At 43.7% G+C, this 118099-nt stretch overlaps 1 protein-coding gene across 7 annotated transcripts; it reads left to right on the top strand.

Moving 5' to 3' along the window:
• The first annotated feature begins 5204 nt into the window (after nucleotides 1-5204).
• TMEM241 (transmembrane protein 241) lies at nucleotides 5205-113529 on the top strand. 7 transcript variants are annotated; one of them, XM_081252077.1, is made up of 15 exons: nucleotides 5205-5330; nucleotides 8164-8210; nucleotides 14709-14786; nucleotides 29091-29172; nucleotides 42899-42976; nucleotides 48931-48956; nucleotides 52479-52530; nucleotides 54742-54790; nucleotides 55923-55968; nucleotides 57090-57125; nucleotides 60369-60403; nucleotides 67977-68046; nucleotides 71787-71880; nucleotides 101300-101364; nucleotides 111393-113529. In XM_081252077.1, the coding sequence occupies exons 1-15, from the start codon at nucleotides 5259-5261 to the stop codon at nucleotides 111451-111453; spliced, it is 891 nt and encodes a 296-aa protein (XP_081108203.1). In that variant the 5' UTR covers nucleotides 5205-5258; the 3' UTR covers nucleotides 111454-113529. The 7 variants fall into 7 exon arrangements, with proteins under 7 accessions (XP_081108203.1, XP_081108205.1, XP_081108204.1 ...); XM_081252079.1 differs by lacking the exon at nucleotides 111393-113529 and adding an exon at nucleotides 105365-107263; XM_081252078.1 differs by lacking the exon at nucleotides 111393-113529 and adding an exon at nucleotides 102652-102908.
• The last annotated feature ends 4570 nt before the right edge of the window (nucleotides 113530-118099 follow it).

Genomic DNA, 118099 nt, shown 5'->3' with positions numbered 1-118099 from the left:
TGCCATTTTCTTTCTTTCTTTTTTTTTTGGCCAAGCTGTGGGGCTTATGGGAGCTTAGTTCCCCAACCAGGGATTGAACCCAAGCCCTTGGCAGTGGAAGCCCAGACTGCTAACCACTGGACTGCTAGGGAATTCCCCATTGCCATTTTCTAATAACAAATATTTCGTTTTGTTCTCTTTACTGCACATTATTTTTTAAAAATTGATGTAATGTTCTGACTATAAAGGATAAACAAAAGGTGAATAATTTTTAATAAAATACATGTACTTGATTCCACTTAGATAAGGTATCCAAAATAGTAGAAAGAAAGTAGAATGGTGGTTCCCAGGAGCCGGGAGAGCAGGAAAAGAAGAGTTGTTCAGTGGGTATAGAACTTCAGTTTAGCAGGATGCAAAAGTTCGAGAAATCTGTTGTATAACAATGTGCATGTAATTAACACTGCTATACGCTTAAAAATGGTTAAAATGGTTATATAACAAATTATATGCTGTATATTTTTAATACAATAAAAATGTGAATTTGAATATGTAAGTATGTCTAAGAGTGCATTTCTTTTCATTTGGTTTGCTCAGGATTCACTGTATCTGAGGATTCATGCCTTACATTAGTTCTGGGGAAAAAATGCCTCTCACGTTCTATGTATTCTCTTTTTACTGAATTTTTTTTTTTTTTTTTTTGGCTGAGTCAGGTCTTAGTTATGGCATGTGGGCTCTCTTGTTGAGGCATTCAGACTCAGTAGTTGTGGTGCATGGGCTTAGTTGCTCCGTGGCATGTGGGATCTTAGTTCCCCGACTAGGGATTAAACCTGCGTCCCCTGCATTGGAAGGCAGGTTCTTTACCACTGGACCACCAGGGAAGTCCCTGAATTCATATTAAATAAAATTAGACCTGCTCATTCTGCCCACCATGACTCTTAACCACATTTTCATATTTTCCATATCTTTGTCTCTTTGTGCTGTGTGCTTTTTATTGAAGTAAAATACACATACAAAGTAATACATACACAGCTATATGAATATTGCAAAGTGAGCACATCATGGGACCATCGGGAAACAGAATAGTACCAGCACTCCAGAGATACCCCTCGTGGCCACTTCCAATCCTAGCACTCTCAAGGATTGTCATTATCCTCTTTCCCTTAGTTTTGAAGTTGGTGGTCTCCATGGGATGTGGTTTTGCTAGAGGTGTGTGTTTTTTCTTATAACATTTTTTTTTTTTTTTTTTTTTTTTTTTTTGCGGTACGCAGGCCTCTCACTGTTGTGGTGTCTCCTGTTGCGGAGCACAGGCTCCAGACGCTCAGGCTCAGCAGCCATGGCTCATGGGCCCAGCCGCTCCGCGGCATGTGGGATCCTCCCAGACCGGGGCACGAACCCGCGTCCCCTGCACCGGCAGGCGGACTCCCAACCACTGCGCCACCAGGGAAGCCCTAACATTTTTATTGAGGTATAATTCACATACCATATAATTCACCAATTTGCAGTGTACAATACAATGATTTTTTAGTATATTCACTAAGTTGTGCAACCATCAACACAGTCAATTTTAGAACATTTTCATCACCCCATAAAGAAACCCCACACCCATTAGCAGTCACTCTGCATTTCCCCTAGCCCCAGGCAACCACTATTCAATTTTCTGTTTCTATAGATTTGCCCACTCTGGCTATTTCTATAAATGGAATCACACAACATGTGGTCTTTTGTGACTGGCTTCTTTCACTTAGCATTTGAGATAATTTTTGTATGTTGTATGAGGTAGGGGTCCACCTTCATTCTTTTACATGTGGATATCCAGTTGTTCTGGAACTACTGGTTAAATTTGCTTCTTGGATTCTCTTGGTGCCCTTGTCAAAATTCAATTGGTCATAAGTGTGAGGAGTTACTTCTGGATCTCACTTCTATTCCATTGATCTATATATATATATTCTTATGCCAGTATCACACTGTCTTGACTACTGAGGTTTTGTAGTAATCTTTGAAATCAAGAACTATGAGTCCTTTAACTTTGTTTTTTTCAAGATTGTTTTATCTATAATGGGTCTCTTGAATTTCCATATGAATTTTAAGATCAGCTTATTAATTTCTACAGATAAACCAACTGGAATTTTGATGGGGTTTTGTGTTGAATTTGTAGATCAAATTGGGGAATATTGCCATTTTAACAGTATTAAGTCTTCTGATCCATGAGCATGGGGTATCTCTCTATTTATTTTGGTCTTCTTCAGTGTCCTTCAACAATGTTATGTAGTGTTCAGAGTATAAATTTTCACTTATTTTGCTAAATTTATTCCTAAATATTTTGTTCTTTTTGGTGCTATTTTTAATTAATTAATTAATTAATTAATTAATGAGGTCACAGCTGTGGGGCTTGCAGACTCTCAGTTCCCTGACCTGGGATTGAACCCGGGCCAGAGTAGTGAAAGTGCCGAATCCTAACCACTTGACCACCAGGGAACTCCCCTTTTTGGTGCTATTTTAAATGAAATTGTTTCATTAATTTCTTCTTCACATTGTTCATTGCAAGTGTATTGAAATACAGTTGACTTTTTGATCTTGTATCTTGCAAACTTTCTGAACTCATCTATTAGTTCTAATGGTATTTCTTTAGTGGATTCATTAAGATTTTCTGTATTCAAAATCCTGTCATCTGTAACAGAGATAGTTTTACTTTTTTTGCAATCTGGATGCCTTTAAAGTTTTTTTCTTGCCTTATTTTCCTGGATAGAGCCTCCAATACAACGTTGAATAGAAATGGCAAGAATGGTCATCCTTGTCTTGTTCCTGATCTTAGGGAGGAAAGCATTGTCTTTCATCATTAAGCATAATGTTAACTGTAGGTGACTTTTATTATGTTGAGGAAGTTCCCTTCCTTTTCTAATTTCTTTTATGTTTTTTAAAAATTTATTTATTCAATTATTTTTGGCTGCGTTGGGTCTTCGTTGCTGCACGCGCGGGCTTTCTCTAGTTGCGGCAAGCAGGGGCTGCTCTTCGTCGTGGTGCGCGGCCTTCTCATTACGGTGACTTCTCTTGCTGCGGAGCACAGGCTCTAGGCGTGAGGGCTTCAGTAGTTGTGGTGCGAGGGCTCAGTAGTTGCGGCACTCAGGCTCCGTAGTTGTGGCTCGTGGGCTCTAGAGCGCAGGCTCAGTAGTTGTGGTGCACGGGCTTAGTTGCTCCGCGGCATATGGAATCTTCCCGGACCAGGGCTTTAACCCGCGTCCCCTGCATTGGCAGGCGGATTCTTAACCACTGAGCCACCAGGGAAGCCCCTGTTTTTTTGGCCATGCCTTGCAACATGTAGGTGGGATCTTAGTTCCCTGATGAGGGATTGAACCCCATGCCCCCTGCAGTGACAGCACAGAGTCTTAACCACTGGACCGCCAGGGAAGTTCCTCTTTTTATGTTTTTGTTATGGAAGGGTGTTGAACTTTGTCAAATGCTTTATCTGTTTCTATCTGAGATGGTGATGTGGTTTTTGTCCTTTACTCTATTGATATGGTGTATTGCATTAATTGATTTTTGGATGTTAAAACAACCTTATTTCCTGGGATAAATTACATGTGGTCATGGTGTATACTCCTTTTTTATGTTGCTGGATTCCATTTGCTAGTGTTTTGTTGAGGATCTTTGCATCTATAGCCATAAGAGATATTGATATTCTTTTTTCCTAAGGGAAATTTAGGAAGTTTCAAAAAGTGTGCAGCCACTTCTGCTGTCTTTTGAGAATTGTCCATATGTGCTGTCAAAAAATTCATTATTAAAAAAGATTTGTGAGGGGAAAACCCCCACAAGTTATTGTTTAATCCAAGCTCCCTTCTTTGTTTATTCAAGAAACATTTTTTTGAGCACTTATCAGTCAATTTTCAAAAAGTAAATTAATGACTATGACCCTTCGGTCTCAAAGATCTCAATTAACAATACAACTAGTTAAATCTTTTTGTGTGAATAGAAGGTCTAACACAGTCTCATATATAGCAGCTTGTTGTTTAACAATGTAAGACCTGATAATTTCATTTTTATTCAGTATTAGTTTAGTTTGTTTTGTGGAACAGTATAATGCAGCTTTGGAAAAATCAATACTTCTGGTAAGGTCTACAGCACTTTTGCTACAAATGTCAACTTCTATTTGCATGGTTCTTTACTGTTCTGGTTGTTCCTGCTTGTTAAGCAAATTTTGTCAAAGAAAATAAATTAAGCAATAACTAGGAAATAATAAGGCCTGAATTGAATTTGTTCACCTCTTAAAAGAGTTCGGGGAAATCTCAAGTATATAACAACCGTTTATTTCAAGCAAATTCTATTGGGCAAAAATTTTCTTTGTAAGGACTGTTTAGCTCTGAAATAGGTTTTCTAAATATTGTCAAGGAAAAATAAATTTGTAGTTTATTTGTGTTTTATGTGGAGACAATATATCCAGTATTTTCTTGGATAATACAGTTTGATAAGCAATTTTACCTTGGGCATACAGATAAAAAAGAGTGAAGGCTTCCTGGTGCATGGGGTATTTCTAAAAATCTGTATGTTTCTATATGTGCGGACACTTGTACCTCTAGTTCCTGACAAAGTCCCTCAGTATGTTTCTGTGCATGTTTACTACTGTCTGCCCGAAGCCTAACTAGGTCACTTTTCCTCCCTAGAGACTAGAAATAGGGGCTGTGCTTGAAACTCTACTTCTGGAAGTATTTATTTTATGGAAATTTCAAAGCAATTGGATTGACTTCTCCTAAAGAAAAAACTACACTGATTATAGTTCCTGCCCCTTTTAAAATAACATTTGTTGTTAGCTTTTTTGTGTCGTTTGCAAAAGTAGTACAGACTCGATGAAGAAAATTGGGAAAATTCAGTAAAGCACAAACAACATTTTGCTCCCACCGCTTAGAGCTAGCTATGGGCATTTTTTCTTTAAATGCTAATGGACTGTTGTGAACTGTTCTGTCAGCTGCTTTTTTCCCCACTTCTACCATTTTCTACTTCTTTACAACGACTACTGTCCGCTCTTGCTCTACCGGCGGTCGCAGCCCTGGGGGACCTATTCCTCCCTCCGCTGTCCTGTGCAGCTGGGTGCCGCCCCGCCCACCGCGAGGATACAAGGCCGGCGAAGGCGCGGCCTCTTTAAGAGGCAGGCACCGGGGGCGGTCCCTGCGCGGATTGGCTGAGCTCGCAGCCACGTGGCGGTCCTAGCAGCGGCGGTGGCGGTGACCCGGCTCGCCCGGCGGCCGTGGGGCTCCTGCGGGTCCCCGGGAAGGGGCGCGAATTAACAGATGTGCATGAGGAGGTGCCTGGTCGGCCTCACGTTTTGTACCTGCTACCTGGCTTCTTACCTCACGAACAAGGTGAGGAGGGCGGGCGCGGGGTGCTGATGATTGCCCGTGGGGGATCTGAGCCCCTAAATCGTGTGTAGAACAAATGCTGCCTCCAGCTTTTTACCTGATTTGTACCTGATGACGATGGAGAAGAAAACGACTCTGTGTACGATGCTCTTTTAGAAATAAGATTTGTTGGACGGTACTGTCCCCATTTCTCGTCCGGTAATGCATTTTTTACATCTCCTGGGAAACTGGATTTTTTGACTGGTGAATTCCCAGGAGCTTAATTTTTGGATACGTGGACCACTTTTTAGGGAAAGAAAAAGCAATTGGCTCCTGTTCCCTCGAGGAGGAAGTGTAGGCGAAGAAATCATACACATCCTGCTTTCTCTTCTAAACATGCCCCTGCCCCAGAACCCCACAAGGTTCCAGAAACCTTTAAATAGAAGATATCAATCCATCTCCATCTCTGCCTCACACCACTGATTCTCTCAAACCTATTTTTTCTATGTCTCCATCCCAGGCACTTCCAGTATATTCAAGATTTTTTCATGGAATTATTTTAAAAAATAAGATGTAAACTTAATTTTGTTTAATATCATAGAACCCTTTTGATGAAGAGGCAGGAAAGCAGTGGTACCATGTTTTTGTTTTGTTAGGAGGGAGAAGCTGGCCTTGGATTTGGTACCATGCAGGGAAATGTTGGATCCCTGTGGGCTAGGGTGGGGCATCACCCCCTGTCCTGGACTCCAGGGTGGACACCAAGCCAAAGTGGCAATAGGGAGCTCAGGACCACCTTCCCCCACTGTAAGGTCTTGACTGCTCTCTCCCCACTCCCTCTTGAGAATAAAACCCTCTTGCTGTCTGGAAAAGAACTATTAGCAAATAGCGATAAATGAGCATTTGTTATAGTCATGAACATTGTTGAGGATGATGTAGGTCATGGCCCACATGCTCAATCCTTTCTCTGTCTCAGTTTTACAAAGAAAATATCATGGAAAAGTGGAGGGGAACAAACTGAATTGTATGAGTAAATAGACTTCAGAGAAGAATGAAGGTCCATTTCTAGGAAACACAGACCAGAGCACAGATAGTTAACCATAATTGTGGCATTTAGGAGCGCATACAAGGGGAATTACGTGTTGATTAATCCATGGGGGAAAAAATATAAATGTAAACTTGCCCAACACCAGTCTATTGCGCTTTTCAGAACATGTGAAGTATCAGTAGAACCCTTGCTTAAAGCCATTTAATGGTTTTTAGGCTTTTAAAAAATTCTTAAAGTGTTCAGTCATAGAAAAAAATAGAGAAAGATACCCAGAAGGATAAAATACAGTTCTCCCATTCATAGTGTGCTGTAAATTTGGTTAAAAGACATAATAGAAATACAAGTTGACCTTAGCTGAGTTGGCTTTAAACAAATCCTTAAAAAACACACCTAAAAATGTAATATACCTAAGAAGAATTAGTTAGAAAAAAAAAATCCTAAGGGGCTTCCCTGGTGGTGCAGTGGTTGAGAGTCCGCCTGCCGATGCAGGGGACGCGGTTCCGGGAAGATCCCTCATGCCGCGGAGCTGCTGGGCCCGTGAGCCATGGCCGCTGAGTCTGCGCGTCCGGAGCCTGTGCTCCGCAACGGGAGAGGCCATAACAGTGAGAGGCCCGCGTACCACAAAAAACCCCCCTAAAAACCGTAGCTTCCATTTGGGCTTCCCTGGTGGCGCAGTGGTTGAGAGTCCGCCTGCCGATGAGGGGGACGCGGGTTCGTGCCCCGGTCCGGGAGGATCCCACATGCCGCGGAGCAGCTGGGCCCGTGAGCCATGGCCGCTGGGCCTGCGCGTCCGGAGCCTGTGCTCCGCAGCGGGAGAGGCCACAGCAGTGCGAGGCCCGCGTACGGCAAAAAAAAAAAAAAAAAATCCTAAGAATGCAAAAACCAAACAAAACCCTAAAAATGGAAGGAAAACAAAGGAAAGAATGAACAGGATGCAGTTCTTACTTGAAGAGAAACACAGAAGGCGGTGGATTTTTAGGTAAACTGGGCAGTAGATAAAGTGGATACCCTGAGAAAACAGACAGTGTCCAGGGGTTTGTCCGGTTTTCTCTGGAGTTGCCGCAGTTATAACATGGCACTTCCGGGGTCTGGGACGATGCTGAGGGGGTCAGATGTCCACAATATCTGGCCCAGCTGCTGTGTGTTCCACTTTGTTGCATCCCCAACTGAGAGATGGTCAGGCTTCTGGTGACCCTGGGGAAAGCAAGTTCCCCCTCTCTCTTTTTTTCTTTTTTAATTTTATTGGAGTATAGTTAATTTACAATGTTGTGTTAGTTCAAGTGTACAGCAAAGTGACTCAGTTATACATATATTCATTCTTTTTCAGATTTTTTTCTTGTATAGGTTATCACAGAATATTGAGTAGAGTTCCCTGTGCTATACAGTAGGTCCTTGCTGGTTATCTATCTTATGTATAGTAGGGTATGTATGTTAATACCAAGCCCTGATTTATCTCTCCCCGCAACATTCCCTTTTGGTAACCATAAGTTTGTTTTCGATATCTGTAAGTCTGTTTCTGTTTTGTAAGTAAGTTCATTTGTATCACTTAAAAAAAAAATTAGATTCCACATGTGAGTGAGAGCTATGATATTTGTCTTTCTCTCTCTGACTTACTTCACTTAGTCCCTCTCTTTAGTATGAATTGGAAGGTCATTTTTTTTTCCCAGTGTGTGATTTTTGGGGGAGGAATAAAAAAAGCATTTTTGAAACTTGAATATACTTATGTTTCTTTAGTAGGGATTTCTTTGATTATATGGTCTATCAATTCTCTATAATTTGAAAATGTCCATTAATTTGGTATTTGTTTTTCAGTATGTCCTGTCTGTCTTGAAATTTACCTACCCTACATTATTCCAAGGGTGAGTATCTTTTATGCACTTTATATACATTTGTAGGAAATGTCCAACCAGCATCATTAATGTTCTTCAAAATATATTTAATGACTGCATAGATTTTTTCATTAGATAGACATACTGTAATTTATTTAGTCATTCTATTAATGGCATTTGAATGGTGTCCCATTTTGGGGGTATAAACACAGCAATGCTCTCAGACATTTTTTGCATTCAAATCTGCCAAATTTCTAACTATTTCTTTGGAATAGATTCCTATATAAGAAATTTAGATTAAAGAACATGAACTTCTTTAGTAGTGCTTGAATATTAAAAAATTCTTTTCCAGAATATTTTTACCAATTTACATTGTAACCCAGCCTGTGTATGAAAGTTTCTATGATATTGTACTCAAACCATGACTGTTACTTTTCCCCTCTTTCTGCTGATTTCATGAGCAAAAAATGGTATCATATTATTTTGTCTTATCATTTCTTAGATTATTCATGAAATTGGACAGTTTTCTTATGTTATCCACTTGTATCTCTTTTTTTAGTGTCTATTTGTGCCTTTTACCCTTTTATTTTTTCTTTTTTTAACCCTTTTATTTTTACTAGGGTTTTAGTATTTTTTTATTATTTAATGAATTCTTCATATTTAAAGGATGTCAACCACTTTTCTATCATATTTATTGGAATTTCTTTTTTTTTCAATTTTTTCTTTGCTATTTCATTTTGTTTATAATTACCTTGATTATTTAGTTTTTTTAAGTGACATCATAGAGAATTCATCGTTTGAACATACGAATGAAGTAGTAGAGAGAAACACAGATGAATCCAGTGTGTGATCTTGTGACTGAGAGATGCTATTATTAGGAAGAAGATAGAAAATGATGTAGAGTCAGGTCAACAGTCTAGAGAAATGGTAGAGGCAGCATGGAGTGCTCTGGCGTTCACATTTCCCCTTCTCACCTCAAACCTCCACCCCTCCCCCATCTTTTAAAAAAATATATTTTAGCTTTAAATTGATCGTTTCTTTTGTGATAGCTACCATTGCTTTTATGTTTATTCTTCTCTATCACAAGATCATATAGATATTCACCTATAAGTCATTAAAGCTTTTTCCAATTCTTAATTATGATCCGTTTAGTTTAGTGTATGGTGCAATGTGAAGAAATCATTCCTCCCTTAATGGTTTTTTATTTATACTAGCCCCACTTATTATATTTTATTGTATAATCCTTCCTTTTGCCTTTGGGTCATTAGTATCATATGTAAAGTCATTTTTCTAGGGTCTATTTTTGAGCACTTATTTGTCAGTTTTTATGGAAAGGGGCTAGTGGTAAATTGTTTTCATTATTATAGCATTTAAATATGTGGCAGAGCACGCCATCCCTCTTCTCTTTTTCCTTTTTTTTTACGTATCACACAGTTGCACACGGAAAAGCAGGGATAGAGATCTTAATATCAATCAAAGTTGAATTCAGGACAAAAACATTAAGCAAATGAAGAAAGCTGGGTTAACAATGCTAAAGCAATGCAGTTCAAAATGAAAAGGCACATTATAATGCCGGAGCATGCAGTTCAAAGTGAAAATAAAACAGTGATGAATATCTATCAACCAAACAACAGGGCATCGTCATTTGTCAAATAAAAACAGCAGGAATACCAGGGATAAATAGGAACATACTAGTGATAGGAGACAAATTTACTACTATTTTTCCATGACAGATCAATTGGACCAACAAAACACTAGAACATATATATTTATTTGATAAATAATACAATTAATAGATAAATATCAAACTCTGTATCTTGAAAATAGAGATTATGCTCCCCTTTCGAATGCCCATGGAATATTCACCATGAATAAAACATCAATTTTTTTTTTTTTTTTTTTGCGGTATGCGGGCCTCCCACTGTTGTGGCCTCTCCCGTTGTGGAGCACAGGCTCCGGACGCGCAGGCTCAGTGGCCATGACTCACGGGCCTAGCCGCTCCGCGGCATGTGGGATCTTCCTGGACTGGGACACGAACCCGTGTCCCCTGCATTGGCAGGCGGACTCTCAACCGCTGCACCACCAGGGAAGCCCCATCAATTATTTTTAAAAAATATAAAGCAGTTATACAATCCCAGTGCACTAAAACCAGATGTTTATATCAAAAACAAAAATCCCTACCTACAAAGGGCTCTTGAACATATAAAAGATATTCTTCATTCATAAGAAAATATAACTTTAAACTGTATTGAGTTATATTTTTACCAACAAGATTTGCAAAATAAAACTTCAAAATTTGATAACGTAGCATTGATGAGGATGTAGAAAGCAGGTGCTCTCATATATTGATCATGGGTGGCAAACTGGTACAATATCTATGGTTGGCACTTTGGCAGAATATAGCAATAGTTTGAATCCTTCAATCCAGCAATTCCACTTCCAGTAATTTACCTGAGAGGGTTACTTGCATTTATGTAAATGAAATATGTACAAAGATATACATGTGAAACATTGCAGCTGTTTGTGACAGAGAGCATTTTTATTTTCTGAATTTTATTTTATTTATTTTTTATACAGCAGGTTCTTATTAGTTATCCATTTTATACATATCAGTGTATACATGTCAATCCCAATCTCCCAATTCATCCCCCCCTCCCCTGCCGCTTTCCCCACGTGGTGGCCACACGTTTGTTCTCTACATCTGTGTCTCTATTTCTGCCTTACAAACTGGTTCATCTGTACCATTTTTCTAGATTCCACATATATGCGTTAATATATGATATTTGTTTATCTCTTTCTGACTTACTTCACTCTGTATGACAGTCTCTAGGTCCATCCACGAGAGAGCATTTTTTTAATAATGACTTTTTTTTTCAATAGTTATTTATTTGGCTGTGTCAGGTCTTAGTCGCGGGTCTTAGTTCCCCCTCAGCATGTGGGATCTTCGTTCCCCAACCAGGGATTGAGCCTTTGTCCCCTGCATTGGAAGGCGGATTCTTAACCACTGACTACCAGGGACGTCCCAGAGAGCATTTTTAAACAACCTAATTTTCATCTATACAGAACCAATTAAATAAATTATATTGTATTCCTAATGGAATACTATTCAAATGTTAAAAAATAAGGAAGCTCTTGTGTATTGACAAGGAAAGGTCTTCAAGATTCACTTAATGGAGAACAAAAGCAAGTCTATAACAGTATAGTACATTACCATCAAGTAGAAATGTGTGTATGTTTTCCTTATTTAAAAAAAGATGATGACACTAGTAAGAGTGGTTACGTTAGGAAACCACTAAGGTGGTGGACAGGGAAGTGCAGATAGTGGACAGAGAAGGGGAGAAGACTTTTCACCACTTTTTTATGCTTTTGAATTTTTGTTCTTTATATTATCACCGATATGTTATTTCAGATGAACTCTAGAATTACTTCGTCGTTTCTCCATAATATTTCACAGCAAAACTTAAAAAAATATATCATCCATGATCGTGTATATTTCAGTCAATAAAGCTGGGATATTGTTTCCTCATTTTCTTTTCTTTTCATTTAATTTTATTTATTTATTATTTTTGGCTGCACTGGGTCTTCGTTGCTGCACGCGGGCTTTCTCTAGTTGCCGTGAGCGGGGGCTCCTCTTCATTGTGGTGTGCGGGCTTCTCATGGCAGTGACTTCTCTTGTTGCGGTGCTTGGGCTCTAGGCACGTGGGCTTCAGTAGTTGTGGCTTGCAGGCTCTAGAGCACAGGCTCAGTAGCTGTAGCGCACGGGCTTAGTTGCTCCACGGCATGTGGGATCTTCCCGGACCAAGGCTCGAACCTGTGTCCCCTGCATTAGCAGGCGGATTCTTAACCACTGCGCCACCAGGGAAGTCCCTGTTTTCTCATTTTCTGATTCTGATTGTCCTTTCACTTCTCTCCGGGTAGAGGGACTTAAGGAGGTTAGTGGGAAAATTGCCTTTTCCCCTTCTTCTCTGTAGATATCAGACTGAATGCACCTCCCCTGATAGAATGTAAGGTCTACAAATGCAAGAATTAAACAAAAAAAAATCCATTTTGTCACTGGCGTATCCCTGATGCCTAGAACCACGCCAGGTACACAGGAGGCACATAGTAGGACAGAATAACTCATTCTAAGAAAATTGATCACGTGCATATGCCAGTCACTGTTTTAGACACTTGGACTACTTCAGTGAAGGAAAGAAAAATCCCTGCCCTCCTAGAGCCTGCTCATTTCTTCTTCAGTTTACCTGCGGTGAATGGTACCTTCTCTCCAGTTGCCCTACTCAGAAACCTGTGTTATCCTTGATTTCTTTGTCTCCTTCACCGCAACGTCTAATCAACAACTAGGACCTCTAAACATCTATAGAACCTGTCCACCTTCTTCATCACCTCTTCCTGGGCCACTGTCATCTCTCAAATCACCCTAACAACTCCTAACTTGCTTCCTGGGCCCTGGTCTTGCTTCTCTCAGCAAACATTCTCTCCCTTGTAAAGGGACAGAGCTTTCCCCAAGGTAAATGTGGCAGTGTCGCCCCTGTGCTGCAGACCCTTCAGGGGGTCCCCAGTTTGAAGCCCCAGCTCGTTGACGATTGACATGGCCCTTCATGACCAGCCCCCGCCTTGAGTACTCACATGCTAAGGTCAGGCCAATTGAACCTCTCTAAGAAGCTTTGCTGGAGCCATTGTCTCTCTTACCTGTGGGCCCTGGTCCATTCTGGGCCTCCCGCTTTGAACAGGCTTCAGGCTTTTGCTTGAATTTACTTCCTCTAGGAAGAGTCACCCAACCCCCTAGACTGGATTAACTGCCTCTGCTAGGGTGTTTTGTGCTACTTGGTACTCTTCCCATTAGGACTGTATCACAGTTTATTGTAATTATTGGTTAATTAGCTTCCTTCCCTCGAGACCAGAGTTTCTCGGCCTCAGCACCATTGGTATTTTGCACTGGATAACTCTGTTGTGGAGGGCTGTCCAGCACGTTGTAAGGTGTGGGGCAGCATCCTGGCTTCTATTCATCAGGTGCCAGTAGCAACCCTTCCCCCATCCCCCGTTGTGACAACCAAAAATGTCTCCAAATGTCCCCTGGAGGGGAAGATCCACATGATTGAGATCCACTGCTCTAGACCAAGCTGTTGGAGGACACCACGCATAACTGTCCACTCCACCTGGCGGTGTCATTGAAGTCTTCACAAGGGAGACGTAACACCTGGATCTTACAGGATGAGCAGGCGTCCACCAACACGGAGGAGAAGGGAAGACGTTATGGGTCACGAGGGCCGCATGTGCAAACTCTAAAAAGTATGAAATGGCCTGGCACATTACCTAGGCTATGGCCTGTTCGGTGTGGCTGGAATGTGGCTGCCACTGGCAGATGGACAGGAGCTGACCCTGGAGAGGGGCAGCTGCAAGTCCTGGAAGGCTTCTATGTCACAGGCAAGTGACTTTGTTCTGTAGACCAGGGGTTCTCCAGTGTCGTGTCCCAACACACGGGTGTGCTGTAATAACCTCCGAGGTAGGTGTCTCAAGTCATAACTAAAAATAAGGTTTTGAAATTTATGAATGACTCACCAAAAATAGAGTAAAAGCAATTAGTGTGGAATAGGATACAGTTATGCCTGTAGTACTGGTCACTCATTTGGCATTTTGCTGTGCTTTCTGCAGTGGGAGAGGGAGGGGTGTTTATCTTGTCACCTGTGCTCCCCCTAAACTCTGCACGTGAGGAAATGTGTCTCACGTGAGCTTCATGACCCCGAGTGTGTTGCAGCAGAAAAGAGGCTGAGGGCTGCTGCCTACAGCACCAGGAAGAATCAGCCATTTTTAAAACAAGCGAGGGGCACAATTAGGTTTGCATTTTAGAACAAACCCTTTGGCTGCAGGATGGAGAATGGATGGTGCAGGGCAACCCTGGAGAGAGGGGGACCGGTTAGGGAACTGATGCTATGGTCCAGGTGTGGGATGATGAGAGTCTGAATTAAGCAGATGGATGGAGGGGAAGGCTTCGGGTTTCAGAGAGGTTATGGGGATAAAGTCAATAGGATTTTGTAAGTTGTTGAGGGAGGTGACGACAGAGGAGGGCTGGGATGACATCTAGGTTTCTGGTTTGGCTAATTAGGGATAGTAGGAGAATGACCAGGATGGGGAGAGGGAAGTTCAAGGTAATGTTTTAGGCATGTTATCATCGGGAGCTTGTGGGGTATCAGGGTGGCCATATCCTCGTGAGAAGGGGGATATGGGAATCATTAGTGCAGAGGTCATAGAGAAGTGGTGGCTGTGGGTGAGATTGTTCGGGAAAAGTCTAGAATAAGAAGAGGAGAACATCAGCGTCAGCACTGAATGGTACAGCAGGACTCAGGGAATAGTAGAGGTTGAGAAGGATGGGTCTGAGAATTGGGATGATAATTTGGAGAAAGTGGGAGAAAGGAGTTGTAAGAAGGATCACATGTGTATATTTGTGTCACTCGACAGATCTGCTGGGGGTGGATGGCATTTGAGACCATGGCACTCTGTTAAATTCACATTGGCCCTTATCCTTTTCAGGTGGCAGACATTAATTGGTGGACTTTTGCTTCATGTGTCATGGAAACTGGGCTGGGCGGAGATCAACAGCAGTTCAAGGTAGGACCGCCTCTTCTGTGGTTGATTCATGACTCATACCCAGCTTCCTTGTGTATTATTTAACTTCTTCTGGTGTTACATTGGGAAACACGGGTGTTTATTTGAGTTGTATGATCTCTTAATTCCCTTCTAATCTTGAGATTAAATGATTTTGTAATCAAATAGAGCTCAAGTAGTGTTTTCCTGGTTAATAATGCCACTCTTTTAATATCAAAATAAATTGAGATATACAATTTATAATACTATATTAATTTGGCTTTGTTTTAGATCATAGGACTGCTCTGAATAAGTTATTAAATCAGCTTTAAATTTGGGGGGTAAATTTTTAATTTTGAAATTATTTCCTGCTTACAGAAAAGTTAGAAATAGTACAAAGAAGTCCCATATCCTTTACTCAGATTCCCCAATTATTATTTCACCTTGCTTCTCTTATCAGTTTCACTTGACATATACATACATATTTGTATATATGTAATTTTTTTCTGAATTATTTGAAGGTAAGTTGCAGATTTTTTTTTTACTTCTGAATTGTTGAGCATGTACCTCCTAAGAGCAAGGATGTTCTCTTACAGGACTACAGTAGTTATCAAAGTGAGGAAGTTAACATTGATGCAATACTATTATCTCATGTATAGACCGATTCATATTTTGCCAGTTTTCTCAGTAATATTCTTTATAGCCCTCTCCACAAAAATTTGATCCAGGGTCCGATTCAAATCACACATTATTGTTATGATCCTATTAAGACCGCTTTTCAAATAGATTTAGAAGAAATGTCAAAGACAATGACATTTTTCAACCAAAATTGTAATCCGAATTGGCTGTTCAGTCCTGCCTCACCCAAATAAACCCTCAGATTCTTTGAGAACATCATGCCTTGCCTGAAATCATGCACAAAATGAAAAGAAAATGAAGTCAAGGTTTACATGAATAAAGTAAACAACCCAACTGAATGATCAGGCCACATCATTTGCCTCGTGGTCCAAGTTATCTGCCCAACTTCTCCATGAATTAGATTAACTGCTTCATTGCTAAGTCATCCCTTGGCTTGGCACTCTGGAGAAGCTTTGAGAATGAGTCCAGTATAAATATTAATAATTTTGGCTTCTTCTGAAAATATTTAACTGGAGAGCAAAACACTGGTATGATGAAGTTTGACAAGGGAGAGGCCCTGGGAACTCAGGTGTGGATTAATTTCCCTGACCCTATTACATCACAGTCCATATTCTGAAAGACTATCACACACAAGATGCTTAACTAATCCAAAGGAGTAGTTCATTAAGTCATAATTTTACATTTCCATGGTAGAGCGTCCTCCACTTGATAAAACCCCAAAATATAAAATTTGGGGATTTTATATGTGATATTAAGCACAGGTCTTACTTTACACCCCATTGTTATGGTGGATAGTTCAAAGAGAATGGGTCTTCATTTAAACGAATAGGAGCCCTGAATTCACAAGGACTGTGATAGTTCTAAGATTTAGTTTTAAGATTTAGTTAAATGATGAAGCATTTTGGCTCCAAGTAGTTGAATGTATTCCTCCACAGAAGCAAGAGATTGGACTAGAATCAGGGAATTGGCCTCCAGATTTTGCACTGGGGTCCACCGGTGCTGATCAACATAGATCTTCCTCTTTTACAGTGTTCCTGACTATGATTATCTTATAACTTCTGATGTGAATTATTTACTTGTGCATAATGGTCATTTAAACATTACCTTAGGGAATTCTTTGGTGGTCCAGTGGTTGGGATTCCGTGCTTTCCCTGCCCAGGGCCTGGGTTCGATCCCTAGTCGGGGAACTAGGATCCCACAGGCTGTGTGGTGTGGCCAAAAAAAAAAAAAAAAAATTAAAATTAAATAAACATTACCTTAGTCATATTTCCTTAAAAGCGATGCCATTGTTCATACTCAAACATTTTTTTGTATGTAAAATATACATAACATAAATTTTACCATTTTCAAACAATTTTTTTTCAATGATTATCATATATATTAAATATTCAACCAGTAAAGACATTTTTACAAGCAGAAACAAGAAAAGCATATCTTAACACTTAAGTTATAAACTTTGTAAAAATTTCCTATAAAAAATGCATGAGTATCAATTACTTAAGGATAGATTTTTTTTTACATCTTCATTGGAGTATAATTGCTTCACAATGGTGTGTTGATTTCTGCTTTATAACAAAGTGAATCAGTTATACATATACATATGTTCCCATATCTCTTCCCTCTTGCATACCCCTCTCTCCCACACCCGCATCCCACCCCTCTAGGTGGTCACAAAGCACCAAGCTGATCTCCCTGTGCTATGTGGCTGCTTCCCACTAGCTATCTATTTTACGTCAAACAATTTTTAAGTGTACAATTCAGTGGCATTAAGTACATTCACAATGTTATGCAACCATTACCACCATCCATTTCCAGACCTTTTCACCATTCTAAACAGAAACTCTGTACCCATTAAACAATAGCTCCCCCTTTTTCCTTCCACCCCCCCCCCCCGCCCAGGCCCCTGGTAAAGCTCTGTTCTACATTGTCTCTATGAATTTACCTATTCTAGGTACCTCCTTTAAATGGAATCATACAGTATTTGTCCTTTTGTGACTGGCTTATTTCACTTGGCATAATGTCTGCAAGCTTCATCTGTGTTGAAGCATGTGTGAGGATTTCCTTCCTTTTTAAGGCTGCATAATATTCCATTGTGTGTATAGAGCACATTTTGTTTATATACTGCATTTTGTTTATCCATTCATCCATTGATGGAATTCTTTATATTTTTATTGCTTTTTTTGGAGGGGGGTAGAGGGGATGACTAGTAGAACTGGGTGAAGTCAAAGATTCTCAAGATGCTTTTCCTGGAAGAAGTGGTCCTTGACAGAGAAGGATCCACTAGACACTGCTGTCCCTTTAACTTGCATGATGCTAGGTGCCACCCATCTCAGGAGAGCCATAATCGTATCCCTTTTTGGTCCCCTTGCTAAATCTCCCAGAGACTTTTTCACCTCTATCCCCTGGACTTCCTTAGGTGGTTTCAGAGCCACGCACACATGATGTCAGCTCAGTTACGCTTCTCGTCAGAGATTCTAGTGTCTTAGTTTGTAGTGGGTCTTGTGGTTAATAACTGCTGTTACAGCTCAGGATTTCCAGTTACCATGGGCCCTGGGCAAAAGGGTGTTAGCAGGTAGCAAGCAGCAAGGACCCAGCTCCAGTGCTCCTTTGTGTGTGCCCGGGCTGGGTTTGTGTTTGCTGTGGCTGCTGTTTCCTACTGGGCTTGATTTTCCAATGATGTCATTAGAGAACCAAAGCCCAGCTTTGCTGTGTGACTGTGTACTTGTGCAGAGATAGCAGAGGTTGGGCTCTACTAAAAATGGAAACAACAGGTGGAAGACAGTTTGGAGTCCCTGATGGCATGATGGAATGTCATCATGGAGTTATAGTGATGGGGCTGGAGGGTGGGCCCCAAATTGGTCCTTAATAGCATATGCCATAGAGAGCTCATTTAGACTGTCCTTGTAGCCTGGAGCACAGCAGCAGAATCCCAGATTCCCTTGCAAACAAGTCGCAGACCCTGGCACCATGTTTCTTACATTGCAAAGAGGCCATACCTGCTGTGTTTGTCAGCCTCTGGCCACATCATGTATTGACTCCACCCAGTGATCTGATGGAATCATTCTTCTCCCAGGATGTTTGCCTGGCAGCCAATTGTTATCACTGGGTGTTGGATGATGCCCTGGAAACCTCTGTCTTGGGAAAGATAGCACTGGTTTTCAGTCACAAGCTTGTCATTATGTGGTGGCAACTGTTGTAGCCAAGACTTTGCAGAGCATTGAAGTGATTTTTCTAGCAGATGTTGGAAGTCCTGTGCTGAAAGCTTTTTGTATTTCTAAAACATGATCCTAAACGAACACTGTGACCTGTTTCAGCTGACTGGAAGTCTGGTAGCACAGTGAAACTGTGTCACTCTGTTAGATTCTAGAACCATCGCTGAGGACTGACTCAGGCATGATTTCATTGGAGTCTTTAGATGCTATCTCCTGGCTCCTATATTACCAGGCTGCAGTTTAAATAAAAACATTTTGAAAGTAATCTTTAACCTACATGCCACTTTTTGTCCACTATGCATATGAGAGTAAAATTTTGATTCTCAAGATTTTCAAGTATGAGAAATTCTAAGTTAAAAAAACCTATGCCATAATACCTTTGTGACCAGAGATTTCTAATAGATAAAGAAGCCCTCACACCATAATTTTACATTAAGAGTCTTTGCTGGGGAAGCATAACGAATATCTTTGATAAAACCTCCAAATTAACTCAGCCTTCTCCCTAAAGAAATGAATAGTGAGACAATCAGGGTCGAGATTGTACTTCTTTTTAATTATTGATTATTTATTGTTTTTTAAGTGAGCTAGCCCACCTTTATGAAAGCTACTGGTGGTTGGAATTTCCCAAATCATGTTGTAATGTATTGATATTTCATTTTGAGTGACTCTTTTAGTTTTCTAAAAAGTCATCTCTGCTCATAGAGGAAAGTTAGCACTCAAATTCAAGTATTTTTGATATTCTTCCCAGTTGTTTTTTCTCCAGAGGAATGCTTTACATATATACATACGTTGAAATTACTTTTTGGGGATAATACAGTGAACTTTCAAAACTTCCTCAGGAAACATGCTTAGAGCCACCAAAAGGATAAAATATTGAATAAAAGCTGATTGGTGTTGGTGTGGTGATTGGGCTGGTACCTGGGGGGAGTCCAGGAGGCCAGCGATGGCAAAAGGACAGGAGTTTCTGAAGTATCAGCTTTATTGAAGTGTCACTCGCAAATAAAATTTTAAGATGTTTAAAGTGTACAATGTGGTGATTTACTGTATGTATACATTGTGAAAGATTCTCACCATCTAGTTAATGAACACATCCAGCACCTCACATATTTATCTTTTTTTTTTTTTTTTTTTTTTTTTTTTTTTGCGGTACGCGGGCCTCTCACTGTTGTGGCCTCTCCCGTTGTGGAGCACAGGCTCCAGATGCGCAGGCTCAGCGGCCATGGCTCACGGGCCCAGCCGTTCCGCGGCATGTGGGATCTTCCCGGACCGGGGCACGAACCCGCATCTCCTGCATCGGCAAGTGGACTGTCAACCACTGCGCCACCAGGGAAGCTCTTTTTTGTTTTTTTTTTAGTGAGAACATTTAAGTTCTAGTCTCTTAGCAAATTTCAGTTATACAGTACAATGTGATCAATTGTAGTCAACATGTTATACATTCGATCCTCATAGGATACGTTATTCATCATTCATGAGTAATCAATATACATTATTCATCTTGCAGCCGAAAGTTTGTGCCCTTTTACCAAACTCTCCCTGTTCCCCTCACCTCCCAGTCCCTGACAACCAGTTTTCTACTCTCTGTTTCTATAAGTTTGACTTTTAAAAAAAAGATTCCATGTATAAGTGATGCCATGCAGTGTTTGTCTTTCTCGGGATGGGATATTTTGACCTTTGACACCTGCAGGTCATGCCCACGCCACTCAGTGCATAAGAATCTGCTGAACTCACGATTTGTCATAGATACACCACGTGTGGAAGTCACTCTGAGTCCATATAACCCTTTCTGGCCTCTTAAGTCCATGGTGTGAAATGTAAACCTCCCCAGACTGAGATCAAAGGAGTTATGTCTTGCACATTAGCTTGGATTTGCAGTCCCTCGTGGACTGTGCATGGGCAAGGTGCTTGTACTGGGTTTTCTTTCTTTCTTACATCTATTAGAGATGAGATATGTGCCTCTTCTATCCTGCCTCACTTATTATTCGGGGACCTGGGTCGCCTATATTTCTTTTTTTTTTTTCTTTTTTGGACTATATTTCTTAGTACCGACTAATCTGTTCTGTGCCATGCCTGCCATCTATCTCCTAAGGCTCACTTAACTGCACATCCAGCCTTGGTCCTCCCAGGGGAGGGGTGAGGCGCCCAAGGGTACCACCACTCGAAAGTTCCAGACGTTGGGACCCAAGCTGCCTTACTCTAAATCAGCGGTCAGCAAACAAGAGCCAGAAAGTAAATGTTTTAGGCTCTGTGGGCCATGCAGTCTCTGTCACAACTACTCAAATCTGTTGTAGTGGGAAAGCAGCCATGACAACGTAAACGGATGGGTGTGGCTGTGTGCCAATAAAATGCTATTTTCCGCAACAGGCAGCAGGCGGGATTTGGCCCGCGGGGCCCTTGTTTGCTGCCTCCCGGCTCTAAGCTATCCTCTCTGAGAAAGGGTGTCATCACAGGGTTCTTGGGTCCAAGTAATATTAGGGCTGGACAAGGGAGTGTGGCCCTCTGTGAGTCAGGGAGAGAGTAAGGAATGAAGGAGAAAGGTCTAAGAATAGGAGGAAACAGTGGGAAAAGGGAGTAAGACACTTTGAGGACTATATTCACCTGGAATGGACCAAAAAGATGAAATTAGGTGTCTTCTATAAGTAGGAAGTTAATGTATGCAGAAGTCCTTTTGAATTGTAAAGCAAATACTGATTTTACAGTTATAAGGTGTGTTACTGTTTTAGGCAGTGCCAATCAATAGTCAACACATCAACTCTGGTATCTTGGTCAGGTGTTATATTCATGTTTGGAAACTGCTTTGAGGTCACTAGGTGTCAGTGTAATGCAGAGAATTTTTAAGAATTCAGCTCAAGGATCCCACCAGGCTCCCCTGAACAGATAAACGAAGTGTTTTCAGGGAGCAGATGTTCCCTCAATAATGCATGCTCTATTTGAAAAACAAATGATTTAATTTAATTAGCCTTCATTTCAATAGCAACAGTTTTATGATTCATGCCAACAGACTATTGTTAGCTTCTTGTAAAATGCTTTATTCATCAGGGTTCTTAGGGACAGTAGAGCGTGCAAAAGCAGAAAAGAAAAAGTACACGATGCAAACAAGATGCAGCATTTGTGCTTATAACTCACGTAGGAAAAATTGTGTATCACCACTATTTTCAAAGCAGACCCTGTAGCAAATAGTCCTTCAATAGAGTACAGCCTGCAGTCTTTCCCCCAAGGAGTTCCTGTGAGATCACACACACACACACACACACACACACACACACACACACACACACACACACACACACACACACACACACACACACACACACACACACACACACACACACACACACACACACACACACACACACACACACACACACACACACACACACACACACACACACACACACACACCGGCGCAGCACTCTGTCAGGACCTCCTTAGGATTTAATCCCATCTTGCGTCAGCACAGAAGGCCCAGATGGTGCCACCTGGAGAGGAGGTGCCTTAATAGATGTGCCTCGTTTGTTCCTAATGCGCAGGCTGTTGGGTGTCTCAGAATCATGCAGTGTTAGAGCCGCCAAAGCGCGTCTCAGCCAGCTCAGGCTGCTGTCACTAAAGACCACGGACTGGGAGGCTTAAACAGCAGACATGTGTTTCTCACAGTTCTGGAGGCTGGAAGTCCAAGATCAGGGTGCCAGTCTGGTTGGTTTCTGTTGAGGGTTTCTTGTGGGTTTACAGATGTCTGCTTTGTTCCTGCATCTTTACATGGTGGTAGTGTGTGTGTGGGGGAGAGAGAGCGGGGGGGAGAGAGAGAGAGAGAGATGGAGAGAGGAGGAATGCTCTCTTGTGTCTCTTCTTACAAGGGCACTAATCCCATCATGAGGGCTCCATCCTCATGACCTGATTACCTCCCAAGGGCCCCACCTCCAAATACTGTCATACTAGGGGTTAGGGTTGCAACATACGAATCTTGGGAGGACATAAACATGCAGATTATAGCAGAGAATGAGTCAGTATAACATCTCTGGAAGGCAATTTTGTAACCAGTTACAAACTTTAACGTGTGTATCTTTGAACAGCAATTCCACTTCAGGAAATGTATTCTGAATATTGTGAAAACATCATAAATATGAGCAGAGAATATATTCAAGGATAATCATTACTGTGTTAGAATAGTAAAAACCTAAGATAAGCTTAAATGTCCAGCAGTAGCCTGGTATTCAAGTATTAATAAATTGGGGATGACTTTTTTGACATGGAAAGATGTTAAGCAGGTTATAAAACAACCTGTGCAATTGGATCCCATTTTTGTTGAAATGTTCATCATATATGTGCATATGGATGCTGTTTGGAAGGAGATGTAACAAGGTATTAACAGTGGTTATCTTTGGGTAGTAGGATTGTGATTATAATGTTTTTCTTGATAATCTGTGTTTTCAAAATTTTCTAACATGGAAGGTACCACTTTTTAATAAGAAAAAGAGATAAATTATTATAGGAAACAAAATAACTGCCTCCATTTCAAGTTTCTAAGTTCACGTCTATTGAAGAAAAACATGTTTGTTTTTTAATGCAGTTGTTTTTTTGTTGTCACAGTTATAGGCTACAACATTATCGTTACAAATGTTTATTGAATTTGAAATCCTTAGGATTCTCGCATTGGGGCCATTTCAAACAGGCAGATGGCAGGATATGAAACTTTTTGCTTGCATCCCTGCCTTTGACAACTGAGTAGCTGTAAGCGCCAGCAATTCTGTTCAGGGCAAAGTCTCTGAAGCACTTGAGAAAAGCAGAGGAAGAAATGTGAATTAGAGTCATGACTGCAGTTTCCTGTTGTATCTTGCTGCTTTGTACCAAACTTTGTACCAAACAAAAGAGAAGGGAAAACTTTTTAAGTTACAAAAATAATACATGGTGATTCATTCAGTAAGTATTTGAGTTCTACTATATATGCCAGGTATTGTGTTAGGTGTAAGGGGTGCATAATGAACGAAACAGACAAAAATCCTTGCCCTCATAGAGCTACATTCTAATTGATGCAGACAGACAAGAAACAACTAAAAATGAAAGTGGATGATGCAATAGGTGTAGAGAAAAATAGAGCTGGGTAAGTGGATAATGTGTATGTCTGTGTGCCTGAGTATGGGCCAGTGGATGGGGGGGGTTGTTATTTTATATAGGGTGGGTAAGAAGGACTCATGGATAAGATGACTTTTGAGCAGAGATTTGAATACGTGAAGGAGTGAACCATGCAGGTATCTGGAGGGGGAGGGCTCCAGGCTGAAGAATGTTTGATGATCAACAATGAGGTCAGAAGCAGTTTTATTCCACTTGTAAATGGAAACATCACTGTAGATATCTTTAAATACCTCAACAACAATAATAATAAATAATAAAGTGTAGTCAAGTAGTATATATGTAGCCTCCAGAAAGGTATCAGTTTATATCCCACAGCAGTATATGAAGGCATTAATTTTATGACCCCCTGTATAAGATACCATTTTTTAAAAATTGCTAGCTTCTTGGGCAAAACTTGGTATATCATTGTTTTATTTTAAAGTTCTTTTAGTATTAGGGCAGTTGAATAACTTTTCACATGTTTATTGGCCATTTGTGTTTCTTGTGTGTATGTGTATGTGTATGAGAGAGAGACACACACACACGCACACATACACAGACAGACAGGAAAAGGAGAGAGAAAATTACCTATTTCTGTCCTTTGAATGTTTTTCTTTTTTCTTTTGGGGAGTTGGTTTTTTTCTTATTGATTTGTAAACACTCATTATACATCAAGGATATTAAACTCCAACCTGTTTTATATGTTACCAGTGTTTTTCCTGGTTTGCTAATCATCTTTTCATTTTCTTTATGGTGTTTTGGCGATCTTATGGCCATCTTAGGTGGATCTGTCAGTCTTTCCTAGTGGCATCTGAACTTGGAGTTATGTGTGGAAAAGCCAGAAGGAGAACATTTATTGAGTGTTGTTGTTTTCAATGTGCCACGTACTACCCCAAGTGCTGCGTATTCATTCTTTTAGCTAATTGTCTCAATAGCCTTCTGAGCATTATTATCACCATTTTATAAATGTAAAACTGAGCTCTCACTGCAAACTAGCTTTAGAGTTGGGATATAAATCAACTAGCTTTAGAGTTGGATATAAATCTTCTAAATAGGAAGGTTTGCCTGACCACATTCTTTCTACTGCACAGAGCCTCCTGCTCTGTACTTGTGCATCCTTCCTACTCCCACCTCTAGATAACCTAGATGACTCCTAGATGATCCCAGCCCTAGATGCCCTGACCTAGAAGAAAGGGCACAGCCCAGGGACATGTGTGAAGTTTGTCCATCCCTCAGAGCTGTTGGTTAAAGTTTTCAGCTAACTGCTGGAACATTCCTTGGGAGTGAAGAGAGCTAATTATAATTTCCAAAGATTTGAGCAACCATGTGAATAAGATTATACTGTCCAGTGCCCAGAACCAGGTACAGTTTCCATCACTTATTGCTATATCTCCTGAGGAAAGAATCCTCAGTTTTAGCAGACGTAACTAGGATGTAAAAATTAGTTTCCTTTCTTTCTGAAGAAAGGATTTTAAAGAAATACTTCAAGAGATGGCAAAAACACAAAGAAGCACCGCCCTTGTAGCTGATACTCACCTTGTTTCCACACTGCCTGGAAGAGTATGGAAAATTCAGTCATCATGAATTTTATCTGCCCCAGTAGCTGTTGAAAGATCTGGCCACTCCATGTTGTAAGATCACACTTACAGTCGTGGAAACCCTGGAAGCCAGAGGTCCAAATTCTAATTCCTGTGTATATTTTTTCTGGTTGAAGTTCTTCCTTTTTTTTTTTTTTTTTAACAACAAAAAGAAACTTATCCTCTATTGAGAGAAAAATTCTACTCTAGTAGTAAGATATAGAGGAAAATTTAGTCAGACCTTGTGCTATGCTCTGTACTTACAGAGATGGAAATTTTTTTTTTTTTTTGGCTTAAAATAATACAGATTTGTTATCTTACAGTTCTGGAATTCAGAAGTCCAAAATGGTTTCACCGGGATAAAAAGTCTTTGGCTGTAAAGAATTTGTTACAATTAGGAAATTTTTCCCGCATTTTTTACGTTACAAAACTTCACAGTACATCTTAAGTTTTCAAAGGTCCCAATTCCTTTTCAGAAATTTTTCCCCAGAAAAAATTATATTTATACGTATCTTCTAATTTTGCCTAAACTTTCTTTTTGAAGTTATTTCTTTGTATTTTAGGGCGGAGGGGTTAAAATACAAGAGGTTCCCTAGCGCTGTTTTCTTTTCCTCACGTCCATGGCCATTCAGATACCCTGACATCGCCTGAAGTAGGTATGCGAGTCGGCAGGAGTTTTCTTTGTTTAGGAGTGGGTGGGGCACGCATGTCTGGGGCCTCACTGACCTTCCATTCTGAAGTGTCGGGCTTGCCGCAGCTGGGCCAGCCACTATTTCCCCCCTGCACATGCCTTCCTTCCTTCCTCATCATGCTCCCCACAGTACATGCTCTGGGCTTCCTTCTAGGGCACAGCAGGCCATGGGACTTGGCCCTTAATGTCTAATGGGAAAGCCTTTTCCTAGAAGAGTAGCAATTGGTCGGTATTAGCTTGGCCCTCTAGGATGGAGGCTGGCATTTCCATTCTTTGTTCACCTTTTGGTTGGAAGTACAGATGTCTGTGATGGCAGCAGGACTAGTAATAGCAGAATATTTCTCAGATAACTAGCTGCTTGAGCTGCTACCAGAGAAAAATCATGTTGTGTTTGCAACTTATTTATTTATATATCATTGTCTCACATTAGATTATTATGAGATCCTTGAGGGTAAAGTATGAGAGGTGGTTAAAAGCAAGGTTTTAAGTCAGACAGACCTGAATTCAAATTGTGGCTTTGCCATTACCAGCTTTTCTGACCATAGACAAATTACTTTAAACTCTTTGTGCCTCGGTTTCTTCATCTGCACAGTGGGGGTAATAATAATAATAATAATAATGATACTTTCCTCGTGAGATTGTTGTGCAGATTTTATTTTATTATTATTTTTTATTTATCTATTTTTAGATAAATATTTTTTGGCCACGCTGCACGGCTTTCAGGATCTCAGTTCCCCTACCAGGGATTGAACCCAGGCCACAGCAGTCAACGCCTGGAATCCTAACCACTAGGTAACCAGGGAACTCCCACAGATTTTAAAAAGATTACAGTGTAGAAAACATTTAGCACAGTGCCTGGTTTGTAGCAAGGGCTCAAAAAATGTCATTGGTGATGCTGCTTTTTTTTTTTTTGTGGTTTGTTTTTTAAAGTAATTTATTTATTTTTGGCTGCATTGGGTCTTTGTTGCTGCGAGTGGGCTTTCTCTAGTTGCGGAGAGTGGGGGCTACTCTTCGTTGTGGGTGCGTGGGCTTCTCGTTGTGGTGCGTGGGCTTCTCATTGTGGTGGCTTCTCTTGTTGTGGAGCACCGGCTCTAGGTGTGCGGGCTTCAGTAGTTGTGGCACGTGGGCTCTAGCGCGCAGGCTCGGTAGTTGTGGTGCACAGGTTTAGTTGCTCCGTGGCATGTGGGATCTTCCCAGACCAGGACTTGAACTCATGTCCCCTGCATTGGCAGGTGGATTCTTAACCACTGTGCAACCAGGGAAGTCCCTGATGCTGCTGTTAATATTAACTCTGGCGCTGTGAGCACCTTGCAAGTTGCTGTGAGTTTGGCTGAATGACTATATACAGGAAGTAGGGTTCGAAGGCCTTATCTGAGACTAGAAACATTTTCATGCCGTGTTCCCTGGGAAGTTGTACAAAAGCAGGTCTGATGATAGAGTGCCTGCCCATGTTAATAAAATTAACAAAGAACACTTCTTGAACAGTCTCCATCCCAGGAGAGCAGTTCATTGAGTTACTTGGGATTATTATGTCATATCCTGCTGGAATGTCTTCATTAATTTATATTTATTTTAGAATAACTCTGGGAACTTGAATTAGCAAACCGAATGCATTTGTAACTGATGGGGGAAGCAAGTTGCACCCTCAGTGATGTGTACTGTATGGAAAGACTGAGATTTTGCTTTTTTTTTTTTTTTTTGCTTTTTAAAACTTTATTTCAACATAACTATACTTACAGAAATACACTCATATTGGTTATTAGAATGCAATTTAACTTATCCTACACAATTTGGACCAAAAAACTTGGTACATGGTTTGCTTTAAAAAAGGAAGAAAAAGCATTTGCAATCTGGCTTATTTTTCATCTTTAACAAATGTGTATAAAAGATCCACCATCAAATGCTGCTAAAGCAAACAGCATGAACCTTGAGAAATTAAACTTTGGTTTGTCTCTGAAAAATAACTGTACTGCACTGTAAAAGTTTATAAAATTGGTGCAACAAAACATTGTTGTAATGTTTCAGTGCCAGTTCACAAAGTTCAATAACTAATGGATGTTGATGAGGGTGGGGAGAGCCTATGTGTACGTATGAAAGTATAAAAGTTATCCGATCTAGTTAATATTGCATGCAGATCACAAGTTTACTCAAACCAAGATTCAGATAATTTCTTAAATCTGAATTAACACTACTGGTCCAGTCCATCTGCTGTCAACAAGGAAACTGCACAGTAGCTATTTTTCTGATTTGTGCAAAGAAGAAAATGAAGTTTCTTCCCCCAGGTTTTCACTGTAGAACTGAAACTACAGGAAAGGTATTCTGAGGAGAGCAAGATTCTAAACTGTGTTGAAAAAGCAGTTCTTGGGACTGGCTGTCCAGTGGTTAGGGCTCCATGCTTTTACTGCCAGGGGCCCGAGTTTGGTCCCTGGTCAGGGAACTAAGATCCTGCAAGCCACACAGTGTGGCCAAAAAAAAAGATTAAAAAAAAGAAAAAGAAAAAGCAGTTCTTGGTGTGGCCACAAGGGAATCAAAGAAATGTGCCCTTGAAAAGTCTTCGGAGATTCCCTGAACTGGCATCCCAGGTAAACGGTTGAGGCTCAGCACGTGGCCACCCAGCTCAAGTTCAGGCACTCTTTTCAATTCCATCCTTTCACACTGTGGTTCCTTTTGTTGTGGTTCCCTGGAGCTGTTTGGTACCTTGCCTAGGTAAATAGCCTTTAAAATTTTTTAAAAAATACTTCGGCATGTGTTCAAAGCCTCCGGCTACTTAAATTCCAAAGAATAACATTCACTGCTTCTTTAAAAAAAATCAGATCTGTTCTTTCTCCCAATCTGCAGGAAACCTTTTCCATCTCCAGCCCGTCTGTGCCCGATTGTGGGATCAGTAACGCCGCATCGTTGGCTGAGTGATGGACTGTAGGCAGGATGGCTTGGTCAGCTTCTGTCCCTCTCAATGATACAGAGCAAATCATGCTTCACAAGTCACCTGGGGATGTTTAGACAACCATGAGTGCTGTATTTGGTGTATGGGAGCGTCGTACCTTCCAGCGAGGTCTTTTGGACATAAAGTGACAGAAATCTATGGCCTCTTTCCCTTTTACAGATCTGATGTTTTGACATGGCTTCCTGCTTCAGTGCTGTTTGTGGGTATCATCTATGCTGGTTCCAGAGCACTGTCCAGACTGGTAAGTGTTAGAGGTTTTGGGGGGGACAGTCCCTTTCCCTTCTTCCCCTTTGCCTTTAACTTGTTGCGCCTTGGATCAATAGGGGGCAAAGCAACAGCTTTAATGATGGTACAGCTAGATTGAAGAACAAGTCTTGGGGGTGAGGCCAACGTGGAGTGCTCCCACTCCCTGAATTGAAGATAACCAGATAACAGGGAAGGACTGACTTGTTTTACAAGATGGAGAGCTGCAGATGGAGATGCAGGAAGTAGTGATATTTGTGGAGTCTCCTCTGCGTGGATACACCCCGTCCTTGGGAGCAGGGAGGGTGGGCTCAGTCTGCTCCTTGCTTCCGGGGACCATGACCTTGCTCATCAATGACACGGCCTGGGTGGGCTGGGCTTAGTCGTGGGTTCGCATGCTTGGCACGGAATTGATGCCCAGTACACGGGGACACTAGTGAAACAAGTGTTCATTCTGTCCTCCCACCCAGACCCCAGGACTGAGCTCCTCAAAGGAGGGTACTGTGAGGAACAGATTTCTTCCAGCTATGTTATATATGATATGGAACTCCAAAAATTTAGTTATTTTGCCACCAGAGGAGAATCCATAAATATCAGCATTGACCAGAGTCTCAGAACGTGGCTTAAAAATCAGAAACTTTTTTTTCGTATAGTTAAGGTTTTCTTTGTTTGTTTTTAATTGAGGTATAGTTGCTTTACAATGTTGTATTAGTTTCTGCTGTACAACGAAGTGAATCAGCTATATGTATACATATATCCCCTCCCTCTTAGACCTCCCTCCCACCCCACCCCCCATTCCACCCACCTAGGTCACCACAGAGCACCAAGCTGAGCTCCCTGTGCTATACAGCAGGTTCCCACTAGCTATCTGTTTTACACATGGTAGTGTTTATATGTCAATCCCAATCTCCCTACTCATCCCACTTCCTCCTCCCCCACCGAATCCACATGTCCATTCTCTACATCTGCATCTCTATTCCTGCCCTGCAGATAGGTTCATCTGTACCATTTTTCTAGATTCCACATATATGCGTTAATACACGATATTTGTTTTTCTCTTTCTGATTTACTTCACTCCATATGACAGACTCTAGGTCCAGCCAGGTCTCTGCAAATGACCCAATTTCATTCCTTTCTATGGCTGCGTAATATTCCATTGTATATATGTACCACATCTTCTTTATCCATTCGTCTGTTGATGGAACTTTAGGTTGCTTCCATGTCCTGGCTATTGTAAATAGTGCTGCAATGAACATTGGGGTGCATGTATCTTTTTTTTTTTTTAATTAGTTTCTGCTTTATAACAAAGTGAATCAGTCATACATATACATCTGTTCCCACATCCCTTCCCTCATGCATCTCCCTCCCTCCCACCCTCCCCATCCCACCCCTCCAGGCGGTCACAAAGCACCGAGCTGATCTCCCTGTGCTCTGCGGCTGCTTCCCACTATCTATCTACCTTACGTTTGGTAGTGTATATATGTCCATGCCTCTCTTTCGCTTTGTCACAGCTTACCCTTCCCCCTCCCCATATCCTCAAGTCCATTCTCAAGTAGGTCTGTGTCTTTATTCCCGTTTTGCCCCTAGGTTCTTCATGACATTTTTTTTTTAAAATTCCGTATATATGTGTTAGCATACGGTATTTGTCTTTCTCTTTCTGACTAACTTCACTCTGTATGACAGACTCTAGGTCTATCCACCTCATTACAAATAGCTCAGTTTCGTTTCTTTTTATGGCTGAGTAATATTCCATTGTATATATGTGCCACATCTTCTTTATCCATTCATCCAATGATGGACACTTAGGTTGTTTCCAGCTCCGGGCTATTGTGAATAGAGCTGCAATGAACATTTTGGTACATGTCTCTTTTTGAATTATGGTTTTCTCAGGGTATATGCCCAGTAGTGGGATTGCTGGGTCATATGGTAGTTCTATTTTTAGTTTTTTAAGGAACCTCCATTACTGTTCTCCATAGTGGTTGTATCAATTTACATTCCCACCAATAGTGCAAGAGGGTTCCCTTTTCTCCACACCCTCTCCAGCATTTATTGTTTGTAGATTTTTTGATGATGCCCATTCTGACTGGTATGAGGTGATACCTCATTGTAGTTTTGATTTGCACTTCTCTAATGATTGGTGATGTTGAGCATCTTTTCATGTGTTTGTTGGCCATCTGTATGTCTTTTTTGGAGAAACATCTATTTAGGTCTTCAGGAATGGTTTTATACTCTAATTGCTGTTTTTAATCTATCAGAAAATGATTGTATTCTAATGTTTGAAAAAATGCGAAATTTTCAAACAATTCAGTCTTTTAATGTAAAGTTTGTTGTTATGTTGGCCCCTTAGGCCTCAGATATGAAAACAGTAAAAACAAAATCTGCCTCTCTGGATAATAATAGTATTGTTAGGACAATTCCAAAGCTGCAAAATAGTGGCTGAGAATTAACTGCAATAATTTCTAAATTAAATCGATAATTTCTAAATTAAATCATCATTTTCCTTTCATGATTCATAAGCTTGAGTAGATGGGATGATGTGTGTGATGGGGGAGAAAATAGCCTGGGTGACCTAAGAAGTGAGACACAGAGCACGTTGGTGCTGAGCCCAGAACAGGGGGCCAGGCTGGCTCTCAGCTGCCGCTCTTGATGCTGTCAGGCTCCCCCAAGTCCATGGCCTCTCTTTACGGCCTCTGGCCTGCAGGGGGAGCTTCCTCTTCTATAGCAGAGTATAGGATTTGACTGGAAAACAAAAAAACAAAAAACAATCTATTGTTGTACAAAAGTTTTTGAAGTTTTTTGTAGGCTCTGGATAGTTATGGATGCCAGAGTTTTGAAGTTTGAATAACTAAGGTGTTGTGCTAATAATTTTTTGTTTGTATAGTGCTTTTTCATGTGTTCTCCAGAGTGATTTCCTTTGTATCTTTTCATGTGTCTCACAGTCACCTGATATGTGAGGCAGATGTTAATAACCTGGCAGAGGAAAACACTTAGGTATGGGACGTCTTGGTAACCTGTCTCTAGTTCCAGGTAATGGCAGCTCTTCTGACTTCCCACCTTTTGCCTTTTCAGATTTGTCTCTTTAGGATCAATGTATATGGATTTTAGAATGAGCCCAGGGTACAGTAGTCATGCATAAACTTGAGACTCTTGGTTGCAAGTGTTAGAAAGCTCACCAACTGGTCTAAGTAAAGGGAAATTTCCTGGTTCACATTAATGAAAAGTCAGAGTGTAGAAACTGCTTCAGGCATGGCTTGACCCAGAGGTTCCAATGACCTACTCAGAATCCAGCTTCTGTCTCTCTTTCAGTTCTCCTCTCTGTCTTTGCTTCATTTCAGAGCCAGGCTCTCGCCTCATGGGTGTTGTTGACTTCAGGCTGACATCCTCACAATTTTAAGTCTAATGGAAAGACTGTCTTCCTTGTAGCTTCTGCATGAGTCTCACAATTCACCCTGATTGCATCAATCAGGACCACTGCCCATCCCAGGTCTAAAAGCTGGATGGATTTACATTGATTGACCAGTCCTGGATCATGACTTTTCTGAACCATTCACTGTGACTGGAGAGACTCAGGGCGTTTGGCCAGCCCTGGCCATACAGGATCCCCAGCTGGACCCACAGACTGAGAAAGGGTGAGGCAGATGCTTTATATTGGAGTGCTTTACCAAGGAAGGGATAAGGAGGCTAGGTGGCCAAAAACCCCTCAAAAGTCCATTGTAAATGTCAATCTAGTATGTCTCAGGCAGATGGAGATTTCTGTAACCTGGAACAATGCTTCTCAGAGTGTGGTCCACAGAAGGTGATAGCCTGTGAGCTCTTTGTTACCTGTCTGTAAGGAGATTGTGCCAGAATGAACATCACGCTTGGCACTAAACACGCTGATTAGTTTGAGCTGACTTTTTTTTTTCATAGCAGGACTTTTTGAGGAAGGAAGCAGTGCACTGACTTATATTCTGTGCAAGCTCCTTATCTTTTGGAGGGACCGCATTTGAGTGCCCCTGGCCTAGAGCACAGACTTCTCTCATAGGCAGAACGAAGCTGCTGCAATTCAAACTCTGAGCAAAGGGAAACAACCCCAAACCAAATATACCCGATTAGAGTGGGAGGAGGACAGAAAGGAGACACTTATTGTTTTTTTTTAGTGAAATAACTCAACCCAGCATCTGTTCTTTGTTTTCTGAGTTTTTTGTTTTTACATAGTTGCTTAAAAATTTACAGAGTGGATGAAACACGAGGCACTCGTACAGCTTGTGTTAGATGGAAAACCCGTGTCATTATGCTGGTGCCAGGCTGGCAGTTTCATGAATCCACGAGGACCTGGGGGAAACATGCTCAGTTAAAATCCGTGGGTGTGTTGTTATGCAAAACACTTAGGAAGTTGCTTTGCTCCATAAAGGCCTCCTTAATCTGACAAGAATTTGAAGCTATTCTTCTGATGTGCAACTCCTGAGAGCAAGCTGATTTAACTCTGCAAAGGCGAGGTGGGGACAGTTCTTTATTGATTTTTCTACCTGGAACTCACAACCGAATGATAGAATTAAGGGAAGGAGATTATTCTTGTGGCTCTCCATTCAGCAAATATTTATTGGGGAATCTACTTCTGGGGGCTTAATGAGGAATAAAACCTGCTTCCTGACCTTGAAGAACTTCCAGGGGAATCCGTGAGAGACACACAACTCACCATGGGAACAGGCATCGCGAATAGTCAGTGTTATATATGTGTGCCGGGCACTTCCTCTTGTCAACCCTCATGACATATGAAGTTGGACTTCATTACTCCCATTTACAGTTGAGGAAACTGAGATGCAAATTATTTGGCCAAGGTCACCAACTAGTAAATGTTAAAGCAGAGATGCAGACTCAAGCCTGTCCAACGATAGTGGTTCATCTGCAACGCTTACCCTCTTTCCTCCCTAAATCACAACAAGCAAAGGACACGAGCCCATGAGGATGGAGCTGGGAGGAGGGGAGAGGAGCCGTGTGGCTGTCCTCCCTTCTACAGGGGCTAATTTGGCTCTTCCTCGCCAGCTTTCCTGCCCTGAGTAAGGTCACAGTGATGAGGGCTGATGGCACGAATGTCAACCTTTGGAGGGACAGGACAACTTGAACCAGTCGTTATTACTCTTATGATAATTTCCCTGCCGCAGCCCTTCTCAGCTGGACAGGATTGCCTCAAAGCCTGTGCTGGTGAGTGTTTAGAACAGACGTGCAGATTCTCACACTCGGGACCTTGCCAGGGAGAAGCCATCCCAGTGCTGGTGATCTGGTTGCTCAAACCATGCTCTTTTCTTGCTCAGGGTCAGCAGTTGGAAGACTCCGCAAATCTAAATTGAGGCATCTCGACAGGACTGGCCTTGGTTACCTACCCAGCACTTTGATCTTGAGCCTTTCCTAACTGCTTGTCAGGGTTTCTGTCTTCACTCAACACAATGGAATAGAGATTGGCCGGGGGTGTCGGTGAGGAAACACACATGGATAATCAGACTCGCATGGAGTGAAATTACTCAGTTAAGCAAACTGGAGCCTGTGGGTTCCCTCCCACTTGGTTTGGCTCCAATATCATGTAAGGGATCTTGGATCCATAGGGAAAAGAACGTAAATGTTGATCTATCAATAGAATGGAGACCCTTCCCCTAAGGTTCCCTGTCACTGTGGTTAGAGGCAGTTCTCCTCTTTCACGTGGTTTTCTCATCAGAGGTGATCAGAGTCCGATTGTAAGGATTACTTAAGATGTGGGCGCAGTGGCAAATTAATAACCCCGTCCTCTGCATTTTAGTTATGTTCCTGCCCCATCTAAAGATGTTTTCCATAACCCTTATAAAATGACTTATTAAAACTGTGCTCCAAGCGGAAAGCTTCATGACACTGGACTTAGCAGTGATTTATTGGCTATAACAGCAAGACACATGCAACAAAAGAAAAAAATAGCCAAATTGGACTTCATCAAAATGAAAAACTTCGGTGTATCAGTGCACGCTGTCAACAGAGTAAAATGGCAATTCATAGAACGGGAGAAAATATTTGAAAATCATCTATCTGATTAGGGATTAATATCCAGAACATATAAAAAACTCCTAAAATTCAACAACAAAAACCAAACAACCTGATTGAAAAATGGGCAAAGGACTTGAATAGACATTTCTCCAAAGAAGATATGCAAATGGCCACTGAGCCCATGATGAGGTACTCAACATCATTAAGCATTAAGGAAATACAAATCAAAATCATGAGATACCACTTCGTGCCCATTAGGATGACTGTTATCAAAAAAATAGAAAATAACAAGTGTTGGTGAGAGTGTGGAGAAGTTGGAACTCTTGTGCACTGCTTTTGGGAATGCAAAATGGTACAGCTGCAATGAAAAACAGTATGGTGATTCCTCAAAAAATTGAAAATAGAGTTACCATATGACCCAACAAAAAAATTGAAAGCAGGGACTTGAGCAGATATTTTGTATACCTGTGTTCACAGCAGCATTATCCACAGTAGCCAAAAGTTGGAAACAATCCAAGTGTCTATTGACAGATGAATGGATAAACAAAATAGTATATCAGTACAATGCAATATTATTCAGGCTTAAAAAGGAAGAAAATTCTGACACGTGGTACAACATGGATGAACCTTGAAGACATTATGTTAAATGAAATAAGCCAGTCACAAAAGGTCAAGTCCTGTATGATTCTACTAATATGGGTTACTTAGAATAGTCAAATTTATAGAGACAGAGAGTATTGGTGCTTACCAGGAGCTGTGGGCTGGGGAGAATGGGGAATTATTGTTTAGTGGGGACAGAATTTCAGATGAAAAGAGTTCTGTGAAAGGATGGTGGTGATGGTTACACAACAATGTGAATGTACTTAATGCCACTGAACTATACACGTAAAAATGGTTAAAATGGTAAATGTTATATGTATATTTTACCACAATTAAAAAGATATGTTTATAACTCCCCTCCCCAGGCTACAACAGAGATTTTCTTGAGGATTATATGGCGGAGGGGGATATGTTCTCACTCGCCTCACTCAGAGCCCTTTCTGGTGCTATAGGAGGTGCATATTTAATTTAACTGAATTCATTCCTATGCACTCGTTTAAAAAAGGGTGAGAAAAATAGCAGTTCACTGAGAGCAGGCCAACCTGCCCTCTGTAGTAGCACGTGCATTTATGCCCCCAAGGGAGGTTCTTATTCCCATGCATCTTACAAGCTGGTATTCTAAGCTGCCTATTTTTCAAATAAAAAGGCCCCTAAACACAGGTCAGCTACTTTATGTGATGAGCAGATGAAGGAGGGAGGTGGCCTCCAAGCTGGTGCTGGAGATACTCTGGCAAAGAGGGAGTCTGGCCCTCTGCCCTCAAGGACTTGGCCAGGGAGTTCCCTGGAGGTCCAGTGGTTAGGACTCCGCGCTTTCATTGCCAAGGGCCCGGGTTCGATCCCTGGTCGGGGAACTAAGATCCCGAAAGCCGCTTGGTGAGGCCAAAAAAAAAAAAAAAAAAGTGTTGGCCAGTTAATGACAGAATGATAAAATTAATGTAAATAAACACTCAAATTTATCTCATGCCAATCAATTTGTGAATACATTCATTTATATGTACACATAAACATATTCAAACACCTCAACTGTCTTCCCAAAAGGATGTGTTGTGGCTTAAAAGAATAATGATGATGAAAATAAGATAAGCATTTCTTATGAATAGAATTTAAAAGAAATCTAGGTCAAGGGTAATTGAAGAAGGGCGAGATGAGACCACAGAGAGACTTAGCACATAGAAATTTATGCTGTAATATCTTATGAAATAAATACAGTTGGGCCTTGGATTCAGCTCTCAGATTTCTGCAGCCAAATAAAGAAGTTACGAGACTCTCAGTGCTTGTAAGAGAAAAGCGGGTTGTTGCCGCAGACATGCTCCTTCCTTGCTGTCAGGTCCTGAGTCCTCATAAAGGGTAAACTGGGCTACTTAGGGTCTTCAATCGCGTCCTTATAACAAACACAATGGTAACCTGATTTCTGGGATTCTTAGTGCATTTTGGAGGCTTAATGACAGCGCAGTTCAGTAGGAGCGATTCTCTGGGGCTAAAATCTCTGCTCTCCAATTATCCGGCTCCCTTCTTGTGGGAACAGTTATGTCTGGCATGCGTGATTTTGATGAAAACTAGGCAGCCAACAGTTCAAAGTTACATTCTTTGGCAAGGGCCTGGCGAGCAATTGTATATCGCAGATTAAGGCCACGTCCACATATTTAAAAATCACCCAAACTGAAGGTAGGATTGATGTTTTTCTATAAAAACTTAGAAGTCGACCCAAGACTTGGCTAAGGGAGTCATCCCCACTCCTACAGCGTGACCTGAGGCCATGCCTGTGGGCAGGGCCAGGATTTTCCGTAGAAAACTGTTTTAAGTCAGTTCCAACACCTGAACAAATAACAATCAAGGCTTGAAAATTCCACTCTGGGAAGCATGGGAATAATGAAAAATCTTAAGTAATAATTACCAATTTCTCTTTACATCCAGAGAAAAATTTCCAGTGGTACATGGATGCAATGTAAAATTAAAAGTGAATGTTAAAATTTTAAGAATAAATTAGTTGCAAACTGTGCCCCTAAGTAATGAAATGAATTGAACTGTAGGGTAGTTGAATTCGGTCAATTACATTTTGTGTCAAAAGTGATAACTTGGGCTTCATGGTAGTTGATCTTGAGCCACTTTTCCTGATGAAAGATGGTGGGGACCTTTTGTTATTGAGGCCGTTCCTAGAGTCTTAATGTGAAAGAACAGACTTGTTTTCCTGTTCTCTATAGCAGCAAGCTAGCGTCTAGATCATCTAAAAGTGGTTCCAAATTATTAAGAGGCAGGTTAAAAAGGAGAACCAAAATATATCCTTCCTTTTTTCTCATCCGTATAACGGGAATGTTACTAGTATCTCCCTCATAGATTTATTATGATGATTGAATATGTAAAAGCAATTAAAACAGTGTCTGGGGGCTTCCCTAGTGGCACAGTGGTTAAGGATCTGCCTGCCAGTGCAGGAGACATGGGTTTGAGCCCTGCTCTGGGAAGATCCCACATGCCGCGGAGCACCTAAGCCCATGTGCCATAACTACTGAGCCTATGCTCTAGAGCCTGCGAGCCACAACTACTGAGCCCGTGCACTGCAACTACTGAAGCCCGTGCACCCTAGAACCCATGCACCACAACAAGAGAAGCCACCACAATAAGAAACCCGTGCACTGCAACGACGAGTAGCCCTGGCTCCCCGCAACTAGAGAAAGCCCACGTGCAGCAACAAAGACCCAACACAGCCAAAAATAAATAAATAAATAAATTTATAAAAAAAATAAAACGCACAGTGACAGCAGTAACATTAAAAAAAGAACAAAACAGAGTCTGGTACATAGTAAGTATTCAATATATATTAGCTATTATTATCATATCTCAGAACTTTTTTTGTTTGTTTTTTTGGCTGCACCATGTGGCTTGTGGGATCTTATTTCCCCAACCAGGGATCGAACCTGTGCCCTCTGCAGTGGAAGCGTGGAGTCTTAACCACTGGATTACCAGGGAATTCCTCATTTCTCAGAACTTCTGTCTGATTTCACAAAAATAAGTCCTGCTGAACCTCACTCCATAAAGATAAAAGGCAGGTTTTCTAAAATAATCAATCAGTCACTGGAGTCTCTTGAACTAATAATGTAGTTCAGACTGGGGCTTCGTGCACAGAGGTAGAGGCCAAGGGAAAATCAGTAATCATAAATTGCAGACTGCCTTAATACTGTTTTTGATAGATCTCTATGGAGGCTGATAAAATCAGTCATAGAATTACTGTTTCTAAAGCCCGTTAGCTCCTCAGTCGAAAAAATGGCTTGAGAAATTCAGATTAAAAAATTTTTAAGTGGAAATGGAAGATATCCCTTTAAAAAATGGCATAGAGTTTACTCTGAGGTCATCTGTTTTAGATCATACCAGTTATATTGCTGGAGGAAGCAGACTGGCAGGATTTGGAACACAATGGTATTAGACTTTGCACAGTTGTAGGTCCAGGAAGTTTACACTGGGGGCTTGCTGTAATTTGGCTCCTATAACATCGAGGCTGGGAGCGTGGGCGTTGCCGTTACTGGGTTGGAGTCATGGAGTCATACCCAGAGCTAGTTGTGAGCTCGCCAGCAAGCTGCCCCATCACTCTAAGCTTCAGTTTCCTTGTCTGTAAATCAGGGCAACAAGCATCCGTGGATACAGTTGTTGAGATATGGTTTAAATAAGAGAATGCAATTAAAATAATTAGCACTGTGCTGAACACATTGTTGGTATCTATTATTAGAGAACTTTAATATCAGTTCTGGGGACTTCCCTGGTGGTCCAGTGGTTAAGACTCTGTGCTCCCAATGCAGGGAGCCTGGGTTCGATCCATCGTCAGGGAAATAGATCCTGCATGCATGACTCAACTAAGAGTTCGCATGCCACAACTAAGGAACCCACATGCTGCAACTAAAGATCTTGTATGCTGCAACTAAGACCCGGTGCAGCCAAAAATAAATAATTAATAAATAAATAGTTAAAAAATTTTTTAATTAAAAAAATTAAAAGGCAACTTTCTTTTAAAAAATTAAAAATAAAATAGAATAAAAAATAAAATAAAATCGGTTCTGTATGTGTAGATAGATCCTTTTCCAGAATCTGATCAGAATCTCCTAGGGAGATGGAGAAACCTGTCCACGGTTTATAAAATTGAGAAAATTAAGCCTCCTTGAAGTCTAGAGTTAGCATCTAGAGTCACCCTAAATCTCGTTTCCTTACTGATTTTATAGTCAAGGAGGCAAAAGCATTTTAAATCAGGGCTTAATTTTAAATAAATAAGATCCAGGTTGCCCTTTCATTTTCATGTCACGTACCACAGGATTAACCTCTCTAAGATTTTCTGTGCTATCTTCTTAGGCTCAGACCTAGAAGGCCAGGGCCCACATTTTCCATACATGATCCCAATGGATAAAGCCAATTAAAAAATCTCTTTAATAATCTTAAAATACATAAAGAATATTTGAAAATATAAAAGTTTAAGAGGGATAAAAAGAAGCACAAAAGATGAAAAACATAGAAAATAATTAAAATAAAGGATGATTTTAAAAGGAAAAAAGTTTTAGCTGAACTTTTAAAGGAGTAGAGAACGTTAAAAAGGCAAGAAAAATGTAAGGTGAGAGCTCATAATGAAATGAAACAGTGTGAGTTAGAACAAAATACTAAAATAGGGCAGAGCTATACAGTTATAAAAGCCTTAAAGACAAGGTAAAAATATATACTCCCAGGGACTTCCCTGGTGGCACAGTGGTTAAGAATCTGCCTGCCAGTGCAGGGGACACGGGTTCAAGCCCTGGTCCGGGAAGATCTCACATGCCGTGGAGCAACTAAGCCCGTGCGCCACAACTACTGAGCCTGTGCTCTAGGGCCCACATGCCACAACTACTGAGCCCACGTGCCACAACTACTGAAGCCCGCGTCTAGAGCCTGTGCTCCACAACAAGAGAAGCCACCACAATGAGAAGCCCGTGCACCGCAACGAAGAGTAGCCCCCGCTCGTCGCAACTAGAGAAAAGCCTGCATGCAGTAATAAAGACCCAACGCAGCCAAAAGATGAAGAATACATCCATCTGGAAGTGGTTGGGCAGCAACATCTGCTTAAAGACCCACTTAAGAGTCCTCGAAGCTGGAAAAATTTCTCAGCTCAGGGTCCTCCATCGAGGCCACTAAGCGTGGGCTTGGTACCTATTAATATTGACAGCCTTCATGCAGTGCTCCTGCATTATTTCCATCATTCCTCCCTATAGCTCCAGGTCGTAGATACTGTTATCCTCATACTACAGAGGAGCAAACTGTTTGGATATGTGCCCTGCTCCACTAGCAGATGGTGGAGCTGGAGCCTGAAGCCCAGCTGATGCCAAAACCCATGCATTATTCTGGTTTTTTTTTCCATGCATTATTCTTGATCTTTTTCTGCTTTCCAGGAGACATTATCATCAGCAGCAGCAACAAAGACAATAACACAATTCCTCGCCCCTTAATCCCTCCCCTTTACCTTGTCAAGATTATCTATCAAATTAGGAAAGACTGCTGTTCTTAGCAAACAGCCCAGCGATAGTCAATGTGCAGTGGGTACTCTGTGTATCTTGATAACCCACTGGAGTGTTACCTTATTTTTATGTCTTCTCCCTCCCCCCCCTTTCTGAGGGTACAAAGTTGATCCCAGTTATCCCATCATTTACTGCAGTTCAATCTCCTAAATATTTCCCTCATGTGGCCCCTTTTCTCCATCTTCGCTGCTACTACCAAGTTCAGGCCACCATCTTGTCATTCCTTGTATTAGTTTCCTGTAGCTGCTGTAACAAATTACCACCTACCGAGGTGGCTTCAAACAACAGAAATTTATTCTCTCCCAATTCTGGAGGCCAGGGGTCTGAAGTGAGTGCCAAGGTATGTCAGCAGAGCTGCGCTCCCTCCAGAGGCTATAGGGGAGAATCTGCTCCTTGCCTCTCTCTTCCAGCTTCTGGTGGCTGCTGACACTCCTTGGCTCGTGGCTGCATCATTCCAGTCTCTGCCTCTGGGGTCACATCGCCTCCTCCTCTGTGTGTGTCAGATATCTGCCTATCTCTTAGGAGGAGATCTGTGTTTGCATTTGGGACCCACCCAGATAATCCAGAGTAACCTCCCCACCTCCAGATTCTCACCTTAATCACATTTGCAAAGGCCCTTTTTTCACCCTATGAGGTGACATTCATGGGTTCCAGGGACTAGGATGCAGCTATAGTTTGGAGGGCCGTTTTTCTGTCTACCACACCACTGAACTTTCGCAGCCATCTCTGCCTCCTTTGCCCCACCCAGCAGTCCAAGGTCCCCTAAACATGCAGATCAAATCATGCACGGTGGGCTTTAAACTCTTCAGTGTCTCTTATGGGCCTTGGGATGGTCCTGATTCCCTGATAGGGCCCGTGATTACCTCTCCACCTTCCTCTCCCCCACTTTTCCCTTCCACACTATATTCCACCCCACTCAGGTCCCCCTGGTTCCCCGAGGAGGTGGGCTTCCTCACTCTTCTGCGCCCTTGTGTGTGCCTCCAGCCCTCTCCCGCCTTGTCTCTTTTTGCTGGGCTCATTCTTTTTTTTTTTTTTTTTTTTTTTTCTTTTTTCCCTTTGGCCATGCCATGCGTCATGCAGGATCTCAGTTCCCCAACCAGATATCGAAGCCACGTCCCCTGCGTTGGGAGTGTGGAGTCTTAACCAGTGGACCACCAGGGAAGTCCCTGGGCTCATTCTAGTTCATCATTCTGCTCCCGTTTAGACTTTGCACTTCACTTCCTCCGAGAAGGCGTGCTCTGCCCACACTGGGTTGGTCATGCCTTTCTGTGCATTCGGTCAGAGCTCTTACCTCAATAGGGACAGCCTCTCTAACATGTGTCCACCTGTTCACAGGATGTGTCCCCTGCACCTGGCATGGCACCTGCCACAGAGTAGGTGCTTAATAAATGATGAGAATACCCGTAAGAGGGGAGCCTGTACATCCACCCTACTGAGCACAATGCTGCAAGCAAGAACACTGATCCACGCAGAAGAATTTTTGCTGGAGAGCAGTATCAACGTGAATGCCAAAAGTGCCCACAGATCTTTATTTTTAAGCATAAATCAAGAATTATGTAATTATGAGATCCAAGAAAATATTTTCATGCTTATTCCTTTGTTTTCTTTCAGGCCATTCCTGTGTTTCTGACTTTGCATAATGTAGCCGAAGTTATAATCTGTGGGCACCAGCAGTGTTTTCAGAAAGAGGTAAATGATTACGCAAAAGGCTAGTTTCACTTCCCTTGCTTGAAATTTCAAAGACGTGCTTTTTATGTATGGTCCGTATTAGTGTCTGCCTTTTCCTGCCATCTGTTTCCAGTCAAGCCTGCCTGACGGTGGTCACTAATTTCAAGGATCACGGTTTTGACATCCTTTCAGTTCACCAAACATATGTGGGGATGCTTGTGGGTCTGAATGGACCTCAACCCCAGGCCAGCGCTGAGCCAGGGCCTGGGGGGCCGAGATAGAGATGACTGTGGGCCTGGATGGTGGTGGGGGGCATTCCCCCCTCCCCCCACCTCATCCCAGAACCATGAGGAAATATTTGGCGAGCTTCCCACAGGGTGCTGGGAGCTTTAGCCCACCCTGGGGAGATCCTCTTTTCCTCCCGATCCTGGCTCTGCCTTCCACCAGTTGGAACACGTTTCCTCACCTTCCGGGCCTCCATCCATGAAAAGGGGAGAGAAATGTCACCCACTCAAAGAGTCATTGGGAGGACACCATGCAGCACAGGTGCTAGTAGGTGCTCCCAACACTTTCCGGCACATAGTAGGTGCTTTGTACCTACTATGTAGTTTAGCTATGATTTTTAATGTTATTGGTGGTTTTAGTTTGGTACCTCTTTTGAGGGTTCCTTTTCTCTAACATCTGCCTGTTTCAAATGACTTCACATCAAAATTTTGGAACTTTTAAGCTCGAGAGAGGCTAGTGGGCCATGCAGGCAGCAGCACACTTCTTACAGGTGTGCCAGGGACAGAGAGAGACACCTTTCCTGTGGCCAAGGTCACTTCACACACCACCACTCCCAAGGGACCTTTCTGACACACGGATCTGATCATGTCCCCCTACATACAGCCCTTCAGGACCACCCAGAAGCTACCTGGAGGCCTGCAAAGCCCTTCACCACTTGGGCCCATCCACCTCTCTGGCTTCAGAAATTCCAGCTGCAACCAAACGTCTCACTTTCCCTAGACCATGTCGTAGTGTTTCTCTCCTCTGATCTGTCAGCAAACCTCTTCGTGCACCCCTGTCCCATTCACTCTGAATATTTCTACGTCCCTGTGTGCATGGCCACCCTGCCAGGCCTGGGTCTACAGTTGTAAGCAAGAGGCATGATTGCTGCTCTTACAGAGCATCAGCCCAGAAGGGGAGACAGACATTAAACTAAGAATTAGACCCACCTGCTCGATTGTGTGGCCAGAGCAGGCCACTCTGGGGAAGTGACATTAAACCCAGACAAAGGATGAACAGGAGTTAGACATGGTGGGGAGGGGAGGGCTCCCTGGAAGAGGAAGCAGCATAGGCAAAGGACCAGACAGAGGAAGGGACTTGGTGGAAGTCATTCTGGGTTGTGTGGCTGGAGCTTGATGAGAAAGAGAGGGGGTGCTTAGGACGAGGCTGGAGACAGGCCTTTGGGGCTGAGCTAGGAATTTGGGATTTATGCTGAGTGCACTGGGAGGAACCGGTTGGGTTATAAGGCCCACAGACACTGTGCAGCTTCACAGTGTTAAAAGCTCCCCCAGCTTCTGCGGAGGAGAACGGATTACAGGAGGCGAGGGAAGCCTGTAGTGACTCCAGTGAGGCTCCATACTTTAGGCTAATCTGCCTGCCGTGGGAACCTTCCCTGACACCTCAGGCAGTTTGGGCACCTTCAGCTGACATTTTACTTATCACACCAGCTTGCAATTTCCATATTTCATCAGTTCTAACATGTGCTTCTTTTTCTCACATCTAACATTTTCACTATCAGGACTTCCCTGGCGGTCCAGTGGTTAAGTGCTTCCACTGCAGGGGACACAGGTTCGATCCCTGGTCAGGGAACTAAGATCCCACATGCTGCGTGGTGTGGTCAAAAAAATAAATAAATAAAAATAAAATAATTCTTCAAAAAATAAAAAATAAGTTTTCACTATCTAAAATCAGGGCGCTTTTATAGTCAATGGTATGTCCTGGTCTAATGTTTGTTTTTTTTTTTTTTTTCTTAGTAGTATAAAAAATACTAATTTTACAATCAGTGGCATCTTAAATTCAGTGAAATACAGTATGATTTTCCCTGTATCTCTGCCTGCTTCCAGCCCTCTCATTGCAGTGACCCTGTCGTTGGGTGTTTTTTGGAGCCCCAGGTCTCAGCCCAAGGACTGGAGCTGAGCTGAAATATTCACTAACTGGTCACTTAGGTTCCATGAGCTGCTCAGCTTCTGGGAGACTAGTCAGACCCTGGCTCAATTCCACTCAAATTCCAAAGAAGACTTCTTATTCACAAAATGGATACCTTTTGTGTGAATTAAAAATGAAGATTTACCTGGTCTAGGGATGAGATCCAGCCATCTTCATGGGATACTGCTTCTTTCTTTTTTGGGGGGCCACACCACTTGGCATGTGGGTTCTTAATTCCCTGACCAGGGATAGAACCTGCACCCCCTGCATTGGAAGCACACTGTCTTAACCACTGGACCTCCAGGGAAGTCCCTCAGTGGGGTATTGCTTCTTGATGGACAAGTCAGATCAGGTAGGTGAAGGTGAGGGTGGGACATGGGGCTGGAGGGTCCTCAGTGTATTTCCACCAAGCAGAGCCCAAGGGCCAGACTCCCAGGCCAAGAGGACCTTTCCTCGGAAGCAATTGGGTGAATACCAAAATATTGTGAATCTTCAACTCCATTTCATTACTGACACAAAACAACATCATTTCTTGTCAGGGCAAATTAGGAAACAATTGAGTGGGTTACATATCTATTTAGTTTTTTTTTTTTAAAAAACCCTTTCTTTCCTTTACGAATATCATAAGATGTAATAAGTCGTAGAAAATGCAGAGAAAAAAATGTCAGAAATCAACTGTGATCTTACTTTCTAGAGGAAACGACTTCATTCTTTCAGTTCAAACGTATGTAGAATATTTACAGAAATGATAAAATACGTCCCATTTTTCCATTGATCGATTTGTCGGAATCCCTAAATGCCTCATTTCTCTCCACATGGAATGCAGTGTGTTGGCCAGTCCCTGTTTGTAGACTTGTAGGTGGTTTCTAGTAGTTTGGTGTTAAAATCTGCTCTGTGATGAAGATGACCGTGATATGTTCGTCATATGATTTACATTCCTGATCATTGAGCCTGGAGCCATGACCAAGCGACCGGGTGTCATGAGGAACATGGTTGGACGCCACCTCTCAGACTTGACCTGTGACTCCGGACGTGGGCTCTTTGGTCCGTTATGTGTCAGGTTTCCCTAGAATGGCCCTGGGAGAGTAGAGCTGACCTCCTCATGACCTCGCTCCCAGATGATGAGAATAAGCTCTATCTGGGCTGTGGTTCATTGTCACCGTCCATAACTAGTTCTTTGTGTATGTGCACACACACGCACACAGTTTGACTCTAAGCGTGTGGCTTGTGGAATTACTCTCACTAACTTGCAGATATATTTGTCACGGTTTAACCTTAGAATACTGCTATTCATTCATTGGTTCACTCAATATTTATGAAGTATATGCTACATGTCAAACATCTTGCAAGCTCTACAGCTACAGATGTGGAGAGACACATTTATCACCCTCACAGAACTCAGGCTGAATGGGGAGCTGACATGTAAACAGGTGCTGGGATGCCCATAGAATGTCCTATGGGCTGGAACAGGCGTGTGGGTGCACTGGGGGGCGACCGCTGGTAAGTCTGCTTGCAAGGGCCAGATTTGAACCCAGTCACACAAATGGGTAGGAATTTTCTGGGCACTCCAGGCAGAGAGGAAGCAGCCAATGAAGGCCAGTGGCCTGAAAGGGCTGGTGGGTATCACTTCAGGACTGGCTGTGACAGAATAGAGTCCAAAAGGGTCAGGCTCTGGAGCTCGATCACCTGGGCGCACACCCTGTGATCCCAAGCAACTTACCTGATTTCTCTGTGCCTCAGCATCCTCATCTGTAGCACGTAACCCAGGACTGTACATTAACCCGTAGTGACACAAGTCAATATGTGTTGAGCACCTAGGACAGCACCAGCAGTCCTCAGAGCGCGTTAGCTTACCCAGAGTGGTGTCAGCTACTTACTGTGACTTTGGCAAGGTGACTCTTGAAGAGTTATAGGGAACCACGCAGAGCTGAGATGTCGTTTGGACTTATCACTGGGTGATTTGGGGACCAAGGGGCTTGTGGAGGGGAATCCCGGACACAGACTCCTCAGTTGCTCTCGGAGCCTTGGGGGCTGGAGCTCCGTAATGAATTTCTTGCTGGTTTTCACTCTCCATGTCTCAGGTTCTGGGCTCCTGTAGTCAGAGGAGGTCAAAATAAAAAGGACTCTCTCCTCTGTGGGATGGGCAAACTCCTTCGGGCACTAAGGTTGATTTGCTGCCCTGTAACGGAAGCCCCCGAGCACCTGCTGGTGAACGTGTCACTCATGGAAGAGTTGAGCATCCTTTTTGTTCCCATCCTCTCCACTCCTTCTCCTCCTCCAGACTCTGGAGGTGTCAGCTTTATTTAGCTCAGAATCTTTTAGTGACACGTTTTCCCATGTTGGGGGCAATTATCCAGGTGGGAGCCAGGTCACCTCTGCGTGTGTCATCCTTTCTGTATTGAGGGATAAGTGTCCCCACTGGGGGGCAGTGGAGTCAAGGTTGGCTTTGCCTTTGGTCTCTGCTGAGGCCGGTTCCACACAGATGAGAGATAACGTATAAGAGATAGCAGAGGATCTAAAGATGGGAGCCACTGCTTTGTACACACACATCATGTGTTTATTAAAACAATGCAATGTGGATTATTTAGTCACACATGAAAGCTTAAGATAGCCTTCATAGCAAACCACATGTTTCTCTTGCCAGTGCTTTACTTTTTAAAAAAAATTGAGATATAATTGACAGATAAAATTATATTTGTTTCAGGTGTTCAATATAATGATTCAATGTATATATTTCGAAACAATCACCACAATAAGTCTAGTTAACATCCATCACCACACATTTGTTTTTCTTGTGATGAGAAGTTTTAAGATCTACTCTCTTAGCAACTTCCGAATATATTCAATACAATACGCTGTTGTTAACTATAGTCACCGCATTGTATGTTACGTCCCCAGGCTTTGCTTATTTTATAATTGAAACTTTGTACCTTTTGAGTGCTTCATTTTTAAACAATATGTTCATAGTTCACACTTTATCTGAACTGGAGTAAAAGAAAATTGCAGTTTGTCCTCAACTAGCAAAATAATCCTTCTGAAATGTCTGAAATTAATCTATTATCTTGCCTGACCATTTCCCCTGTCAAATATGAAAAAAATCTATGCTTCTTCCTGCTAGAGCTTTCTTCCCAAGTGCCAAGGACTAATTCCCTTAAACTGACCAATAAAAAGGAGGTAATAAAGGTAGAGTATGCATTAGAATTTCTTCATTTCAGGGAGCTCTGAACGGCAACTTTAGATTTCCCCAATCTGCCCTTTTTTCCTTCTCTCTAGGGATGGAGTCAAATGTCCCTTCTCCTTTTTTCTGTTTCCTAATTTACACATCATACCAGAGAATTTATAGCACTGCTCAGGGTCAGAGCTGGATTAATGAAAGGAAAATTTAAAGAGACAGACCGGAAGAGAAGTTGAACAAGAGCTTAATTTCTTTTCCTACACAGGGTACATTGATTTCTCTCTCCTTTTCACGGTGTGTAAGATATTCGAAGGCTTGGGCGTGGCATCATTTTGCTTTTTTGTGGGTAAACATAGTTCTAATGGTGAGAGTGGTAAAACTACTCATCCAGAGTGCTTTGCCGAAGTGACTCAACTCTGGACCTCTGAGTCATCATCCTTCATTTGGTCCAAGCAGAAAAAGCCTCAATAAATACTGAAGTGCAGCAAGTTGTTAAGCCCCCAATAAACTTATTCATAATTTATGTGCTTCTTGATCTAAATATTTACTTTTAAGGGGAACAAAAAAGAGTTTTTAAAGACTAATTGTACGTCTCTTTATTTTCATACAGAAAACATCTCCTGCAAAGATCTGTAGGTAAGTTTAAAAAAAACAACAGCTTCACAAACATCTAAAATAGAAGATTTAACCTGATGTTAACTTTGATGAGAAACCGTCTGTTGACAATTCATACTTGAGAGTTGACAGAGGAATTTATTACAGACACTCACATATCCCTATTTTGTGTCTTATTCTCAAATTTGCTCTTTTTTTTTCTGAAATATTTTATCCCTAAGGGGAAAACAACTCATGCTAGATTTCAGCCATTGATGCCCAGAATTTCACTAAGAGTTGTGCAATACTGATGAAGAATGAAAATGGAAAAATGGAAATGACTTAAAGTTTTAAAAATAATGTTTGAACCTCATTGGGTTTTTAAGAATTCCCATGGTGGAAAAGTACTGGCCTGCGAATCCACGGATCTGAGTCGTGGTCTTGGGCCACACAGCACCGTGACTGTGGGCAGGTTTCATATCTCTCTGTGCCTCAGTTTTCCCAGCTGAAACATGAACTGGGCTGGACCCTCTGGAAGGTCCCTGTGTTCCTGTTGTGCTAATTCTGACCTGGATGCCTTGTCCTCTGGTGGCTTCCGGCTTCCTCGGCAGTAGCTGCGAAGCTCGGTCCTGAAGATAGAAAACCAGCAGAATGTTTTGATACGTGGATTTAGGACTTTTTGTTTCATATATTTCTGGGCTTTCATCCAATCTCCTTTTTTTGCCTTTATTACAGGCTGCTACTTGAAGAAAAAAAAAATCCCACTGTCAGGACGCATCCTCTTGTTTAAAAGATTAACAGGTGTTAAAGAGAGGCATTAAAACCCATTTATGGGGCTTCCCTAGTGGCACAGTGGTTGAGAGTCCACCTGCCGATGTAGGGGACACGGGTTCGTGCCCTGGTCCGGGAAGATCCTACATGCCGCGGAGCGGCTGGGCCCCTGAGCCATGGCTGCTGGGCCTGCGCGTCCGGAGCCTGTGCCCCACAATGGGAGAGGCCACAAAAGTGAGAGGCCCGCGTACCACACACACACACACAAAAAACCCCCCAAAAAACCCATTTATGCCTGATGTAATCAGGTGTTGCTCAAGGCCAAGTTTGGTGGGAAACCATGGGCTGCCTCACACTTGGCACTTCTCCCCTCAGCCCTGAGGGCTTGTCTGCTTGAGGGGATCTAACGCTCATTGCCTGTGGATGGGGAAGCATCCCGCATCCTCTAAAGCCTCTGTCCACTGCAGGCAGACACCAAAGCCATGAGGGTTCTCCTCTCCCCCAGCCTACAACCTGCCTATTCCTGTGCAGTCCCAGAAACCCTCCTGGACAACCTCCCTCCTCTCACCCGACCCTGACCTCCGAATCCCTCAGCAGTCGGGTGCCAGGGAATTGTCTCAAGGCTGTTTGAGTGTGTGCCTTTAAAGTTGGCGAGGCTATAGGAGTGGGTGGACTGGAGTGGTTAGAACCTGTCCCATGTTGTCCTGCCCTTCCTGAGGCCCTTAGGCCCCAGCTCTGAGGATTCCTCTGTACCCATCCTCCTGCCTCAGGCCCAGCAGCCATGCTAGTCTTTTAAGGGTTACACACTATGTGTGATGACAACAGTGAGGACTGTGTGTGTGGGGGGGGGCGTTGTGGACAGAATTGATTAGCATCACTATTGCCAGCCTACCTAGGTTATGAGTATCAGGTGGTTGTGTATTACATATATATATGTAAGTAATACAGAATTTGATACATATATAGAACATATACTGGTGTGAGATGTCATATGATAAAGTCCCCTAACAGTGAAAATGCTGTATTCACTGCCCCCGTTTATGTCTTTGATCCTTTGCTGTTCGCCGCATAATGCAATGGTCAGAAGGGACCCAACCCTGAATATGTTGTTGCATCATAAAATGGAAAGAGGGGGAAAGAGCATGTGGTCCTTTGGGTTTGTGTTTTCTGGTGCCTTTCTTTAGGAGGAGAGAATGACTGGCAAAAACTATAGGCCAAGATATTTTGGTATATGAAGCCCATATACCATCTAAAAACCACTGATTTCTAAGCCAAAAAGTATCTCCAAATCGACTTTCTAATGAATGAGAAAATATGAAAATATCGTGATTGGCAATGTTACTTTTTTGTGCAAGAATTATAAAAAAAACCCTTTTATTATGGAAATTTCTAAATAGATATAAAAGTAGACAGAACAGTATAATGAAGCTCTGTAGACTCATCCCCCAGATTCAATAGTTTTCAACTTAAGCCTCTACCCAACGCCTCATTTCAGCAAATCCCAGGCATTGTAGCATTTCAGCCATAAATATTTTGGTATGTATAAGAGATTTTTTTCTAATGAAACTTTTTTTTGTTTGTTTTATTTTATTATTATTTTTTTTGGCCATGCTTCATGGCTTGCAGGATCTTCGTTCCCCAACCAGGGACTGAACCCCTGCCCTTGGCAGTGGAAGCGCCGAGTCCTAACTACTGGACCGCTAGGGAATTCCCTTATTTGGGAAAAAGTTTAAACCGATAGAAAAGCTGCAAGAATATTACCATGAACTCCCATATACCTTTTATCTAGATTCACCCACTGATAACGTTTTTTGTATTTGCTTTCTTTCTCTCTCCATATATACATATGTACATATATATCACATAAAATATGTAAGAATATATACATAATTATTCTTACTCTTATTTTTTTCTGAACCATTTGAGAATAAGTTGCAGGGGTTATGACTCTACCCCTAAATACTGCAAAGTGTATCTCCTAAAAATACGAAGCTCTTGTATAGCCACAGTGCAATGATTAAGTTTAGAAAATTAACATCAGATACAATACTGTTATGTAATATTGAGTTGATGTTCAAATTTGGCCAATTATCCCGATATTGTCTTTTATAGTAATCTCTTCCCCCAAAGATGTCATGTCTCTTTCATATCCTTTAATCTGGAACAGTTTCTCGACATTTTATTGCCTTCCATTGCCTTCATAGTTTGAATAGTGTAAGCCCATTGTTTTGTGGACTATCCCTGAATTTGGGTTTGTCTCAGTGTTTCCTTGTGATTCAGTCCAGGTTATGCATATTTGGCAGGAATACCACATGAGTGACGTTGTGCCCTTCTCAGTACATCATATCAGGAGGCACATGATGCAGCTCCATCCCACTATTGGAGATGTTAAGTTTGATCATTTGGATAAGGCGATAAGTTTGTAATGTGCTTTCCGTGGTGTTTTCTTATTGGTAAGCGGAATAACTGTAGTCTGCTTGCCCAATTTTCCACTAGTGTATTTTTGGGGATCGGTAGTTTAAAGAAGCCTCCTTTTGTATATACTGTTTTTCTCGAGTGAGCCAGCTGTGGTTTTGCACATGTCCTGCAAATGCCTGTCTCTGGGAAGATGGCTCGCCGAGCCCCAGAGACACGGGTAGTGAGTTTCTCAGAGGATGAACGGGGGAATTGGATGTGGTCTCGCGAGATCTTTGCCTCATCCGAGCTCTAGTCCGTGTATTTCAATCTCCACACTCTCCGCGACTCACCCCTGATGTTGACGAGTGAAGCTGCGTGTTTACCTCCTCTCCACAGTGCCCTCTTCCTCCTGGCTGCCGCAGGGTGCCTGCCCTTCAACGACTCCCAGGTGAGTTCAGGCAGACTCACTTTGCCTTCCAGGTATCTCTGAAGCCTGCGTGGATGAGCAGAATTTCCGAATCTTTCCTTTGAGAAGCAGGATAACCCTGGCCTATACAAAGGCATGTAAAAGCAAACTTTCGGGGCCCTAGGGCACTTTTTGGCCAGACCAACACCTCTCCTCAGGTCTCTGCCTTCTCCCAAGGCTGCAGCAGGGGAGCCCGCAGACCTCGGGCCTCTGGGTGCCGCGATGGGGGCGGTCCACCCTCTGTACGTGCTGGGAGGACCTGCACATCCAAATGACTCCAGCCCCACACACTGAGGCGAAGTTGATTTTCTTTTCCTCTCATCCCAAGGGCCTCATCTGCACAGTGATTTTCACTTGTCAGACTGAGTTTTTCTTTATTAGGCACTGAGAACCCACCCCCACCTCCAGGAGTCATCTCCTTTCGGGCTCTTTTTTTTTCTTTCTTTTCTTCCCCAGCATTTATTCAGTTCCCATCAAGTGTCAGGCACCGAGCCAGGCTCTGGGGGCACAAGGAGGAATTGCCGTCATCCAGGCAGAAGTGGGAGTCTAGTCAGAGCAAAGGGGAGGGGGCAGACGATGAACAGATCATTATAACACGGAGGCCAGGGCTCTGTCCGGGGAGGTGTGGGATCCTTCGAGGCTCAGAGCAGGAGTAGGGAGCAATTATAAGGAGCTTGCTGTGTGCCAGGCTCTGTGCCAATGCTTTAGTGCCTTATTTTATTTAATCTCACAGCAATTCCACAAGGGTAGCAGCTATTATTATCTCCATTTCATAGCTGAAGAATAGCGAGGCCCGAAAGGTCACCAGCTAACAAATAAGTGGGGATTTTAGAATTTAACCCAGCTCTTTCTTTTTTCTTTCTTTCTTTCTTTTTTTTTTCCGTATGCGGGCCTCTCACTGTTGCGGCCTCTCCTGTTGCGGAGCACAGGCTCCGGACGCGCAGTCTCAGCGGCCATGGCTCATGGGCCCAGCCGCTCCGCGGCATGTGGGATCTTCCCAGACCGGGGCACGAACCTGTGTCCCCTGCATCGGCAGGCGGACTCTCAACCACTGCGCCACCAGGGAAGCCCCTCTTTTTTTTTTTTTTTAAGTCACTGATCCTTTATTTTGTTCCAGTTAACATATCAAGTATTAGTAACATGAAAGCTATCATATATTGAACACTTGTGTGCCAGGCACTGTGCTAAGATCTTTGTATACTCTGTTTCATTTAATTCTCACAACAAACCTTGAATAGTTAGGATTCCTATTTTACAGAAGAAGAAACAGATTAAAATAATTTTTTCATCTGCTTGGTATAGTCAGTGTATAGATGGTGGCACAACCAGTCTTCAAACCTAGACTTGTCTGGCTCCAAAAGACATGTTTTTAATTACCATGCTAGTTTATAGCAGATGGGCAATAAGTCTTTTGGATGTGGGGAAGGGAAGGGGGCAAGAGAATTAACCCGGATCTTTCTGATGCTGGAGCCAGGCTCTGCTTACTGTACCTAAATCTTGAAGGGTGAGGAGGAGCAACCCAGGAGAAGAAGGCAGGTACGGACAGAGCCCTAGAGGTGTCCTAAGTGGCCTGTGATTCAAGTTTATTGAGCACCTACTATGTGTGTGTCCCTGGGCAAATTCCTGCCCTCTTGGAATTAATCATCTAGTGCGGGGTGGAGACAGAGACAGGTCACAAGTAAAACAGAGTGTGTCAGGTGAGATAAATGGAAAAAGGAAGGGAAGAAGAGGCGGGAGTGCCCCTCAGCTGAGTTGGCCAGGGACGTGCAAGTTCTCTTTCTCTGGAGGGGGATGGGCAGTGGATGGGACTGGTTGGGTTGACAGGAGCTTGTCATAGGGATTCTTGGGTGTCCTGAGTTTGGATTTCATCCTGAAGTCACTGGGGGATGACTGGATGATTTTAAACAATAGGCAGCACCATCAGGTCTACTTTTTAGAGATGCAGTGCTGGAGAGTGGGGGGGGGGGATGGGGAGAGTGGGGGTGGGGATGGGGAAAGAGATGCTGGAGGCAGGGAGCCCTGTTAGGAAATGTTGTAGGCAACTGGGTGAGAAATAAGGAGGGACTGGCCCAAGGCCCTAGAGTCCTGTCTGGCACCATGCCTGACACTGTGCATTGACATTTAGTGTTTCTGATCATCATGCTGGATCCTGTTTGTACTTAGAGCCATTTTTTTTTTAATCTTGTGTTACAGTTCGATCCAGATGGTTATTTCTGGGCTGTAATTCACTTATTCTGCGTAGGTAAGGGTTTTTAAATAAATTTATTTATTTATTTATTCATTTTTGTCTGTGTTGGGTCTTTGTTGCTGTGTGGGCTTTCCTCTAGTTCCAGCGAGTGGGGGCTACTCTTCGTGTGGTGTGTGGGCTTCTCACTGCGGTGGCTTCTCTTATTGCGGAGCATGGGCTCTAGGTGCACGGGCTTCAGTAGTTGTGGCTCGCGGGCTCTAGAGCGCAGGCTCAGTAGTTGTGGCTCACGGGCTTAGTTGCTCCGCGACATGTGGGATCATCCCGGACCAGGGCTTGAACCCATGTCCCCTGCATCGACAGGTGGATTCTCAACCACTGTGCCACCAGGGAAGCCCTGTCGGTAAGTTTTTACAGAAGTCTTACTGAAACAATTGAGACTTACTATTCCTTATCATGTATCCACTTTTTAGTGATCCTGGACAATAGGAAGATGAAATCCAAGGTGTCAAGGTTAAAATTAAATGGACATTTTTCTGGTTTGATTTTTCTGTTTTGGAGTTTTCCTGAAATGTTTGCAGTTTCCATAGAGTCTCGCCTTTCTCATGACAAACATTAATTAACTCGCCAGGGCCCAGGCTTTGCTTGCTCAAATCCACTTGTGCAGTGCTGGTTGGTCTTCTCTAAAAATGGTGAGAAGAGATCCAGATCCAGAGGTTTGTGTCAAAAACACTCTCTTTCAGCAGTATACCAAAAAAAAAAAAAAAAAATTAACTGGGTGAAATAAAAGGACCATCTACTTTATTTCAAACCAGTGTTTCCTATCTGTAGTCTTAGGGGGAAAAACAGTGCCCTGACTTTGTGACACATGGGTTAGAAGTCCAGCGGTGTTTCTCATGTGCACCATCAAAGGAAATCCAGGCTTAACAATCCTGTTAATTGTGTCCTTTTGGGGACCACGAGCCTTTCCAGCCCAGCACTCTCTCTATGAACTGCATCATCTGGGGGATTAGCGAATGTGCATCCTTGAAATTCTCCAAAGTGCTCTTGGTCGCCCCCTATTGGCTGCGGGTGACCCTTGCAGAGAAGAGGGCTCCTTCTCCCTGCGGGTTTCATGCTTCCCAGGAAGCACCAGCCGCCCCCTCCACAGAATGCCGCGTGCCAGTGACTTGTGTTGCTTCCTTTCCAGGGGCTTATAAGATACTACAGAAATCCCAGAAACCCAACGCGTTAAGGTAAACTTATAAAGTTTGGTGAGTCATCCTTTGGTTAAAGGAAAGGGGTGAGACCCACGGGGTCGTGAGCTTCTTCCATCAGCCAGAGACTCCATGAGTCCAGGATGGGGGGAGGGCAGCAGGCCGGGCCCATCAGTACCTGAACCATCGCCAGCGATGTGCAAAGAGCCTGGAAGTCTCTCTCCTCTTCCTTCAGGGCGGCCCTTTAGATGACATTTTGACAACAGTTGCGTGACCGGCTGCCTTGGGCCCCAGTTCACTTCTTCCGGCTCAGAGGCACAAGTCTTTTTTCTTGTTTCTCCAACCCCTTCCTAACTTTAGACCCGGAAACCTCCCCCGTCACCAGCTCTGTTCTGGGGTAAAATGAGACCTTTGTTGAGGGCAGTCAGTGGAACAGAGTTGCTGAATGTAAATGAAAAAGATGAGAATTCAGGCCTTGGTTGGGCTGGAGCCGCCAGGTCAGAGCCCTCCACTGGCCAGCTGGCCCCTGGGTTTCGGGGCTGTCTGAGGCCCACAAAGAAAGGTCTGAAGGGACTGACTCCTGGGAGAAGGTTATACATGCTGAGGGTATGTGATGGGTCCCTAGAGCACCATTTTTTCTTTGAATAAAGTGTTTTTTCAGCAAGAAGCCAGTAGAGTTGTTAGATAAAATACAGGATACCCAGGTAAATTTGAATTTCAGAGAAGCAGCGAATAATTTTTTTAGTTTAAGTATGTTTCATGCAATATTTGGATATCATACTTATACTAAAACATTATTCTTTATGTGAATTTCAGATTTATTTGGGTGTCCTGTATTTTTATTTGTCAAGTATGGTAGCCCTAGAAGCCCGTCCAGTGACCTGAGAGAGCTGACACTCCTTTTAAAATGGCAAATGTACACATAATCGGCCACAAGTGAAAATGCATGTGATAGTACTAAATTGGAAATGTTTTAAAAAATGAGCCAGGAAATGGTTTTGAATATAAAGTACTTTTCTTAGTGTTTATTAATGATTTATAAATGTAGGAACTTGTACATAGATCTAATTTATTAATGGAAGAAAATGACTATTTTGTGTATGTTAAACACTTATATTATTTCACCTTTTATGTTTTTTGTTTTTTTTCTCATTTCTTAGTGACATTGACCAGCAGTACTTAAACTATCTATTCAGGTAAAATATAATTTAAATTTTCAAAGAATAACTCATATTCTTCTAGAGCTAATGGATTTTTATTTTCCAATAATGTATATATTTTCTATTAATTCATTTTTTAATTGGAGTATAGTTTATTTACGACGTTGTGTTAGTTTCTGCTGTACAGCAAATTGAGTCAGTTATATCCAGTAATATTTTGATAAGGGAGATCTGAGCCAGTGTGCCTGCCTGCCAGGAAGGCAAGCTAAATAACTGGTGAGATGATCAGAATTGTGGAGACTAAATAGTAGTCCTGCCGTTAGGCCAGGCAAGAAGGGCTTCCATCCAGCCCCGCACTTCAGAGAGCCATGCCTCTCCCCAAGGCATATGGAGTCTGTAAGTCTAAGAGCCCACACCCTTCCTTCTAGACTGGGCCTTGGAATTTCCTACCCAAGTGGATTCCAAGGCCTCCCTGAGTCTGTCTTCTTAACTCATTCCGAGACCCAATGGATGTCCAAAGAAAGGCTGTTAGTATGAGGGATGTACATGGAGGGTGGGCTTGCAGACTGAGGTGTCCACACACACATGTTTGAGGTCCTCGGGTGCAGGATGGAGCCTGGTGTCAGGAGAGAAGAGGGTGCACTGGGAGCCGGGAGCCAGAGGCAGGATGTCCCCACACTAACACCTTCTGACAAGAAGCTCCAAGGACTCCAAGAATGTTAAATTTTAGTCTGGACTTTCAGGTTGCTTTGAAGGTGTATTTGTTAAGGTAGGATGAAGTTTGAGGCTTGATTTATAATCTGTAAGTGTAGTATATGGATTTCCATTTGTACCGTTGCCCCAAGCCGAGTAAAGAATAGGGGTTGGCTGCTAAATAGAATAGCTGGGGAGTTTTCTTGCATTCTGAGAGTCCCACATGGTGCACTGAGGGACCTAATTGAGAAAGTGAGGTTTTGCTGTCTAGAACTCAAGTTTGCCTAATGCAACAACATTCAGTCCAGAGGACCAAGGTCGGAGAGGTGCCTCTCAGCCTTTGGCCACATGGATTTCTGCAGGAAGTCAGCTTAAAACGTTCAAGAGCTGTGTTCTCTACCTACAGGTAAAGTTCCTAAATATCTTAGTATTTATGAAAATGCCTTTTTGAAGACAGGATTCAACCCAAACATAGCTGGGGCCTCTTTTGTACTCAGTGGAACAGTCATTAGTTCCACTCTGCTCAGACCCACCAGCTGCCTTTTCAAGAGATGTTTCTGAAAATGCAGAAGACTCTTGGTGTTTGAAATGTTTCCATGACATCGGACTACTTTAGACAGTTCTTTTTCCCCACAGAGCTTATAGCCAAGGCGAGCAGCAGAGGGTTTTGGGGGTGGAAAAAAACAGCCACTGTGACCCCCAGCTAGTTCTCCTGCCCTCCCCCCTCCCCACCCTCCCCCGTGTGAGGGTTTCACTACCTGGGAGCCAGGTGCTCAAGGCTTCCTGCCTCAGCCCACTGCACACCCCGCCAAAGCCACGCTGCTGTTTCCACGTCTTCTTTCAGTACAAGTGATGAAGATGAGCCAGGGCTGAGATTCGATTTCCCACAGGCCCTGGGTATCAGCCTCTAGACATCTGCATTCACTCAGCTCTGTAGGGCAGCTGTGCCTGTAGGTGCCAGCCCAGAGCTCTGCCTGCTGGTTTGATCTCTCTCTGCTGGTTTGAAAACATAGGGAGAACCTGCTATGTATCTGGCCCTGCTAAATATGTGAGCTCCAAAGATGAATAAAATATGGGATTAGGATTAGGAGGGTGTAACTCTATATTTACAAAATTCAGACATGGACTAGAGAGCCAACTCTTTTATTTAATTATCTCTTATTTTTAACTCCCTAGTGTTTTCTTTTAGAGTCACCCTTTGGGATGATTCCAATGATGGCATTTGGGATACCATGTCAGGCCCTGGGAGGTGTTTTGGGATGGAAAGGGGCCCCTCACATCCTGCCGTAGGAGCAATAACTTCGGCTGCTGAAGTTGAAGCTGAAAGGGGATCCAGTGAGATAGAATAATGGAGAATGTACAGGGTATGTGTTTTCCGGAGAAAGAAGAGACAGCAAGCAGACACCCATGAGAAGGACAGGAAATCTCCAGTCTTGTCTGTAGTGTGTGTATTTTTTTACAGCTAGCTGCCTGTAAACCCTTGTCTCACAAACCTACAACTTCCGAATGACCAGAATGTGACTATTCTTATGGCCATTGTCACAACCCTCCTCTCCTCCTGCCTCTTTCTGTGATGCTGCTCCTCTGAAAACCATCAGAAAAACAGAAATGATGCTGGGAGATAACCCAAGAGCAGGGCAGGGCTGAGGAGCTAACATTGGTTTCCATGGCTATCATGTCACCAACTGGAGATTTGTGGCAGTGGTTCCTGATCCTGGTACTTTATAGCTTCCGGGAGCCATAACAAATAAAAACAATGGATGCCCGGACCATACCCTTAGAGATTCTAGCCAGGATGTTACACTATTTGGATGTGTATCCAGGGTTAAGAACCAGAGCAGGCCATCCAGCGCTTTAAGAAAACTTTCCTTCTTATATTTGAATTAAAAGTTTCATTCCTAACCTCCAACTAAATCAGCTGCCTGCGTGGCATGAGTTTTGATGGAAGAGGGTATGGAACGTGGGCTTAGGACCGCAAAAGGCACTTGTAGACAGGCGCCGGGAGATGGGACAGGCTTCCAGAGATGAAGATGGGAGGGAGTCAAGCACAGGTATGGCCTGCATCATCCCATACAGCATCAACTGCAAATTGGTCCAGGTAGTTTTCAGACACAGGGTGGATGGCATGGGTCATTTTGTGGGCTAGCTTCCTGGAAATTTGCCTATTCTTCTGTGTAGTTAATTTTGTGATTTAGCTCACCCAAATAGATTTAGCTCACATTCAACAGCTAACATTTAGGCTGCAGCCTATTTGTAATTTAGACTCTGCTTTGTTTAGCTGCCAAATACTCTCTGTAGATTAGGTGAATATGATAATCATTAGTGGCAGGGCTGACCCTCCAAGAGGGGCACGGACCCTCAGAGTCCATCACAGGGGAAATCCAGCCCTCTTGCCAAAACCTGAGGCATTTCAGGAGATTCTCACTCTCTCCCTGACAAGTTGGATTTAGGCAGAATGAGACCATTCAGTGCAGATAGTTTGCTTTTAGGCAAATCTCACTATTTCCAAGTAGAATGGGTGAAAATGGATGTTGTACTCTCAGTGCTGGGGAAGCTTCTTTCACGAGTCTGCTGTTTCTTTTTCAGTGTGGTGCTCCTGGCATTTGCATCTCACCCCACAGGTAAACATCATTTTGTTTGTTTGTTTGTGTATCTTACATTGCCCATTCGACCCAGTGCTCTGACTCTGGTTATATCTCTTTTTTTTTTTAATATTTATTTATTTATTTTTGACTGTGTTGGGTCTTCGTTTCTGTGTGAGGGCTTTCTCTAGTTGCGGCGAGCGGGGGCCACTCTTCATCGTGGTGCGCGGGCCTCTCACTATTGCGGCCTCCCTTGTTGCGGAGCACAGGCTCCAGATGCACAGGCTCAGTAATTGTGGCTCACGGGCCTAGCCGCTCTGCGGCATGTGGGATCTTCCCAGACCAGGGCTCGAACCCATGTCCCCTGCGTTGGCAGGCAGATTCTCAACCACTGCGCCACCAGGGAAGCCCCTGGTTATATCTCTGGGGGAAATTTTGTAAGAGAATGTAGCTGCCTTCCAGGGTGTCAAATTTAAGGGTGAGGAATGGCCCACATACTTGAAACTGTTATTAGTATCCCATTATGGATTTATTGCCCATGAATTTAACCTTTTTCCATCTTTTATTGTGGATGTTTTCATCTGGTGCAATCTCAGGTGTACAGGCAGGTTTATTATCTGCCAAATAAACTAGTGCTTGCTTTGTCCTTTTCTAAAATTCTCCCTTCAAGCATCCAGAATTTCTCTTCAATCCTAGGGCTAAAGATTTGGTGGAGAAGTTCAAATTGCGCCTCTTTCTCAGTGACAGCCTTTTATACATTTTTATCATATATTGTTATCCAGTTTTCATAATTCCAGATTAAAGAAGTCATTTTAAAACTTACCTTCACCCATATATACACTGATATGTATAAAATAGATAACTAATAAGAACCTGCTGTATAAAAAATAAATAAATAGAATTAAATTTTTAAAAAACCAGAAAACTTACCTTTACCCCGTTGCTGCCTCTTTTACCCTAGAGTTGTTTTCCAAATTCAGGAATTTTCCATAATACTCTATTTCATTGTGTTTTTTTGCTTTGAAAGATTTTGAAGTTGATGCAAAGATAAAGCAAAAATACCTGTGTGCAGCATGGCTGGAAATACACATTTGATTGGTCACACTCCTTAAACTAATGTTTATTGACCTCTGCCATGCATGAGGCATTACCCAAGCCCTCAGGGTCTCAGTCTCTTATCCGGAAATTAAGAAAGGTGGACTGGATTATTTCTGAAGCCCCTTCTAGCTCCCTACTGTGCCCCAAACAGCAACCCCTTTCTGTGTGTGTTTTTAGCTGCTTCAGACTTTTTGAACTGATACCCTCAGGGACCTGCTGATGGTGACTCGGGTCATGTTTCTAGATTGGACAGGACATATCCGAACCGCTGTCTCATGAGCATAATTTGAATTACGTTTTCTCCATGAGTGCTTCTACACTTGCCCATACTGAAGCACATCCACTGTTTTCTGCCCACTCCCATAGCCTGAAAACCTATCCTTTGTAAAATTACAAGTCATATGAAACCCTGGTGTTGACCCTAAACATCTACCTGTACCGCCGAGTGTCCGCCTCCAAATCCTGCCTCTCAGCATTCCTTCGTGCAGCCAGAGGGTTGCCACCCAACAGATATTTCAGAACCTACTAAGTGTCTTCTGCCTTTCAAATAGGTTTTTAATCAAAGACCTTTGGAGAGGGCTTCCCTGGTGGCGCAGTGGTTGAGAGTCCGCCTGCCGATGCAGGGGACACGGGTTTGTGCCCCGGTCCGGGAAGATCCCACGTGCCGCGGAGAGGCTGGCCCTTTGAGCCATGGCCACTGAGCCTGCGCGTCCGGAGCCTGTGCTCCGCAGCAGGAGAGGCCACAGCAGTGAGAGGCCCACGTAAAAAAAAAAAAAAAAAAAAAAAAAAAAAAAAAAAAAAGGGCTTCCCTGGTGGCGCAGTGGTTGGGCGTCCGCCTGCCGATGCAGGGGACGCGGGTTCGTGCCCCGCTCCGGGAGGATCCCACATGCCGCGGAGCGGCTGGGCCCGTGGGCCGTGGCCGCTGGGCCTGTGCGTCCGGAGCCTGTGCTCCGCGGCGGGAGAGGCCACAGCAGTGAGAGGCCCGCGTATCACAAAAAAAAAAAAAAAAAAAAGTGTATTGGGCCTCCCTGGTGGCGCAGTGGTTGAGAGTCCGCCTGCCGATGCAGGGGATACGGGTTCGTGCCCCGGTCTGGGAGGATCCCATATGCCGCGGAGCGGCTGGGCCCGTGAGCCGTGGCCGCTGGGCCTGCGCGTCCGGAGCCTGTGCTCCGCAACGGGAGAGGCCACAACAGTGAGAGGCCCGCATACCACAAAAAGAAAAAAAAAAAAAAAAAAAAAAGACCTTTGGAGAGTTATGCTTGCTGGTTCTTCTTGGTTTACATGTTCATTTTCTCCTTGAGTGATTTCTAGTGGATTTGGGTGAATGATATTCACTTAAAGAAGTCACTCTGCCTTTCACTAAGAGGTTATGCTAGTTCATTTGTTACACTCACGCTTATCAGAGCTGGAAGGAACCTTAGTGATTATCCAAGGTGCCACCACATTTTACAAATGAGGAAATTGAAACCCAGAGGAGTTAAGTGATGTGACCAAGATGAGGAGGTAAGTAGCAGAGGGAGACTGGAGTTTAGCTGAAGCTTCCCTGCGAGGGGATGCCCCACAGCCGTAGGGGTCAGGAGTCCTGTGGGCCTCAGTAGCCATCGTAGCAGGGCTCAGGCAAAGGCCCCAGGGAAGGTAGGTGTGAGGCTACCTACGAACTGGCGGCAGCCTTCCAGAACATCCCAGGGAAACACTGTGGAGCCACACCTACTTTTACGTGAATTAAGTAACAAATACAATTGTGGTCTTTATAAACAGTGCAGTTGTTTATACTGAAGTTGTGTAATGCACAACCTTGTGCAGCTCTAAGCAGTGGCCCATTGTTTCAAAAAGCACACAGGTTTGCTCGAGTAGCTAATTAAGGCAGATGGATATGAAGGTAGGAATTTGGTGTGGGAGATTATGGAAGCTGAGAATCTAGAAGACCCCTTGGGGATCAGTTTTTCCCAGCTTTATAAAGCCAGGTCAGTTGCCCTAAACCCTTTTTTTTTTGGCGGTACGCGGGCCTCTCACTGTTGTGGCCTCTCCCATTGCAGAGCACAGGCTCCGGATGCGCAGGCTCAGCGGCCATGTCTCTCGGGCCCAGCCGCTCCGCGGCATGTGGGATCTTCCCGGACCAGGGCACGAACCCGCGTCCCCTGCATCGGCAGGCGGACTGTCAACCACTGCGCCACCAGGGAAGCCCTGCCCTAAACTCTTTGATGGGTCCTGGTGATGTCTTCTCATAGGAGCATAGGTTGACTACAAAATTTAAGCAAATAAAACAGCTGAGGAAAATCTCTTTCCTCTGGAAGTATTCGATGACTGCTCTGATTGGGAAGCTTCAATTCCTGCCAATTTGTTAGCTTTCTCATTGGACCCGTGGGTGGTCCAGCCCATTTTTAAGATAGAACAGCACTTTGTTATTTCCCACTTGCTTATTATAATTTCCATCTGGAATGTCCACTTCAAGGCCTGGGTGTGGGTCAGGGAGAGCAGCTTCCTGATTCTCCCACATCTGCACCAATTAAGTCACAGTAAGAGTCAGGACCCATGGGTGCAGCCTTATTTATTTATTTATTTTTAAAGGCTCTGTTAATTTCTCATGTTTTAAAACAGGGCTTTATTCTTTTTTGTTTCTTACCTCTTCTTTTTTTACTTGTATCTTCATTATTTAGTAGTACTTTCAAAACATTTTAAAATTGAGATATGATTTACACGTAGGAAATGCACATATCTTAAATGTGCAGCTTGATCAATTTTGACAAATGTATATGCCCATGTAACTCACACCTCTATCAAGATATAGAAAACTTCTGTCACTCCAGAAAGTCTCCTCACGTCCCTTCTTAGTCACTCCCTCTCACCGACCACCAGAAGCCCCTATTGATCTGATTTCTGTTACCATACATAAGTTCTGTCTATTTTAGAGCCTCATATAAATGGAAACACACAGGAAGTATTCTTTTGTGTCTAGCTCTTTCATTCAGCATAGCATTTAGAGATTCATCCAGGTTGTTGGGTGTCTCACTAGTCTATTCTCTTTTATTGCTGACTAGTGTGCCAGTATATGAACCTTTTGTTTATCCATTCACCTGTTGATGCTCACCTGGGATGTTTCCAGTTTGGGGCTGTTATGAATAAAGCTGCCATCAAGATTCTCATACAGTGCTTTTGGTGGACTTATGTTTTAATGTCTCTTGGATAAATATCTAGGAGTAGAATTTCTGAGTCTTACAGTAGATATATGTTTAACTTTTAAAGAAAGTGCCAGTTTTCTAAAGCATTTGTACCATTTTACCCTCCCACCCAACAATGCGTTAGAGTTCCGGTTTCTCCATGTCTTCACCAACATTTGGTGTTGTCTGTCTTACGTTAGCTATTCTACTAGGTGGGTGATGGTCTCTCGGTAGCGCTTTTGACTGAGCAGCCCTTCTCACTCACTCCCGAGTGACTAGAAAGATAGGCTTTCTTGCAGTGCGGATGGTGTGGCTTTGGGTCACCACCTTTGGGGTGCATTGGGATGTAGTGGTAGGTAGGGACCAGGTAGATAGTTCTCCATGTCCTAGGTGAAGACCCTGACACTTTTCCTATTTCAGGCACTGGGTTTGCTTCTTGATGGGTGGGATCTAGTTCTCCTTCTAATCTTTCAGAGTCACAATTCATGCAGAAGCTCCAAGAATCTTAGAAACGTGCACCCCAGGGCTGCTTTAAGTAATAGTAGAGAAAACAAATTCTTCCTCTGTTTGAAAGTCTGCATTTCATCTTTGTATGGGGTCCCTCTGCTGTGGCATTTTCAAGAGAGAACATTTCAAGGAACCAGAAGGGCAGGAAGACTTTCGGGAATCTGACCAGAGATGACCTTGTTATGTGGTGTGTCTACTGCTCGTATTGAGATAAAGCAAGCAGTACTAACTACATCCTGGAACTGACCTTCCACTTTTCCACTGACTCTGAGGACTAAAATGTGGTGAGAGGAAATTTTCTTGATGTTCAAGTATCCATTGTTCTTGATGTGGTAAAATTGTGCCACACTTTGCACCGTGGCGATTTCATGCTCCATTATCTTCAGAGAGATGGGACTCCCTCCCTCACTCAGAAAGTCAGCAGAATTTTAACTGTGGAGCACAGGGATGAAGGCTTAACTCAGACTTTTGTGCATAAGCTGCATGTTGATGCCACAAAGCATGTTTACAGAACTTGAACCACTTACTTTGTGCTTAAAGTATGCATTCTGCACTAGGTGGTGCAGAAGTGTTGTCTTTTGAGCATCTTTACACAGTTTTTAGTTCCTGGGTCTAGTTCTCATGTGGTTGGGGCCAGCTAGCCACATACTGCAACATTTTCGGGGCTATTTTTGTAGCACAGTCATTAACCTTTGCTGTTTAGAGGTTGGTGTGCACCCTCTCTGTTGAAGTAAAAGATGAGGCCAGCTGAAGGCATCAGGGGGGAAGCACCAGGGGCCAATTTGAGATTGAGGACCAGCAGAGCCAAGTGGAAAGTGTTTGGAACATTCTCTCCAGGGAAAGCAAGAGGGGTTGAAGTCTTCCAGATACTATTGGCTCAGGAGTGCTTGTTATTTGTCAGAGATGGTCCTAACACAGTGGATACAAGTGCTGAGTATAATAGAATCCTTGCTCGCAAGGACTTGATGGCTCTAGAAGGAGAGACAGTCATGCAGTTCACTACATGAGAAATGTGTGGAGGTTTTAGAAATGACTCAAAGAGAAGAGCGAGCTGTTCTCTCTCTTGCTCTCAATAATTTACAGGATGAATTTTTAGGATTTGAGTGAGGATTATTATGCAGCTGGTCCATTCCCTAGGATGATTTTTTTCTTTATCTTCCTTCCTCCCAGTCTACCTCCGCCCACTCCACTGCCCTTCAGACCCTTCCATAGCCTGGGCCGCACCGGGAGTCCAGATCACCTCCCCTGAATCCTGAGGTCCTGCGTTTAATTTATTCTTCTCTGCTCAGTCCTCCTGATCACACTGACTGCGCTGCAGTTTCTCTCACGCTGAGAGGGCGGTTGGGAAAAAGCCAAGAACCAAGAGCTGCCAAAGAGATAGAGCAAATCCTCCACGAACATGCCTTCACCCACCTTACAGGGGGCTGGGGCCGCCTGCTAGGATCTGGGCGCTCAGGGTTTCCTCGGCTGTCACTTGTGGGAAAAGGGGCTACAGAAGCAGTGGAGCTCCTCATGCACTACATGTCTGGGCCTGATGTCAGTTACAAAGTCCCTCCACCAGTATAGGTCCCTAGGAAATGACAGGGGTGTCCAGTGGAGCCGTAGCAGAAAGAGAACAAAAACTCTTAGTCTTTTGTTGGGCTGCACGAAAACCAGATCCTAGGGGACCTCTCCTTTTAGTTAAATACACATACATAGGTACAAATGAAATCAAACAAAATAACAATAGTTATGGTAGAAAAAAGCAACCATCCAGAGAAGTGGAATTCAGACCTTTCCTTCCCAGTCAATGGTTGAATCATTTGAGATCATTTAGGTACAAGGAAGTGTAGCGATGTGTTGTGTCTTTTGTTCTGAAACTCTTGATTAGTAAGTGTAATGATGAAGGATGTTCCACTGCCCCTAACGTGCTGTGAGTACTCAGGAAAATCAACCTTTCTTGCTCCAGTCCATCCAGAACTGAGAGACAGACCGAGGCCCAGGGGTCTGGAAGGTCTGGCGCCTCCAGAATCTCAGAAATTCCAGATTTGGAAGGATTAGGCTATCTGCTGTGGAAATGCTTAATTCCTTTTCTCTGGACATTTTTGGAAGGCTTTCTGCTTTTTTAATCTCCTGACTTCTTGTTTGTGACCAAGTTCAAATTCCAGAGAGGGAAGCGGCCAATATGTGTGATTATTTCCTCTTGCACCAAGTGGAACTAAAAGAATGAACTTACTTCACTAGAAATAAATGTACCCTTTGGACCTTAAACTAAAATGAGTATGCACGGGCGGTTGGCCCCTCCTCTGTTTGTGCGGTAATTAAACACAAAGATGAGAGAAGATGTCAGAGGCATGCGTTCACGATCCTTTTTTAGATATAAGGCAGACAAGAATAGAAGAATCTTAAAAAAAAGATTCTTTTTGTCCTACGCTCTGGGCCAGGGATGGCTGCCTGGTGAAGAGGAAAGATCTCAGGACTTGAAGTCACTGGGGTCCACTTTCTGGCTCAACAGTTAGAGAGCTGTGCAAACGTAAACAAATCACTTATCTGAGCTGCAGTTAAAATGGGGATAACAAAGCTTCACAGAGTTGTTACAAGGATTGAAAGAGACGATGTTCGGGAAGCTTTTCACACGGGGCCCTGCACAGGGCAAGCTTTCACTAAATGGGTGTTATTATCATCGTACTATTATTATAATAAGACAATGCCAATGACACAGAAACCCTCGAATGCTGGAGTGAATTCACTGCTGGCCAGCTCAACGCTCAGAGGGCTGATGTAATTAAGATCCTTGCCTTGTGTTTCCGGGCAGCCGGGGGCAGGGGGCTTTCAGGCTGTGTGTGTCTCACCCTTGCTGTTTCCCTCAGGTGATCTCCTCAGCGTCCTGGACTTTCCGTTCCTGTATTTCTACAGATTCCATGGCAGCTGCTGTGCCAGGTAATCTTAACTCGGAAAACCCCTTGCACTGTGGATTTGTATGTTTCTGTACTACTAGCTGTGTCTTCGTGAAGCCTAGGGTCACTGTCTGTTATCTGAATGAGCGTCAGAAGAAAGTGGTGTCTGGTGCAGGTGAGGAAGTTGACCCGTCGGCCATCAGAGGGTTGTTACGAACATGCTCAGGGCTGGCCTGGGACCTGCGAGGACCCCTGTCCTGAAGAATTTTCTCGGCCAGGGCAGTGGTTTTCAGACTTGCAGAAAAGAGAGAATTCTCCCACTTTTTTTTTTTTTGCCCCACAAGCAATTCTTAAACAGAACTTCGGTATATAAAAATGATGACGCTGACTCAGTTCAAGGGAAGATTTGGGTACCGAATCATACCCTCTCAGCATCTACCTTGATTTCTCTCTTGTTTCTAAGGGGCAGCCTCCAAAAATTTTTGACTGAACCCTAAGACTCTGAGAGACAGATTTTGAAACCAATGACTAGGAATTGTCTAGACCACAAGGTGATGGTTAATATTTGGCCTTGGGAAGTATCAGAGATGTGGACCAATTAGATGGATACATTTAGATACAAAGAGGTTCATCCCCATCCTACCCCCGCCCCCTTTCCTGCCATGACCCCCACCTCGCTTGACTGTATTGTGCCGAGGAATGGAAAGGCTTCTGTGGACAGTCTCAAAGCATGGATTCTGATATGGTCGAAAGACCACACTTGGGTTAAATTTCAGCCTTGCTGTTTGCTAATTTGTGTCTTTGAGCAAGTTATCCTAGTTCTCCCAAACCTTAGTTTAGTTTTCTCATCTGTAAAATGGAAAGATAATACTAATACAGGGTGATTGTGTGTATTAAATAAGGTACACAAAGCTCGAAGCATCTTGCCTGGCTCAGCGAATGATGGGCATTATTATTATCTGTAGATAAAATGTCAACAGACCAGAAGCAATTGCTACATAAAAGCCAGACCACCTATTTCCACCCAAAAGAGAGTGAATCTTGTGAAGCAGTGATTCTTCACAGAGAGTTAAAGAGCTGATATGCAGCTAGGTGCTGTTTCTGATGGGGGTGTGTTAGGACAGAAAAAATCAGTATTATAGAGTTTGCATCTGCATTTGAGCCTCAGAATGATTTTTTTTTCTTATCATTCTCAGAAAAGTTGCAGGAAAACACTGACAGAATTTGTCTTCTCAGTTCCTATCCATTTGGTCAGGCCTTGTCACTTGCCCACTAGCTAGGATTGTGTGGCAGGAGTGTCAGTGCCACTCTGGTGCCTGTGGACTTGCTTCCCTTTGGGCCTGCTTCTTTGGCCGCATGGGTGGCCAGGGGGCCAAGGGGGCCACCAGGTTTGGTTATTTGGAACAGAGCATCACAGTTCATAGCCTGTTGGTGATGGCTTTGTGGGATGACCTTTTTTTTTTTTTTTTGGCCACGCTGCGAGGCACGCAAGATCTTAGTCCCCTGACCAGGGATCGAACTCGTGCCTCCTGCAGTGGAAGTGCAGAGTCTTAACCACTGGACCGGCAGGGAAGTCCCTGTAGGGTGACCTTCTGCCTCCATTTCTGCCCCCTTTTAATCTGCAAGTTTTTCTAATCCAACATGAAAACTCAGGTGTTGTTTTTTTTTTTAATTTGAAAGATTTGGAAACCTTTATCTGAATTGGTTTAACTCTCTATTACATTCTACCTCTGGCTTACCCTCTTTTAAGAACGTGGCGCTTTTCCCCACATCATCTCATGACTCCCCCATAGCCGTATCTCAGACTAAGAGCTGTCACCTTCAGAGGTCCTGGGGGGGCTCAGGAGGGGTCATGGAGGCCTCAGGGGTCAGTGGTAGCCGTGGCCTGGAGACCCCGTGAATAGGGAGCCCCAGGCTCCTTCACTCCTGCGATCTGCCCAGTGCTCTTAAGACCTGCCTCCACAGCAAGGGGTAGACAAGCTGGAAGTGGAAGACACAGATGAGGGAGATGAGGGAGGGATCCATGAGTCATTTAGAAATGATTCACCGACATGCAAGTCAGGTGATGGGAAAGAGTCATGGACGCTTTCAGGAGCGTGTGGGTCACAAGCCAGGGGTCACTCAGTCCTAGTAGCAGAGTCTGTGCTGAGGGCAAGGGTCAACGTGGAACTATGCCCTCCTCTGGCCAGGTATGGAGAGGACAGGAGAAGCCCAAAGGGGACCGAGGTATGGGGGATGGGACAGGCACCTGTTGGGGATGCAGGGGGTGGACACCATCAAGAGGAGCCTTGGAGGGCTGGCTGCCTCACTGTCCTCTACCAGCCTCGCGACCTTGGGCACCCGCAGCATCTCACTCCATCTCTTTGGCTGAGAGCACATTTCCACGTTGAGGTCTGCAGGGCTGGGGAGAGCTTCGGAAGAGCCAGGAAACCTGGACTCTCATTACGCCTGTGACCCAGTTTGCTTGTTAATAAAGTGAGACTTGGGGCTGGGGAACCTTTCTGTTCTGAAAATCTCTGATTTCCATAAAATAGGATGAAGAGCACTATGCTTATTCCTGCTTTAAGGCCACAGAACCGAACCTGGGGCAAGAAAAAAAGGGGAAAAAAGTGGGGATTTGGTCAAGGTTATGAGGGTCGGTGAGCACAGCCAGGAATAGAATCCCGGATCACTTGATTTCCAGCTTCCTGTTTCCCCACAGGGGCTCCTTGTGAGAGTGACTCAACGCCTTAATCAGCGCGGCCCAGGCTCCCATGACTGCAAGTGCAGACCTGTGCAAACTTTGTGGGTAGTTAGGCCAAACAGGCTGAAATGTATATAGAGGAAACCTAATCCCTGTCCCTGGTCCTGCCCCAAGAATATGGCTATGACCTAATCGAATCTAATGAAATGAAGGTGCACATTTCTGTGAAATTTGGCCTTAGGTGCGTTTAGTCAATTCAACCTGCTTCCAAGTACACCTGCCAAACATTTACATAATACCTGCTATGGTCAGGGCACCTTATTTGGCTCTGTTGGGGAAATATGGAGAAGCCCAAGATGGGGCCCTTCCCTCTCAGGGCTCATGATCTGGGTGGGAGCCATACCCCAGCACCTATAATAGAGGTCAGATGGCAGTGTGGCACCCGACACCCTGGAGCTACAAAGGAGGAGGTATGCAGAGCTCCAAACCTCTGGATAGCCCCCAAGATGCTGTCCAGCCTCAGTCTCCCTTGGGAGGTGAGGGCTTTTTCAGACATCATTCCCAAAGTATAGCGTCTGTGTAGGCCACCCTGCTTTAGGGGACTTCTGTTACGCAACCCTCCCCTTTAGGTTCTTACCTTGAACCAAGGGGCCAGTCCAGACCCTCTGACTTCATATGGTGAGTGTTTCTTTGGAAGTCTTTTCCTAACAGTTTGTTCTGCTTGAAAAAAAAGTTGAAGCTCTACCTTGGCAAGCACCAAGCTCCAGAAGTAATACAGGAGGAAGCAGGAGATACTGTCCTCCAGATTTTTTTTTTCTTTCATGATTTAGCCAGAGATCTCCCAAATTTCTATACCCACTCCCCGCCTCCAGGGAAATGATCTCTTCATAGCTCCTTAGCATAGTAGAGCTTAATGGGTTTTTTAATTTTGGGTGTTTTTATCTAGAGATCACTAGAAAACAGAGATGAGATAGGGGTGGTGTAATAACTAAATATCGACTAATTTTTGTAAAGGTAAATACAAAATGTAACAGGAAATAGTTAGCTACTGGCTATAGGAAGGCAAGTCTCACTAACAAAAGTATATTTTCTCCTTCCAGTGGATTTTTAGGATTCTTTCTCATGGTCAACACAGTGAAGCTAAAAAGCCTTATGACCCCAGGGCACTGTGCAGCCTGGATTTTCTTTGCTAAGGTAAGAGAGAGGGGAGGGGTGGGAAGAATCCATCTCAGGAGCCCTTGTGTCCAGTGTTCTCAGAGTCAGGTTGGTCTTCATGGAGTCATCTCTAGTCCCTGGCCCTGAGCCTGATCCTTCACTTGTTCAGGTAACAATTTCTGAGGGTTTCTGCCTATTTTATCAGCATGACATACTGATCTCTCACATTCCTGGAAGGTGACCTGAGTATGCCCCTTAATTTCCCAGAGCCTTAATTTTCCCATCTGAAAAAGAGAGGTTTTGCCAAAACAAAACAAAACACCTCTAAGCCTTCTCTTGCTCGAAGAGACTGGACCCCCAGATGCATGGGGCAGTTCTTATCTTCCTTCCTGGGAGCTGTGAGGGTGTCCAGAGCTCCAGTGACTTGCCCAGGTCTCAGCCTGTCAGAGGCAATTGAAAAAGGAAAACAGACAGATGGCCTGATTGGGGGACTCTGATGGACCATTCAAAAAAGGGACTAATAAAAATGCCCAGTGTGTATTGATCATGGTTGAAGCATAAGATAGAGAGGTGGGAAAATAAGAAGGAGCAGAAAAACCAGCTCTGGGATGCAGGATGTTAATGCTTTGGGGCTAGCTCTTTCTAGTGGAGCATTTCATTTCCCTAAAATCTGTAAAGGAGTCAAGTTACAGTGCCCTAGGTGCTGCTTCCACTGAGTGAGATTTCTTAATTAATTTAATCTAATACAGTAATCATTTAAACTTGTACCTTTAGCCATCTTTATGTTTGTTGGCTGATTTTTCCCCCAGAAAGCAAAAACAAACGCTTTTATTTGAAAGTAAGATTTCACAGCGATGTTTCCACCTGCATTGTCTACTTTCTAATAGCATTAATAATTCACATTCCAGAAGAATGTAATAGTTGGCTGTGATACTGACTTAGAGCATGACAGAATGACGAGGTTGATAAATCCTCTCCCCCAGAAGCAACTAGAAAGCTGGAAAAAGACTGTCAAAGATATCCATTTCAGCTCTCTAAAAATTGACCAAAAGCACACAACAAACTGAGAGGCATTTGTTCATGAAAACTCCTAAACTTCGGGTAGGAACAGCATGAGTTAGTGGTGTTCTTGCTTTAGGTTGCTCTCATTCCCTTCCCCCCATCTCTATAAGTATTCTATTTCAACCGGAGCAGGGCAGGCTGTGAAAACCAACAGGCTTGCTTCTGCTTCCAGAAGGGGCTCACTCTCTTTGGAGTATTGTCAGGTAAAGGGGCCGTCTAGGTGGTAAATGAACAGGAAGCTCCACTAGCTTGAGTTTACCTCTTTGGGGCAAGCAATGGACCAGTGGTCTAGCTGGGGACTTACCAGGTAGTTCTGGGAGGTGAGACAGCCACCGGGCTTGCTAGCTCTCCATAAATGCCAGATTTACCTTAATCTGTGTGCATGAGCAGCAGAGATGGAGCATGCCCAAGACACATACACGTCCCTGGTCAACAGAGCCTGTGTGCACACACAGAGGACACGTGAGAGACCAGCAGAAAGAAAAGCCGGGGCAGACATGAAAACAGCCTAAAGTTTGAATGTGCTCCCCAGCCCACATACAGAGTCAGAAGCAGAGAGAAAGCTTTCTGGCTTAAGGTGTTTGAGCAAAACCTCTTGACTAGTCTTTGCCAGAACACTAAGCTATGCAGACTGGGGATGATCCCTAGGAAGGCCGGCTTAAAAATAAAAGCAAGAAAAAAACATTGAGTGAAGACCGCAGCAATGGTACCTTATATGGGAGACAGGTTTCACAGACTTAGTCCAGGCAAATTACTAAACAAGCAAAACAACAATGCCAACGAAAATGCTCTGGGAAAAAGTCAGAATCCAGAGTTGCTATACTATCTAAAATGTCCAGTACTCAGTGAAAATTAGGGCACTCAGAGAAACAAGAAAGCATAATCCATGCACAGGAAAAAAGCAGTCAATAGGAATTGTGCCTGAATGTCTGTCCTCAGAGGTAGAATTTAGCAGAAAAAGACTGCAAAGCAGCTATTTAAATATGTTCAGACAGCTAAAGGAAACCATGTTTAAAGAATTAAAGGAAAGACTCAATGAATACAGAGTCTCAAAGAGGTAGAAATGATTTTTAAAAAAAGAACCAAATGGAAATTCTGGAGTTGAAAAGTAACTGAAATAAAATGAAAAATTCTCTAGAGGTACCCAGCAACATACTTGAGCGGGCAGAAGAAAGAATAAGTGAACTGGAAGGTGGAACAAAAGAAATTATTCAATCTAAAGAACAAAGACTTTTTAAAAATTGAAGAAATATGAACAGCGGCTCAGAGACCTGTGGGACGACATCAAGAATATCAACAAATGTATAATAAGAATTCCAGAAGAAGAAAGGTTAGAAGAAAAAGCAAAATGACAATCAGCAGATGACTTCTCATCAAATACAACAGAGGCCAGAAGGCAGTAGAAGAGAAAAAAGGTCTCAAATCAATAACCTAAGCTTGCACCTTAAGAAACAAGAAAAATAGGAACAAAATAAACCCAAAATGAGCAGCAGGAAGGATATGATAAAGTTCAAGGTGGAAAGTAATGAAATAGAAAACAGAAAGGCAATAGAGAAAATCAATGTTTGTTCTTTGAAAAATCAACAAAATTGGCAAACCTCTAGCTAGACTGATGAAGAAAATAAGAAGATACAAATAATCAAAATTAGAAATGAAAGAAGGGACATCACCACTTATCCTATAGAAACTAAAAGTATTGTATAGTTTTATGCCAGCAAATAGATGATTTAGATGAAATGGACAAATTCCCCAAAGGCACAAAATAGGAAACTTGACTCAAGAATAAATGGAAAATCTGAATACGCTCATAACAAGTAAATAAATGTAAGTAGTAATTTTAAAATCTTTCTACAAAGAAAAGCCCAGGCCCAGTTGGCATTACTGATGAGTTCTATCCTATATTTAGAGAAGAAATATATTTTCTTTACAAATTATTGTAGAAAATAGAGGAAGAGGGAATAACTCCCAGTTTATTCTGTAAGGTGAATTACCCTGATACTAAAGCCAGACAAAAAATTGTAAGAAAACTACAGACCAATATCCCTCATGAACATAGATCTTTAACAAAACATTAGCAAACCAAATTTGGCAACCTACAGGAAGGATTATACACAATGATCAAATGAGATTTATCACAGGAATGCAAAGTTGGTTTAACATGTGAAAATTAATGTTATATTAATAAAATAAAGAACAGAAATACATGATCATGTCAATAGGTGCAGAAAAATCATTTGACAAAATCCAACATCCATCCATGATAAAAACTTTCAACAAACTAGTAACAGAAGAGAACCTCCTCAGTTTAATAAAAGGCATCTATGAAAAACCTATAGCTAACATTATACTTAATGGTGAAACTGAATATTTTCCCCCTAATATTGGGAGCAACACAACAATTTCACTCTCACCACTTCAATTCAACGTTATCCTGGAGGTTTCGGGCAGTGAAATAAAGAAAAAAAAAATGTCTATACTCACAAATGACATTATCCTATACATAGAAAATCCTAAGGAATCTATAAAAACCCTAATTGAACTAATAAGTGATTTCTCAGGGTCTCAGGGTGCAAGATCAATTGTAGTTTTATGTATTAATAATGAACAGTCATGTTCAAAAAAATGAAATTAAGGAAACAATTCCATTCACAATAGCATCAAAAAGAAAAAAATACTTAGGAACTTAACAAAGGTGTAAGATTTATACACTGAAAACTACGAAACCTTTCTGAGAGAAATTAAAGAAGATCTCAATAAATGTAGAGACTCAATATTGTTAAGATGGAAATTCTTCCTAAGTTGTACAAATTCACAAACTGATCCTAAAATTTATTTGGAAATGCAATAGCCAAAACAAAAGAAAAACAAAAAGAAAGTTGGAGGACTTGAGCTACATAATTTGGAACTCACTATAAAGCTAGAATAATCAAGACATTTTGGTATTGGCATAAGGGTAGACATTAAGGTCTATTGATCTTCTTTTCTTTTTTTTTCTTTTTAAAGGGTGTCAATGTATTTTTTTAAAGATTTTATTTTATTTTATTTTATTTATTTATTTGGTTGCACAGGGTCTTAGTTGCGTGTCACCAGCTCCTTAGTTGTGGCATGCAAACTCTTAGTTGCGGCATGCATGTGGGATCTAGTTCCCTGACCAGCGACCAAACCCGGGCCCCTGCATTGGGAGCACGGAGTCTTAACCACTGTGCCACCAAGGAAGTCCCAAGCTCTATTGATTTTTGATAAAGGTGCCTAGGCAGTTCAATGGAGAAGGGGTTTTCTCTTCAGCAAATTAGGCTGTAACAGTCCGTATGCTGGGAAAAAAAAGTACTTAGACCCTTGCCTTGCATTGTTAATTCAAGATGGATCATAGACCTAAATGTTAGAGCTAAAACTGGAATACTCTTAGAAGAAAACACAGGAAAAAATCTTAATGACCTTGGTTTAAGCAAAGAGTTCTTAGATATGACACCAAAAGCATGAGCCATAAAATAATTGATAAATTAGACTGCATTTAAGTTAAAATATTTTGTAATTCAAAAGACACCATTAAGAAAATGAAAAGATAAGCCACAGTCTAGGAGAAAATATTTGCAAATCATAATGGACCACTTATACATCAAAATGTGCTGACATTTGGGGCTTCCCTGGTGGCGCAGTGGTTGAGAGTCTGCCTGCCGATGCAGGGGACGCGGGTTCGTGCCCCAGCCTGGGAGGATCTCACATGTTGCGGAGTGGCTGGGCCCGTGAGCCATGGCCGCTGAGCCTGCGCGTCCGGAGCCTGTGCTCCGCAACGGGAGAGGCCACAACAGTGAGAGGCCCACGTACCGAAAAAAAAAAAAAAAGTGCTGACATTTGGAATACAACATAATTGTACTTAGCCATACAGCCTTTCCCCCACGTCATTGCGACTCTGCTGGGTGCCAGTATATTCAGAAAGTGACTCAAAAAGATGTTCCATTGGCCCAGAGGAGAATTTGGATTCTGTGAAAAACTCACAGGCAGAGAGGTTAAGCAGAAGGATGTGCAGGTGGGGAACCAGGAGGAAATAAATTTAGCTAGAGGAGGAGGAGAATGTAGAGGGGAAGGGAAAAACTGGGCATAGAAGAGTTAGATTATAGGTATCCCTAAAAGCCATGCCACAGAGACCACTGTGAACCTCAGAATGAGACTGGCCAAGGGTAATGTTTTAAGCAGGTTAATATAGCGGCAGTGCTTAAGACAGATTGGAAATGACTTCCAACCATTCAGAAGGGAGGTGAATCAAGGTAGTGATGGCAAGAAGAAAGGTGAAAGGTCAAACCTGACTTACAATTAGAAGGAAAATACATTTTAAGTACACAACTTACCATATAATTGTTCTGTGATGTGATAAAAGAATTAGATAACAAAGACAAATCATTTTAGAACAGGTGGGGGGATAGTTTGGACATAGGAATGATGGGTATGGAAGGTCACACATGGCTCCAAGGTTTGTAGCTAGAGACGTGGGAAATCCATGGCATTACAGACAGAAATGGAGGTGATTGTGAAAGAACATCTTTGGGGAGGAAAGCTGGTGATATACATTTTAGGCAAATGTGTATGGTGATAAAACATCTACATGGAGCTCTTTTTTGTTGGAAACATGGGGTCAAAGGTAGGCAAGGGCTCGGAGCTCTGCATGTCCATTTGGGCTTCGCCTGTAGAAAGATGGAGCTGAAATCAAGAAAATGTATAAATTGATGAGTTCACTGAGAGAGTGAAAGAATTTGGGGAGAACAGAGAAGAGGGTTACAACTTAGCTTGGGTGATACTTAGATGCCAGGGACCAATAATGAGCAGGAGAGAGAAGTAATAGCCGGAAGGTAGAAGGGGGATCAGGAGAGTTCAGAGCGGGGAAGTCTAAGGGAGAATTTTAAGGAGTTATTTTAAAGCAAAATGCCACCAAGAGGTCAAAGAGATCCGACTGAGAAAAGACTAGAGCAAGGACTTTGCTGACCTTTGAGGAAACAGTCTTAGGCAAAGGGCAGGGGTCGGAGTGGGGCAAAAGCCGGATCATAAATACTCAAGAATACATAAAAAGTGTATAGAAGATTGTGATTGGCGGTGGGTAGATCTAACAAAGACAACTTCTGTTCTAGGAAAAGAAGGACTTGGGCGTGCTTGAGACTGGAAGACACCTGTGTACAGAGACTTCACGATGCCAGAGAGTGAGGGGAAACTGGGAGAATGAGTTTCAAAGGGAAATGGAAAGAGTGGGGGCGGTTAACTTTAGAGAACATGAAAAGCCTTTATCCTGAGCCTTGGCAGAAGGGTGAAGATCGGAGGGAGGCTGTTCCTTGAGTCACGTGGCAGGGAACTCGGATTTCAGGGGTTTCAGGGAAGGAAGGACTCTTCGGCTTTGATCACTCTGTACCGAACCCCTCTAGTCCTCAGCTTTTTCATCCATAAAGCAAGGGGTCTGGACTAGATGATCTAAAGATAGTTCAAAAATGTGATTGAATTGAGCTCTAACAGTGCTGACTGTATCTGATACTTGGGACTGAATGCTGATGGCATTTACGTTCAATTGTAGGATTATATATAATGATGATCTGCTGGGAACCATATCATTAGCTGTCAGTGCCTACTTAATGAAACATGTGCCAGATTTAAAAAGTCTTTAATAGAACTGATCAGAGTAAAGTAGGAAACCACTCAGCAATACGACCTTCTTCCATCTCTATTACCAAATTCCTTCTCTCAGGGAAGATTATGTATAAATGCCATATGTGGTTAATTGGAATGTTTGTCCCTGTTCTTATTTAGAGTTTGGACAGTCACAATTCATGCTTAGGGAATGGGGTTTCCCTTCCCATTGCTGCTTAGGCTAGAGTGCTGCTCATGCAGTCCAGGTGGAAGATGGGGAAGCCTTCTTTTTTGGGGTTGTATTTGAGAAATCTTTGCCAAATCTAAGGTCAATAAGATTTTCCTTTATGATTTATTCTATATGTTTTATAGGTTTAGCTCTTTTTAAAATTAATTAATTAATTTCTTTATTTTTGGCTGCGTGGGGTCTTCGTTGCTGTGTGCGGGCTTTTCTCTAGTTGTGGCCAGCGGGGGCTACTCTTCATTGCCGTGTGTGGGCTTCTCATTGCAGTGGACTCTCTTGCTGCAGAGCACAGGCTCTAGGTGCGTGGGCTTCAGTAGTTGTGGCTCGTGGGCTCTAGAGCGCAGGCTCAGTAGTTGCGGTGCACTGGCTTAGTTGCTCCACGGCACGTGGAATCTTCCTGGACCAGGGCTTGAACCCGTGTCCCCTGCACTGGCAGGCGGGTTCTTAACCACTGCGCCACCAGGGAAGCCTGGTGCAGCCTCCTGACATGGGGTCCCACGTGAGTCTTTGAACTTGGAGCGTGTGGTGGGTGCAGAAGTGGTGCAGGGAGGCAAAGAACAAGGGGTGAAATATTGCAAACTGAGAAAATTCTAGAACCTGACTCCTCAACGTTTCAAGAAAAAGGCAGAATGTATAAGAAGATAGACCACAAAGTGCTATGCAAACACAGAGCATTATGTAAAGTTACTTAAATCCCGACCAAGACTTAATTTTGACCTAGCTCTGAGTCCCAGCTCGGCCACACTTTCTAGGTGTGTGCTTCATTTTCTCATCTGTAAACAAGTATAATAATAATGTCTACCTTGCTAGAGGGTTCAATAATATTTAGACAGCCCTGGAATAGTGAGTGCCGGCAGCTGGCAGGCCCTCCTTGGCTCTGTCGACCACTAGTTTAATTCTTCCTCCAGATTAACCAGTGATTCCTGAGTCTGGATTTTCCATTTGTATTCGCTAGTTCTAGGTTATGAATTGAGTTGGGAACTGCCTATCTAGGCACTGCTCAGAATTTAGGGTGCAAGAGAACCAGCTCTCTCACCGTGTTTTTAATCAGGCATTGCCTAACAAAGGAAGCAATTGATGTACCATTCACAATGTTTTTAAACCTATATAAAGAGTCATTGATTCAGAACAGTTGCTGTGCCTGTGGAAATGTGTGTTTGTTGGTCTCCATGGAGACCACCTCTGGCTGTTCTGTGATCACTGGCCTTAATTATACACCAGGGTTGCCAGGGAGCCTGCAAAGCTGTCCCCATAACAACACATCCTTGTGTAGTAAAAGGACCGAAGTCCTGAACTGTGTTTCCCACTTAGGAGTTTCTCTTAAAAGAGTTGAGAAGACTATACTGGTAAGTTTTAGCCTCCGTTTGATTCATCCTTATGAAGAACTCTTAAGTGGGTAGGAATTTCTCTTGAGTTTCGACCACCTCTCTCTCAGGCTGTTTGGCCAGGTCTTGGGAGCATGGCCTGACATCTTTCTTTTTCCAGTGACATGTTGATATTTCTCTTGACCTATTGCCAAGATATTGAATTAAGAAGGAGGCTTGGCTATGTGAGTTTTACTAGGTAAAATTCAACCTGTTTTAAATATAGGATGAACTTGTAAAAGTGTCCTCAACAGATGCTCTCAGGGTTTGATGTTCAGAATTTTCAAATGTCTCCCAAGACCATGGGTGAAATGCTTGCTGTTTCTGGTGGAATTTAAAAAAAAAGAAAGAAAAGAAGCTTAGTGTCTTTTATATTGGAATCACACAGATTTTATGACTTCTAAATAACATAATTTTTTTCTCCACTGAATTTTTTTTAGATATATTTGTAGGGAAGTTCCAGAGCTTAACGTGAAATCACACCTTGAATTTCTGAGGAGGTGACAAGTAAACAAATCTTCCAGGTTCTGGAATCTGACTTAGATTCAATTTCTGGTGCATGCAAACACGCGTGCGTGCGCGTACACACACACACACACACACAAACACACATACACACTCAAGGACAGACTACAGACAAGTCCTGGAAGTATAGTTAATGATCCCCATCATGTTTCGTTTTCACTGGGTCTAGTCTATGCTAAACAGTGTTAGTTCTCCTCTGCCTTCTACTTCCTGCTCCGTTACTACTCTTCTCCGTTTTTTAAAAAAACCAGTTTTATAGAAATTTAATTGCCATATAACATTGTGTTAGTTTAAGGTACACAACATAATGATTTGATATTTGTATATATTACAAAATGATTACCACAATATATTTAGTTAACATCTCTCAGCTCCCATAGTTACAAAAAAATATGGAATGCTTCATGAATTTGCATGTCATCCTTCTCTGTATCATTATGGTTTTAGTATGTGTGCTGCTGAAACAAGCACAGTTACTTCTTTTTCTTTATCATCATCATCTTCATCATCTTCATCACCATCTGTTGGGTGTGCAGAGCCTGTTGCTGTCTTTCCTCCCTTCCTGGATGGTAAAAGGCAATCACAAAAGAGAAGGCCACTCCTCTCAGTTCGCTATTTGCATTTCTTCCCATTTTCTCAGCTTCTTAAGACTCCACACTCCTTTCTGGGGAGCAGCTTTCCTTTCTGGGGAGCAGCTTCATATTTTTTAAATTTACTTCCTCGAGCTGTTATTCAGCACCTTGATGTGTTCTAGAATGGTCCGATGAAAATAAATGATCAAACCCAATGAAGCTGTGCTGTCCTGTAATTTTTATGTTGAAAGAATGCGCTTACAAAATTGAGTTATGACTGTTTTCCTAATTAAATCATTTTTCTTTTTCACAGTCTAAGCGGCTAGGGCAATGAAAATAATTTTCATTGGAAAATGAAAACCTAGAGGCAGCGGCATAACTTTCCTTTACGGTCTCTAGCTGGGCAATAATAACATGTCTATGTCTTTCCATGACATCACCACTGAAGCAACAGGAACGTGAAATAGCAAGTTCAGGAGCTTCTCTGTGTTTGTTGAGCTGTATGGAAACAGTCAGCAAGAAGCTGGTTATCTGGGAATGATTCGTTTATAAGCAAGGTTTTCCCAGAGGACACATGGGAGGGGAAATACAGTTTTGGATTAAAGGGAAAAAAAATTAAATTCCATTTCCTATTGTCAAAATAATTCCTAAGGAAGTGAGTGATGTTAATGGACATTTTGCTATTTTGGAGAAGGTTGTTGTTTTTCTTGTTTCCGATTATGAACTCCTAATTTTTTCTGGGCTATTTTTAGCACCATTGATCATCCCAATGTTCTGTACTACAAAAATATGATAACGATTCTGGATTTCTCAACTTTTGACCTGAATGAATTCGCTTTAAAGGAAATGCCCGGAATTTCTGTAAATATTCTGACTGCAAGGTTTATAAGAGTGCTGTCAGTATCCAAGACAATTTATAACACCTAAATTAAAGTGATTTTTTGCAACACAAAGGCCAGTTCATTGGGAAAGTTTACAAAGCCTCTGCTGGGGGGATGAATCAATGTGTCCTTGGTTCACTGTAGGATAGCATCGAATAAATGAGTGCCAAGTGAATGCTTAAACACACTGATCTTATTTTACACATCTTGGCAGGTTTGTGCACTCATGTCAGAAACAGAGGTGCAATCCCACATGTATCTATGGAAGTACCTTCCACTGCCCCCAGTGATGCTCTTGTAATGTACATATTCCTTCCCTTAATTGTGCCATTAATCCAGTTTGAGTTCACCTTTCGTTATGAAGATCTTCTATCTCAATCACTAGAACTAAGTCCCCCAAGGTATGGCCGGACATGGGGTAATTAGCAAGGAGCATTTCATGGCCTGTATGTGCCCAAACCAGAGGGCAAGCTTCAGGCAGCACCAACTGCCCGTGTCCTTAGAGAATGAGCAGGCGTAATCAGAGCTAATAAAATGAAGCAGTTTTGGGGAAATCTGAAGAAACATAGTTTCATTATGGGACAGCTAAGTTTTGACACAAAACAGAAAGGAATGACATGTGGATGTGAAAGACTTAGTAGATATTTACTTGGTGCCATTTTGTGAAAATAGCTCTTCTCTCCCGCTGTGCCTTAGAGACATCTTGGTGGCCTGGCCCCCCGGGGCCCCCAAGTACCCCATCGGATCCCGCCCCACACTTGTTCTCCTGTTTTATCCCCCAGAGTGGAATTTGCTTATGATAATCATTTGCTCATTTTTTTTCCTGTTTAAAATGTCCTCCCTTACAAAAAGTAGTCCAAACTTGCTTTTCCCCTCCTGACTCTTCATCGTCACTTTGAACTGGCCCAGTGGTTCTTTAGGTTAAGATTTCTGATGTTTTTGTTTTTCTATAAGTAGACTGCATCTAACTGTAAGGCCAGGCAGTTAAGTACAAGCAGGTGTGCTTGTTAATGTGACTCCAAAATAGCCAGTCTGTTAGTCAAATATGTGGCAGGAAAGGTTTTTTTAGTCAATACTGAATTGCCTGATACCATGTAAACTAGTGTTAGATTGTGTTTGTAATTTTATTTGATTGTTTCTGTGCATATCTGGGTGGTTTTGGGGGGTAGATTATGAGGAGAACAGGCTCTCTCTGTCTACATTTCCACATCTGTCTTCTTGTCATGTGACTTCTGGGGGTGCCCTGGGGGATACAAAGAGACACCTCTCCTTCAGTTATTTGGAGTGAACTCCTTTTCTAATTTCTCGAATGTTCTAGCTATCTGTGAAGGATGAAACATATAAAGTGTACTCCAGCAAAAGGGGAAATCGAGTAATTGCCAAAACCCTCTCTCCCAAAGTGTTGAGCTCCCAAATCCTAACTTTTAAAATTAATTAATTAATTAAATTTTTTGGCTGCGTTGGATTTTCGTTGCTGCGTGCGGGCTTTCTCTAGCTGCGGCGAGCGGGGACTACTCTTTGTTGCGGTGCGCGGGCTTCTCATTGCGGTGGCTTCTCTTGCTGCAGAGCACGGGCTCTAGGCACGTAGGCTGCAGTAGTTGTGGCTTGTGGGCTCTAGAGCACAGGCTTCGTAGTTGTGGCGCACAGGCTTAGTTGCTCCGCGGAATGTGGGATCTTCCCGGACCAGACATCAAACCCGTGCCCCCTGCATTGGCAGGCGGATTCCTAACCACTGAGCCACCAGGGAAGTCCCCCAAATCCTAACGTTTTAAGGGTGCATGGAGAGAAGTAAAAAGCTCTGAATGGTGTGGCCAAATGGCAGCAAACACTTGGCAATTTGGAATAGCAGTGCTGACACTGCTTACGGTAGGATTTCTAAGGTGGGAATGCAAGGCCTGAGGTTGTGAGGACATCTCTTACTCTCACTTGAAGGGAAAAACCAGCCCAGTTCTGAGCCCAGTGAACTGGTGCTTTTTCCACTGAAATATCCCTGCTCTGACATCTAGGTTGAGCTACGCTGTGTGAACCACTTAGATCCAATCAAGTCCTGCCGTTATCTTTTGTGAAGCCAGTCAGAGTTACTCTTATTTTCATGTTATCCTTGGGTGGTTGACTGTTCACTCTAAGAATTACACAATGCATGACTCCGTTTCAGTACTCATGCTTCTTTTTTTTTTTTTGCGGTACGCAGGCCTCTCACTGTTGTGGCCTCTCCCGTTGCGGAGCACAGACTCCAGACGTGCAGGCTCAGCGGCCATGGCTCACGGGCCCAGCCGCTCTGTGGCATGTGGAATCTTCCTGGACTGGGGCACAAACCCGTGTCCCTTGCATCGGCAGGCAGACTCTCAACCACTGTGCCACCAGGGAAGCCCCTCATGCTTCTTATGAGGGTTTTCTTTTCCCTGAAAAAATTTTTTTCAAGTTACTTTATGAGAAAATGTATATTCAGCAAGTTTATTCAGCAGAGATTTATAGAGTGACCTGTCATATTCCAGGCTAAGAAGCTGAGACAGCAGAGAGTAGTGACGAATAGCCCCGCATTTTAGAGACAGAGAGAGCTGGATAAGAATCCCACTCTCCAGCAGTGTAACTTTAAAAAGATTCCTTCGCCTCTGTATGTATCCGTTTTATCATGTGTAAAATGGGAGTAACTAATAACTTTACAGAAATATTGCAGGAATTCTATGAAATAATGTATGTTGAGCAGTTAATGTTTGTTCATGTTAATTGAAAGGAATGAGCTTTTCCCTTGCAGATGGAGAAACGTTTGAAGCGCTTTCTGTATTTGGGATTTGGCTACAATTTGAGAACTGCTGACCTGTAGTTAGAGAACCTTTGCTTCTGCTTTGCTCCATTTTGTCATTCTAGTGTCAAGAGGAATTTAAAATTACTGGATTCAAGTGGCACCGTGGGTTTTAAAGTTCTTTTTTCAATTTTTCAAGTAACTCAGGGAACCTAATTTATCATTTGATGGAATATTTTGGAAGTCACAGGTGTTTATTTAAAAAAAGAAAGAAAAAGGAAAAGAAGAAGCATCAATCCTAAAGATTGTTGGATGAGTCTTCAGTAGGGGAATGCAGCTCACAGTCTGTGCCAGGTTGGTTGTAAGAGAATGGAGATTTGAGACAGAAGTGGTTTTAAATCTGATGTGGAACCACACATACACCACCCGCCCCAACCCAGGCCAGCTAAAATTAAAGAGACTGACAATACCAAGTGTGGGTGAGGATGTGGCATAACATTTCTGGTTTAGAAAACACTAAAGCTAAATAAGGTTTGTTATGACTGAGCAACCCCACTCCTGGTGTACACTCAATTGAAAAATGAAGACATATGCCCACAAGACATGTTCAGTGGTATGGAATTAGAGGTGATGGTTGCATGACTGTGAATATACTAAAAAAGCTATTGAATTGTACACTTTAACAGGGTGAATTTTATAGTATGTGCACTCTATTTCAGTAAGACTGTTATTTTTTTTTAATCCATAATAGGAATATCCACAGTAGTTTTACTCATGACAGCCCCAAACTGAGGAAATAGACCATACATCAATCAAGGAGAAATAAAGTTTGATCTCTCCATACAATAGAATAGTAGACTGCAGTAAAAAAGAGCCTACAGCCACATGGTGATTCAGATTTATTGATTGGGAAGGAACCTAGGTTCCTTCTCTGTCTGGTGGTGGTTACATGGGTGTTTAAAGGTGTAAACATTCAGGCTTCCCTGGTGGCGCAGTGGTTGAGGGTCTGCCTGCTAGTGCGGGGGACACGGGTTCGAGCCCTGGTCTGGGAGGATCCCACATGCCGCGGACCGGCTGGGCCCGTGGGCCACCACTACTGAGCCTGTGCGTCTGGAGCTTGTGCTCCGCAACAAGAGAGGCCCGTGCACCGCGATGAGGAGTGGCCCCTGCTTGCCGCAACTGGGGAGGGCCCTCGCACAGAAACAAAGACCCAACACAGCAAAAATAAATACATAAATTAATAAACTCCTACCCCCAACATCTTCTTTAAAAAAAAAAAAAGGTGTAAACATTCAACAAGCCCTACACTTAAAATTCAAGCTCGTCGTGCATTTTACTTTATGTTATGATTCAGTTTTTAAAAATCTGATGTAGGTGCTGCAATGGTGCCATCCTCAGAAAGCACAGCTGAGCCTCCTCTCCTGCTGGTCCCTGGGAAGCCCAGGTGTTGGGTCCAGCAGACCCTCCCAGCTCTGGCTTTGACCCTGTCTTTGCACTGCAGATGGTCTGCGGTTTCACTTACTGGGGAAAGAGAAGAACCCACAGAGTGGTGCCTCACTCTTCTGGGCACCGGCCACCAGTTCTCTTAAATGTCATGGTTGGAGAGGGTTTCTAATCAATATTCAGCTCAGTGCCAATGTAAAGAAAGTGAGCTCAGGCTTCCCGGTAGCGTTGCAGAAGTATTTATTGGTCTGCTTCTGCTCCACAGGCTTTACCGTTTCTTCAGAGAAAAGCAGCCTCTGCTGAGCTGTCTCCTTGATGGAGGCAGGCGGGGCTCCTGGCTGCACCGCCAGCTCCCTGCACTCAGACTTTCTGCTTTCTGTAATGGAACCCAGGCGAGGACCGTGGTGCAGATTTCTCTATTCTCAGCTTCCTAAATTGTACACGGGTGTACCTTGTAAATGGCATGGGAACAAGACAAGACATTTTCTTTCCTCTGGGTCACTACACTGGGCTTCACTGTGGCATTTGACAGGTTTCCTAAATTAACTGCTCTGTGCTTTTTTGAAACATATATTTGAATGTCTGTAACTATGTTTTCAGTTTAAACTTCGGAGACAGACTGACATTAAATGGCTTCTCCCAAGCAGTCCGTTTGCCTGCATCTTAGGGACACCCCTTGTGTGGCTGACCATGGATCTTCACAGCTGTGGCTACAGCCAAACTCCTGAGCTGCTTCCTCCCCTACTACGTGTAGTCCCCTCCCCACTGCATCAGTAGACATCTCTGGCGTGGACTTGGGGTCATAGCCTCATCTCTGCCTCCCTGTCTTTGTTTTCCCCCTATCTTCATCTCTCTTATCTACTTCCTACAGATGTTGTAAGTCTGTAAAGACTGTCTTTTTAAGCTTCTTGAAAATTCTCACTGGAACAGGTCAAGGAATGAATAAAATTCCCCCATCCCTTTCAAAAGAAAGTTGTAAGCGAGAGAATAAAATTTCAGTCCCTGAGAAATAACTTTATAGATGATTCCTTTGTCTTAGGGAGGGAGAAACTGAAATCTAGAGAGGGGAACGGCCAGCCTGAGATTAGTCAGTGAGTTTGTGACACAGCAAGGGGACACTGGGGACTTCTCAGAGTGCTAGCCCGCTGCTCTCCCACGGACACGGCACAAGAACAGATTGGGATGAGCTCTTTTGAAGTCCAAGTCCAGACATGCTACACGCCCAGTCGTCCTGGACCCAGCTGCTCACGGTCTTTAAGGGAATAGGATTCCCATGGGATTTTTTTCAATACCTTGCTAGGAAAAAGCAGTTTCCAGCTACTGGTTTTTTCTTTCTCTTCAGGTTTCCTTCAGCTTTAATGGTGGCCTCCACCCAACTCACACTTTGCATTTTCCGTTAATACCCAGTGGCTTAGCGTCTGTGAGTTTGTTCCTGCTGTTCCTTCCACGTAGAAAGCCCTTTTCACCCTTCCTCACCTGGTAATTCTTATCTGTCCTTCAAGATGAGCTCAGGCATCATCTCGATGTGGGCTTGTTCCTGCAACACTGAGTATACCCATGTCTTAGCACTTATCATATGGTATTGACATTATTTGCTTAGTAACCTCTGGAAGTAGCTAACCTAGAATGGGGTGCTGGGGGCAGGTTCTTGCCTTTCATTTTTGCCTCTCTAGTTCCTAGCCAGGGGCTCAGTGAAGGGAATTTGGCCTTAGTGTCCTTCCAGCAATAACTCAAAGCCCTTTTCCTTTTTCACTTCTAATTCAGTGAAAGCTTCTTCCTAAACAGTTTGTTGTTTTTTTAGCTTTCCTTTTGTAAACTCTCCAAAAGAGCAAGGAATTATGTCTTAGCTCGGGCTGCCATAACAAAATGTCATAGACTGGGTGGCTTAAACAACAGACGTTTATTTCTCACAGTTCTGGAGGCTGGGAAGTCCAAGATCAAGGTGCCAGCAGGGTTGGTGTCTGGAGGAAGCTCTCTTCTTGGGTAGCAGGTGGTTGTCTTCAGCTGTGTCTTTGCATGGCAGAGAGAGGGCACAAGCTCTCTGACCTCTTCTTGTAAGAGGTCACTAATCCCATCATGAAGACCCGACCCTTATGACCTCATCTAACCCTAATTACCTTCCAAAGGCCCCATCTCCAAATACCATAATATTGGAGGTTAGGGCTTCAGTATATGGATTTAGGGTGGAGGAGGGGCATACAATTCAGTCCATAGCAAAAGAGTGCACAGGTGACCCACTGACGTTTTGCAGTGAGTGCCAAGAGTTGTGTAACAAGAGCTAGAAAGTCTTCATGGTTTGTGTAAATCCCTCAGGTGGAACTGAGCTGGTAGATTGAGTCTTGTGCAAGCTTTGTACATTTCTAAGGAGTTCTCACTCTCTGATCATGTAAAACTGGGTGTGACTAGACCTGGAGCTGGGGTATAGCCCTCGATATCATAGGCTCACTTCTCCCAACTGATATTTCATCAGGAATTGTTGGGATTAAGGAAGAAGGCAGGTTAGAAGTAGCAAAAAGGTTTTTACCAAATGAGCACCACATTTCCTATCTTTAAGCAGGTCTGGTTGTATATCTTTTGGCAAATCTATTCCTTCACCTCCATTATTACTAAGTATAACAATAACGTGAATTGAAGTTGTTGTTAAATGGAGATTAAAAAATCCTCATGACCTTGGAGCAAGTATAATTATGGTGCTTTTATTTAAAGCACCTTTGAGCTTAAATTCATTTCATTTCTAAAAATAGACTGCAGAGATTAGATCTATTCTTTGAGAGGATCAAAATAACGTAGAATATAAAAACACCTTAGCTGCATGCTCCTCCTTTCCAGAAGCACAGAGTACTGCTTAGCTGGGAGACTGATAGAACTTTTTAATCAACAAGGCAAAGTTTGAAAAATAACTTTGGCAGAAATCCATCATTCTAAAAGTAAGTCTGTCAATAAGTGAGTACATTTACTGAATAAAATGAGATTGAAAAAGTTGAGAAAAAATACTAGAATGAAGAATCTATTAATACTATACCAGGCTGAATTGAATTTGAAGGAAAATTAGAGTAGTCTCAAATTCTCCATTTGTCTTTGACGATTGGATGTTCTGAGTATGTCTACATTATTTTGCTCTTTATACTTCTTGGCAAAGGAGCAATACTTGGCAAATTATAGCCCCTTTATTCAAAGAAATTGTAGTACATTATAGAAAATAAAACAAACAAGAACAAAACAAAACAAAAAACCCAACCAAATCAGGTATTTTAGGATGAGCTGAAGTGGAATGCCCAGAGAGATAGGTGAAAGGAAGAAGCCCCCCCAAAGGTACCAGGGAGCACTGCTTCAGCAGACATGATTTAATATGGCCTCTTGAGAAACATGAATACTGAAGAGAAAAGTCTGACACCCAACCCTTTCTGAGGGAGAGCCAACACTTTCTGCACTGCTGATCCAGGAAGATTGCAAGTCCAAGATAAAAGGTCCAAAGGTCACAGATTTCTGAAGCTGGAACCAAGGGATCAGTGTCAGATGGCATAAAAGACACATGGGTCTTTTCAGCATACAGCATGTGTTAAAGAGTTCAGAGTTCTGGTACTTGAACTCTTCTACCCACTTCTCCCTTCTTGATATATGGACTAAGAGAACATATGGACAAAGAATAGTAGGCAAGTGGGAAACAAAGTTGAGTTGGAAAACTCAACCTTGGTTTAGAGACTTAAGGCTTTCTGCTCCCTATAGGAGGCATGGCTTCCTCTCCATCCTCCACTCCCACCCCCCAACAGGTGAAGACAGGCTAAAGAAAATTTTATTGCATGGATTCAAGAGAAGAAATAAATCATGTGGAGTCTGGATTCTTGCCTTTAAAACACTGGAATCCCACTAACTAGTGTAATGAGCCTCATTAAGTGTACAATCAGATGAATAATTCTTCCCATTAGAGTGAACTTAGAAGAGATTGAAAGGATGGAAAGCAGAAGAGTTTCCTCCCCCCAGGCAGAGAGAATCATGAGGAAAGGAAACTGTATGTTCCTCTCACCTCCAGTCTGCCTTATTAATCATCACCAGTTGCATCATATCTGAATCTCTGTGTCCGAAGAGAAAGAGACTGTGCCCTTAAGAAAGTCCTGTTGCCCTCGGCTGATATATACAAGATCCTAGGCTATGATGAAAATACAAAGCTAATTTAAATTGTAATGATGAGTTAATAAGATTGTCACTGATCAGGAAGATGTTCAGAACAAATCAAATAAAGCCTCCCCACCTTGCCTCACCATGATGACATCCAAGGTGGCTCTAGGGAAATAGTGGTCAGCCAAATCTGGTTTGAAAACCAGTGTCTTACCATCTCTCTATGTCTTAGTTTTCTCATCTGTATAGTAAACAGAAATCCTCTACTGCAGAGTAGACTGTTGTACATTGTGACAGGCCAACATTCAGCTGAAACAACTAGGGGAAAAACAAGTAAATTGCAAAAATCATATTTTTAAAGAAATCAGAGATCTGTGAAAGCAATGAGAATTAAATTAAAAACATTTCCCAAGAAGGAAGAACCTTCCTAGGTATACTGAGTGACACAGGCTATTTTCTTCATGGGGTTGGAGGAGGTGAAGGATATTTGCTGATTCTGGGTGTGGCCTAAGGATCTGACTTTGTCCAAGAAAAGGAAATGTTCTGTGGGAAAGAGAAACTAGCAGAGCGTTTGGCAGTCATGTGGAACTGGCTTGATGGATTGGAAACTAGAGGAGCCCCAAAGGCAAGTCCAGTATTCCCAGGAGACGTTTGCTGAACTCTGGAGCAGTTCTGGAGGTTTCTGGTTGGCCCAGAAAGGCAAAGCAAAAGCTCATAATCTTGGGGGTACTTAGGAGACAAAATCTTGCTAAAAAGAGGAGCCTGAAGCAAATATACAATGACTCTTCCCCTAAAGACTGTTGCCAGATTTTGAATCTACATGGGATGGGAAGCTAAAAAGCTAAGGTCAAAATTTCTGAAAGGGGCTACCCTGGTGGCACAGTGGTTGAGAGTCCGCCTGCCGATGCAGGGGACGCGGGTTTGTGTCCCGGTCCGGGAAGATCCCACATGCCGCAGAGTGGCTAGGCCCGTGAGCCATGGCCGCTGAGCCTGTGCGTCCGGAGCCTGTGCTCTGCAATGGAAGAGGCCACAACAGTGAGAGGCCTGCGTAATGCAAAAGAAAAAAAAAAAATTTCTGAAAGGCAGAACTTACAGGAATGAGAAGTCAGAGATCTACCTGGCTCTTACACACAAGTCTGGAAGAGCAATACCTGAAGAACTAGATAAAGTAGAGGTGGACTAAGCCTTACTAGAGCTATAGCCCATCTCTGATTTACTCAATCCCTGATTGTAGTTCTTTTACATGCAGTGTTCAACGTACGAAGTTGTAGACATGTTAAGAGTCAGGAAAACATGACTGATAATTAAGTGGAAAAAATAATGAGAGCATAACCACAAATGATCTGGGTGTTGGAGCTAGTGATAACTTAAAAGTGACTATGAATAATATGTTAAAGAAAATAGTGGAAAACATGAATTAAATTATGGGAGAAATTCAATGCAAAATTGGAATCTGTAAAAAAAATCAAAGAGTTATTATTGAATGGAAAAAATATGTGTGAAATTAATAACTTAGTGGATGGGTCTAAGAGCAGACTGGACACAGTGTTACAGGATTAGTGAAGCATAGAGAGGAAAAAAGAATGGAAAGAATAGAACAAAGTATAAGAGACATGGGGGAGATTGTCAAAATGTCTAATATATATGTACTTGGAATTCTAGAAGGTAAGGAGAGAAGCAATATATGAAGGAATAATGGCTGAGAATTTTCTAACACTGCTGAAAGACATCAACCCACAGCTTCAAGAATCTCACCAAACCCCAAACTAAAAATACAAAGAAAAATAAGTATGCTTAGGCATATCCTAGTTAAAATGTTAAAAACCAAAGATAGAGAAAATCTTAAAAGTCAACCAGAGGAAAAAGACATTACCTTAAATTTAAAAAGTAACTGACATTTCAACTGAAACTATGAATACCAACAGACAATGGAATGACATCTTTAAAGTGCTGAAATTTAGGGGATAGATTAGATAATCTCAACACTCCATTCCTCTATTCCTACCTTAAAGAACTAGTCACCAGCCTCTTCAAAATTACTATGAATATGTTTGGAGAATTACTACTTGAGGTTTTCTAGACTTTTTCATTAAATATACATGCTTATTTCATCTCCTAATTCTCAGATTTCTGTTGTCTTGGATTCACATCACATAGCATGATATTGGCTTCTAAAATTCACATTGGAAACTCATTATAAATCAAGTAAAGTAGTACTTAATTTGGATAGATCATGTTCTAAAGTAGAATATAAATGTTTGAAGGTAGAATGAATGAATGGCTTTATAAAAAGGAAACTGTGATATAATGGTATGATTCATGTATAGTGAATCATTAGTTAAGGTGTTGGATCGAATAGTGATTTAGAATTCCTTGCTACTCAAAATGTGGCTTTGACACCAAAAGCACAAGCAACAAAAGAAAAAAATAGATAAATTGGACTTCATCAAAATTATAAACTTTTGAGCTGCAAAGGACACCATCAAGAAAATGAAAAGACAACTCACAGACAAATCATATATCTGATAAGGGAGTTGTATCTAGAACATATAAAGAACTCTTAAAGCTCAATAGTAAAAAGATAACACAGTTTAAAAATGGGCAAAGAATCTGAAGAGACAGTACTACAAAGTAGATAAATAAATGGCCAATAGGCCCATGAAAAGATGTTTAGCATCACTTGCCATTAGGGACATGCAAATCAAAACTACAGTGAGATACCACCTCATTCCCACGAGGATGGCTATAATAAAAAAGACAAATAAGAACAAGGATGTGAAGACATTGAAACCCTCATACACTGTGGTGGTAATGTAAAATGGTGTAATAAATTATTCCTGTGGTGAAGATGGTGATGATGATGGTAATGATGATGTCTTATTTACCAGGTTCTGGCTTATTCATCAATGTTATAAAGTGGTTCTGTGAATTTTGGCAGTTTTGCGGATACTTTTACTGAAATTAAGAACACATCACTAGGGACTTCCCTGGTGGTGCAGTGGTTAAGAATCCGCCTGCCAATGCAGGGGACACGGGTTCGAGCCCTGGTCCGGGAAGATCCCACATGCCACAGAGCAACTAAGCCCGTGCGCCACTACTGAGCCTGCTCTCTAGAGCCCACGAGCCACAACTACTGAAGCCCGCACACCTAGAGCCTGTGCTCCGCAACGAGAGAAGCCACTGCAATGAGAAACCCGCACACCATCACGAAGAGTAGCCCCTGCTTGCAGCAACTGGAGAAAGCCCGCATGCAGCAATGAAAACCCAACACAGCCAAAAATAAATAAATTAATTAATTTAAAAAAAGAATACATCACTAATGAGGGATTCAACCCTACCTTCATATGAGAATTCCTAGGGAATTTTTTTTTTAATGCTGATACCTGGACCTTATTATAAGATATTCCAATTTCATTGATATGGGACAGGACTTTAGTTGTTTTTGTTTTTGTTTTTGTTTTCTAACTTCTCAGGAGATTCTGTTGTGCAGCCAGGGTTGAGAGCTACTGAGTCAAGTTGACATCTCCAGGGTTAAGTAGAACTACCACTGACGGTTAACTTGGAAGTGGAAAAGGAGGATTGGCACAGGAACCAGGAGACCTGGGTTTGAGTCTGCACGCTTCCCTTTTTGTGACTGTGTGCTTTGAGCAAGATATTTGACCTCAAGGAGCTTCAGTTTCTTCGTCTGTAAAATGGGACAAAGCACCCTCCCCTCCTGTGGAGGGTTGTTGCGAGGAGCAGATGAATTCATACATGTGACACTGCTGAGCCTGACACCTGGGACATTTTTTGCCCTCTTTATTTAAAAAAAAATTTTTTGGCCCTGCCGTGAGGCATGCAGGATCTTAGTTTCCCGGTCAGGGATTGAACCCGTGCCCCCTGCTTTGGGAGCATGGAGTCTTAACCACTGGACTGCCAGGGAAGTCCCTGCCCTCTTTAAATTTTGGTTACTTTCTTCTCTTACCTTCCATGAACTAGATATTTATGTCACTTTTTTTTTTCTAATTTTGTTCTATTGCTTTTTCCGTAAAATGTAGGAGTTTGTTAAAAGTCATCCGAGGTTTCTCTAGGTTTAGAATTTATCCTTTCTTCACATGACCTTGATCTCTTTATGTTCCTCAGCTATATTCTCAGTCCCACTGTGCTTATGGTAAATGTCATTTTTTGATACCTGAAAAAGTAATGGCTCATTGTATATTTTAATGAGGTGATACCAAATGCTGTTAATATCTGTGCCTGGAGTTTAGCATGATTTGTCTGTCATTAACTGATCCTGGAATAAATCATAGGATTGATACTGAATAAATTAATTCAATATTTTAAAAACACCTAACAGGGGCTTCCCTGGTGGTGCAGTGGTTAAGAATCTGCCTGCCAATGCAGGGTACGCAGGTTCGAGCCCTGGTCCGGGAAGATCCCACATCACGTGGAGCAACTAAGCCCATGTACCACAACTACTGAGCTTGCGTTCTAGAGCTCGTGAGCCACAACTACTGAGCCTGCATGCCACAACTACTGAAGCCCACGTGCCTAGAGCCCGTGCTCCGCAACAAGACAAGCCACCACAATGAGAAGCCTGCGCACCGCAATGGAGAGTAGCCCCTGCTTGCTGCAACTAGAGAAAGCCTGTGCACGGCAACGAAGATCCAATGCAGCCCCCCAAAATAAATAAATAAAACACCAAACAGAGTTCTCAGCCTTAGATGTGGTTTCTGTCTAGTGGATTTGGCATAGTTTCTTTGGTCCTAGGCGAGAAAGACAGCCTGTTCTGAGATTATACTTTTTTTTTTTTTTTTTTGGCCATATGCGGGCCTCTCACTGTTGTGGCCTCTCCCGTCGTGGAGCACAGGCTCGGACGCGCAGGCTCAGCGGCCATGGCTCACGGGCCCAGCCGCTCTGCGGCATGTGGGATCTTCCCGGACCGGGGCACAAACCCGTGTCCCCTGTATCGGCAGGTGGACTCTCAACCACCGCACCACCAGGGAAGCCCGAGATTATATATTTTTATTAGATCTACTCTTTAACCTAAAAGAAAGGCTTGGTTGGTTACATTCATATGTGAATCTGAAACACAGATGGACTCCAGGACAGTCTGATATGTGCCTCTACAGCCTGTGAGAAAGCTAGAGTCCACCCTTCCCTGGAGATGTGGAGTACCATCTGGACAGCGCTGGAGTTGGATGGTGTGCAGCAGAACACCTCACGTCTTAATGTGCATGCATATCACCAGGGGTCTGTTCCACTGTAGATATTACTCAGTCGGTCTGGGGTAGGGCCTGAGATCCTGCATTTCCTGCAAGCTCCCAGATGGTTTTGATGGCAAGGGTACAGAAAAAGCTGTTCTTCTGTCTGCCCAACACTTTCCCTACCTTCCTCCAGGGAAACCTTCCTTCCTCCATTCCAACCATGAAGTTCAAGGGTGAGCTTCCATGTTCTTACATTACTCTGTTTCCCAGGCCACAGTCAATTGGTTCAGGGACCAATCAGAACCTTCCCTGGCATTTTTGGACTTGGAACCAGAGAGCCAGTCTCAGATCTTCTCTGTGGAGCCCCATGGAGGTAGTTGGTCCAAGAGGCACAGATGAGGGACAGAGAGATTGTCCCCAGGGTTCTCAGGTCTGGGTTCCAATGTCCCTAATATATGAAAAGTGATTTAAAAATAAACAACACTTTGGGGTTATGTTACCAGCTCTGACGATCAAGTGCATTTGTGTAAACTATTTCAGGCACTTACTGTATGCAAGTCTCTGTTGCTGGGCCCTGAACATACAAAGATGAATAGCTCACCTCCTGTGTGGGGAGACCACCATTTCAGTAGAATTTGACATGTGAAATGGTAAGGGGTTACGGAAGCCCCTAGAAGAAGCTTCTGATCCACTCAGGAAAAGTTTTAGAAATGGATTTTCAAAAGGTGAATAGGGATTGTTTGAGGAGGCCTGTGAAATTATTCCAGGTAGAGAAAACTTGCTGAGCAAAGGCAAGATGATGGGATGAAACAGGGTTTGAAAACCTATAACCAGTTTACGTGGGAGGTGCATGGCTGGAACCGGGGCAGTTACGGTGAAGGGCCTTGTATACACGCTGCCATCGGCCACTTTTTCCTTATGTCCTATGTATTTCAACAACAACAACAGCAACATCAAAAAAATAACAAACAGCAAAACTAAATCTCTGATTCTCTTCCAAATACAGGACTCTCTGGCGGGTTCCCATCAACAACTGTTCCTCTGTATTTTCCCTTAAACAAACAGGAAATTTGTCTCAGGATCGAAATGAATGTTTAAAAAACAAACCTGATCTGCTTTAAATACTAAAATCTGTTTAAATAACACGGAGGTTGTGACATCCATTGACAAATCCAGGAAGTTCAAAGCCCCGCCGTTGACACAATGTATTGAGTTCTGCTGTTGTTGGCAGCCCAAACTGTGGCAGGTCCTGGTGTTTGTCATTCAGGTCCTCATGTGCGCAAGGCAGACATTCCTCAGACCACAGGGCTCTTTCTTCTTTGGGGAAACATTTGTATTTTTTTTTTTTTTTAGATTTGTAGTTTTTTAAATGCTTTTTGAAAACAAGAACAGCGATTGACAGTATGGCTGCTACTTCCATCTCCTGAATGGCAAGCCCCAAGAGTAACTTGGAGTCTTTCTCATGGGCAGATTTTAGCCGTTTTAAAGGTTAAAAAAAAAAGTTTATCCTTTTACTGACATTCATCAACCTAAATTGAAAGTCTGTACCCATTAAACACTAACTTCCCACTCCTCATCCCTCCCGGGCCCTGGTAACACCCATTCTACCTTCTATCTCTATGAGTTTGGCTGTTCTAAGTGCTTCATATAAGTGGAATCATACAGTATTTGTCCATCTGCGTCTGGCTTATTTCACTGAGCATAATGTCAGGCTTCACCCGTGTTGTAGCATACGTCAGAATTTCTTTCCTCTTTAAGGTTGAATAATATTCCATTGTGTGTGTGTGTGTGTGTGTGTGTGTGTGTATATATATATATACATATATATATATATATATATCACGTTTTGCTTACCCGTTCATCCATTGATGGGCACTTGAGTTGCTTCCAAGTTTTAGCTATTGTGAATAATGCTGCTGTGAACATGGGCTTGCAGATATCTGAGTCCCTGCTTTTAGTGGACTCCTATTTTCAAAAAGGCTGCATGGAGCTCATGTGGGGCCTTTCTGGCTGTGAGAGAAGGCTGACCTGGGAGTCAGGGCCTTGACTCCACTGCTCCCTGCCATGAAGTCGCCGGGGCCTGGAGCAAGTCACACACCATCTCTGGGTCACAGTTTCCCCACCTCTGAGCTTAGGGAGTCGGTTGCACCTCCCAAATTCTGCCCCCAGGTGCCCTTGCATGGGACATTCTGTACCCAGACTTGCACAGTCAGCGGTGAAGGTGAAAGGTCTGTTCACCTGGCTTCTGTTTGTTCCTCAGTGGAGTTAGAAGTGGAGTGGACTCTTAGCACAAGTAGATTTGTCATTCACACACTTCCCAGTGTTTTTGAGCAGCCCTGACGGCCCATGGCATATGGAAATCTGTTGCTTTGCTGGGGCAGGAACTTGAAGCTCATACAGGCTGAGATGGATGTGTGGGTGCAAGTCACTTAGTGGGTGAGTCGGGCTGGACACCTGCCCAGGGTCCACCCCTCAGTGGGGTGTTGTCGGCTGCTACTCATCCCTTCTTACACTGTGACTTTTGTGAAGTGGTAGAACTTTGGTGACTCTGTGTGTGTGTGTGTGAGAAAGAGAGAGAGAGAGACACACACACACACACACACACACAGGGGGTGGGGGGGGGAAGAGGGTGATGGGAAATGCTTCTAAAAAGAGAGCTGACTGCTGGGGCTGGTGATGGAGGTAAAAGAAAGCAGAGAAGCCTAAGGAACTGAGGGTCCTTCTGGAAATAGATTAAAAAGTGGCCCATCTGCCTCCCCAGTAGCTCTACAGAATAAACAAGTTCACTATAAATTCCCTACAGAAAGAAGACAAACCTCCTTGTGAAATTTCACTGAGTGTCTCAGCCAGCAGATTTGCTCATTGAGAGAGAAAAATTTAGAGAAGTTTGAAAGAGGGGCCCGGGAGAAAGGCAGGAGACCATGCAAATGTTTCCAGGAAGCAGCAGATGGAAAGGCACCAGTCTGGCTATAAACCAACCTTATTTTCAAGTAAGGGCTGGTTTGAAATTTCTCAGAGGTGTTTTTCTTGGCAAAAGGTGCAGTTAATAGGAACAAGCAGGCCAGCTGTCTATCTCATGGAAGACGAGATTCCTCCTAAGCTGAAGAAACCCATAGAGGAACAGAGCCACAAGCCCTCAGCTGTGACTGTTGCAGGGCATGTGGGAGGTGATGGTTCCACAAAGGAGACTGTAAGTCATACGAAAAAAGCCATCAGAGAAGACAATTAGAGGAGGCCATGTATGTATATGTATATCAAATCATCATGTTGTGCAATTTAGATATATACAATTACGTTTGTCAACTATTCCTCAGTAAAGTTGGAAAAAAAGAAAAAAGCTGGTAAAAAGGGAAAAGGAGATGAAGACAATGGTGAAGAGTTAAGAAAGTCTTCAGAAACGTTATGAGTTGTTCTGTTAACACCAAGCTGCCATCACTAACCTCCGTCAGCAGAATAGAGGCCTTTTCAGCACTTCCAAGAAATAAATCTCTGTTGGCACCGTCCCAGGAAATGTCCAAGAAGTTGCAAAAGTAAAGAGGGATTAATGAGATTAACTTTGGTTAAGACTAAGGAAGGAAAGGGGAAAAAAAAGTAAGAGAAAATGACTAAGAACAAAAGGGAAGGTGTTAGGGACTTCCCTGGTGGCACAGTGGTTAAGAATCCGCCTGCCAATATGGGGGACATGGGTTCGAGCCCTGGTCCGGGAAGATCCCACATGCCACAGAGCAACTAAGCCCGTGTGCCACAACTACTGAGCCTGCGAGCCACAACTACTGAGCTTGCGCACCACAACTACTGAAACCCGCGCGCCTAGAGCCCGTGCTACGCAACAAGAGAAGCCACCACAATGAGAAGCCTGCTCACTGCAATGAAGAGTGGCCCCCGCTCACCACAACTAGAGAAAGCCCACGTGCAGCAACGAAGACCCAACGCGGCCAAAAGTAAATAACTAAATTTATTTTAAATAAAGGGAAGGTGATAAAAATGGGCACAAATGAGATAAAATAATATTTCTCCAAACTGCTAAATGTTAATGAGTGGAAAACATAGATGAAAAACATTTTTGGAAAAAATGAAAATGAGAAACTTGAATCCAGGAGAAAGAGAAGACTTGATTAGGATTAAAGGCCACCCCAACTAGAAGCTCCAGGTCCAGAGACAGTCAGGTCAGAGTAGAGACCACAGTAAAGACCATCTGTATCCTTTATAGGAAAAGAAGCAGGGAAGCTGATGAATTAATTCATGTGGTTTGTATAACCTTGTTTCCAAAACCAGACAATTGCATTGCAAGATAATAAAATTTTAGGCCCACTTCATTTATGACCATAGATACAAAAGTCCTAAATAAAATGCCAAATGAGAAGAGGGCAGGATGGGGGAAGAAGAACTGCTGTTTGAGATAAAAGCTCTTTGAGATAACAGCCACCGCTCCGTTTTCACTTTGAGAAATCTGTTTCCTCTTGTCCTTTGCTTTCTACTTTGCCACTGTCTCTCTGACCTTGTTGCTACTTCTTTTTTGTTCCTGAAGACACCACAGGTCTTTTTCGTTATCAAGGTTTTTGCTGCAAATTAAGCAAGGAAAGCAAACAGAAAGTGACCTTAAATGAATAAACTACTACAAAGGTTCTAAGAGTTCACAGAGTTTCTGTACTGAACGTTCCTGGTTTATATTTCCAGACTTCTTTTTGAGATGGTAACTGAATGAAGATGAGACCCATTAAACACACTCCCTCCTTCTGACCATCTGCTTGTTGCCTTGTTCCCTGCTTGGGACCTGAAGAGGCCTCCAAGACCGGACATGACGTCCCCTTGAGTGAGATGGCAGTTGACATCTCCAAGGGCATCCAGCCTGCGTGACCCATCCCGATACGGCTTGCTTCTTCTTCTCATTGCAAGGAAGCAAGTCCTTAGGGTGACCTTCCTCATGGAAGCCATTTTGTATTCCAGAATGCAGAATTCTGGGAATTCTGCTCATCTTTCCTGAGCAGACATTCCAAAGTTGGGTCTTTGGTTCTCAAAACTATTTTGTGCTGATGTTTAGAGGCACCGCTGGAGGCTGAGTCCTGTTACTGCCATTCCTAAGAGACTTTTATGTAATTTCTGGCTCTGAGAGATGTGGACTAACCTCTTCCCTCTCCTGTGGCTTCTAGATGTTTGCAAGTAATTAATTAATTTCATTGCTCCCTCCCTTAGGAAGTACCTGGTTTCTTAGAATGTGTGTCACGGGCCAGAAAGACAGGGGCATTAGGGCAGGGCGAGAGACGGTGCTGTTAGCAAAGGCAGGTTGACAGCTGGGTTTTTAGCTGGAGGATCTGGGAACAGGTGAATGAGTACTTCTGACCTTGAGGATTCTTTTTGCACAGCTGAGACAAGATGGAAACAGGGATTCTTGCTATGCCCCTGCCCAGGGGAGAGATGAGTTTGGATGTTGGCTTCCAAACTCCTCCTTTGAAGAGTTTGGAAGTTAAATGTTTCTTTGAAGATTCTCACCTCAATATAGACTAGAACTTAGCATTTTCCGCTAAATACAGGGGTATTTGGGAAAGCTATTTAGGGGAACTAGGAAGTGTTTGGGGGAAAAAGTCATGAAGTGGGAAGGCATGGCTGATGTCTGGGATCTGAACTAGCACAAACTAAGCTTGTGAAGAATGGCTTTGGAGAAGGTTGCCGAGGTCCTGCTGCTCTGATGACCTTTTGTTGAAATGATTTCTGCAGGTGATCACGGCTGGTTTATCAATATTGCTGTTTGATATGATCCTGACCAGGGCCACCGTGGGATGGTAAGTCTTTTGCATAGAGAGAGGAGAAGAAAATTAGTTGTTTGTGTTTCCTTGGGATACTAATATTTGCTCTCAAATGTTGAAGAAAGGGTGTGTGTTTGGGTATGTATTTTATTGACATATAAATATACATTCAGAAGAGTGCAACTATCATGAATATTTTCACAAACTGAATATACCACACCTGCTACAGCCAGCATCCAGAGCAGGAACCAGAGCCTCAACGGTATACCTTTCAGCCACTCATCCACACAAGAGTAACCACTATAGGTGAACCACTAATTATGTGTGCATATAACTATAACTATGTTTGTGTTTTTGCCTTTGACCCTTCAATTCATTTTCTCCTAGTCAAGTTCCAGATCATCCTTGTTTAGAATGCACCCATACATTTGCATAAAGACAGCACTGCCTCTCCCTCCCGTATTTGAGCAGAGACCTGAAGGAAGTGGGGGAACGAACCCTGGGGACCCTGGGGGGAAACAGCAAGTGCAAAGGCCCTGAGTGTGCTTGGTCTGCTCAAGGAGCAGTGTGGCCGGAACAGGTTGATGGGGGAGAGTAGTAGGAGATGAGACTGGTTGGTGGCTGACCACGTGGGGTCTTAAAGGCCATTGTAAGAGTGAGGGGGGAAGCGATCAGAGGATTCTGAGCAGAGGAGCCACTCGCTCCCAGGTTAAAAACACATTCCTCAGTCTGCTGTGTGGAAGATGGGCTGTAGGGTGCTACCTCTGAACTCTCTACACAGACTGCCGATCGGATAGCTGATGGAGTTAAGACTTTGATCCACTCCAGCTTGCTAGTATTCAAACCAGCTGATGTGATCATTACCAAGGGTTGTGGTTGTCAGCTTCAGGGAAGATGAGGTGAGGTGGGGAGTGATGGTGAGTTTAAACTGTTAAGACTGCTGATGCTCCTCTCATTAGTGGGCGTGCTTTATTTTGGGGGTATATACTTATGTATTGTAAATCTACATAGTAACGGGTGCTATTTGTGAGACATTTAAGACAATGCAGAAATGCATCGAGTAAAAAGTAAAGGCCTGGGCTTCCCTGGTGGCGCAGTGGTTGAGAGTCCGCCTGCCGATGCAGGGGACACGGGTTCGTGCCCCGGTCCGGGAAGATCCCACATGCTGCGGAGCGGCTGGGCCCGTGAGCCATGGCCGCTGAGCCTGCGCATCCGGAGCCTGTGCTCCGCAACGGGAGAGGCCACAGCAGTGAGAGGGCCGCGTACCGCAAAAAAAAAAGTAAAGTCCTGTCATCCTCTGCTTCCACTGTCTCCACTTGCCAGAAGTCACACCAGTTTGATTCAACAGTGAGAACAATGCACCGTTTGGTCAGGATGTCCACGCTGAGGGAGGTGGGCTCTATCATCTGCCAAGTGAAACCACACCAACGGGTGCCTGTCAAGCAAGACGAGCCTCTCAGTCACCCGGGAATGGGTCAGTCCTTGCCAAGTCTTCGCCCAGCCTGCCGGCTGCTGTCCGGATGACCCACAGCTCTCCTCCCCTATGACCACGGCTGCCTGCTGTCTGGCCTGAATCACTAATGCAGCGCATTATGGAGAATAAGTCATATTTGTTGTTGCTACTTACTGGTCTCTTAACCTCTGTTTTAAAAAGGAAAACAAGCCTAGGGCCACTTGAAGATAATGCTTATTTCCATTCCAGTTTGGATGCATGGTTTGACAATCCCCCCTCACCCCCGCCCCAAGAATGGCACTCCAAAACTGAATTGCAGACAAGTCTTGGAATAGGTTTTTCCATTTCTTTACCAGCATGATGGAAGGAAAAAGCATATTGTTGCTTAGCTTTGCTCAAATAAGCCGTAGTTCTAGAAAATCCATATTTTTTCTCATTCTGGGGCTGAGAGTAATCCTAAGGGTTGGTTCCTCCCACCCCCTCCCTCCACTTTTTTGCATTCATGTGCACATTGGACCTGCAGAATTGTCACCTGTTTGCTCAAAAGCCACAGTGCTGGTTGGTGGGGCCGGTACTCGTGCTCGGTGTGTCTAGGGCAGCCTCCCCTCTCCCAGGACGTCTTGCAAATAATCCCCTGTCTTGTGCCGTCATAGCCACACACACAAAAATGGTGTCATTTTTAAACATCAATATGAGGTTCCTGCAAGATAAATGTGAGGGTCAGGACCAGGCTTTGGGAATACCATGATGAAGAAGTCCAAGAGGTGACTTTGCATCTCATGTGGCTTTGGGCTGGAAGGGGTTGGTTCAATAAACAGATATTTCCTGGGGGTCTGTGTGCCAGGAACAGCTCTCGGATAAAAGTGTAAAGTCACGGCCCCTGGGATGTCTGTTATTGCTCATCTCCCTGCCTGAGGGCAGGTCTGTACCTAAACCATCCAGACTGACAGAAATGAATCTTTTTGCTCATGGCATTCGGTGAAAGTGAAAGCGATTTCAACTCCTCTCAGGAGCCCCTAATGGGGCATTTCCTGCCCCAAGAAGAAAAACGGAAGGAAAAGAAAAATTAGGAAATACTCCCACACCCTCCTCTTCTTCCTCCTCCTCCTAGTCTCACCTCTTCCTTTGAATAATAATAACCATTTATTGAGCAACTACTATATTTCAGACATTTTTATATTAATATTATCTCATTAACTTTCACAACAACCCTCCAAGTTAGCCCCGTTTTAAAGATGAAGAAGCTGAGGTTCAGAGACATTTAACTGATTGTCCCAAGATTTTAGAGCTACTAAGTGATTGGACCAGGATTCAAACCCAGGTCTGTGTGTGTCCAACATCCCATAAACTTCACATACCTCCCTAGAAATGACGTGGGAAACGCCAAGGACTTAGCAGTAGCGTAGATAGTGTCTAGGTAGAAGCAGGTCATGGGGAGGTGGAAGAGACATTGGCCTAAATGTTTCTCTTCCCACCAGTCTGATCATTTATAAAGAATATCTAGATGATATGGCAGGAGTACAGAAGGAGCGTTACCCAGGACAAAACGGCTCTATTTCTTGTTCAGGGGCTGACACGGTGAACTAAGAATGTCCAGTGGAACATTTTTAGGAAAAGGATTTCATTGCCTTAGATTTCTTTTATTTATTTATTTATTTATTTATTTATTTTAAATTTTTTGGCTGTGTTGGGTCTTGGTTGCTGCGCGGGCTTTCTCTAGTTGCGGCGAGCGGGGGCTACTCTGTTGCGGTGCACGGGCTTCTCACTGTGGTGGCTTCTCTTGTGGAGCATGGGCTCCAGACTCATTGGCTCTAGAGAGCAGGCTCAGTAGCTGTGGTTCACGGGCTTAGTTGCTCTGCGGCTTGTGGGATCTTCCCGGACCAGGGCTCGAACCCGTGCCCCTGCATTGGCAGGCGGACTCTTAACCACCGCGCCACCAGGGGAGTCCTGCCTTAGATTTTTAATACTAGAGACTATAATTCTATTAATCAACTAACAATATTTATTGAGTGACTGCTGTATGCAAAGCATGTGGAACATAAGACATCATCCAGCCCTCAAAGAGTTTTCGGGAGAAGAAGTCGTAAAGATAATTTCTGCAGTAAGATAGTAACTGTTTGAATGCACAATGAATGTGAAGACTGGAGGAGAGATAGAGGGTGGGGTGAGCAGGAGGGCCTTGGAACTGGCTTGAAACTGGACCTGATGCAGAAGGGAGAGGCTTAGTCAGACTGGGGGTGGAAGAGTATTTGGTCCCTACGGCCCTGGGAGGACAGGGAAGGATGGAGGGGAAGAGGTGCCAACGGTGAGACTTCGCGATTTGGAACCAGAGCTGGTGCTGGGGGGCAGGGAGCTGATCCTACACTCCCTCCTCCTTACTCTGCACCTGTCCTTCTGGGAAGGCAGGACACAAACGGGCAGGTTGACGTCCAAAAACCTAACTGCCAAGATATCCTAGTGCATCCTCGCGACTCTTCCCCCAGTTTCTGTATCTTACCCTTCATAGTGATCGTCTCAACTCTTGACAGTAATTTTCCTTCTTACAAATAAGCCTCATTGATTGTATGTTGTATACAATTTCAGAATGAATTAAAAAACAGCAGAAAAACAAAAAACACCCAGGTGTTGAACTGAGTGTAGGAAATAAGCCTGTGATACTCTCCAGTGGGGAGGCCGCGCTTAGTCTGAAGGTTCCAGCAGCCGTCTGTGCGAGGCCATATCTCCAGGCTGTTCCACATCCTGTGGACTTCGTGGTATGCCCTGAACAAGACGGAAAGAAGGGCTGTGTGTACCCAAATCAAGGAAACAGCACGTGTGATTATTGCAAAAGGAACCTTGACTTTGGAATTTCCTGATTTTTGAGAACTCTCGAATTTAAGGATCGTGTGTTTTCAGCCTCAAAGAATTTTCCAACCACAAAGTGAACCACCAGAAGAGGAATGTCAGACTGTGTTTCAGATTTCCTGTCTTTTGCACAGAGCTGATCTGCATTGTCCATAGACTGGGTGTGTTCAAGCTGTGACTGGGTGACCAGCTCGCGGATCCTGGGCAGGGATCCGAGGCCAGTCTCTGTCCTGTGGGAGCTTAGACTGATCGGAAGTCAGAAGGCAGGGCTACAGGCCTGTTTTGTTTGGACCTACTGTGTTTGCCTGTATAGTCATTGTTTCTTCTTTTTTGATTTTCAAATTTCAAATTACTCAGCATTTAGAAATCAGGTGATTTCCCTGTAAAAGTCCAGATCTCCAGATTCTTTTGAAAATACGGAACAACTGTTAAGTTGGGCCTGCACGTCCACACAGCAGCAGTCGCTGGAGTGGGTTGAGGCTGCCCGCTCAGTGGACACGGGCTCCGTGAGTGAGCGTAGCTGCCACCGCTGCAGTCTGGCTGAGGGCGGGGACCCTGGATCAGCCGATATCCTCGCCTGCATTTGCTTGTATGTTCACTCATTCTATAAGAAGTGCTTGCTGGGCTCTGACACAGTCCAAGACCCCAGAGAGGTCACCCTCTAGGAGACGAGGGCCCAGGTAATTAACTGTCCACCTTCGTGAGTGGGCAACAGCTTAGAGGCACAAAATAGCTCATTGTCTAAAGTAGGGTTTTTCACCCGCAGCACTGTTGACGTTTTGGGCCAGATAATTCTTTGTTGTGAGGGGCTGTCCTGTGTCCTGTAGGATTTTTAGCAGCAAACCTGAGCCTCACCTCACTAGATGCCAGTAGCACCCCCTCAACTGTAACAATGCAAAACGTCTCAGGACATTGCTAAAGGTCCCCTTAGGGGCAGAATCGCCCCGGTTGGGAATCACGGATCTGAAGTTGTGAGGTGGTTAGTGGAGACATGCCATTTGAAATTTCAGCAAGATCTTAAGGAACTTGCTTATCTCCTAATTAGAGATTTGGATCAGCTCCAGGGTCAGGTCCTGGGCAGCGCTTGCTGCCTGCTCTGTGTTCCACGATCAGCATGTACCACAAGGCATGACACGTGTGCACTCCTTGCCCACCTGCTGGCTGAAGCTCCTCCAGGAAAGGAGCCACGTTTCGCTCACCTTTGCATCTCTCCTTCCGGCACCGTTTGCTGAATCAACAGGCACTAGGCTTCTCAATCCTGTACCCAAGACAAATGATAAGCCTAAGCCCCCAACATTGGTCAACTTTTAAAGCCTTTAATTAGAAGCAGCTGCTCTTGGGGACTTCCCTGGTGGTGCAGTGGTTAAGAATCCACCTGTCAATGCAGGGGACACGGGTTTGAGCCCTGGTCCAGGAGGATCCCCCATGCCGTGGAGCAGCTAAGCCCCTGCGCCACAACTACTGAGCCTACGTGCCACAACTACTGAAGCCCGCGTGCCTAGAGCCCGTGCTCTGCAACAAGAGAGGCCACCGCAATGAGAAGCCCACGCACTGCAACGAAGAGCAGCTCCCGCTTGCCGCGAGTAAAGAAAGCCTGTGTGCAGCAACGAAGACCCAACACAGCCAAAAATAAATAAATGAATAAATAAATAAATATATATATAAAAAAGCAACTGCTCTTATCCAGCTAATTACCTTGTTTTTAACTATAAAAGCCCAGTATTTTAATATCTATTGCAAGCCCAGTAACTTAAATTTCCGGATTAATATGTATTCATTTTTTAATGAACAACATTTTACGGTGCAGATCGATAATGAATTCCCTCTATTCCAAAATTTCGGCAAAGGGGATTCAACACGTACAAAAGAAAAAAATTCTGAACTGTGAGTGCTGTTCCTGTCGAGTAGAATTAGTTGTGTGTGCCTCCTCTTCGCATCCTCTTTAGACAAAGAGAGTCACTCTTCTCTGTGGAATAGTTTAGGTACCAGGAGAGAAAGGAATAACCAAAACACAGCCTGTTTGTTTGTAGGATTTCGTGATCAGCTCCTCCCCTTTGCCCATCATTCATGGGGCCTGCCGTTGATCCTGGGCTACAAACATGAGGATCGCTTCAACTCGATCCCAGTCCCAACCTCATTAACACCAAGAGTCTTTAGAAAATGGTCTTATATCCTCTCTGAGTAGAGATGTCTGTGCCTTTCATTTTAGGGAATGCTTGGAGACTGCCCAAGTCTCTCTGTAGGAAGAGTGAATTTGGGGGTGAAGAAAGAACTTCCACACACCCCAACGTGCATCTAGGATCACAGTGTCTGAGGTTTTTCAGTTTTTCATCTGAATTAAAAATTTGAAACCTCTTCTTTAAAATTCTGAGAAAGGCCTTCATAACTATGCTCATTACTTTTCGACACAGAGTAGTTTATCAGACTGTGAACTGTCACTCAGCAAGTCCCCAAGGGAGTGGTGAATTAGTTTTGGTGAGGAAAAGAGAAAAAAACAAAAATAGTTTGGAATCCAGATGGGAAAAGGGGGAGCAGTTATAAGAATTCCATCACTCACTGAGTAAATATTTATTGGGTGTTGTGTTAAGTGCTAGGCCTACAGCTGGGGAAAGGATACAGTCTCTGTCCTCTGTCTGGAGGGTTCCATAGGAATTCATTGAATCACCACAGTAATAAATGTATAATTGAGATGGGACCTTTGGCTCCCGATGGGAGAAAAGAGAAGGAGTGGAGAGACGCTGAAAATAACCCCCTGGAAGAGAAGCGAGTGATGACTATTTCTGGCTGCCTCTGCTCTGCAATCTGATGTTTATGCCTTGTTACATGAAGTTTGTTCATTTCAGGCATGATGGGGATTATAAGATTTGCAAACAGTCCAGTAAAGCTCTGACTTAACCAGCTGTAATGCGATTAAGATTCCTGCCCCCCTCCTTGTGTCAGCATCTCCCACTGTTTAGAAGACAGCATCAAAGCTCACCTCCCTGGGTCTCTTAACAGTAAACGGAACCAGGTTTGTTTTCCTGTCAGCGTTCCCTAAGCTGCTAGGTGTTTCATTAACTCGCTAAGCCAAGGGGATGAAATGCAAGTTTATTATGCTGCAGCATTGTTCTAAGGCTGCAGGTGTGAGGGTGGCAAAGAGCCAATCGATACCCTGTTCTCCCTGGTGATTAAGGAAGATTAGTGGAAATGACTGTGACCCGCCCCCCATTACATTTGCAGAAATAAAACTCTTCCAAAGCCAAAGTTCTGTACAGATCTTGCATCAGGTCACGGTGACTCTGTGCTTTCCCAGGGGTTTAAGAAGCTGGTCTGTGCGTTCTTTAAGGGTTGTTGAAGGAAACAGCAGATTGGCTAAGAAGGAAAAGCCAGATCTTTAGAGGTGAGCCTGTGTACAAAACGAACGGCTTCCCCTTCCCAGGCTCCTCTTCATCCAAAGTGAAGAGGCAATAGAACCCACCAGCATCCGGGTCTGTCCCTGAACTAGACCAGGGACAAGCACAAATGGGTCATGTTTCACAGTACGGTCTTTTGGAACTTGGACCCTAGTTTCTCCCAGGAACAATCCTATAAATGATGAATATAGATCTAGGAAAGTCCTCAGAAATTTATTTGGTTCGTAATATAGACACAAACTTCAGCTACGTTATTATGAGCTTAGTATGCGTTAAAGAGAATTCATCAACTTATTGTCACTATTATAATACTTCTGTAGGAAAGAGGAAAGTACATTCCAACTTGGAGCTTAAGCTGTCAGGCAGACATCTCCCTCGGGCCCCTCTCCTCGCTTTCCCCCTTGTTAGCGGGCTCGGGGGTCATCCTCCCAGCCCACTCCCCAGTGACTGGCTACTTGACTAGCGCCTCTCTGCCCTCACCCAGAGAGAGAGGCCTGACATCACCAGGGAGCGGACATGGCGGGGGTTTAGGGGATTTTCCCACTCTGTAGGGTTGGCAGATGGGTGATGGGGGCGTAGATTTGTTCTCTGTTGCTCTAGAAAGCAGAACTTAGACTCACAGTTGAGGTTGTAAGAAGCAGCTGTCAGGTCAGTATGAGACAGGACTTCCTCCAGGAGGGAAGAACCTTGTGCCCGGGACCTGCCACAAGATGCCCGTAGATGCTTGCCTGAATCCCATGGCTAGAGCTGGCTTTGCAGAGCAAGATGCGTCCTTCACAAGGAGTTTTCTAGCAGAGTTGGGGAAGCCAGCCAGTGGTGAGGGCTGCTGAGAAAGGGATCCGTACTCTGGGAGAGCAGTCGAGAAAAGAATAATTTCATTGCTTGCCCATTGTCGGCCACACATGGGGGTCAGCTGCTTCAAGTACGTCCTTCTAAGCCTCACAGAGATGATTAGATGTGATTGTCTCCTGTGGTGCAGCTGAGGAAACAGCCGAATAACACTTGCAGGATTACGTAGCTAAAAACACCTGAGCACAGTTTGAACTCAGCTTATTGTTTTTCTATTCTCACACTTATTCAGTTCACTGCTATACTGGAAATGGTCCATGGTACAAGTTACCTTTTTGTCGAAGTCACCCACGTAGGTGACATTTTTCACTGGAAACAGGATATGCACAGCCTAAGTGTGTTTCATACATTTGGTGCCTTAGATATATGTTACGAATATGGAGATGCAATAGCCCAAATGTGAGAGTGTGGTGTGTGGGTGTATAGGAGGAGTGGGTGTATAGGAGGAGTGGGATACTGGGCGGGTAAATGGGAGAAAAAAGGAAGAAGAAGGTGGGATTGTGGGGTTGTTGGCACCTCTGGACAAGAGCATTTCATCCTCAGGGACCCCATCAAAATCCTTTACTCATGGCCCAGCCCAGGCCTTAGAAGTGCTTTTGGGGAAGAATGACAGGGGATTCAGACAGACACCAGGTTGTCTGCTGAGAAGTTTAAAATAGGAAATGTGCAGACCTTTCATTGTATTACATTTTAGGCATGTTGAAATATCCAGCTCTTCTCTTTCTCTCACTCTTCCATTCTCCTGCTATTTTTTCATTTTCAAATCACTGATCATATATATCTTTCTGCTCTGGTGGGAAATTCATGATTCCCCATTTGTATTTTCTTCATTATTCTTTTAAAAAAATATTTATTTATTTATTTAGGTTGCGCTGGGTCTTCGTTGCCACAGTCGGGCTCCTTAGTTGTGGCATGTGAACTCTTAGTTGCGGCATGCGTCTGGGATCTAGTTCCCTGATCAGGGATTGAACACGGGCCCCTGCATTGGGAGCGTGGAGTCTTAACCACTGCGCCACTAGGGAGGTCCCCTCCCCGTTTGTATTTTGTTTTTAAGTGTTCTGTTAGTCTAAATGAAATAAAAGGATTCAGAGATTGTCAGCTTAATAATGATAAGATTATGGATATCTGCATGATTTTATATTCATCAACCCTCTATGGCAAAAAGTACCAGGTGGCTCTGTGGGAAGCCCTCCTCCAACATTTCTGCCAGAGAGTATTAACGAAGGGCAGTCACTGTCACCTGGTCAGGATGGTTGGGACACATCACCTTCTTCCCTAAGGGGAGGTATCACAGCCCACCTTGCAGCCCACTCCCCTCCCCCTGCACAGCTGAGGCTTACCCTGGACGACTGGGCAGTCCCTGGGCCTGACCTCAAAGCGGGGCAGTGCGGGCGGGGACAAGATGCTCAGCTGCGGGATGAGGGGGCATCCCTTGCCCTGTGGTATGTGGGCACCAGGCAACTCCGTGTGTCCACAGCCCCCAGGCTCCGGGGAGGGGAAAGATGACCTCTTGCTGTTTCTTGCAGCCTCCTGCTCGGCGGCCTTGGAGAGGCCTTGCTGGTTTTCTCAGAGCGGAAGGGCTCCTAAACACAGGGAAAGTGGACTCCCAGGCTGCAGGTGGAGAACACCGCCCTGGGCTTTGGAGCTCCCTGTCCTGGCGATAGAAAGAAGAAAGCAAGAACGATGAGACGCTGCTGCTCGCCATGTCGAGGAGAACTTTTTCTGGGGTTTCTGGGCCGCTGCAGAGAGTGGACTGTGTCGAGAGGCTCCCCCAAGTCCTGCTGACTGTGCTGTGAGCCCAGATGTGCAGAAACAGATGCAGGATTTCACCGGCATGGGGATGGCTCCGCCCACCTTGATTGCCACGCAAGCCTCCTTACTAAACACCCTTCCCAGATAAGCGTTCACTGCCTGCTAGTGGGCCCAAGGTATTGCGTTGCCTTTTTGGTTTTGTTTTGTGATTTTACATCCTTGGAGACTCCGACACCCTTTCCTTGCTGTCAGGCTGGCTTGCCTAGAACTCATACTCCCCCACCTAGGGGCGCAGAGAGAATTCCTCGAGCGGGGCTAACACTGGGGGCGGGGGTGGAGGAGGTAAATGGGGGTTCTGGGCCAAGTAAGACACCAGCAAGGACACTACTTCTCCAGAGTGCGTGCTGAAGCCTTTTTATGGTTGTGTGTTGTGTTGAATTCCATACACCCTTTTTTGCCTACCATTGGGTTAACTTGGTACTAATGATTACCAGAGGGAATAGGATTAATAAGCACTGGTGGAGGAAACACCAAACAAACATAGTTATATAGGGGCTTCCCAGGTGGGGCAGTGGTTGAGAGTCCGCCTGCCGATGCAGGGGACACGGGTTCGTGCCCCGGTCTGTGAAGATCCCACATGCCGCGGAGCGGCTGGGCCCGTGAACCATGGCCGCTGAGCCTGCGCGTCCAGAGCCTGTGCTCCGCTACGGGAGAGACCACAACAGTGCAGAGGCCCACGTACCGCAAAAACAAACAAACAACAAAAACATAGATGTGTAAACGCACACACAGTTATATTCATAATCCATTTAATTCCCTGATATCTCAGAGGAGGTTTCAGATCATTGAACACTGAAATATATTTTTCAGGCCAGATTAAAAATAGGATGAAAACTCTAAACCTTGCCTTTATGGGAGTCAAAAGAAATGAATTTGCATGAAATGGTCATTTGATTCTGAACCCCAATGAAGGTTTAAGAAAATAATGTCTAGCTCCAAATATTCCTGCTCATAATAGGTTTTCTGAATGCATTATACTCTGCCAGCTGTCAGTTTTGGTCATTTTGAGACACAGAAGGTAATGAAGTCCAGGGAGTCCTGTCCAGGAAGGATCCAGGCCCTGCAGGGTTGGACACCCCGTTAGTGATGAAGGACCACCTCCAGCATCTGGGAAACAAGCCTTGTCCATTCTTGGCCTTGTGAAGACTAAGGTCAGCTCAGTCAGGCCATTCTTCCTGCAGTTTTTTCTCCAAGTTGTTGAAAAAAGAAACAGATGAAACAAATAGGAATGGATTAGTATATTTGGACCTTGAGTACCTTAAATTCATTTCCTTGTCTTTTCCTGGTCTCTGCTTGTCATTTAAGGTAAACATGTTCAGTGACCTTTATACATATATAGTTTCACTTTGCTTTTTGTTCCTAACCTGAAATGTCAAATCTTCTACCAAGGATCAAATAGAAAATCTGGGTTTACAATTTTGTTTGTTCTTTTGCTCCCACAAAACCGTGTCCGTACACCTGAGGCCAGTTCTCTCTTTGCAGAAAGTGGTATCTGTCCAAATGTCATCTTATGTCTGTCTTTCCAAGTCTCATTTGAGCAAATGGAGATTCCTAAGGCTAGAAAGAGCCATGTACAGTTAACAAACCCCGTCCCCTGTTCCAGCAGGACTGACCTCAAAAACTTCTGCAGCAGATAGAGAAAGACAAATACCGTACGACATCACTTATATGTGGAATCTAAAAAATAATACAAATGAATGTATTTGCAAAACAGAAACAGATATAGAAAACAAACTAGTGGTTACCAAAAAGGAGAGGGAAGGGAAGAGGCAAATTAGGGGTATGGGATTAAGAGATACAAACTACTGGGCTTCCCTGGTGGCGCAGTGGTTGAGAGTCCACCTGCTGATGCAGGGGCACGGGTTCGTGCCCCGGTCTGGGAGGATCCCACATGCCGCGGAGCGCCTGGGCCCGTGAGCCATGGCCGCTGAGCCTGTGCGTCCGGAGCCTGTGCTCCACAACGGGAGAGGCCACAACAGTGAGAGGCCCACGTACCGCAAAAAAGAGATACAAACTACTCTATATAAAAAAGATGAGCAACAAGGATATACTGTACAGCACAGGGAATTATAGCCGTTATCTTGTAGTAACTTTTAATGGAGTATAGTCTATAAAAATATTGAATCACTATGTTGTACACCTGAAAGTTAGTACAATATTGTAAATCAACTATACTTCAATAAAAGAAATAAATGCACCTCAAAAAACCAAAAAACAAAATTTCTGCTGCAGAGTTTTAGACCTTTTTTTTTCTTTTTAAAGAATCTCTAACAAGGATTTTTTTTGGTTTTTGTTTGTGTGATTTTTTTAACTTCATTCCAGAGTCCCATTGTTTTTAAAATCTCAGGTCTTTTCTTACTTTGACACTAGCAAGGGGCAAAGGATAAGATGTTTCTTCAATATACCATCCTGTTTCCTTCAGCTTCTATTTCTTCTTGGGATTTTTTCTTCAAGCTTTTACCACCATCTTTTATGCCCAAGTTCACGTGCTCAGCTCTGAACTCAGGGTGAGCCTAGAGGGCTGTAAATCAAGGGACTGGCCTAGATTACTGCTCTCATTCTCTGTGGCTCTCTGGGCCCCTGGCCCCCCTGGTGGGGAATCGTCAGGTTACCCTAGCGCTCCCTTTTACCCGAAATGATCCATTTGGTCATGTCCTATCTGGGTCATGTCCTTGCTGGCCCCATGTCAAAGCCAGGGTGTTTTGTCTTTTAATTTGTCCAAATAATGAATACGCTTTCTGTCAGGAGAAGCAAAGTTCTGTGTGATTGTGCATTATTACTAATCTGCTATGGATATAAGGAAAAATAAACCATATATTTTCTCGGTAATTGGCCTTTCTCTTCTCTTCAGCCTCGACAGGAGAGTATTGCAGAAAAGGTTGTTATCCTTGGGGAGTGAGTTCTTGCATCTTAAACACAGGCCCAGACTTCTTCCAGCATCCAGGCCACTTAGCTCTGCAGAGGGAGGTCCACCCAACTCCTCCCTCTAGCCCTGCCCTGTCCCGTAGGGTAACCACCAGCCATGTGTGGCCGTTGAGTACTGAGAGGGTGCCCCACCCCTACTTACCTCAATGGTATATACACCCCTTGCAGTTCCGGTCTCTTTCTCTTGAATCCAGTCTGGCTCTGCCTTGCTTGCTGCCAGTAGGAGGTGATAGAAGCAATGATCCCAGACTTCCAAGGCCAGGTTGAAAGCCTTGCAGCGCCTGCCTTGATCTTCTGGAACAGCCTTTGGGAGTCCCGAGCTGCCTTGTAGAAGTCTGACTCCCCTGAGGCTGCTGTGCTGGAGAGACCAGGTACAGGAGCCCTGTTGACAGTCGCTGCTGCACCCAGCCTTCTCGCCACCCCACCAGGCCACCATACATGTGAGGGGAGCTACTCTGGACCTTCTAGGACCAGCCCATCTGCCAGCTGAGTGCCATCAAGTGATCTCAGTCAATGCCACGCGGTGCAGAAGCATCAGAGCCTGCATGAGTGCCTGACCACAAAATCATGAGATACGGCAAAATTGTTTGAAGCCACTAAGTTTTGGGAAAACTTGTTATACGATAGAGAGCCTCGAATTCCCTTCGTCTCAGGTGGATCTAATCTGAGCACTCTGAGACCCTCCCCTGAATAGACTTGTTCCAGGAGAACCAGTCTGCTCCAGCTGCCTTCCACCCTGAAGCTGCCTGGAGAAGGGGGCCCCGCTGAGTGTCCAGGGCTTTCCCAGAACCCCGTTACAGGGCAGGATCTGTGCCTTTGGGTCAAAGAACCTCATTCACTCATTCATTCATTCAGAAAATACCGAGAACCCACTGTGTGCCAGGCTCTGTTTTGGGCTTGTGGATATATCCATGAATAAGATGAGTCCCCCTGAAGCTTACTTTCTAGGGGAGGAGACAGACAATAAACAAGTAAATAATGGAATTTCAGAGAGAGTTTAGTGCTTTTAATAAAATAAAGCCCAGATGGAGACACAGACTCTTCTGAAAATCTGATGAAAAGTAAGGAATTTCTCTTGTAAAATGTGCAGTCACACACACACACACAATTAAGCATGTAGTTGGGGGATTTATTCTCCCTGAAGTCCATCTATTGGGCCTCTGTTGGATTCCAGGTTAAGAACAACTGAGTGAGAACCTCTTTGGGGGACATGGGGTGAAGTCAAGGGTGCCCACAGTGGAATGTGCTGCCGCCCCCCACTGGTCTGAGTGGAGGCCAGGTCACTGGGCCTTGTGCAGACAATGGCGGCCACAGAAGGCTCGGCCCTGTCTCGGGGTCACTCTCAGGCTGGTGTGGTGGAGATGCGCAGACTTGAACATGGATCTCATGGTCCATTTCAAGGGCATGACGCACCTGGTAGGAACCTGGAGAGATGCCGGGAGGGAGAAGTCCCAGCTGCGAAGCCCATCACCGAGAATTACTGTGGGCCGTGCAGAGTGTTGCCCAAAGGGCTTCACTCCTGAGACGTCTCAGCTAATCCTCACAAGGAGCCTTTGGCGGAGGAATTGCCATTGGCCTCGTTTTGCAGAGGAGAAGGCAGACACGGAGAAGGTAAGTCACATCCATGAGGCCCTCAGCTCGGTGGAGGGTGCATGAGGATTTGAGGGACGTTTGTGACCTCCCAGCCCTGCCTGTCAGCTCCCACGGTGTCTGCCCTCCCCACGCAAGTGACAGGGGACCCGAGTGAGCAGAGCCGGAGCTGGGGGCTCCAGCCACGCTCAGGGAGTAACCGCCGGCGAGGCACGGCCCAAGAGGCCGGGAGGTGGGTTGGGTCAGGCAAGGGGTGTTTTGAATGCCTGGCTGGGAAATTATGTTCGTGAGCACCTGTGATGCTCTAGATGGGGTGCAGGTGCCTCCCCCATGCTGTGTCACCTCGTCTTCACAACCCTGGACTTACAGAGGACGCCTCCGAGAGCCTGACCGGACAGGAAACCTCACCACGCTCACCACTCCTGAGCTAAGATTCCAAGATGGCTTTCACGACCTTTCTGCCCTGGCCCATGCTGTGTTATGCGTTGTCTGTGGGCACTGCCCGCGTCACCCCCACCACGGACCACTGGGTTCTGAACAAACCAGAGGCGCCAAGCCCCCCACCGGTGGCCCTCGTACAAGGTCCAGGGCAGTGCTGTCCCCCGTGGGCGTCGGCCACTCGGACCCCACACTGGCCGTCTGCCTGGCAGCTCCCGGGTCCTCTGACCTGGGCAGTAAACCCCTGGGAAGGCTGAGCCCATCCTGGAGCTCACACGGGGCTCCCCCTCTGTTCTGGAGACGTTTCGGAGACTGAGACATCCTGTGCTCCTTGTGGAACGGGGGATCCTTTGCTCCTGCTGTGAGCTGATTTTCGGTGGCCTGGCCAGCAGAGGCTTGCCCTGTGCAAAAGCAAACCTTGGCACACAGACCTTCCTCCAGTTCCATCCAGGCCCAACCGGGGAGGGGTCTAAAGGAACCGCGCCCCGCTCCACCCCCCAGCTCCCCTCCCTTGGCCGCTGAGGGTGGAATCCCATTTAAACAACTGCCTGAGCCAAAAGGAACATTTGAGTCATTTATTTCCTTCTCGCTGTGTGAAGAGGCCCACGGGCGGGCGAACACAAGGCCTCTGTGCCTGTTTGTCTTCACACCCATCACTCTGAGCCTCTGGGAGAGCAGTGGAGCCCTTGGAAACGTGGGGATTTAATCCAGGCACCATTCCCTGGCCAGTGGATTTGCAGGACGCATTAAGAGTAGCTGTTTAGCGAAAAGGGCTCTAAGTGGGAGATATACCCCTAGGTTCTGTCCAGGCTCTCTCACCGCCACGGCAAGTGATAGCAATCATTCCTTCATTTATCTCCTCTTCCCTTCATTCATCACACACCTACTCTCCCGCAGATCTGGCCGCTGCTGGAGGGGAGGCCCAGCTCTTCACACAGGGGAGGCTGTGGGCAGGGTCTGCTTCGCACGGAGAAAGCTGCAAGTTGTCCCTTGTCCTGGCGGAGCAGCTCAGGCGACCCTCTATGTGACTGTCGAGTACCAAAAATACACCCTCCCTATTCTCAGGGAGGCCCTGAGTCGACAAGAAGACCTGCAGACTGATATTTTTTAAAAAAATAACAGTTTTATTAAGATATAATTTACATACCCTAAAATGTACCGTTTTGTTTAAGGTGTTGGGTTTCTTTTTTTTTTTTTAAGTCTTTATTGAATTTGTTACAATATGCTTCTGGTTTACGTTTTGGTTTTTGGGTGTGAGGCATGTGGGATCTTAGCTCCTCCACCTGGGATCCAACCTGCAGCCCCTGCATTGGAAGGCAAAGTCTTAACCACTGGACTGCCAGGGAAGTCCCTAAAATGCACCCGTTTAAAGTGTACAGTTCGGTGGCTTTTAGTATATTCACAGAATTCTGCAACCATCGCCACTATCTAATTTGAGAACATTTCCGTCACCCCCAAAAGAAACCCT

Source organism: Mesoplodon bidens, assembly GCF_964165515.1.
Source record: "Mesoplodon bidens genome assembly, chromosome: 13".
Classification (NCBI taxonomy): domain Eukaryota; kingdom Metazoa; phylum Chordata; class Mammalia; order Artiodactyla; family Ziphiidae; genus Mesoplodon; species Mesoplodon bidens.
This window is presented reverse-complemented; position numbering and strand designations above follow the sequence as displayed.

Excerpts from the sequence above, each read along its gene's own strand:
- TMEM241 (XM_081252075.1), top strand. The coding sequence starts at position 5,259 with ATGTGCATGAGGAGGTGCCTGGTCGGCCTCACGTTTTGTACCTGCTAC. Across the intron at positions 55,969-57,089 it reads CAGAAACCCAACGCGTTAAG|TGACATTGACCAGCAGTACT; the intron begins GTAAACTTATAA and ends CTCATTTCTTAG. Across the intron at positions 60,404-67,976 it reads ATTTGCATCTCACCCCACAG|GTGATCTCCTCAGCGTCCTG; the intron begins GTAAACATCATT and ends TGTTTCCCTCAG.